This window comes from Phodopus roborovskii, unplaced genomic scaffold (genome assembly GCF_943737965.1).
Source record: "Phodopus roborovskii unplaced genomic scaffold, PHOROB, whole genome shotgun sequence".
NCBI lineage: Eukaryota > Metazoa > Chordata > Mammalia > Rodentia > Cricetidae > Phodopus > Phodopus roborovskii.
This window is the reverse complement of record NW_026125235.1, coordinates 893-120,810: the sequence shown is the minus strand read 5'-3', so window position 1 is coordinate 120,810 and position 119,918 is coordinate 893. Positions and strand designations below refer to the sequence as shown.

Genomic DNA, 119,918 nt, shown 5'->3' with positions numbered 1-119,918 from the left:
AATACTGACACAGGATGTGGAGGCAGCAGATAAATTTTCAAAGTCAGCCTGGGCTACATGGAAACTGAATTTTACATAGAGAGTGTGAGTGGTATAAGAGAAGTTCATAGGTAAGAGTCAGACAAAGAGAGGAACTTGAACAACAAAGTGGCAAGTTGCAATGCAGAGAAGCAGCTAGCTACACAAAGGCCAAGCATTGAACGAAGATTGAATGCATCCAAAGGCAGAATCTTTAAAGATGTCAGCCCATATTGAATTAAAGAACAATAGTCTGGTTTGAAATAATTTGGTAAGGGATGTATATGTCTTCATACTCATTGTCCTACTATAAGATCATGAAAACTTAGCGATGAAGGAACTTTTAATTCTTTCCTATAATTAGAGAGGATCCAAGAGCAAGAGTATCATAGTTCATTGTGTAATCTGTGGCTTATTCTATGGCTATGCAGCAAGAAAATAAACTAAATTCTATTATAAAGGGAAAGAAGTTTCTTCTTTTGAGAGGCTTTTAGGTTCAAATCTATACCAATATTTGAGAAGTATCCTACATTAAATCAGAAGGGAAAGAATGACAATCATCATTGTTCCTATTATAGAGCTACAACCATGAGGCAAAGATTATTCCTTCATGGCGACAGACTCTCCATTTTAATGAATTACAGGATTTATCAGGTACCACCAGACTAACATAACTCAAGTGTGACCCAACTCAGCATTCCTTCCAGTTAGAGACATTCTTGCACTGCAATAATCAAACTTAATTTCATTCTTGACCCAAATTCATTCAATCAAAGGGCTGAATTGTCCTCAAAAAGAAAACTGACAGTTGGATCCTGATTACAAGTCACTCAGGAAAGCAAATGAAGACCGCCTATTGCTGATAAAGTCTAAATCTGGTTGGCCATAGGAGTGTCAGGCAAAAACAGACTGACATCATCTTCCTTGCCACTACAGGGGTCATAATCAACAAATGCAAGAAGGACACAAGAAAGAGAAGAAAGAAGTGCTCAATTATGAGTGATTGATTTTTTTCTCTCTGCTGAGAATTCTCTCATATGCTGAGAATATGGAGGTGCCTAGAAGGAAAAGTAGAATTGGCCTGAATCCTTTTATATTCGAGGATGCTATCCTAGTTTTACAGCCACTTTCATGTCCTTCCAAAGGTATCCTAGTCAGGCTATTAACTAAAAGTGACAATTTTTCCCATATTGCTTAAAACTAGTTCAAGCTATAGCATTTAGGGAACTGGAAGTTCTCAGACTAATAGCCTTCAAAATAGACTAGAAAACATCTTCAGATAGTTTCTGGCAGTTGTCTCTATAATGCTGTTACATCAACCCTGCCCCAAGATTACACAGATACAAAGAGATACAAGGAAAGATGGCATTTCAGAAATACCAGGATATTAGTGTGGGCTAATCTGGAAGTTCATCAGTATATAAGTGGCAAGAAAATTCACCAAGTTAAAGAAGTAGTAAAGTTTAGTATATGTTTTTTGAGAAAATCAACAAGATAGACAAACCTTTATCCAAATTAATGAAAAAGCAGAGACAGAACATGCAAATTAACAAAATCAGAAAGGAAATGGGGAACATAACAACAAACACAGAGGAAATCCAGACAATTTTCAGGTCATACTTTGAAAATCTGTATTCCACAAAAATTGAAAATTCAAAGGAAATGGACAAGTTTCTGGATAACTATCAATTACCAAAATTAAATCAAGAGCAAACAACTTAAATAGACCTATAACCCGCAATGAAATAGAAGCAGTCATCAAAAGCCTTCCAACCAAAAAAAAGTCCAGGGCCAGATGGATTCAGCACAGAATTCTACCAGACATTCAAGGAAGAATTAATACCACTACTCCTCAAACTGTTCCACAAGATAGAAACAGAAGGTCCATTGCCAAACTCTTTTTATGAGGCCACAATAACTTTGGTACCCAAACCTCACAAAGACACAACTAAGAAAGAAAACTACAAACCAATATCCCTGATGAACATCGATGCAAAAATACTCAATAAAATACTGGCAAACCGAATTCAAGAATACATCAGAGAAATCATCCACCATGACCAAGTAAGCTTTATACCTGGAATGCAGGGATGGTTTAACATGCAAAATCTATCAACGTTATCCACCATATAAACAGAAAAAGAAAAACCATATGATTATCTCCCTAGATGCGGAAAAAGCCTTTGACAAAATTCAACACCCTTTCATGATAAAGGAATTGGAGAGGTCAGGGATAACAGGAAAATACCTAAAAAAAATAAGAGCAATATACAGCAAACCAACTGCCAACATCAAACTGAATGGAGAGAAACTTAAGCCAATTCCTCTAAAATCAGGAACAAGATAAGGCTGTCCTCTCTCTCCATATCTCTTCAATATCATACTAGAAGTTCTAGCTAATGCTATAAGACAACAAAAGGAGATCAAGGGGATCCAAATTGGAAAGGAAGAAGTCAAACTGTCTCTATTTGCAGATGATATGATAGTTTACATAAGCGACCCAATAAACTCTAACAGGGAACTCCTACAGCTGATAAACACCTTCAGCAAACTAGCAGGATACTAGATAAACTCAAAAAAATCAGTAGCCCTACTTTTTTCAGACGACAAAGAGATAGAGAAAGAAAACAGAGAAACATCACCCTTTACAATAGCCACAAGCAACATAAAATATCTTGGTGTAACGCCTACCAAACAAGTAAAAGACCTATATAATAAGAACTTTTTGACTCTAAAGAAAGAAATTAAAGAAGATACCAGAAAATGGAAAGATCTCCCATGCTCTTAGTTAGGTAGGATTAACATAGTAAAAATGGCAATCATACCAAAAACAATCTACAGATTCAATGCAATCCCCATTAAAATCCCACCACAATTCTTCACTGACCTTCAAAGGATAGTAATCAACTTTATATGGAACAACAAAAAACCAAGGATAGCCAAAACAACCCTATACAGTAAAAGAACTTCAGGAGGCATCACCATTCCTGACTTTAAGCTCTACTACAGAGCTATAGTTCTGAAAACAGCCTAGTATTGGCATAAAAATAGACAGGTAGACCAATGGAATTGAATTGAAAATCCTGATATTAATCCACGCACCTATGAACACCTGATTTTTGATAAAACAGCTAAAATTATACAATGGGGCGAGGACAGCATCTTCAACAAATGGTGCTGGCACAATTCGATGAGGGTGTGTAGAAGACTGCAGATAGACCCATGTCTGTCGCCATGCACAAAACTGAAGTCCAAATGGATCAAAGACCTCAACATCAATCCAACCACATTGAACCTCTTAGAAGAGAAAGTAGGAGGTACCCTTGAACAAACTGGTATAGGAGACTGCTTCTTGAACATAACTCCAGGGGCACAGACACTGAAAGAAACAATTAATAAATGGGACCTCTTCAAACTTAGAAGCTTCTGTAAGGCAAAGGAAACAGTCGACAAGACCAAATGGCAGCCCACAGACTGTGAAAAGATTTTCACCAACCCTATATCCGACAAAGGGCTGATCTCCAAAATACACAAAGAACTCAAGAAAATAGTCAACAAAACACCAAATAACCCTATTAAAAAATGGGGTACAGAACTGAAGAAAGAATTCTCAATGGAGGGAATCAAAAAGGCTGAAAGACACTTAAGAAAATGCTCCACATCCTTAGCTATCAGGGAAATGCAAATCAAAACAACTTTGAGATACCATCTTACCCCTGCCAGAATGGATAAAATTAGAAACACCAGTGATGACTTATGTTGGAGATGATGTGGAGAAAGTGGAACACTCCTCCACTGCTGGTGGGAGTACAAACTCATACAGCCATTTTGGAGATCAGTATGGTGGTTCCTCAGGAAAATGGGAATTAGTTTACCACAGCACCCGGCAATCCCCCTCTTAGGCATATACCCAAAGGATTCACATGCAACAAAGACATCTGTTCAACTATGTTCATAGCAGCACTATTTGTAATAGCAAGAACCTTGAAGCAACCTAGATGCCCCTCAATTGAAGAATGGTTAATGAAGATGTGGTACATCTATACAATGGAATACTACTATGCAGAAAAAAATAATGGTATTTTGAAATTCAGAGGCAAGTGGATGGCACTTGAAGAAACCATCCTGAATGAGGTAACCCAGTCACAAAAAGAGGAACACAGTATGTCCTCACTCATATGGATTTTAGACCTAGATCAAATGATCACCAGCCTATAATTCACATCAACAGACGAACTAGGTTACAAGGTGTATTCTAAGAGATTCATATAAAGTCCCTCACAGAACCAGGAAGGGACAAGTCCTCCAGAGCTCAGGTGAAGTGGGGGAGGACAGCGAATGGAGAGAGAAATAGGAGAAAATTGAGGGAGAGTAAAGGAAAACCTGTGTGACCAGAAGATTGAGCCTGATTAGGAATAGACGATAGGAAAGAGAGGGAGAGAGACAGAGACAGAGAGAGAGAACATAAAAGAGGGAGCCAATATTGGTTTGAAGATAAAACTGAACACAAAGAAAGGTCTAGAGAACTACAAGACTGCTCCCAACTAACAATCTCAGCTTCCGTGGAAAGGCTATCATAAATGCCTTTCCCGGAGAGTGAGATCAACAACTAACTTCTCCATGGAGCCCTCAACTAATGCCTGTTGAAAATAGGAGCAAACACCCATACATAAACACTGAGTCGAACTAGAACCCAGAAGCAGATGGAGAGGACAAGACCATGCGGCAGAAGCACATAGAGACAGCTTACCTGAACAAGGAGGAGCTAAGGGCCACTAGACTGATAGCTGGGAAGCCAGCATGGGACTGACTCAGCCCCCCCCTGAATATGGGTCTCAGCCAGAAGGACTGAGCAGTCTAAGAGACCTCAGAGAGTGGAGCCAGGATGTATCCCTGGTGCACAAAAGGACTTTACGAACATATCCCCCATGGAGGCATAACTGCCTTGATCTAGAGACAGGAGAGAAGCCCTAGTCCCTACTTCACATGACCTGTCAGATCTACATGACCCCAACTGGATGGCATTCCCCTACATATGGAATTGGGGTGGGTGGATGGGAGGGGAGGGTGTTTAGAGTGCATGTGAGAGTGCAGAGAGGGTAAAAGGGAGGGAGGGAGGGAGGGAGGGAGGGAGAGGGAACTGGGATCGACATGTAAAATAATAAATTAAAAAAAAATGCTTTGACTCCAAAATTTAAGTTGAAGGACAAGTTACTGGGGAAAAGGATTTCTATTTTTGTTTCCACAGTCGACCCGGGGGGGAATTCACATGCACGATGGAAAGTCTCAGGTCCTGCATTAACTTATCAAATTCACCAGACCAATTGCCTGAAAGATACTGAGAAAGCTGGTTAGACATATTGGCATCCACTAAATACTTTTGATATGGCACAGAGGTCACACATAGCCTAGTCATCTTCCATTCACATCCTATTTGTGTCAACTGCCACAAAGTGTCTATTCGCTCCTGCACTACATCAATTCTTTGGTTCACCATCATAAGACCTCCTTTTAACTGAAAACAAATTGTGGACTGAGCATCCAAGGCAGTAGCCACATTCTTGGACAATTCATTTAACTTAGAGTCTGTCTGTACCAATGTGCTCATGGCCACGGCAGCCATGACTGAACCCACAACTGCAAAAGAGATAGCTGCAACTGTGGCTGCTGTAATGCCAAAATCTCTCTGTCGTCTAAACACCATCATAGCACTCTGGGCATCAACAGGCACGGAAATCCATCCACTAGGTTGAGGAGGATTAGGATTGAACCATTCACCAAAACGCTCAGAGGTAGACCAAGCAAATTCAGCTACCCCATGAACTCCGCCCCTTATCATAAGGAAAGGGGACAAATCTATGCAGCTGCCATTAATGCCGCACAAGAGCCAGAGATCAAAAGGGTTGGAAATATTCACCTGCTGCGGATCCTGATCAGTAAAGTTTCTCCCAGCAAAGGTTTTATTGAAGCTGGTAATAATTCCTGGCGAGAAGGTAAAATATCCCTTAGCTCCTATTTTCATTTATATTAGCAATCTCACTATCATAAGGCAAATAAGGTAAATCTAAGCTCTTATTAGTACTAAAAACTCGGTGAAATATTTTTGCACCATAGTGTATCGGCATGGGTCTTGGGCACACTGACAGGATCCCCTATCATGGCTCCATCTGCACTGGTGGCCAAATCAGGCTGATGATCAACATCAACAGCAGGCTCTTCATGTTTATTGCACTTTCTTACAAACCTCTCCGGGACCCACAACAGTTCTTGGTGACCCTGGGGGAAAACACAAACAGACCCTCTCACCCATGCCAGCACCGGATCAGGACCATAATCCGGTGATCACATCTTTCCATTTCATATAGCCTTTTTAGGCTCCCTCCTTGCCGCTGATGAAGATCAGCGGCGGAAAGGCCATCAATATCCAAAATTAAAAAATTGAGGGTAAAAAGGGCTAAAGATATTCTTTCCTTGGGAGTCCAGCCCTTTTTGTTGTTTTAAGCATTCTTTTAGGGTGCGATGAGCTCGCTCTACAATCCCTTGTCCTTGAGGATTGTAGGGTAATCCATGGACAAGCTGAACTTCCATTTGTTTGCAAAAGGAAGTAAATCTCTGAGCTGTATAGGCTGGTCCATTATCAGTTTTTAACTGTTGAGGTTTTCCCCAAGCCGCCCAGGCTTCCAGGCAGTGTCCAGTAACATTGCAGGCTTTTTCTCAGCTTAAAGACATAGCATGTACCACACCTGAACAAGTATCCAATCCACAAACACATGTACATATTTCAGAGCTCCGAATTCTGAAATATGTGTGACATCCATCTACCATATCTTTAGGGGCATTAACCCCCTAGGGTTTACCCCCACACCAAGTGGGTGTTGGTATATTATACACTGTGGACAGTTCAAAACCACCTGTCGAGCATCTGCTCTGGACAAATGGAATTTCTGTTGAAGAGTCCTTGCATTCACATGAAATTGCTGATGGAATTGCCTAGCCTGATCTAAAGATGAGCTGTAAAAAATACATTCCACTCTTGTCCATTGATCAACAATGTCATTTCTTTCACTTAAGGGCCCAGGCAAACCCGTATGAACTCTAATATGTTGAATATAAAAGCATTCCTTTCTCAACCAAATTAATCTTTGTAACTCTTGTAAGAGTGAACAAACAACACTACTAATTTTAATAGGGCCTGCTAATTCCAAAATTTTTACTGCATTCACCACATATGCTGAATCTGAGATCAAATTAAATGCAAATGGGCAAATTTTGAATACTTCGACTGCAATTTTCAATTCCACAATCTGAGGGGATCCTGGCTGAAATTGACACAGAACAGGAGGCTTATTTGCAATCATATATACCCCACAACCAGTTTTTGAACCATCAGTAAAAACATTTGGCACACCACTAAGTGGAACTAAGGAAGTTACTTTTGGAAAAAAAATCACAGGATGTTCCTTAAAAAATGATATTAAAGGACGCTTTGGATAATGATTATCTATCATTCCTTCAAACCCAATATGGCCCAATTATCGATAGTGCCACACAAGATCTTAACCTGGTGACTGGAGTAGGGCACCACAAGTAGTGCCGGGGGCACTCCAAAAAATTGAATGCTTTGTTGAATTCCACTATGAGCCAAACTAGTGACTGCTGTGGGATAATGTTCTATTGCTTTCTCTGGGGAGATTTTGGGATAAATCCAAAGCAATGGCCCTTCCTGCCATAACAACCCTGTAGGCTGATTATAGGTAGGGAGAATGCATAACTTGATAGCTTGACCTTCCTTCCATCTAGATAGAAATGCATTTTGTAGTCTTTCCTCAACTTTACATAAGGCTTCTCTTGCTTCAACAATCAATTGCCTAGGAGAATCAAGAGCCAGATCCGATATGTTCTCATAGACTCAGCCAAAGCCTTGATGACCTTGAAGTCTAAAGGCTCCTCATATCTATTGCCTTGGGCATCCTGGAAAACTGGAATAGCTAGACCAAGATCAGTTTGCACTGCTCTCCAGACCTCAAAGCAAAAGGAACGCCCTGTCCCTTGGCCCTGCCCTTCCTCCATCTGATAAGACGGCACCCACAAAGGCCTTATTGGGGGTGGGGATTCTCCTCCTCCTTACATCACCATTTCTCCTTTTCTTCCCTTCTCCATTCTCTAAGGGATTGTTTCTGAACCTTTTCTACTAGGGCCTGCAATTCCTCCTCAGAGTCTGTTTCGTCCATATCAGACTCCCCTGTGTTCTTCGCCTCCTCTGATCATTCTTCTTGTAGCATTTCTAGTGCAGCTTGCCCCTTTTTGACCGCCTCTCTACAGCATTTCTGGTCCTCAATGCAGCTATGCACTAACTTCCAAACGGGTCTGACTCTGGGCTTTAGCGTCCCTTGTTCCCAAGGGAAGTCAAGATCCCTGCCTAACTTGTCCCAGCACGCTAAAGTAAGGTCTCCCGAAACTGTGAACCAAGGTGCAATGGCATCACATTCGCCCAGAAACCTTTCCAGTGTGCTTTTCTTTATTTTAAGTTTCTTTGACAAAAGTAGCTCCTGAAGAGCCAAAAAAAATTGGATGAGACTGAGATGTCCCTATTTTAAAATTTTTACTTTCGGTTCACTAGAACCTCTCCCTCAATGCCTGAGACTTCATTGCCACTTATCCCCGTGGTCTTTATTGTCCCACTCTTCCTGGGAACCTTATTGCCACTTTTTTCCATAGTCTTTATTGTCTCACCTTACCTTGAGAACTTTCCAGCACTGCCCTGACTGCAAGAAGTTCTGATCTCCATCCCTGTACGGGCCGCCAGCTGCCATGCTCAACCTCGAGACCAGCAAGGAAGAACACGACTCAGGGAAGATCTTCTTCTAGCAGTTTAATCAGGATCCTTGAACATGTTTCTTCTTCTGGCAACCCCAGGGAAACGCCCCGCACAGGCTTAAATCCCCTTGCTCTGACCAACCCCAGTGAGCCATGTGGACCCTGCAGATAGGCTGCTCTTATGTGGAAGCAAGCAAGCTGAACAGGCTTAGCCAAATAAGGACTTGTTTACAACAGAGAGTGCTCACCATCAGGAAGGTGGAAGGTGGAAGCCAGTGCCATCTTTAAAGTGCGGCACTTCGCAGCTCTCTACACCTTAACAGTTATTGTAGAGAGTTAAACGCAGGTTCCCGGGCTTCTGTTCAAGTCACATGAATGGATGAGCCATCTTTTCAGCCCTAATGAGTAAAAATTTTTTTTTTAGAAATTATGTCCATCTTTGCAATTACTAATTGCATAAAATAAGGTAGGGCAGTAATTTCAACCTTCAGTTGACCCATTGACCCAACCCTTTCTAATGTATGAAACTCTACACTAGTGGCTTAAATGTTCAAAGATATTAAAGCTAACATTTGTTAATGGTCACTCTGTGAAGTTCCCACTTACAGAAGCTCTGAAGCACCCCAATAATAATTCTTGATCTGTCTTTACAATACCTGATATTTGTTCATTCTTGAACTGTGTCCACATATACATTTAATATTTTAACAACTAAAAGTAAAAATATGAGAATGCTTAGTCCAAAGAAATGACATAGGAAGTATGTTCATTACAAGCTTGAGGATCTTGTTTCAAGACCTCTTAGCCAAGAATGTTACACCAATACTGGGGAGATATAGACAGGAAGTTTCCCTAAACTCGATGACAGGGTATTCTAACAAAATCAATGACCTACAGACCCAGTGTGAGATCACATTTAAAAATATAACCTGTATAATCACTGAGGGAAGCACTAGATAATGATATATAATCTCATAATTAATGTGCACACACAATGACTTCAATGACATACACACAGGATGTAATGAACAGGATGTAATGAAGAATGAGTGTTAATATAAAGCCTGACTTGAGGTAATGCATATGCAACACATTGCTGAGCTTCATCTGTCAGTCAGGCTTTTCTTATTCTCGAAAAGTAACTGTGATATTTATATATATATATATATATATATATATATATATATATATATAGAGAGAGAGAGAGAGAGAGAGAGAGAACAACAGACAAATATGCATAGATAACTACTCTTTTCTCTTTTCTTACTTCCACATGTCTATTCCCTTCCAACAAGATCACAAAAGAAAATGTCTTTAATGTAATGAAAGTTACATTCACCTGTGCTGGTAAGAATGTAGTTGGAGGAAAGAATATCCCTCTATAGGGAATGGGCTCTTGAAGTCAGTTTGTGCACTTGGGATTCATCCTGGTTTCACAGCCAGAGGCCTCATAGACCGCTCAGGCCTCCTTGCTGCCACCCACGTCCATGGGGTCTGGTTTGGTCCTATGATGGTTCGCCAGCAGTCAGACTTGGGTCCAGGAGTTGCCACTTGCTCAGGTCAGCAGGTTCTGTGGGTTTTTCCAGCGTGGTCTTATCCCCTTTGTTTGTCACTCCTCCCTCTCTGAAACTGGATTCCAGGAGTTTGGCTTAATGCTTACCTGTGGGTCTCTGCTTTCATTTTCATCAGATACTGGATGAAAGCTCTAAGATGGCCTATAATGTAGTCATCAAGTAGCCTTTCCATTATTGCTCAGATTCCTAGTTGGTGTCATTCTTGTGGATCTCTGAACATTCTCCATGTGCCAGATTTCTCTTTAAACCTATAATAGCTCCATCTATCAGGATTTTTCTTTTCTTGCTCTTCACTATTCATCTCTTCACTCAATCTTACTGATCCTTTATGTTCTCCTCCCCCTCCTCTTTCTCCTATTTCCCTCTCCCTCCCATTCATGTTCCCAAATTGTTCAGAGGCTCTTGTCCCTTTCACCTTCACTGGGGGACTATATATGTCTCTCTTATGGTCCTCCTTTTTCCTAGCATTTCTGGAGGCATGGATTGTAATCTGGTAAACCTTTGCTCTATGTTTAATATCTGTATATGAGTGAGTGCATACCAAGTTTGTTTTTCTATGACTGGGTTACCTCACTTAGGAGTGTTTCTTCTAGTTACTTCCATTTGCCTGTGAATTTATACAAACACCTTGACATATTTTGATGATCCCTCATAGAAGGACTCACCCTCCCTGGGAAGTACATGGGGGGGGGATGGGAAGGGGACTCGGTGGTGGGTACAGGAGGATGGGAAGGAGAGAGAACCAGGATTGATATATAAAATAAGATGATTTATAATTTATAATAAAATGCAAAAAAATTAAAAAATTAATGTGATTGACCACCATACGGTCATAAAGAGTGGCACTATTAGGAGGTGTGCCTTTCTGATGATGATTTGACAAGGCACAAATTATGAGTATAGCAGAATATCAATGATTTTCATAGGCCCACTTGAGTTTGGTTCTACCCTAGGTCTCTAGGCTCTCCAGTCTTCTGGTCATTCAAGTAATATCCAGCATGTTCTTGTGGAGTGGGCTACAAGTTACATGAGAAATTTGTCAACCCTCCCACATGTTCTATGCCTCAAATGTCATAGCACATCCTGCAAGCAGGACATATTATAAGTGGAGGGTTTTGTGGCTGGGTTGAAGTCCTGGCTTCTCTTTCCATAATCTAAATAGTACCTTCTCACTCCAAAGACACTAGAATATAGGTGTAAAACCTCCTAGCCTACACCATATTGACCTCTCTGTGTTCAACAAGCTAAGTAAAAGTTGTTCATGGCAATGGAGCCCCACTGTCAGTTTTCAAAGGGTTACCTTCTGTCCTACCCATAGTCTGGTTCCAGGGGACATCCTCAGCCAAAGCTCAACCTAATATATCATAGTCATACCACTGGAAGCCCTTCCTTGTTACTAAACTGGCCAGTTTAGACTCCATATCCTCCATTACTACAAATCTTCACTATGGTGATCCTCATAGAACCCAGGAAGTTTCCACAGCACTAGGTTTCCATACTATCTCCAAATTCCCCCAAATTCCAGCTGCATTTTTCTGAACTCTTACCCTCCATCTCTCCCCTTACCTTAGCAGTCCTACTCCTGCCCCCTCTCACCTGTATAATGTGTTCAATTTCCCCTTCTCAGGGCTATGCATGTTTTGTGTCACTTATGATGATATATTTTGTATGATTTATTAAAGCCACTGGAGATAGCAAAGCAACCATACAACTTACTACTAGAAGCCAGGCATGCACCTTCAATCCAAGGACTCAGCACAAACAGGCAGACAGATATCTGTCAGTTCAAGGCCACTGTTGGAAAATTTAAGTAATCGTCCCTTACAGCTGTCTTCTCCCCATCCAGATGTAGAACTTCTATGCAAACAAGGTTGTTTTCAAAACTTTCCGGTGTGTAGTGCCTGTGCCTTGATCCAGGTATGGGTAGTACATGAACTTCTCCTATGCGTAGCCCATCCCGTGGCTTGGGAATATAAGCCCATTACTCTCTGTAATAAACAGTGGTGATGGTGGTGGCAGCAGCTTCTTCTTAACTTCTAGTGGTGGTCTCTTAAATGTTTCAATCACGACACCCTCCTCCAAGTTCCGTACTCTTGCAGCACAGGCACAGCAATTGGAGGTTCCACCAAGATTTGGAAAGTGAGGAATCTTGGATGGGGTTGCTCTGTACCCAGCAGGAGTGCATTGGGGTAAACAAGGCATGTACAACAATATGGGAATTGCTTCAAGTAAGAATGAAATGAAGGAACAAATAAGGAAGATTTTAAAACAATAAGGAACTGAAATTAAAAGTAAAGCTGCAGACACCATAGAGAAAGTTAGTCCTTGGTTTCTGACCAGGTTCCTAATTGGGAACAAGTAAAATCAGACCTACAGAAGAAGATACATAAAGAGGATCTTGACAGCATTCCGATAGCCACCTTCTCTTTTTGGAGGTTAGTCAAAGATGCCTTACTAACAGACAAAGTTAAAGTGAAAAAACAACTAGAGACCACTAAGGTGGCTTTTAGAGAGGTCAAAGAGGAGGGAACTAGATGAAAAGTAACAATTAGTCAGACCCCCAGTAAAGAGAATGATACAAAAAGGTTAACATCTTCTGAGTCCGAGTCAGAGGAGGAAACATTAATAAAGGAAATTGAAGAACTCTGCTATAAGCTGCTATATTGTCATAAAAAAAACAACAACAACAAAAAACTCATAGGGGACATAGTCATGTGGGTCTATAAGGGAAATGATAAGGGAGTTGAGGAAATAGCAACAACTGTTAAAAGAAAAGCTGCTGGATTAATCCAATTTATATCTTTTTAAGAATGCTTTGATTTCAAAATTTAAGTCTAAGGACAGGTTACTGGGGAAAAGGATTTCTATTTTTGTTCCCACAGAAAATAAAAGATGTGGATTCCTTCCAGACTAACATGATTTGATCAAGCAAGACTCCCTGAAGCAGTGTCCAGGTGATCCAAAATTCAAAACAGCTGGGACAAGGCAGCCTTGCAGACCACTACAGCAAGGATTTCTGCATCTTCTCAGGATCCCCACAAGTCCCATGTGAGTGAATGGGTATAGAACTGGTCAGGGTTATCCCTACTTGGAGTTCTGAGTATCGATGCCTGTATCTGGATTCTGCAACAAGTACAATAGACAGGCAAGTTTCACCTGACAGACACTGATGGCCTTGGCAGTAGAACCTGAATCATCCTAAGTGTGGCTGCAGATGCTGGAGAAGTGATAACCAATGATGGGCAACTCCTAGAGGGATCAATGCCACTTAAGACAGTCCTCTGCTGGAGGTTAGTCTGGGACCAGATAGGGTTGAATCTCCCCCACACTTTTCCCTGGGTACTCCCTGCATTGGCCCCAAATCTCACTCACCATATGTACTATCCCTAGAGAGAGAGATCCTGGTGCTCTGATACACCTCCACCCACAAGAAGAGCCTTCCCTCCCCCCACCCTCTGCCATACTCTGCCCACTGTCCCACTACTCTGGTAAGCACTAGAAGAGAGGGCAGATCCAACAATCCCGGCACCTTCAGGGAACTTCCCCTGGAGCTTCTCTGAACACACTAGACCTGCCTATCCAAGCAAAACCACCCTGAATAGCTGCCTGCCAGATCTTTGACCCGCACTGCTGGTCTTCAGCCGGAGTTCCAGGCTTTGTCAGAGATCTGGCTATTGCTGTGGGACCATCATGAGTCCCTGCATGCGGGATCTTTGAGCCCCATTGCCTGGTCTCTGCAGGAGGGGGAGTACCGTAGAGAGAGACCCCGCCTGCACCCACTGCAAGAAGCAATGGGAAAACAGCAATACTAGAAAACACCTAACAATAGAAAGACAAGCATGACACCCCAGAATCAAGGGAGTCTACACCAACTAGACCTTAACATCCCAAACCAGATGAAGCAGAAGAGAATGATTTAAAAATACCTTCATAAAAAATGATAGAGGCCTTCAAGGACGATGTGAGAAAATCCCTTAAGGAAATGGGAGAAAAAACAAACAAAACATTGGAAGAAAAAAAATCACTTAAAGAAAGTACAGAAAGCCAAGAAAATACAAACAGGTGAAAGAAACAGTTCAAGACTTGAAAACTGAAACAGAAACAATAAATAAAACACAAACTGAAGGAATGCTGGAAGTAGAATAACTGGACAAAAGATCAGGAACTATAAACCCAAGCATAACCAAAAGTATACAAAAGATGGAAGAAAGAATCTCAGAAGCTAAAGACAAACTAGAGGAAATAGGTTCATCAACCAAAGCAAATCATAAATCCAACAAATCCTTAACACAAAACATCCAGAAAATTTGGGAAACTGTGAAAAGGCCAAATCTAAGAATAATAGACATAGAGGAAGGCAAAGAATCCCAGCTCATAGGTGCAGAAAACATATTCAACAAAATCATTGAAGAAAACTTTCCCAATCTGAAGAAGAACGAGCCCATGAAAGTTCAACAAGCATACCAAACACAAAATAAAATGGACCAAAAAAGAAAGACCCCTCAACACATAATAATCAAAACACCTAACATACAGAATAAAGAAAGGATATTAAGAGCAGCAAAGGAAAAAGGACAGGTAACATATAAAGGCAGACCTATCAAAATTACATCTGACTTCTCCATGGACATTCTCAAGGCCAGAAGGTCCTAGATAGATGTTCTAAAAGTACTAAGAGTCCACAGATGCCAGCCCAGGCTACTACACCCAGCAAAACTCTCGATCACTATAGATGGAGAAAACAAGATATTAATGACACAGCCATATTTTCACAATATGTATCTACAAATCCAGCCCTACAGAAAGTTCTGGAAGGAAAAGTATAATCCAAGGAAATTAACTATGCTCACAAAGGCATAGGCACTAGATAATCCCACTTCACCAGAAACCAAGGGTAAAGCAGTAAAAATATATTCACAATTCCACTGCCAATGACAAATCTAAAACAAACAAACATTAACAATCAATGGTCCTTACTCTCCCTCAACATTAATGGTCTTAATTCCCTATAAAAAGACACAGGCTATCAGAATGGATATGAAGACAGAATCCATCCTTCTGCTGCATACAAGAAACACATCTAAGCTTCAAAGATAGATATTACCTCAGGGTAAAAGGCTGGGAAAGGATCTTCTAATCAAATGGACCCAAGAAGCAAGCAGGTGTGGCTATCCTAATATCGAACAAGTTGGACTTCAAACTAAAATTAATCAAAAGAGATAAAGACGGTCATTTCATATTCATCACAGGAGAAATCCATCAACAACAAGTCTCAATTCTGAACATCTATTCCCCAAATACAAAGTCATCCACATTTGTAAAAGAAATGCTACTAAAGCTCAAAGCTCAAAAAAAAAAAAAAAAAAAAAAAAAAAAACCACACATTTATAGTGGGAGAGTTCAACACGCCATTCTCACCAAAGACAGGACCACCAGTCAAAAATTTAACAAAGAAACAAAAGAACTAACAGAAGTTATGTCTCAATTGGGGTTAACAGACTCCTATAGGACATTCCATCTAAACAAAAAAGAACATACCTTATTCTCTGCTCCACATGGAACCTTCTCTAAAATCGACCACATACTAGGCAACATAACAAACGTCAACAGGTCCAAAAAAATTGAAATAGTCCCCTGTATCTTATCAGGCCACCATGTTTAAAATTGGAATTCAACAACAACACACATCACAGAAAACTTACAAACTCATGGAAACTGAACAATGTGCAATTGCACCACACCTGGGTCAAAGAAGAAATAAAGACATTAAGGGAGGGAGGAAGGGATAGAGGGAGAGGGAACCCAGATCAATATGTAAAAAATAAATAAATAAAAAGTATTTCTGAATCTGTTTGATAAAAGGTAAAAAAAAAAACTTAAAGTGCTTGTCATACAGTTCTTTTGATTGTTTGCTTGGAGTTATGCAAGATATTTTATGTTGTTTGTGGATATTGTAAAGAATAATGTTTCACTGATTTCTTTCTCAGGCTGTTTATCTTCTATATGTAGAAGGGCTACTGACTTTTTTTTTTTAAATCTTGTGTCCAACTACTTTCCTGGAAGTGTTTATCAGCTAGAGGAGTTCCCTGATAGAATTTTTTTTGTGTCACTTAAACTATCATATTATCTGCAAATAGTAAGAGTTTGACTTCTTTCTAATTTGTATAACCTTGATCCCCTATTTTTGTCTTATTGCTCTAGCTAGAACTTCAAGTACAATATTAAGGATATATGGAGATAGTGGAAAGTCTTTTCTTGTCCCTGACATTAGAGGAATTGCATTGAGTTTCTCTCCATTCAGTTTGATGTCAGCTGTTGGCTTGCTGTATATTGCTTTCATTACATTTAGGTAAAGTTCCTTCTATCCTTACTCTCTCTAAGACCTTTGTCATGAAGGGGGTGTTGGATTTTGTCAAAGGGTTTTACAGCATCTAGTGAGATAATCATTCATTTTTTTCTTTTTCACTTTATGTGATGGATTACATTGACAGATTTTCATATGTGGAACAATATCTACTGCTCTTGGATGAAGCATATTAATCATGGAAGATGATATTTCTGATGTGTTCTTGGATTTGATTTGATGGTATTTTATTGATTATTTTTGCATCAATGTTCATGATGGACATTTGTCTATAGTTCTCTGTGTTACTTCTGTCCTTGTTTGGTTTGGGCAGAAAAGTAGTTGTAGGCTTGTATAAAAAGTTTGGCAATGACACTTCTATTGTATGGTACAAATTGAAGATTATTGGTAATAACTCTTCTATTTCTGGTAGAATTATGTACTGCAACCATCTGGCCCTGGGCTTTCATTTTTTGTTGTTGTTGTTGTTTGTTTGTTTATTTGTTTATGAGACTTTTGATGACTACTTCTATTTTTTTGGAGTTGTAGTTTATTTAAATTGCTTATCTATTATTAATTTAATTTGGGTAAGTGATACCTATGCAGAAAATAGTCCATTTTGTTTAAATTTTGTGTGGTACAAGTTTTTGGAGACATCACCATCCCTGACCTCAAGCTCTATTATAGATTTGTATTAATCAAAATAAATTGGAATTGGCACAAAAAACATACAGGTAGACCAAAGGAATTGAATTAAAGACCCTGATATTAATCCACACACCTATGAACACCTGATTCTTTAAGAAGAATCTAAAATTATACAATGGACAAAAAGCATCTTCAACAAATGGTGCTGGCATAACTGGATGCTGAAATGTAGAAGATTGCAGATAGATCCATATCTATCATGACACACATAACTTATGCCCAAGTGGATCAAACACCTTAACACAAATCAAGCCACACTGGACCATTTAGAAGAGAAAGTGGAAAGTACCCTTGAAGACCACTTCCTGAACATAACACCCAGTAACAAACATTGAGATTGACAATAAATGGAACTTCCTGAATTTGAAAAGATTTTGTAAGTCAAAGGGCATGTCTTAATAAGACAAAACAGAAGCCTACAGAATGGGAAAAGATCCTCACCAACTCCACATCTGACAGAGGGCTGATCTCACATATATATATATACAAAAAACTCAAGAAGCTAGTTGCCAAAACACCAAGTAATTCAATTTAAAAATGTGGTACAGATTTAAATAGAGAGTTCTCAAAGGAGGAATCTAAAATGGCTGAAAGACACTGTTCTTTATGCAAATCAAAACAACTCAAAGATACAATCTTAGTCCTGTCAGAATTAATAAAATAAAAAACACAAATGACAGTTTATTATGTAGAGAATTTGTAAAAAGGGGAATACCACCTCGTTGCTGGTGGGAATGCAAGCTTGGGCAGCCACTTTGGAAATCAGTATGGCAGTTTCTCAGGAAAATGGGAATCAATCTACCTCAAGACTCAGCAATTCCAATCTTAGGCATATAACCAAATGATTCACATTCATACCACAAGGGCAGCTGTTCAACTATGTTCATGGCAATATTATCTGAAATATTCAGAACCTGGAAGCAACCTAGATTCATCTCAACCAAAGAATGGATAAAGAAAATGTGGAACATTTAAACAATGGAATACTGCTCAGCAGACAAAAAATGAATGGAACTAGAGGAAACCATCCTGAGTGAGGTAACCCAGACACAAAAAGGCAAACATGGTATGTACTCACTCATATATGGATATTAGACATAGAGTAAAGGATAACCAGCCTACAATCTATAACCCCAAAGAAGCTATGTGACAAGAAGGACCCTAAGAGAGACATATATGGTCTCTCCAAGAAGGGGAAAGGGATAAGATCTCCTGAGTAAATAGGGAGCATGGGGGGTGGAGATGGAGGTAGGACAAAGAGGAGGGTAGTGTTTTATACTGGCACTGGGGAGACCTGATACTTGAATCCCAGGATGCAACGATTTTCCCACAAACCACAGAAATTGGTGCTTGATGCAAAAGAGCAAGAGGCTTTTTTTTTTTTTTTTTTTTCCGGATTCCAGCCAGCTGGGGCTCAACTCATACCTCACAAAGGAGGAGAAGAGAGAGCCCCAAGCCCAAATTTACATGAGTTTATGAAGACAAAAACTGCAAGCTAGGGAAGGGGTCTGGGGTTAGAGGGTAGCAATCTCCTGATTGGTTGGGCCCAGGTGGCCAGTTGTTAGCCAGGCTCATGCTCTTTATCTGTGTTTCTAGGAAATGTTTTGCAAGCCCATTCCCAGGGGTCCTTCCTTGTCAGGAGTGCATGTTCTCGGACTATTCTGGGACCTAGGGCAACTAAAACTTTTCCATCTTGTAGGTCTCCAGGCTTGTAGGCCTCGGCCAGTTGCATCCACAGCTCCTTCTGTATGGTCTCAAGGGCTTTTAACCTGGCATATAAGAAGGTGTTAGAATAACTTCCCTACTCAGTCAGACCTGCTGAGGGAGCCACAGGAAGGGATGTCCCAAAAAAGGAGCTCATAGGGTGTGAGGCCAAACCAGCCAGGGGTGTTTCTAACCCTAAATAGAGCCAGGAGCAGAAGAACTGTCCAATCTGTGCCGCCAGTCTTCAAGGATAATTTAGTTATTGCCTCTTTTAGGGTTTCCTCTCTACCTGACCAGAGCTTTGGGGTCTATAGGCACAATGTAAATTTCAAGTGATCCCCCAAATTCTTGACCACACCCTGACTTACCTGGGCAACAAACGCAGGTCCATTATCGGACCTGATTACTTTGGGCATGCTAAATTGTGGCAGAATTTCTTCTAGTATTTTTTTTTTGTTGTTGTTGTTTTGTTTTGCTTTGTGTTTTGACCAGGAAAGTTGCAATCTAATTCTTGGTGGGGAATGCCTCTACCCATCCTGAGAAGGTATCTATAAACACTAGGAGATATGTGTTACCAGAGCCAGTTTAACTTCAGTGAAATCAACCTCCCAATAGACACCCAGATGATCACCCCAGAGGCATTTGCAGGCCCCAACTTGTTGGGGACAGCATTAACATTTTGGCATGGGATACAGCCCATGGTGATGTCTGTGACCAGGTCCTGTAGGCCAATTACATAGTACTCTGTGGACTTTATTAACTGAATTAACTTTTTAGTCCCTAAATTGGTGAGTTAGTAGAGGTGTTTGATGAACTCAATGGCTTCTTTCCTGTGGGGCACTAATTTCCCTTCCATAGTCTCCCTGGCTTCATATGGGAAATCTAGTTGAATACCCAATTGATTCATGAGTTTATAGTCTTCTTCTGAATATTGGAATGGGGGTGATGGCACCTCATCCTCCAGTGTAACCAAGACCATTAGATTAATACCCTGGGCCTCCCTCTTAGCTTTTGCGTCTGCTCGCTGGTTTTATTAGGTCTATGGGTGAGTTTCCTTTCTGATGGCCTGGGCAATGGATGTTAGCAAACTTATGTGTCCAGTAAATGGCCTCTAATGAGGCCAGGATTGCTTCTTTATTTTTAATGTCTTTGCCTGCCTAGGTTAGCTGTTGCGCCTACCTCGACGAGCAAGGAAACACAACCACGACTTGATGGGAGAGGTCATTCTGTATGTTTCTCATACTGGTTAATAATAAAGCACTGTTGGCCAATAGGAAAGGAAGATAGGAGGGACTAGGAGACAAGGAGGAAATAGGAAGTAGTAAGGAGGAGTCAAGATGGAGAGTCTGGAGAGAGCTGGACGCCAGCCGCCTCCCCGGTAAGAGAAGGCCATGTGAAGATACATAGAAATGGGTTAATAATTAAAGGCAGAGCTAGCCGATAAGTAACAAGTAACCGGGCCAACAGTATTGTATCAAATACAGAGTCTCTGTGTGTTATTTGGGGCTGGTGGCGTGGTAGCAGGACAAGACCGGGCAGCAGGCGGAAAAACCGTACTCGTTACAAATGGCGCCCAACGTGGCTAAGAACTTATACTTAAAATTTAACAAAAGCTTAAAAAAAAAAAAGGATTTTACAAACAAAAGAACAGAGACAAGCAAGGTTTCTTGGCATCAGCATTTTTCTCTGTTGGACTCTGCTTTGCAAGAGACAATCAGATATTTGTGCGGCTCCTTTAAGGGAAGGTTCCTGACTCAGCATAGGAGCAAAAAACCGCATGGCTTTTACAAAGCACAGCTAACAATTTATTGGTGTGTATGAGAGATGGCAATGGCAGTGACCACATCTCCAAGCCGGCAGCATGCAGATCAAGGCAGTGAGCGCAGCTCTCAGTGCTGGCGGTAAAAATACCCGCCACCATCTTTGGTAAACCTCGGCTGACACAGCTATGACTTTCATTTTAGCAATGTTTTTGTTTACCAGATAAAAAGACTTGTGGCTAGACGAAGATAAAGATTTAAGTAAAGACAGATTCATATTAAGAAAAACCTCTAAAGGTTTACAGTGTGTTTTAAAATATACGTAGACATGAAAAAAAATGGTTTTAAAGAGACAAAGAGGAACTGGGTGTTGTAGCACATGCCTTTAATCCCAGCATTCAGGAGACAGAGGCAAGCAGATCTCAGTGATTTGCAAAGTAAACCTGGTATGCAGAGTAAATTCCAGGGCAGATAAGAGTTACAAGGAGAAGCTCTGTCTCAAAAAATAAAAAGTAAAAGAAACAGAGTAATAATAAAGCCACATAAAGATGAAAAGCTCAGAGAGAATCTGGTTACTGTATGGAATTATATTGTCTTTATATCATTTGACTGCTGAGGAAACAACAACTGTTGAAGGAAATACTGCTGGATTAATTCAATTTATATATTTTAAAAATGCTTTGACTCAAACATTTAAGTTCAAGGACAAGTTACTGGGGAAAAGGATTTCTATTTTTGTTTCCACAGAAAATAAAAAGCTGTGGATTCCTTCCAGACTAATGTGGTTTGATCAAGCCAGGCCCCCTGAAACAGAGTCGCTGGTGATCCAACATTCAAAACAGCTTGGACAAAGCAGCCTCGAAGACTACAGCCAAGATTTCTGCAACTTCTTAGGAACCCCATGACAGCGCCCCCTATCAGCAGGAAGTAGTTTGGAAAGAACGACGCCCAAATTCCCAAATATTGTTTATAAATGTTTGTTTTCATTTAAATGGATTTGGTTATAAATGGTTAATGATCACAACCAATATCTTTTTAAAGGTAAAAAGGGAATTATGGTATAGATATGAATACTTTGTTTTGGAATGGATTTTCATTTATTGATACAATTTAAGGTCAATTTTGTGATGTGTATCTTCTCCTTTTGTTTAGGTATTGTGTTTATATAGCTCATTTAGAAATGTAATGTATAATGTAGTACAGATAATAGATTATTATCTATGATAGTCAAAGTTTAGAGTTAAATTAGTTAGGTTTTTCAAGATACACAGAGATATATTTGAGATAGATATTCTTCAAATCTTTCAAAGACCTACAGAATATGGCATTTAAAATGGTTTAGGGTTTTTCTTGACAATGAGACATAATTGTTCCTGGCAACACCACCTGCGTCAGAAAGGAAGATGAAGATGGACATTGAAGAAACTCATTATGGAGTTTACTTCCAATATGGTAAGACTAGCCATTTGGACAAGATACTGCTCTTGTCTGGACTGTTTGACTTTATGCTGTATAAACTGGACATGCAGGACCCACAGGAAAGTGACTCCTGATTCAAGATGGACATTGCTACAGAGATCCTGCTTCATGGAAGAGTCTTCGAGACAGTATGCAGGACACGGAGAAAAGTGACTGACAAACTGCCAAAAAAGAAGACAGTTTAAAGTTTTCTGCTTTACTGGAGAGTCTGTCAGACACACTATGGCCTATGGGCTGAAGATGGAAGATTACAGAAGAACTTCGGGTGACTGAAAAGGCAAGATGTCTCTGTCATTTCTAGAGCTTATATATTATCCTTCTGTGGTCTTTGAAGGAGTTGAGGACAGATAGTTATAGTTTTCCTTAGTATTAAAGATAAGTTACTTTAGACTCACAAAGATGGAATAGATGATGGAATAGTTTCTTAAATCTTGCTAAATGTTAATGGACTAAATATTGTTAACTGTTATTCTTATTTGATAACTGTTGTGTTATATATTTTGCTATGCTAAGGTTAAAACCCTTCTTTTTATTTAGACAGAAAAGAGGAGATGATGGGAGATGTCATTCTGTATATGTTTCTCATACTGGTTAATAATAAAGCACTGTTGGCCAATAGGAAAGGAAGATAGGAGGGACTAGGAGACAAGGAAGGAAATAGGAAGTAGTAAGGAGGAGTCAAGATGGAGAGTCTGAAGAAAGCAGTATGCCGCCAGCTCCCCGGTAAGAGAAATACATAGATCAGCAGAAATGGGTTAATAATTAAGGCAGAGCTAGCCGATAAGAAACAAGTAACAGGGCCAACAGCATTGTATCAAATACAGAGTCTCTGTGTGTTATTTGGGGCTGGTGCTGCAGCAGGACAAGACCAGCGGCGGCAGGCGGGAAAAACCGTACACGTTACAACGACTCTTCTTCAAGCAGTTTATTCATGAACCTTGTACATCAGCTTCTTCTCTGCTTCTCCTTCCCCCAGCCCCAGCAAGCCCTTAAATGTGTGCTCACTGCCCAATCAGCTCATGCCACCTGGTGATCCTGGATAGGCCACAGAAGGAGGAAGCACACCAGATCCATCAAGCACTTCCAAATAAGGCTTGTTTACAGCTAGGCTCGGACTACCTGACATCCAGCCAGGCACCATCTTGGGCTGTGGCTTCCCACAGTTAGCAATCCCTGCTGCCGATAGATGGCCCCATGAATGTGAGCAGTCGCAAAGGCATATCGGTTGTCAGTATAAATGTTTACCTTTTGTCCTTCCACCAGATGCAAGGCCTGGGTGAGAGCAACTGTGGCTTTTGGGCTGAAGTTCCCTCTGGGAGGCTGCTGGCACATACAGTGTGTTCTAGATCCACAATTGCCTCCCCTGCCACCCTTTTACCTTCCACAATGTAACTGCTCCCATCAGTGAACCATGTCAGCTGGGCATACGGCCATGGCTGGTCCCTCAGGTCCCTGCTGACCCCTATCTCTTCAGCTAGGACCTCTTGGCAATCATGGTTGACCACTGATTGGGGGTCCGGATCTGGCAGTAAGGTGGCAGGGTTTATCACATTGGGGGCGGTGAACTGGATACCATCCCTAAATACAGCAGGTTCTGGTAGTAGGTCAAGTGGCCATTAGATAACCAGCATTCAGGTGGCTGTCTGCCCATGCTCTCAAGAGCATGAGGGGCCACAATGGTCAAACTTTGGCCCAGAGTCAGTTTACCGGCGTCCTTGGTAAGCATCACCATGGCAGCAACGGACTGTAGACAGGTGGCCATCCTCTGGCTACAGGGTCTAGATTTTTTGATAGGTATGCCACTGGTCTCTTCCATGGCCTCAGGTGCTGAGTGAGCACTCCCTTAGCAATCCCATTTCTTTCATCCACAAAGAGGACGAATGGCTTGGTGACATCAAGTAGAGCCAGGGATGGGGCAGACAGCAAGGCTCGCTTGATATTGTCAAAAGCCTGTTGTTGCTCTTGATCCCAATAAAAAAAAAAGGGCACTAGTTTTGGTCAGGGGGTATAAGGGAGCTGCCAGCAATGCAAACCCCAGGGTCTATAACCTGCAGTAACCAGTGGTCCCAAGAAATTCTCACACATGGCAAGCCATCCACAGTACCTGTATCTGAATCACTGCTTGTTTTCTTGCCTATGTTAACCATCATTTTTTCCTTGGGTCAGTCTCATGCCCAATGAGCTCTTTCTTTGCAATATGAACATTGATCCTTTCCAAGGAAGGTTCTATTTCCCAGGTCCCCTTTCTTTCTAAACTGATTCTTAGTCTAAGCCTGTTCCCTATCATTAACTACAGCAGCTGCCAAGATCCTAAGTCAAATTTTATTGCCACCGAGGCCCTCTGGCCTTCTGAGGTAGGGTCAAAAGGAATATATCTCCTAAATGCCTCCATGAGATGCTCCAAGAATACTGAAGTAGCCTCAGTGGCCCCTGATCTACTTCCCTTACCTCATCCAAGTTAGTGGGGCATTTTTGGACCCACAGAGACCAGCCACCAGAGCATGGTGGTAGATTGTCAGTCTCTCCCTACCTGCAACCATGTTGTAGTTCCAGTCAGGCCAGTAAAGAGGAAATCCAGAATTTATGACATTGGGGAGTTGAGAGAGGGTCTGGTCTGCATGTTTTTATGAGCCTCAAGGAGAATCCTTTCCCTCTCTTCAGTGGTGAAGAGAGTCTGGAAGAGCTGTTGGCAATTGTCCCAACATATAGAATGTGTCATTTAACATAGTTTACTATGTTTTTTTCTTGACAATGAGACACAACTGCTCCTGTTAACACCAACTATGTCAAAGAGGAAGATGGTCATCAAAGAAAGTCATTATGGAGTTTGACTTCAACATAACAGGAATAGCCATTTGGACAAGAAACTGCTCTTGCCTGGAATGCTTGACAGTGCACTGTGCAAACCAAACAAGCAGGTTACAAAGAAAAATAATTACTAAACTACTGCCAAGGGTCAGGATGGTCCTTTGAGTTTTACTGTTTCATCAGAAAGTGTGCCAGACATTCTGAGCCTGTACACTGAAAAGGGATGCCCCAATGTTGCAGAGGAACTTTGGGTGACTGTTCAGGTAATGAGATGTCTGTCAATTTTAGAGTTATATATTATCATTTTGGGGTCTTTCATGGAGTTGAAAACAGATAGTTATCATTATGGTTTTCCTTAGTTATGATAACAGATAAGTTGTATATTAGACTAACAAAGATGGGATGGATGATAGAATATTTTCTTTAAATTTTGCCAAATGTTAGTGGACTAAGTATTGTTAACTATAGTTCTTACTTGATAAATGTTTTGTCATATATAATTTTACTATGCTAAGTTAAAACAATCCTTTTGTCTAGATAGAAAATAGGAGATGATGAGGGATGTCCTTCTGTATACTGTGAATATGTTTCTCTTATTGGTTGATGAATAAAGCTGTTTTGGCCAATGGGCAGACAGTATTTAACCCAGGCAGAGTCAAGGAGATTCCATGTAGCTACCAGGAAGGTAGGATACTCAGGCTTTCTCTGGTTAGCCAAGTCCTCATAGAGATATATACATTAATAGAAATGGGTTAATAATTACAAGTTAGCCAATAAGAAGCCAGAACCATTGGCCAAACAGTTTATAATTAATATAATCCTCAGCATGTTTATTTGGGACTAAACATCTGTGGGAATAGGTGGGAAAGAAACTTTTGTCAACCTTTCCAAGGTCCTGACCCAAAAGTAATTCATTTAGTAGTTATAAACTCCGGAATTAGGAAATGAGTTAAAATCAACCTTAAAAAAATTAATATACCAGGCTCCCTTGAGAGGACGATTGCACTTGTGCTTGTGCAGAACCTCTCTGGAGGCTGCAGACTGGCACTGTCTGGTCAGTAGCTGGGATCTGGTGTCTGGAGGGGGTGGAGGCAAGGAAGGTGGGTTGGCAAATGGTGAGTCATCGGGGCCTCCTCAGCCTCCTATGGGCCCTGTTCTCTGCCTCCAGCTCCAACACCTGGCTGATCTGAGAGCTCCAAAAGCCTGGGGTTGGGACCCACTCCGGCTCATCCCTTTTTTCGTCTAGCTGGCTGCCTCAGTGGGACCCCTTGTCTGGCCACCATTGCCAGAGCCTCCCAGGCCAACCCAGGGACCTGCCTGCCTGTGGCTGCTCCTGACCAAGAGGAAAAGTTATAATGGTAGCATTTTTAGACAACCTAAAGATGGAAAAGCATAATGCCCAGGGGCAGGGGGATGGGTTGCGATATGGCTTAAGCAGCATGAAAAGTTGGATAGTTGAAATGGAGGATTCACATACAGCTGCTATCGGTTTGCCAAGTGGACTTGAAACATAGTCACTCTTTGGTGTATATGATAGGCACGCTGGTTCTCAGGTTACCAAATACTGCTGTGAGCATTTGTTAGATCACATCACAAATAACCAGGATCCTAAAGGCTCTTTAGGAACACCTTCTGTGGAAAAAAGGAAAAAATGGGATCAGAACAGGTTTTATTCAGATTTATCAACATATGAGTTCCGTGTCAGAGAAGAAACACTGTGCAGGTAGAAATGTGTCAACATCTTTGGGGAGGGGTCTTAATTTCTCCCCTGCATACTTAACTTTATTAACTGTGGAGATTTGAGAGGATTTCGTTGTCACAATAGAAAAATTCATTTCTTCACACAAGACCACAAACTGAAAACTGGGAAAAGAGCAGATCCAGAATGCAGTGGGCTCTGTGATGATTCAGCATGTTAATGACTCTGTGGCTGTGTCAAGGGCCCTTGGGGATTTCTGTTACAAATGTTCCATGGAAAAGTTTCCACAGAGCAGGTTGTCTCACCAGAGCTACATGTACACTATATTGAAAGGTCTAAAGAGGACGATCAGTTCATTATTCTTGCATGTCATGGCAACTGAGATATCATGGGAAACATGGGAACTCTGTGACTTTGTGAGATCCAGACTTGAAGTCACTGACTTCCTTGAGAAAGTTTGCAATGAAGTAGTAGACACCTGTTTGTATAAGGAAAGTCAAGACAGCATGAGTGTGATTTTGATCTGTTTTCCCAATGCAAGTAAAGTCTCAGCAGAAGACGTGAAGAAGGAGGCAGAGATGGACAAGTACCTGGAATGCAGAGTAGAAGAAATCATAAAAAAAGCAGAGGGAAGGCATCCTTGACTTAGTTCAAGTAATATGCGTGTTAGCAAGTAAGAACATCCCCAGCCATGTCCCATCAAGGGATAAATTGGAAAGCAAGTGGAATGTAATTAAATCCATTTATGATAGACTACATTCTTACAAAAATGATGACACTGATTCTACATCAACTGATGAAATGTGGTAAAGCCGATCATCTAGCTATGGATTCACCTTCGCCTCCAAAGGAAGCTCACCCTTGCCGAACCTGTTCACGTCCATCATTGACTTCAAGGAAGGGGTACAACATGGGTGAGGGACTATACCAGAGAGCTTTGGCAGTGGAACAGCTAGCCCAAAATAGATTTCCTTTTTTAGTTTTAAATTTGAGACTTATGTAAACATGATTTCAAACCTTAATTTATGTTGTAAATCAGACTCCAACCATTTTTGTTGTGTGATTTTGTTTTTTTTGTAAAATGTAATAATGGTCCTTGTACACTCATATTTAATTATGTACTGCTTTAAAATCAGTATCAATGATAAAGGAAATATATGGCTTGTTGTGTGACACAACAGATATAGTCAAGCTGTGTTTGGACTTGAGGTTGGAATAGGGAAGCAGCAGCCACATAGCTGGATGTTCATGTACCCATGATTATGAAGAATTGCAAAATCTACAAAGCTGAAAGTCCAAGGAGTTATGCAAAACTGCCATTGTGTTCTGGCGAGGGACTGGCTTGTCAGTGCAACCATTCCTTCTTACCTGTCTCTAGGATGTCCTCTCCTTGCAGCTGAGAGTATTGCAGGTGATACCATATAATCATGAGAATACCAATTATGGGTGAAAATGCCTTGATTCTTTATACCTCTTCATGAGCCCTTATAGTCTGTTACTATATGGTAAACAGCAGCTTCCTACACAGTAGGAGAATGCCATTTTTTTTCCTATCATGAGTGGCTGGTCCTGCTGCTGTTCCTAGGAAGATATTCTGAATTCCATTTTATCAATAAAGCTTGGTTTAACAAACAAGAAATTTAATCATGTGCATATTATTCCTCTTACCCCTGCTTTCTAAACCCTGTCCTATTGTAAATGGGCCATTCCTCCTAGTGAAAGGTGTTAGTCTCCTTAAATTGGATAATGGTGTTACCCCAGGTCAGATGGAACAAAATATCGGAGTCTGTGTTGCCCTCACCTGTTTTTAAAAAGAATTTCTTTCAGACTGTTTACGTCTCAGCAAGATGTGCATCAGCTTGAATTTACCTAATGTTAATTAAAAGAACAGACAAAGTTTGGCAATCCTAACATGATGACAGATGTGTGTGTATTGAATGTGTTTGCCTGTAACTTTTAATTGACCAACGTCTTTAGAATCTAAGAGGTTAAGATGTATTAGTGATTTGAAATATAACAAATTGATAATATTTAGCCACTAACCTTTAAAAATAAATTTCAAAGCTTAAGGGAAAAATTAATATATCAACAAGTGATGAAGACACATAAAGATATTGAAAGGTATTGGTTTGTTACTTCAGTCAATTGGGATCAGTTGAAGTCAATGCCTTAATTTTTTTATAAAAATATTTAAAATTTCTGTAAAGTATTTTGCATTCCTCCTCCCATGTGATGTTTTTGGAACTGTTCAATAAGAGAGAGCAAACTCTTTTGTTAGAGCTATAAAAACACAGGTACAGAGAAGCAGGCAGTCAGGCAGACAGACAGACAAATTAACAAAACAGCATTTAATCAGGCACAGATTGATAGTCACAAAACAGAAAGACAGAAAGGACAAAAGATTCAGAGAAAGAAGCAAAGAAGTCTAAACTGGGTAGGTTCTTGGTTACTTTATAACAAAGGGAAGTGTTTTTAATTTCTTTTCCTTAGTGCTACTTACCTACATTATTGGTCACTCTCGGTTTCTCAATACTGTCCTAAAATCTATATAGCACAAGACTGAGTGTTCTGGAATGGATCTTCTACAATCAAAAGCAATTGTTTTGCATTAGTGCAGCTTTCTCGGAGCCCCCTATTAAGGGCAGAAGTAAGTACACCTAAGACCTATCAATGCTACGAACATAGTTGAACAGATGTCCTTGTATGAATGTGCATCTTTTGGGTATATGCCTAAGAGTTGAATTACTGAATCTTGAGGTAGGACTGATTCCCATTTTCCTTAGGAACAGCCATACTGATTTCCAAAGTTGCTGTAACCACCAGCAGTGGAGGAGTGTTCCCCTTTCTCCACATCCTCTCCAGCAAAAACTCTTTTTGATGTTTTTGATTTTAGCCATTCTGACAGGAGTAGGATGGTTCCTCAGAGTTGTTTTATTTGTATTTCCCTGATGGCTCAGGAGCTTGAGCACTTTCTTAAGAGTCTTTCAGCCATATTAGATTCCTGTATTGAGAATTCTCTATTAATTTTGTACCCCATTTTGTTCATAGCAGCATTATTTGTAATAGCCAGAACCTAGAAGCAACTTAAATGCACCTTAACTGCAGAATGAATGAAGAAAATGTGGTACAATGGAGTATACTCAGTGGAAAAAAACAATTGAATCTTGAAATTCACAGGCAAATGGATGGAACTAGAAGAAACCATCCTGAGTGAGGTAACCCATTCACAAAAAGGCAAACACTAGCTTTATTCTAGTAATTGATGGAAGCAGAAGAAGACACCCAAAGCTAAGAAATTCTGGAATCCAGTTGCAGAGAGGGAGGAGTGATCAGCAAAGGGGTCAAGACCAGGCTGGAAAATCCACAGAAGCAGCTGACCTGAACAAAGAAGAGCTCCTGGACCCCTGGGCCCCTGGGAAATCAGCATAAGACCAACCCAGATTCCGTGAACATGGGTGGTAGCAGGACTGGGCAGTCTATGGGGCCTCTGGTAATTGATCTGTATTTTCCCCAGTATACGAATGGAATTTTGGAGCCCATTCCACATAGAGGGATACTCTGTCAACTTAAACACATAGGGTAGGGCCTATGCCCTGCTCCAAATGATATGACAGACTTTGAAGACCCCCTGTGGAAGTCTTCTCCCTGGGAAGCAGAAAGGGGATGGTATGGTGGTCAGTGGGGGCAACAGGAAAGGATAAGAGGGTGTAGGTAACTGGGATTGACATGTAAAACAAACTTGTTTCAAATTTAAATAAAAATTATGTAAAAAAAAGACTTATCGATGCACTATCTTCTAGGCAATATATATTCTGTAAACCTAGAATGAAATTGGAATTAGCAGAGTTAATCCCCAGCCAGCATACTTTTCAAGTATAAGCATTAAAATGGAAAAAAATCAATGTTGTAGATGTAAAAATGGCTGATCAAAAAATAAATATCTATGAGAACTGAGGTATTGGTCATGTGTTAGAACTCTAATATGCCATTTTGTTTCTAGTTTTGATATTCAGGCAATGATGGTTAGTTCATAATTCAGAATGATGATTGAATTTTAACACAGAAAGCTCCAGGGGACTATGTGCATTTGCAGGCAATCAGATGTGTGTGAATCATACAGTGCATGCTGTATCAATGAAAAACAACAAACATGCATTAATGAACAGTATTGTGTATATTGCCTGTATATCTGTAATAAGCTCTGTCTATGAATAACCTATTTTTTACACTCCCATTTCAAATTTCATTTAGAATATCTGGTGCAATCCAAGTTAAGTATTCAAATGGTAAATAGAGAATAGGTTTGATGAACTGGGCTTTTTAGCATATTTCCCCAACAGAAATAATGTCTGGGGCCTTCATGTCCACTAAAACCCATGGAAACAGGGGGTAAGAATAATCATAAACAAAACTATTACAACTTGTCACTTAGATATAAGAACTCAGATGCAGGGCCTCAGGATAGAGAGTGCTTAATTATTCTCCAGAGGTGAACAATGGGCTGAAAAAAAATTACTGAGAGAATTTCCTGCATTCTTTAGTATCTACAGTAATAAAAAGAGACACCTGGATATGTTCATGCATAATTGCTACATGGGTTTCTGTCTGACTCCTCATGCTATACTTTTCTTAGGCTCCTATCTTAGAGACATGACAAAAATGTTCTTTTTGATATTTGTCATTTTGGTCTTGAAGCTTTCCCTCATTCTCTGCAGTTTGACTGACCCCAAATGCTTTTGGAGAATAAAAGACAAGAAAAACCTAAAAGGAGATAAGGAGGTCGATTGTTTCTTTTCTATTTATACAAAGCATGGCTATGTGAAGAATGATCATTTCAGTGGGAATCTAGACAAGGAGTAAGTACATCTTTCATTCATTACTTTCAGTTTATCATGGGAGATGATGTATTCTAGGGGCACTGTGAAATAGATGATGATTTTGTGTGTCTTCAATCTGTGTTGCCTTCCTTTTGTTTGTCACTCTTGAGTCATGTTTCCAGGTAAAGCTCAAAGAATGACTCACACTGCCTACCATGCTCCTTGGAAGATTCTCTTAATATGATATTTCCCAACTCAAGGAATCACATGGTGTCCCTCAGAAACATAGTACCAAACACAGCTTTTAGTTTGTCTCATAGAAGCTACAATAAGGAGGTGTTTATTGGCCATATAGTGATTTTTCCATCTACATTGATACCCAATTCATGCAATTGGACATTGGTATATCTGCCCTAACTTTTAGCTACATGTATTGAAAAGATACAGGGATTTTTGTTCAAAATTTCTGTCATGATTTCATAATTTTTGTGTTCTATGACTCTTGAACCTGAAATCAGGAATGGGAGCTCTGGCTGTTTGCTATAAGAATTTTGTACTTTGCTTTACATTCTGTTCCATATGAATAAACACACTCTGTTGTATTAACACTGTTAAGACATTATTTAAAGTTCTATGTTGGAAACTTATGAAGCATCCCCTTATTCTAGCACATAATTTGTACAATTGTTAGAAAATGAGATGCTCCAGAATGTAATTTTATCCTATATCCATTATCATGTGCAAGAACAAAAAGTGTTCCTGTGGTACCTGCTAACATTTGAGAGAGGAATTCTGAAATTACAAATTTGGTCAAGTTTTCCCAGATGGAAGGGTTTTTCCTGGCTACAAGTGTTCATGCCTCTTTTTGATACATATTTTTTGTATATTATATTCATTCCAAATTTTCAACTTTTTTATTTTTATTAAAAATAAATTATTCTCATACACAACACATCCCAACAACAGTTTTCTTCCTCTCAACTCTTCCCAGCTCCCATCATCCAACCCTCTTCCCCAGCTCCACTCCCCCTTTGTTTCCTCAAAAAAAAAAAAAAAAAAACTCTCAAGAAGATGAGCCAAAGAAGACAAAACAAGATGCAATAAGACAAGAAAAAAAAAACCTTCATATTGAGACTAAACAAGACAACGAATTACAAGGAAAATAGTTCCAAGAACAGGCAAAAAAGTCAGAGATATACACACTCCTACTGTTAGGATTTGGTATACTCACCAAACTAAGAACTTTAACATATACACAGAAGACTTGGTACAGATCCATGCAGGCCCAATGCTTGGTGCTTCAGTTCTCTGAGGCAATGTGAGACCCTCTTAGTTGATACAGATGGCCTTGAGCTCCTGGGGTCCTCTATCTCCTGTGGTTCCTACAATATTTCTGCCTCCTATTCTGCAGGATTTCTTGAGCTTGGAGGAGAGGTATTTATCTGAGACCTCAAAGTTAGACTCACTCCCAGCATGATATCTGGTTGAGAATACATGTACCTGCTCCCATCTGCTGATGGAGTAAGCCTCTCTGATGGCAAATAGATAACGCAACAGTCTATGAGTATAGCAGAATATCACTAGGAGATTGTTTTCCAGTAGTATTTGGTCCAACCCTTGGTTACTGGGGTATCAGGGCTCCACACATGATAAGGCATGAACTCCCTCTCATAGCCTGGGATTCAAGTTAAACCAAACATTGACTGGCCACTCTCACAAATTTTTGCAACCATCACCTGAGCATATCTTTCAGGCAGAAAGATGATAACTGGAAGGGATTTGTGACTGGGTTAGTGTCCAGATTTCTGTTTTCATAACCTCGAGCTTGCTTTCCTGCAAAAAAGAGATTAGAATATATGAGTAAGGGCTCTATGCAGGACCTAGCTCAACCTGTCCATGTTCAATGAGCCATTTATTCTTGGCAATGGGGACCCAATTTCCATTTTCAGAGAGCAACCTTCTGTCTTAGGATCATCTGGGTTGTTTGAAGATCACCACAGGACCTCCTCAACAACAATGCAAGCAAATACAACCCAATTCCACAATTGGAAAGATTGCCTGGTTACAAAACATAACCATTTCAGACTCCATATTCTCCCTTATAGGGTGTCCTCACTAGGGTCACCCTCAAAGATTCTAGTAAATTTCCAATGCACTATTTCTGAAACAACTGAAAGTGCCCATCAATTCTAGCTTTCACTCTTTCCCTTAATCCACAAGGTTTAGTCTATTCCCCCTTCCTAAGGAAGATCATGGGTGCCCTCTAAACCTGTCATGTTTGCCTAACCTCTCTGGATCTGATTATCATTTAATTAAATTAAATTAAATTAAATTTGTCTTTCTGTATCTGGGTATCACATTGATCTATGTCAGTTGTCTCATTGCTCTAGCTTAAACCTGAAATATTTTATTGATGAGATACAGAGAGAGTGGAAACCTTGTCATGTTCATAATTTCAGTGAAATTTCTTTGAATTTCTCTCTATTTAATTTGATTTGTCTACAGGCCTACACTAAATTGCCTTTTTTATGTTTAGGTATGTCACCTTTGTCCCTAATCTCTCCAGGAGTCATGACTCTTGTCATGAAGAGGTGGTATTTTTGTCAAAAGAGTGTATGGAATCTAATAAGATGATCATGCAGGTCTTTTTCCTTGCAGTTTAGAAATATGGTGTGTTATATTCACTGATGTTCCTATCTTGAACCACCTCTGAATCTCTGGGATGAAGCCTACTTGATCATGGTAGATGGGCTTTTTGACATGTTTTTACATTCAGTTTGCAAGCATTTATTGAATATTTTTGCATCATGTTCATAAGAGGAATTGTTCTGCAATTTTCTTTGTTGAGTCCTTGGTTGGTTTGGAGATCAGGGTAACTGTGGCCTTATAAAATGATCCTATTTTGTGGAATAAATTGAGGAGATTATTCATTGAATTTTTTTTGAATGCCTGGCAGAATTTTTCTCTTAATCCATATGGCCCTATGATGGAGTTTTTTTGTTACCTTGTTTTTTTTTTGTTTGTTTTGGGTGAAGTTTTTCTGTTCATTTGTAAATTTCTTTTGTTTTGGAATGTTTTTATCTAATTTTGATTTAGCTATGGTAAATGCTACCTCTTATCAAATTATCCATTTCTTTTAGATTTTCTAGCATTGATGAGTACAAGTTTTAAAGTATGTCCTTGTGATTTTGTGGACTTCTTCATAGTCTGCTATAATACCCTTTTGTTTCTGATTTTATTTATTTGGATAGTCTCTGTGTATTTTAGTTAGTTTGGATAAGGGTTTGTCAATCTTATTGAATTTTTTTAATCAACTGTTTTGTTGATTCTTTGTATTGTTTTCTTTGTTTCTGTTTTATTGATTTCATCCCTCAGTTAGATTATCTCTTTCTGTCTGTTTCTATTTCATGAATTTACTTACTCTATTCTAGAGTTTAGGTGTGCTGTTAAGTTGCCAGTATGAGATTTCTCTAACTTTCTTAATTAGGCATTTAATGTTACAAACTTGTCTCCTGGTTACTCTTTTATTGTATTCCCTAAATTTGGTATGTTGTATATTAATTTTTATTAAATTCTAGGAAGTCTTTTGTTTCATTCTTTATTTTTCTCTTGACCAGTTTTTCCTTTCGTAGATAGTTGTGCTGTTTCCATGAGTATTTAAGTTTTCTGTTGTTAATATCAACTTCAATCCATGGTGGTCTGAAGGAATACTAGAAGTTATTTTAATTTTGTTGTATCTATTAAGAATTGTTTTGTGTTTGAGCATGAGGTTCTGAAAGTATATTCTTTTGTGTTTGAGTAAAATGTTCTGTGAATATCATTGATAATTGATTTGGTTTACAATGTCTGTTAGTTCCAACATTTAGTTTTTTTCCAGATGACCTGTCCATTGATGACAGTGTGGTACTGAAGTCTCCCACTACTGGTTTGTAAGAGTCAATATGTAGTTTTAAATGTAATAGTGTTTCTTTTTAAAATGTGGACATCCTTGTGTTTAGGGAATATATGTTAACAGAGAAAATGTCATTTTAGTGGATTTTTCCTTTGATTATTATGTACTAACATCTCCATAACTTTTGCTTTGAAGTCATTTTAGTAGATATAAAAATGATTACACCTTCTTGCTTCTCAGGTCAATTTGTTGAGAATATCTTTTTTCAATCTTTTACATTGAGAAAATTCATATCCTTGATGTTGGTGTATTTTTCTTCTGTGCAGCTGTAGGATGAATTCTGTTTCCACATCTATGTTTTTTATTGGGCAATTGATACCATTGTTATTGAGCGATATCAATAACCAATGGTTGTTAACACTTGTTATCTCACTGGTGGTGGTGTGTGTTTGTGAGTGAGTATGTATGTGTGTGTTTGTGTTTCCATTTTTTGCATGTTGATGTGAGTTTACTTATTTCCTATGGTGTGTGTGTGTGTGTGTGTGTGTGTGTGTGTGTGTGTGTGTGTGCGTGTGTGTGTGTTTAAGCACCTTGGTATGGATTTTTTCTTCAAAGTTCTTCTGTATTGCTAGATTTTTTTTGATAAATATGGTTTAAATTTGACACTATCATGGGTCATTTTATTTTTTCCATCAATGGAAATTTAAACTTTTTTGGGCATCAGTAATCTGTTAGAGTATGCAGCACATATGTATAAGCCCTTCTGACTTTTAGAGTCTTCATTAAGAAGTCATATGTAATTGTAATTTGAATTTATGTTACTTGGCCTTTTTCCTTTGCAGCTTTTAATATTCTTTCTTTGTTCTGTATGTTTAGAATTTTCATTGTTATGCGGCAATGGAACTTTTATTTCTGGTGCTGTGTGCCTCTTGCACTTTTACTGGCTTTTCTTTCTTTGGTTACAAAAGCTTTCTTGTGTGATTTTGGTGAAAATATATTCTGGGCCTTTCAGATGGGATTCTTTTCCTTCTTCTATTCCTATCATTCATGGGTTAGAATAAAATTGTTATTGTTTGGTCTTTTTATAATGTTCAATATCCTGGATGCTTTGTACCAGGAGATTTTTAAAAAATTATTCACTTTTCTTGGAATAATGTATCCATTTATTTTATTCTAAGATCATTGCCTGAGGTTCCTTTTCATCTCGTATATACTGTTGGTGATGCTTGCTTCTGCACTTCCTGTCCAAATTCCTAAATTTTTCATGTCCAAAATACCCTCAATTTGGGCTTTCTTCATTTCTGCCATCTCCATTTTTAGCTCTTGAACAGTTTTATTTGTTTCCTCCAACTGTTTGCTTGTGTTTTTCTGGTGTTCTTTGAGGGGTTTATTTATTTCTTTTAATTTTTTGTATTTTCTTAGATTTCTTTAAGCAATTTTTCCATTTCCTCTTTAAAGGCAGCTTTATCTTCTTGCCTGGTGGTAAGTGGAGCAAGGGCCATCAATACAGACAACAGAACTTGACTGCAACAGGGTCATAGGTCAATACATGTCCCTTGGCAGCAGCCCAGGCACATACATCACTATTGCTCCTTGTGGTAAGCAGGCCACACATCTAAGCTCTCACCTCTATCTGAACCTCTGCAGATCTTCCTGTCTCTATAGGATCTGAACCCCCCCCCACTCTTCATACCTGACTATATATTTGCTCACCATATTACTGCCCAACCACTAAGCACCTGGTAGGCCCATGTTTTCTTCTGCACAGGGCATATAGACCCAGGCAGGCATGAGTATTTTCTCCTATTCTTCCTTCTGTCGTTTGTATTCTTACACTTTGTACAATATCAGGATTTTATTTGTGGTAAGTTAGAAAACTTAAAGCAAGTTATCATTATCATATATGTAGTCATTCTAAATTCAAAATGAATAGTGTGTTCCATATATTAGACAAATGCTATGTATCTTCATGGGTATCATCAGACAGTCTATCAGAAGGATTGTTGGGTTACACAATTTCATTTTGCAATACTCTGAGTTTAATGAGCATTTATGGTGTCTTATTTAATAAACTAGCTTTCCAATATGACAACTCTTCTGTTGACTTACCCAATCAGAGTTTTTCTGTGGCTCAGCAGAGTCTTCTTGTAACTTCAACTATTCTCTATATAAATTTAAACTTGAATGATAATAGAAAGGAAGATTGTGATATGTGTTTACTCTCCCTACAGTTCCAACATTGTTGTACATTAGATGTGAGGTGTACCCAAATGCTTGTACATTACATTATTGATCTTCAAATTGGAACTGTTTGGGTATGGTGCCTTCAACGGGAAGTTTTAGTTATTGGTATGCATACTCTCCAGTAAGATTGTGGGTGCCAAGTTTGGCTATAATTTTCTCCTGTTTATCCAAGCCATGATGTGAACAGTTTTTAGATATACATCTTTCCCACATAGAAGCAAAATCTTGGGAGGAAATTAAAGCAATCACTAAACAAAAAATTATTGAATAATAATATAAGTGTTAATGGAAATTGAAGTTATTGTTCCAAAAGTAAAACAAACACAAATTCTAAAACACCTCATTGTTTTGGGGAGCAGTTGTTTTGTTTTTGATGAAATACGATTTATGATTCACTTCTTTATACTATGAATGAAATATAGGCAGATGTGTGTATATTTCACCAGTCAGGTATTTGTACTATTTAGAACATTTCACAAAGAATCCTAAATTTTCCATTCTTCATCTCTTATCTTTTTCATCCACTCATCCCTATCCTCTGTTTAAATCTATATTCTATACCATACAGTTACATTTTATCTTTTCATATGAATCAGATAATGAGTTATCAGTCCATAAATTCTTTTCTAACTTAGGTTAACATTTTCTAGGACCAGATACATTTACAGCATAAATCAAACTTATATCCCCTGAACTTTTTCTGGAAATACATTCATTCATACACTATATTCATTCATACACATTTCCCCAAATCCCCTAGGATCCTCTGCATTTCTCCAATCAATTCACACTTTTCTTTCTCTCTTCAGAAAACACTCATCTAAAGAATAATAAAGACATTAGATGAAACAGAAAAACAACAAATCAAAATAGGACAAAGCAATTAGACAAAGAGAAGGGGGAAAGCCAAATACAATACATACAGATGTTATGAAATATACATTATTGCACAGAAGCTGTGGCAGCATGCACTGTGCCTGCTCAGGTCTGGGCTTGCTGGGGTGCCAGTGCTCACAGGAGAACTGGACAAAAATCCTATCATTAACTCAGAGCCTATATCCACATAATAACTATTGGCAAACAAACAAAAAAACCTAGTTTCTGCAAATGGAGTCTCACTGTGGATACAAAGCACCTTCAAGTGCAAGCCACATTCCCAGTAGATGGCCAACACAAAATGAACTCATTAGCATATTTGGAACTTCCTTGTCTCATCCTATTTTGTCAGGGCTTAAAACTTTTTTAAAGCATACAGGTCATGTGCATTTATTTTATAACTTCCAGTTCTCTTTTGCGGGATACCTCTGTGCAAAAATCTTATATTTAGCTGGCCTCCTTTTCTTTGAGTTTTCCATATACTTTGACTCTTACCATTTTTCATTGTTTTCTTAGGGTTCTTTGAGCCCTGTAAGGAGGGATTTTATTGCTACATCCCATTGAGGACTGAATATTCAGAAGTCTGTCCATCTTTACTCACTATCCAGCTAGTGTTCTCTGTATTTGTCCACATCTAATACACGAAGAAGTTTCATTGATGATGTCTGAACAAATAGAAATCTATGAATACAGCAGACTATTATTAGGACACAATTGGTAGCTATGCTCCACTAGGAGAACAGTAGTTTCTGGTTTTCCCATAAGCAGTGGACTATCTTGTCTTAGATTGTTGGCCAGCAGATCAATGTCAGACATGGGTTCCATCTTTTGGAACTAGCCTTACACTGAATCAAATATTATTTGGTTACTTTCATGATTTTGTTTCCACTATTTCATTAGTACATTTTTCAAACAGGTGACCATTATAGATCTAAGGGTTTGTAATTGGATTAGTGTTTTCCTTTCAGTTTTGGGAGCATACAAAGTACATTCAAGTACCATGAGCAGTAGCTAATTCATTTGAAGTCTTTGGTGAGAAATATCTTGACATGTTGATTTTCAATGAGTTGGGGAAGATGCCATCTTCAGCCATAGGGCCTTGAAATCAGTTCATAGAGAGAAGCCTTGGCAACATCCTGGGTTTTGGGGGGGATTCCCAGGGTGTTCCTTTAACAAACTACTCAATAAGATTTAACATTCCTGACACCAAATTAAGCCACGTTTGGTGATAAGAGATGTCTGCCAGGGGCTTTGTCTCCCTCATTATTTGGCAATTTCATTTAGATTGTCTTTAGTACATGATCCATGGGAAACTCAAGAAAAAGAAATTTTGACTCTTTTATAGTCAGTCCATTTCAGGATTACAGGGGAGATTTAGTGACATGCTATGGGCAAGAGCCTCAAGTATTTAGAAATGAGCCTATTAAAATATGGCACAATCTAGGATGGGTAAAACCTACTTATGTAAGTCACTCTTCATTGTACAATGTTTCTAATGTTTTACCAGGATTGTTTAGAATTTTTACTGTGACAGGCATGGCTAGTTTAAAAAGACCCAGGGAATCTAAGAGCTTTCCTGTGGCAATAAGATCTTACCTAAGCTATCTTTATGGCATGCTTGTTGCTAGACAGCCTTCACATTTAAAAATTATTAAAATAGAACAATCTTATCATGTCAGTTGTTCCAAACTCCTGCTGTTAAAATTCCCACCAAAACACCAAGTTAACAGCAATAACATATTTATAGAGGACCATCTACAGTTATTAAATGTTTTGCTGGATATAGTTGGCTGGGGTGCCATATATGGCATATTAGAGACTTCAGGACATCTTTTCATACCCTTGTAGCTTTAAAGAAGTAGTGTATAATTCTAAAAGATTGGCATTTTTATGTTACTTGCTATTTTTCCCTTGTAGCTTTTCATCTTTGTTGTTGTTGTTGTTCTGTATGTTTAGTGCTTTGATTACTATGTGGTAGAGTGACTTACTCTATCCAATCTATTATGTGCTCTTCAACCTTTTTGCATAATGATAGGTGTACCCTTTTTTCATTTAGGAAAGTTTTCTCCTATGATTTTGTAAAATATATATTCTGGGTCTTTGAGCTGGTATTCTCCTTCTCCTTCTATTATACTTAGATTTGGCCTTTTTAAAATTTAACTTCTTGATTGATTCTGTGGGAGTTTCATGTTATGCACTCCAATTGCACTCACCTCCTGGTGTCTCCTCCCCCCATATCATTCCTTCATACCTACATCATTCCCCCGACAAAAGAAAAATTTTAAAAATCAAACTAAAACAAAACAAAGTATGCAAATGAACAAACAAACAATCTGGAAAAAAACCTTCTTTCCCACCTTTTCATGTGTCCTGTTGACTTTGAGAGCCTCTGTGTATCTTATAATATACCTTTTTGTCCAGTCAGGTTTACTAACAAATGCAATGGGTCACTACTCTGGTGAATTCCTCTAGTTTCTGTGCACCATCATCACTGGATCTTCACCAGAACCCTAGGTCATGGAGATCCTATAGGTATTGTTACACAGGACTTCATGAGCTCCTGTAGGTCCTAGATGGGGTTGATATTAGGGTGGACCTGGGCCCACCCAAGGCCTGGTTGTGGGTCTGGGTGGTAGCCAAGCTTGTCAATCTGGGTAACTGGGGCCACCCACCTTAGGTAAGGAGGCAGTGTCAGCTCCCCTATTCCCATGTCCTCAGGGGGGGTTCATCCTCACCTGAGGTGACAGGTGGAGCCATCTCTTCTGAGCATAGGAGCCAGTTTTTACATAAATGCCAGCCCCAGCTTTGTTGCTACATTGTCTAGAAGTAGACTACGCTGACTTTCCTTGGTTCAGAGAAGGATGGGCTTCTCAGCATGGTCATCAGATTTCATTTCATATGGTTCCTGTGGGCCCCTGATGTGACACAGGCCTCAGACATTAACATATCCTAGCTACAACTGGACAACTTTCCCAGATATGGCCCCAGGCAACAACATACTGTATCCAGTAGATGCCCTTGCACCTAAAATTATGATGGCTCAGGCAGCAGCATGGCCTCTGGTCACCAACAAGGGCACAGAAGACAACCCAAATATCAGGCTCCATGTGGACTTCAACAGACTGTGGTAGAATAATGGACCCAGACATGGTTCTCAGTAGCAGCCCATGTCTGGTTCTCACCCTGGCCCCAAGTGGTGAAAGGCCACCTAAATTGGCAGCCTCAGTGGCAGTGTGGTCATTAGAACCAATACAGTCACATTTTTCTACCCATACCACTGGAATCAACATGGCTTCAATGGCAATAGGAACCAAGGACATCAGCACAGACCCTGGCTGCAGTAGGATCACAGATGTAGTCATGGCACTCAGTGAAGCCATGGCCCAGATGTCACCAAGACACCACTTAGATCTCAATGTTCCTGACTACAGCAGGACCCTTTCATACAAACATCATCCCAGGTTGGGTAGTCCCATTCATCCTTCCTACCTGGCTACAGCCTGCCTATCCATTGGCTGAAACAGCTTTATTCATCAACCAACAAAAGAAATATATTTTCACAACATACAGAAGGACATCCCCTATCATATCAATAAATTCAAGACTATTCCTCTAATTTCTATTTCATCAGATTTAGTATACATGCTCTTAAGTTGAGGCCTTCTACCCACTTAGAATTAATTTTTTAAGGATGATAGATATAGATGTATTAGTATCCTCCATGCAGCTATCCAGTTTAGCCAGCACTACTTATTGAAGATGCATTCTGTTTTTCACAGTCTCTATTTCTAGGTTCTTTATCTAAAACTATGGGTTTCTGTAGGGATCTTCAATTCCATTCTATTGATCACCATATCTATTTTGTGAAAATATCATGGCATTGCTATTTCAACAGCTATGTACAAAATGTATAATAAGGAATAGTGATATCCCCAGTAGTTATCACATTATTTAGGAATGTTTAATCTCTCCTGGATTTTTCCTCTACTTCCATATGAAGCTGAATATTGTCTCAGGTTGTAAAACAGCTAATGTAAAAACAATGCACAATGTTATTTGACATATTAAACTTTCACAGAAGAATAATTTCAGTAAGTTAATTGAAGTACCCAATTTTAACAACAGATGCCATCTCCAGTATAGAATGGCCAGGATCTAAAAAAATGTGGAATAACTTCAAGTCTTTCTGAAAAAAGAAAAATTGTAAGAGATGAGTAATAAGACACAGCAAAAAAAAAGTTATTCAAGTATGAGAAGCAGAAAAGTGAAGGGAACATAAATGGTTTAGCAATTCAATACCATAGTCACAGACATAACTTATTTTTTTTTTATGCATATAGAGTATTTTTTATTTAATTTTATATAACAAAGTCCAATTAAATGAAAACAAACATTTATACACAATATTTGGGAATTTGGGCGTCGTTCTTTCCAAACTACTTCCTGCTGGTAAGGGGCGCTGTATTGGGGGATTCGAAGAAGATTCAGATATCCTAGCTGTAGTCTGTAGGGCTGTTTTGTCCAGCTGTTTGGAATGTAGGATCAGCTTGTACTCTGTTTCAGGCGGTCTGGTGTGATCAAACCACATTAGTCTGGAAGGAATCCACATCTTTTCATTTTCTGTGGAAACAAAAATAGAAATACTTTTCCCCAGTAACTTGTTCTTCAACTTAAATTTTGGAGTCAAAGCGTTTTTTTTTTTTTTTTGTTTTTTTGTTTTTTTTATTTTACATGTCGATCCCAGTTCCCTCTCCCTCCCTCCCTCCCTCCCCCCAAGCCCTCCCTCCCTCCTTCCCTCCCTTTTGCCCTCTCTACCCTCTCCCATGCACTCTAAACACCCTCCCCTCCCATATCCAGTTATTTAATATGGACTGTGGTCACAAAGCAGTACAGAAAATATAGGATGTCAGGCAAACAAAAGCCCATGTACAAAATGATGAAATGTTATTTTTAAATAAGATTATCAAATAGTATAAAATTATTGCAAAGCAGTTATAACCACTTGAAATATATTAAGTGAAAGATAAAACCTAAGGTGAATATACTAGATAATTATGATATTTCAGGACAAATATGAACCTACTAGAACCCAGGGTCAGTTCTGTGATACCCAGCTGAGTGTACAATATGAAATGCATCAGTACAACCTAAGGGTCCATGTGAAGTTAAAGGAGATAATTCCTCTCAGGAAAAAGTTGTATATAAAATCAATCTTATATCATTCAATATTTCATAGCCTTGAATAAAAATAAAAATGAAACTGTGTGAAAGCAAGGATAAAAAGTAGTAGTGATTATGTAATTTGCATTACTTATAAATCTAATAGAATTTTCAGTTTTTTGACACAGAAAGATTTAACTACATGTTCTTCATAGCCATATCAATGTCATGACATTGGCCAGACTGCCTCTGTGTAAAAAAAGTATAACTACCTAGATAGCAAATACCAATTTGTTCTCTAAATATGTTAGATATTAGAATTACAGTATAAATGTATGAGGAAATTCACTGTTGAGCAGGGCATCTTTCCTGTACCATGGACTACTTACATACTTTCCCAGTGTTTACAGAACACAGGATAAATTGGAGGAAACTTCAAAATGACAGAACACCATTAACAGAAAATAGATATCCGCACCCCCAAGAAACAAAAATTTAAAAACTTTAAGGACCCTTATATTCTTCCACATATCTCACATTCTAATCCACCACAAGAATAGAACTTATATGTGTCATCATAGCAATGGGTCAAAAAAAAACAGACTTTGGTGCTGAAGCCATACCAAGTGTGATTAAGATTACTATCAGGTTTGGAACTAATTTCTCATGAGTAGTGTACTTTGTTTTCAGGTTGACACCTAGGAATATCCACTTGATTTTTTCTCTTTATTTTGCCATGGAAGAAATCAACAGGAACCCTCATATTTTACCCAACATTTCTCTGCTAGTTAATGTTAAATGTAATCTGCTTGTTGATTACCGTAAAACTGGTTTTTCCTCAAAGAGTAGTGAACATTTTCCTAACTACTACTGTATGAACCAGAGAAGATACTTAATTGTGCTTACAGGACCATTGTGGAGGATATCTGCCATGTTTAGATCACTCTTCTTCATCTCCAGAACTCCAGAGGTAAGCCTGGGTGGATTATTTTAATGAAGTATTTTTTAGCTTCAAGCTGACCTTCTGATACCAAAGGAGATTAAAAGGCAGAGACTGGCTTTATGTTTATTCTGATTCATAAAGTATAAATATTCAAAATCCTTCTGTGGGAAACACAACTTTATCAGAAATGGGTATGAGAGAGTGCAGAAACTTTCATGTAAAACTTTTTACATGAAAACTTAGTTTATCTATATAGTTTAGATAATTACAAGAAGTTAGGTATTATTTTAAAAATCAGATGAATAATTTATACTTTCTAACTTTCCAAGCATTTGGTTAGCACACTTACAGCTTAAACTGAGCGTTATGCATTCAATATTCTTCATAATATTGTTTATGTTCTATGTCCTTCAGCTTTACTATGGTCATTTTCAATCACTTCTGAGTGACCACGAACAATTTCCTCATCTCTACCAGATATCTCCCAGGGACACATCACTAGCACTGGCCATGGTGTCTCTAATGCTTTACTTCAGATGGAACTGGGTGGCAATGATTATTTCAGATGATGACCATGGAATGCAATTTCTTTCTGAATGGAGAGAAGAGATGCAAACAAACATTGTCTGTTTAGAATTCGTGATTGTTATCTCAATAAATACAGAATTATACTTAAAAATGTTTAATAAGAATTATAACCAGATCAAGATGTCATCAGCAAAAGTTGTGATAGTTTATGGAGACAAAGAATCTTATATACCATTGAACTTCATCCTATGGAAATCTCAAGAACTTTGGAGAATCTGGGTTAGTGTGTCACAATTTGATATGATCACAATAACAGGAGATTTTATGCTAGGCTCCCCTGATGGGGCTCTCATTTTTTCACATCAGCATTCTGAGGTGTCTGGTTTTAAAAAATTTCTGCAGACAGTGCAACCTTTAAATGACAGTAATGAAATTTCTCTTGCAAAACTATGGTGGTCTTACTTTAAATGTTCTTTGCCAGCATCTAATTGTAACAAACTGAAGAATTGTCCTGAAAAAAACATATTGAAATGGATATTTGGGAAACCATTTGACATTTCCTTTAGTGACACAACTTATAACTTATATAATGCAGTTTATGCTGTTGCCTACTCACTCCATGAAATGCTTCTACAACAAGTAGACACATGGTCAAAGAACACTGGGAAGGAACTGGAATTTGATACCTGGAAGGTAATGTGTCTTACACTGAATGCATGAATGTCATAGAGATGAAGTTCTTAAAGGGAACCATAAGGTCCAAATCTATGTAAATAAGGAATCTTTTCTATATATGTATATGTGTTGTTGTACAATAGTACTGAATAGTACTGAAGATCAGGGATGTCATGTTCATGTCATAAATTGGCAATCAGTCAACACTGACACCTAAGTCAGCATTTTATAATCCAAGTCAACAAATTTTGTTTAAACCACACGTGTCTCATGTTTTTAAAATTTGGAGAAAATAATTTCTCATGAAATTAATAAATGGGACTAAGAAGAAAACATTTATCTTTCATGTGATCAAAAATTTGCTAATCAATAATAAAGAGACCCAAAATAATACCAAGTAGCCTTGCCACATTTTGACCATTTAAGGATCTCAATTCCCTGGGTTAATATCAATTAACACTGATAATAGAAAGAAGTAGAGAATGTGTCAATACTCTTCAGGTGTGCAATTTAGGTGGTCATGTGTTAAGGCATCAAATCCAGCAAGAAAAGTGTATTTTTAAAGCATAGTGAATCTTTACATCTACTTGTATTGTTATATTTTAGGAGAGGTCAATGTAAATTTGAGGCATTATATTTTTTGTAAACGTACGAGTAGGCATAGTGTAAACCAAAGTGACAAATGTGTTTTAGATGTTTTCTTTTCTGAAGACCATACAATTTGTAAATCCTGCTGGAGACCTTGTGAACATGAACCCGAACGTAAAACTGGATACAGAGTATGAAATTTTCTACATCATGGATTTTTCTCAAACTTTTGGACTTAAGGTGAAAATAGGAAAGTTTTCCAGACGTTTTCCAACTTATCAACAATTGTATATGTCTGATGAAATGATAGAGTGGGCTACAAATATTAGACAGGTAATTTGGTCTTAATTCTAATGCTTTACATGTAGCATAAATACCTAAAATCACATGATCTGCTTATTCCTCCTCTTGGGATAAAGTACTCTAACATTTATTCATTTACTGACTCAATTTCTACTATAGATGGAAGTTTCTGTCCCAACCAGACTCAGAGCCATTTAGTCCCAAATAAACCTATAGAGTCTTATATTAATTATAAACATTTTGGCTGATTGCTTAGGCTACTTATTGGCTATCTCTCTCTTAATGATTAACCTGTTTCTACTACTCTGTGTATTTCCACATGTTCTTGGCTTTTCCGTGATGCCTGTGTCTCTTGCTTCTTTGGCAGCTACATGGTGTCTCCCTGACTCTGCTCACTAACTTTCTCTATTTCTGTTTGGATTTCACTCCTGGATAAATCCTGCCTGTCCATTAGCTAAAACAGCTTTATTTATCAACAAATAACAAAAACATATATTCACAGCATACAGCAAGACATGCCTTATCTTTCTACCCTCATAGATTCTCTCTCTCCCTCTCTTTCTACCTCTCTCCCTCCATCTCTTCCTCCCTCCCTCCATGTCTTTCTCTATCTCTCCCTCTCTGTCTCTCAGTAAAAAGATAACAGGATTCTTAGATATGACAAATTAAAATATAATAAAATGAAGGAAAAATACTGAATTAGACATGGCAAAATTAGGAAGAAAGAGTCCCATGAGTATACACAAGAGTCAGAGACCTACTTACTCTTATAGTCAAGAGTCTCACATAAACTCTAACCTAATGTTTTAGTATATATGCAGAGGACTGGTTACAGACACATACATGTAGGCCATATGCTTGCTTCTTCCATGTGAGCTCATATGTGCCTTGCTTTGTTGATTCAGAGGCCCATGTTTTCCTCTGAATGTTCAATTTTTCTACCTCTACTTCTGCAGGATTCCTTGAACTCAAAATGGAGGTATTTGATGGAGACCTTCAACTTAGACTCTCCCCATAATACCTGACTGTGACTTTCAGTGCTTGTTCCTATTTCCTGCCAGAGGAAGCTTCTCTGATGATAACTGGTTAAGGCACTGATCTGTGAATATAGCAAAACATAATTGAGAATCATGAATTTTTTAAAACTAATTAGTATTGGTCCCTGAGCTATTGAGGCTCGGGCTGATGGTTACCCAAGCTCTATTGGGTCTGAATTTCTTCTCATGGAGTGGGCTAAAGGCTAAATCAGACATAGGCTGCCTTCTCCTATGAGTTCTGTGTCACCATGACTCTAGGATATTTTGTAAGTAGGACAGCTTTTAGGTCAAAGAATTTGTGACTGAGGTGATGTCCAATTTATCTTTTAGTAGCCTGAACACTAACTTTGGGCAGCAAAGATACTAGAATGTAGGGATGAGGGCTCCATGCAGGCCCCAGTTTGACTTCTCCATATTCAATGCATTAAGTGGATATTATTCTCTTCAGGGGATCCCACTGTCAGTTTGCAGAGAGCAACAGTTTGCTGCTGCTTTGGATGTTAGAGATTTCCATGGGACCCACTTGGCCTACAATTCAATTGAATAAAACCTAGTTCCACAATTGGAAGCCTAGCGTCACTACAAAAGATAGCTATTTGAGAATCTTTATCCCTCATTATTAAGAGTGCCTATTATGATTGGCTTCACAGATTCCAGGAAGTCTCCATTGCTATAGGTTTCCCCAACAACCCCCAAAAGCCCCACATTCTGGGTGTCTATTCAAGAACTTTCTCCATCTTATTCCCCCTACCTAATTCCCCTCTCTTATTCCCACCTGGTCCCAGCCTACAAATAAAATCTAATCTACTTCCCACTCATATGAAGATCCCTGTGCCTCCCATGTTAGCTCTTTACTTAACTTCTCTGGCTCTATAGAATATTGCTTGGTTAATATTTACTTAAAAATTAATACTCCCTTATAAGAAAATATGTGCCTTATTTATCTTTCTAGGTCTAGGTTACAACACTCAGAAAGATATATGTGTAGTTCCATCCATTTGCCTGCAAATTTCATAAAATCATTTCATGTAACACCTGAGTAGTATTTCACTGTGTATGTATACAACATTTCATTATTCATTCTTCTATTGAGGGATATATAGGTTGCTTCTAGTGTTTGTCTATCATGAAAAAAGCTTTAGTGAACAAAGTTGTTCAATTGTCCTTGAGGTAGTAAGGGATTCCTTTGGGCATATGTCTAAAAATAGTATAACTGGGTCTAGACACAGACTTGTTTTCATCTTTCTGAGAAACTGTCATTTTTATTTCCATTCTGGATGTACAAATAACATTTCCACCAACAATGGAGAATTTTTCCCCTTCCTCACCAGCATGGACTATCACTTGTGCTATTAAACTTAGCAAATCTGAGAGGTATAGGATGGATCTCAAAGTAGTTTTGATTGGATCTATCCTGACTCAAATTAGTTTTGATTGGAGCTTTCCAGATGACTCAGAATGTTGAACATTTCTCTAAATATTTCTCAGCAATTTTAGATTCTTTATTGAGAATTCCATGTTTAGGTCTGTTCACCATTTTTAAATTAGATTGTCTTTTTATTAATTTATTATTTGATTTTCTTAAGTTCCTTCCTTATTTTAGATATTAGTTCTTTATCAGATATGAAGTTAGCAAAAAAAAAATTCATTCTCTTGACACCTCTTTATCCAGTTGATAATATGCATTGCCTTACATAAATTTCTGTTTTATAAAATTCCATTTATTGTCAGTCTTAGTGACTGCATTATCAGTGTTCTCTTCAGAAAGTCATCTCATGTGTCAATGTGTTCAAGACTACTCCATACTTTCCTTTCTATCAGATGCATTTTATCAGGTTTTATGTTGAGGTCTTTGATGCACTTAGACTTGAGTTTTGCCCAGAGTAATAAACATGGATCTATCTTCCTTCTGCAACATGAAGACATTCAGTTTGACCAGAGCCATTGCTGAAAATGCTATCTTTCCCCTAGTCTGTGTTTCTGTGCTCTCTATTAAAAAATCCAATCTACATATGTGTAAGAACTTATGTTTGGTCTTCAATTAAATTCCATTAATCATCATGCCTGGATATAAGGAGATAACATGAAGCTTTAATTATTATAGTGCTTTAGCATAATGTGAAATTAAGGACGGTGAAACTTGAAGCATCTCTTTTACTGTTCAGGTTTATTTTATCTTTCTTCAGGTTATTACTTTTTTTGTCCATATGAAACTGAGAATTGCCCTTTAAAGGTCTGAAAAGAATTATGTTAAATTTTTTATGGGGATTACATTGACTCTGTAGGTTGCTGTTGTAAAATGGCCACTTTTACTATGCTAATCCTAACAATCCATAAGCATGGGAGATCTTTCCATCTTCTGATTTTTTGTTTAATTACTTTCTCCAAAAATAGAAGCTTTTGTCATAGAAGTATTCTCCTTGCCTGTTTAGAGTTACTCAATATTTTATATAATTTGAGGATATTTTGAAAGGTGATGTTTTCCCAACTTCTTTCTGATTGTCATTTGTACACAGAAAGTATATTGGTTGTTTCTTTTTCTTTTTCTTTCTTTTTTTTTAATGTTTTGTTTTACTTTGTTTTTTGTTAAGATTGTTTCTAGCCACATGTGGAAAATGTTTAGGGGCTGTAACAATTCCCTGGTAATTTTTTTTAAATGTCATTTAGGTATACTATCATACCCATTGCAAATAATGGTACTTTATATCACCTTGATTTATTTCAATTGTCTGTTTTAGCTAAAACTTCAAGTACTGTATGTGATAGATTGGAGAGAAGGGATAGTTTTGTCTTATAATTGATTTTTAGTGGAAGAGCTTTCAGTTTCTTTCTTTTTATTTTAATGTTGGCTATAGGCTTGCTATAAATTACCATTATTGTGTTTAGGTTTGTTCCATGTATCCCTAATATCTTCAGGCATTTTGTACTGAAGGAATGTTCAGTTTTTTTCAGAGTCCTTTTCTGGATGGAATGAGATAACCATGACTTTTCCTTTCAGTTTATTCATATAGTGAATTACATTCACTCATTTCCCTATGTTAACTCTTCCTGCATCCCATGGATGAAACCTACTTGGTGATGGTGGATAATCTTTTTTGATGTGTTCTCAGATTTGTTTCATTTGCATTCATTTTATTAAGATATTTTGGAAATTGGTCTGTAATAAAATTTCTTTATTGAGTGTTTATTTGGTATTAATACCAAGGTTGCCTCATAAAAAGAAATAGGCAATGTTCCTTCCTTTCCAAATTTGTAGATAATTTGGTGAATATTAGAGTTAACCCTTCTTTGAAAGACAAGTATAATTCTGTGCTAAAACCAAGCAGCCATTAATTTGTTTGTTAGCTTGTTATCTTTTGTTTGTTTGTTGAAGTTCTTTATTGGTTGGGCTTTTATGTGGTGTTTGATTTGTTAGTTTGGGTTTTTCTCCTTTTTGATTGAAATAATTTAATTGACTGCTTCTATTTCACTGGGCCATATAAGTCTGTTTAAATTGTTACTGCTCTTAATTTAACTTTAGTAAACTGTACCTGTTAAGAGGTAACTGGCCATTTACTTTACATTTTACAATTTAGTGGACTACACATTTTTACAGTATGGACTCTGAAGTACAGTTTTCAAAGTATGCACTTGTGATTTTCTGAATTTACCCAGTGTCTGTTGATATTTCCATTAGTTATTTTTCCATTTCATTAATTTGATTATTCTGTCTCTGAAGATTAGTTAGATTGGATAATGGTTTGTTTGTCTTATTGATTTTCTCATCAAACCACCTTTTTGTTTCATTGATTCTTTGTATTGTTCTGTTTCTATTTTATAGATTTCAGCATTCATTTGACTATCTCTTGCCATCTAATACTCAGGGTTGTGATTATATATCATTGTTATAGGGTTTTCAGGGGTACTGTTAAGTCGGTACTATGAGATGCTGAGATTTATTTATGAAGGACTTAGTACTAGGAACTTTCCTCGTGGCCCCACATAAATTTGGGGTTGTTATGTATTCAATTTCATTGGACTCTAGAAAAACCTCCAATTTCTTTCCTGATTTCTGTCTTAACTCAATTTTTATTCAGTAAAGTTGTTCAGTTTCCATGACTTCTATTTTTTGTTATTGTTGTTGATATTCAGCTTTTATATGTGGTAGTCTGATAGAATACATGGAATTAATTACTTCTGTCTGTTGAGACTTGTTTTGTATCTGAGTACGTGGACAATTTTGAAGAAAGTTCCATGAGGTTCAGAGTACAGAAGTATTCTTTTAAATTAGGATAAAATGTTCTTTAAATAACACTTAGGTTCATTTGGTTTACAATGTCTGTTAGCATCAGTATTTCACTATTTAAATATTGTCTAAATGAACCATTCATTGGTGAGATGCACTGGTGAAGTCTCCCACTATCAATCACAGAGGATCAATGTGTATTTTAAATGTAGTGTTGGTTCTCTTACAAACGCAGATACCTTTGTGTTTGTGGCATAGATGTTAAGAATTAAAATATCAACTTGGTAGGTTTTTTCCCTTTATTCAGTGTGTAGTATTTCCCCAATCTCTTTTGCTTAGTTTTTGTTTGAAGCTTGATTCATGAGAGATTAAAATGACCACTCAAGCTTGACTGTTATGTATATTTTCTTTTTCTTTTCTTTATTTACATGTCGATCCCAGTTCCCTCTCCCTCCCTTTCTCCCTTCATCCCTCCTTCCCTCCCTCCCTTTTACCCTCTCTGCCCCCTCACATGCACCCTGACCACCTTCCCCTCCCATCCCCCCACCCCAATTGCACATGTAGGGCAATGCCATCCAGGTAGGGTCATGTATATCTGACAGGTCATTTGAAGTAGGGACTAGGACTTCTCTCCTGTCTCTAGTTTAAGGCAGTATCCCTCCATGGGGGATGTGTTTCCAAGGTCCTTTTGTGCACCAGGGATACATCCTGCTTCCACTGTCTGAGGTCCCTTAGACTGCTCAGTCCTTCTGGCTGAGACCCATATTCAGGGAGGGCTGAGTCAGTCCCATGCTGTATTCCCAGCTATCAGTCTGGAGGCCCATTAGCTCCTCCTTGTTCAAGTCAGCTGTCTCTATGTGTTTCTGCCACCTGGCCTTGTCCTCTCTATCTGCATCTGGGTTCTAGTTCAACTCAGGTGTTTGCTCCTGTTTCCAACAGGTATTAGATAGGGCTCCATGGATAAGTTAGTTGGTTTTGTCTTTTTGAGATGGGTGTAGTCAAAACTGGCCTCTTACTATATAGGTATATTTTCTTGAGTTGTCTTTTTCCAACTCCTCATCCTGAGGTTTTTTATTTATTTATTCTCAATGTTGATGGATGTTTCTTTGATGAATCAGAAGTCTGGATCCTGTTTATATGGCCAATTTGTTAGTCTGTGGCTTTTTATTGGGATATTGAGACCGTTGATCGTTGATATTGAGATATCAAGTACCAATGATTGAATAGTCATGTTATTTTTCTTCTGGGGAGAAGCGGTGCCATAGTGTGGTTATGCATGTGTGTATGTGCTTGTGAGGGGTGCATGTGTATTTGTTTCCATTCTTTTTATTTTTGGGGGGAGTTAAATTATTTTCTATGATTTTATGTGCATTGTTAAACTCCTTGGTCTGGATATATTCCTCCTGACACCTTCTGCACAAGTAAAATTGCAGATAGATATTATTTACATTTTATTCTATCATGAAATATATTGTGTTCCCACTGATGGTGAGTGAAAATATTTCTGTAGGGTAGAGTAGTCTGGGCATGTATATGTGATCTCTTAGAGTCTACAGGTTATCTGACGGGGCCATTCAGGCCTCCAGAGCCTTCACTGAGATGAGAAGTTTGGAATAATTTTACAGGCCTGCCTTTATATGATAATTAATCTTTTCCTTGCCAATTTTAATATTCATTCCTTATTTTATGTCCTTGATGTTTTTACTGTTATGTGGCAAAGACACATTTTTTTTCTGGTTCTGGTGTTCTGTATGTATCTTTAGAGTAATCGGTTTCTTTACATTAGAAAAATTTCCCTCTATGATTTTTTAGAAAATATTTTCGGGGACCTTGAGCCAGGATTTTCCTCCTTCCTCTTCACTAATTAATAATAGATTAATTATAATATTAATGGCAGGGTTGATCTTTCTATAATGTCCCTGATTCATTGGATGTTTTATATCAGGATATGCTATGTTTTGGATGTAACAATTTCGTTCACATATGTACCTAGTTCTTCTATCATATCTTTAATGCCTCATATGCTCTCACCCATATTTGTGGAGAGTTCCTTCTCTAGTGCATGTCAAGTTCCTAAAATTTTCATTTCCAGAATTCCTTCAGTTTGGGTAACCTTTATTAATTCTATTTCCAGCTTCAAGTATTGAACATTTTTGTATATCTCCTTACACTGCTTGGAAGGTGAGGTTTAAATGAGTCTACCAGACCCAAGATAAATGATAAACAGATATTTACTAGTGAAACACACAGATAAGACTAAATGACCTCGGCGGGCTTCCTGCCCCAGAAGATGCAGTCTCTGCCCTTACAGTGCTCTCTGCAACCCAACAGTGCCCAAGCCAGCTCCTCCTCTACCTTATAATGAGTCACATCTGAACCCAAAACCACACCCAAAGGGTAGGGTCACCACTACATGTACTCTGGCAAGACAAGATGCCAATAAAATTATTGCCTGTGTTTCTTTAAGGAATTCATTAATTTCCTACTTAGGGACCACCATTCTATTCAAAAAGGCTGTTATAAGGTATTTTTCGTAAGCTTCAGCTATGTTTAGATATTCAGGACCTGCTAAGGTACGATAGCTGGGATTCAAGGAATACATACTCTGTGTGTGTGTGTGTGTGTGTGTGTGTGTGTGTGTGTGTGTGTGTGTGTGTGTGTGTTCAATGGATTTTCATGCTTGTATCCTGGGATCTTAGTTTTAAATGATTCAATTTCTTGGTGCTGCTGTTTGGATTTTTCTTTTTTGGCTGTGTGTTTTGCATCTTGGTTTTTGTTTCCTCTCTGGATGTTCAGACTGTGATGTCTGTGAGTTGATGATTGTCCTGGCCTGTTTAGCCACTTTATTCACAGGAAATACTCAAATGTTATTTGAGGTTGGGTGATCAGCATGAGTTAAGAAAAGGAAGGTTGGAGGAGAAGGTCTTTGTAGTCCATTGAGGAAGATGGAATCAGAGAGAAAAAAAGAGATTCTAGCAGTTTCCAGCTACAGATCTTGGAGACACTAAAAGGTTATATCTTAGGAGCACTAGAAGAGGTGTGGGTCTGTCCTCAAACTTGTTGTTGACCTGGGATAGGTGGCCCTTCGATTAGAAGAGGATGCCTACTAGAGTTAGGGGCTGGGATTCAGAAATGAATTGGGGATGGGGTTCAGGAGAGGATGCTATTTTCAATACACAGGAGATGTGGGCATAAATGAGGAAAGGCTGCAAATGACATTCTATTGTGGAACTAGGAACAAGACTGCACGACTGTGTCTAAGGGAACAGAGAGACAAAAGAGGTGAGAAGTGTACCCATTTTTCTGTCTTAGCAGGGCATCACTGCTAGAATTAGGGCCAAAATACAGGGATGGTTGAAGAAAGGGGGGTTAGGAAATGATGGGTAGTGGGAGAGAAAATTACAACTGGATTTCTGGTACAGCACCATGGAGAAGATACAGGAACTGGGTCTGAAAGAAAAAGAGAGGCATACGGACTTCTTGAAAGTATGCTTCATAATATGATACATGTGTATACAAGGAGATTTTTGAGTAACTCCATACTATGAATCACTGCTGCCTTTGTCATCTGTTAACTCTTTATTTCTAAAATTTATCATATTTTCTACAGAATCCACCCTCGATATGCAGTAAGCCTTGCATTCCTGGCCTCAGAAAATCCCCTCAGGAGGGAAAAGCTATCTGCTGTTTTGTTTGTTACCCTTGTCCAGAAAATGAAATTTCAAACATGACAAGTAAGAACATACTGCATCAAAATAATCAACAGATTGTCTTCTTTCTACCATAATTATATAGCTTTCAAAGAGCCCTTTAGGAGAAAGGGAAAGATAAGTGCCATTATAAAGTTAAAAGAATCAATAACACTGCTATTTGAAATAATATGTTGCCTGGCTCATGAAATACATTTTTGTCCCATTGTTTCAGAACCATTGAACTTAATATTTTCCCTTGGATATTTCTTTAGAAGATTACTGCAGCATCTCTTCTTCATCTTAGAATTCTGCATATTGTATTAAATTTTAACTAATTTTCAATTTTGTCTTCATTAATTTTGTAATGCTGTGAAGCGACACCATGATCATGGCAATTCTTATAAAGGAAAACATTTAATTATTGTGGCTTACATTTCAGAAGTTTAGTCCCATATCATCATGGTGGCAAGCAGCAGACATAGTGCTGTAGAAGTTAAAAATTCTACATCTTGATCCAAAGGCAATGGAAAATGAACAGGGTGTCATACAGAGCTCAATCAAAGGAGACCTCAAAGCCCAACCCCACTACAACACATTTCCTCAAACAAGGCCACACAACAAAGCCAAACCTCCTAATAGTAGCATTGCCTATGAGATTATGGGGACGAATTAAGTTCAAACTACCACATTCCATATTCTAGCACCCCTAATTTTGTAATAATATCATAATGCAAAATACATTCAGTGCAACTTCAAAAGTCTCCATAACATATCAGTCTCAACTATGTTTAAAAGGCCAAAGTTCAAAATCTCTTCTGAGATTAATGTGAATTCTTAACTGTAGTCCCTGACTAAGTCAAAAATATATCACATACTTCCAACGTTAACATTCCATAATATAGGGAAGGGATCATAGTGAAATACTGGACCTAAACAAAACCAGAAACAAGCTGGGGAATTCCAAAAGCTGTATCAACATGTCTGATGTCTAAACACTCTTCAGAACTTCAACTCCTCTTACCTTTGTTGACAGTAACACACTTCTATCTCCTGAGCTGGTCCCAGTCTCCTCTCCTCAGCAGGTATCCCATGGCTCTGGCATCTCCAACATCTTGAGGTTTACAAAGGAGTTCAGGCTTCACCTTCACATCTTCACACAATGAACTCTCAGCCTCCATTAAAAGACACCACTAACATATATTTGGCCTCAGTCCTGTTCCTTGGCCTTGGAGAAATTTTCCACAATCTCTTTCTTCTCTCTTTAAATTAAGAACAAGATGGCAAAAGCTGCCAAGTGCTGCTACTTGCTGAGGCTGGAACATGGCCCCCTTTTCCAATTATATCTTCAACAACTTTCTATTTTCAGTGGTTTCCTCCACTGTGTGAGCTTGGTGGTACGAAAATGGGGTCAGTATACCAGGATAACGTCAAACTCAGAGATCCGACAGCCTCTGCCTATGGAGTTCTGAGTTTAAAGGTGTGCACCACAACACCCAGCTATATGTCTTTCTTTAATTTCTTTTCACAAGTTAGAAACTTATCTGGGTGTGATCTCCTGCTGCAGTCACCACTCCCTTTACTCCATTTTTTTATGCATAAAAAATTTTTTTTTTTTTTTTTTTTTTAAAAAAATTCAATTTAATTGAAAAAAAACATTTTTACACAATTTTTGGGAATTTGGGCGTCGTTCTTTCCAAACTACTTCCTGCTGGTAAGGGGCGCTGTATTGGGGGATTCGAAGAAGATTCAGATATCCTAGCTGTAGTCTGTAGGGCTGTTTTGTCCAGCTGTTTGGAATGTAGGATCAGCTTGTACTCTGTTTCAGGCGGTCTGGTGTGATCAAACCACATTAGTCTGGAAGGAATCCACATCTTTTCATTTTCTGTGGAAACAAAAATAGAAATACTTTTCCCCAGTAACTTGTTCTTCAACTTAAATTTTGGAGTCAAAGCGTTTTTTTTTTTTTTTTTTTTTTTTTTTTTTTTATTATTTTACATGTCGATCCCAGTTCCCTCTCCCTCCCTCCCTCCCTCCCCCCAAGCCCTCCCTCCCTCCTTCCCTCCCTTTTGCCCTCTCTACCCTCTCCCATGCACTCTAAACACCCTCCCCTCCCAACCCCCCACCACAATACAATACCTAGGGGAATGACATCCAGTTGGGGTCATGTAGATCTGACAGGTCCTGTGAAGTAGGGACTAGGGCTTCTCTCCTATCTCTAGAATAAGGCAGTTATCCCTCCATGGGGGATATGTTTGCAAAGTCCTTTTGTGCCCCAGGGATACATCCTGGCTCCACTGTGTGAGGTCTCTTAGACTGCTCAGACCTTCTGGCTGAGACCCATATTCAGGGGGGTCCGAGTCAGACCCCTGTTGGCTTCCCAGCTATCAGTCTAGTGGCCCTTAGCTCCTCCTTGTTCAGGTAAGCTGTCTCTATGTACTTCTACCGCATGGTCTTGTCCTCTCCATCTGCTTCTGGGTTCTAGTTTGACTCAGTGTTTATGTATGGGTGTTTGCTCCTGTTTTCAACAGGCATTAGTTGAGGACTCCATGGAGAAGTTAGTTGTTGATCTCACTCTCCAGGAAGGGCATTTATGATACCTTTCCACGGAAGCTGAGATTGTTAGTTGGGAGCAGTCTTGTAGTTCCCTCGACCTTTCTTTGTGTTCAACTTTATCTTCAAACCAATATTGGCTCCCTCTTTTATGTTCTCTCTCTCTGTCTCTGTCTCTCTCTCTCTTTCCTATTTTCCATTCCTAACCAGGCTCAATCCTCCTGGTCGCACATGCCTTCCTCTCCTCCCTCTCATTTTCTCCTACTTCTCTCTCCATTAGCTGTCCTCCCCCACTATACCTGAGGTCTGGGGGACTTGTCCCTTCCCAGTTCTGTGAGGGACTTTATATGAATCTCTTAGAATACAACTTGTATTCTAGTTCCTCTGGTGATGTGAATTATAGGCTGGTGATCATTTGATCTAGGTCTAAAATCCATATATGAGTGAATACATACTGTGTTCCTCTTTTTGTGACTGGGTTACCTCATTCAGGATGGTTTCTTCAAGTGCCATCCACTTGCCTGCGAATTTCAAGATACCATTATTTTTTTCTGCAGAGTAGTATTCCATTGTGTAGATGTGCCACATCTTCATTAACCATTCTTCAATTGAAGGGCATCTAGGTTGCTTCCAGGTTCTTGCTATTACAAATAGTGCTGCTATGAACATAGTTGAACAGATGTCTTTGTTGCATGGATGTGAATCCTTTGGGTATATGCCTAAGAGGGGGATTGCCGGGTCCTGTGGTAAACTAATTCCCATTTTCCTGAGGAACCGCCATACTGATCTCCAAAGTGGCTGTATGAGTTTGCACTCCCACCAGCAGTGGAGGAGTGTTCCCCTTTCTCCACATCCTCTCCAACATAAGTCATCACTGGTGTTTCTAATTTTCGCCATTCTGGCAGGGGTAAGATGGTATCTCAAAGTTGTTTTGATTTGCATTTCCCTGATAGCTAAGGATGTGGAGCATTTTCTTAAGTGTCTTTCAGCCTTTTTGATTTCCTCCATTGAGAATTCTTTCTTCAGGTCTGTACCCCATTTTTTAATAGGGTTATTTGGTGTTTTGTTGACTAGTTTCTTGAGTTCTTTGTATATTTTGGAGATCAGCCCTTTGTCGGATATAGGATTAGTGAAAATCTTTTCCCAGTCAGTGGGCTGCCGTTTGGTCTTGTTCACTGTGTCCTTTGCCTTACAGAAGCTTCTAAGTTTGAAGAGGTCCAATTTATTAATTGTTTCTTTCAGTGTCTGTGCCCCTGGAGTTATGTTCAAGAAGCAGTCTCCTATACCAGTTTGTTCAAGGGTACCTCCTACTTTCTCTTCTAAGAGGTTCAATGTGGCTGGATTGATGTTGAGGTCTTTGATCCATTTGGACTTGAGTTTTGTGCATGGCGACAGACATGGGTCTATCTGCAGTCTTCTACACACCCTCATCCAATTGTGCCAGCACCATTTGTTGAAGATGCTGTCTTTGCCCCATTGTATAATTTTAGCTGTTTTGTCGAAAATCAGGTGTTCATAGGTGTGTGGATTAATATCAGGATTTTCAATTCGATTCCATTGGTCTACCTGTCTATTTTTATGCCAATACCAGGCTGTTTTCAGAACTATAGCTCTGTAGTAGAGCTTAAAGTCAGGAATGGTGATGCCTCCTGATGTTCTTTTATTGTATAGGGTTGTTTTGGCTATCCTGGGTCTTTTGTTTTTCCATATAAAGTTGATTATTATCCTTTCAAGGTCGGTGAAGAATTGTGGTGGGATTTTAATGGGGATTGCATTGAATCTGTACATTGCTTTTGGTAAGATTGCCATTTTTACTATGTTTATCCTACCTATCCAAGAGCATGGGAGGTCTTTCCATTTTCTGGTATCTTCTTTTATTTCTTTCTTTAGAGTCACAAAGTTCTTATTATATAGGTCTTTTACTTGTTTGGTAAGCGTTACACCAAGATACTTTATGTTGCTTGTGGCTATTGTAAAGGGTGATGTTTCTCTGATTTCTTTCTCTGCCTCTTTGTCGTCTGAAAAAAATAGGGCTACTGATTTTTTTGAGTTTATCTTGTATCCTGCTAGTTTGCTGAAGGTGTTTATCAGCTGTAGGAGTTCCCTGGTAGAGTTTATTGGGTCGCTTATGTAAACTATCATATCATCTGCAAATAGAGACAGTTTGACTTCTTCCTTTCCAATTTGGATGCCCTTGATCTCCTTTTGTTGTCTTATAGCATTAGCTAGAACTTCTAGTACGATATTGAAGAGATATGGAGAGAGAGGGACAGCCTTGTCTTGTTCCTGATTTTAGAGGAATTGGCTTAAGTTTCTCTCCATTCAGTTTGATGTTGGCAGTTGGTTTGCTGTATATTGCTCTTATTATGTTTAGGTATGTTCCTGTTATCCCTGACCTCTCTAATACCTTTATCATGAAAGGGTGTTGAATTTTATCGAAGGCTTTTTCTGCATCTAGGGAGATAATCATATGGTTTTTCTTTTTCAGTTTGTTTATATGGTGGATCACGTTGATAGATTTTCGTATGTTAAACCATCCCTGCAATCCAGGTATGAAGCCTACTTGATCATGGTGGATGATTTCTCTGATGTATTTTTGAATTCGGTTTGCCATTATTTTATTGAGTATTTTTGCATCGATGTTCATCAGGGATATTGGTCTGTAGTTTTCTTTCTTAGTTGTGTCTTTGTGAGGTTTGGGTACCAAAGTTATTGTGGCCTCATAAAAAGAGATTGGCAATAAACCTTCTGTTTCTATCTTGTGGAACAGTTTGAGGAGTAGTGGTATTAGTTCTTCCTTGAATGTCTGGTAGAATTCTGCACTGAATCCATCTGGCCCTGGACTTTTTTTTCGTTGGAAGGCTTTCGATGACTGCTTCTATTTCATTTCGGGTTATAGGTCTATTTAAGTTGTTTGTCTGTTCTTGATTTAATTTTGGTAAGTGATAGTTATCCAGAAACTTGTCCATTTCCTTTGAATTTTCAATTTTTGTGGAATACAGATTTTCGAAGTATGACCTGAAAATTGTCTGGATTTCCTCTGTGTCTGTTGTTATGTTCCCCATTTCGTTTCTGATTTTGTTAATTTGCATGATCTGTCTCTGCTTTTTCGTTAATTTGGATAAAGGTTTATCAATCTTGTTGATTTTCTCAAAAAACCAACTCTTTGTTGCATTGATTTTTTCTTTTGTTTTCCTGGTTTCTATTTTGTTGATTTCAGCCCTCAAGTTGATTATTTCCTGGAGTCTGCTCCTGCGGGGTGAATTCGCTTCTCTCTGTTCTAAGGTTTTCAGTTGCGCTGTTAATTCATTTATGTGACTATCCTCTGTTTTCTTCATATGGGCACTTAGTGCAATGAACTTCCCTCGTAGCACTGCTTTCAAGGTGTCCCATAAGTTCGGGTATGTTGTATCCTCATTCTCGTTGAATATTAGAAAGTCTTTAATTTCTTTCTTTATTTCTTCTTTGACCCAGGAGTGGTGCAATTGCACATTGTTAAGTTTCCATGAGTTTGCAGGTTTTCTGCTATTTGTATTGTTGTTGAATTCCAATTTTAAAGCATGGTGGTCCGATAAGATACAGGGGACTATTTCTATTCTCTTGTATCTGTTGAGGTTTGTTATGTCTCCTAGTATGTGGTCGATTTTAGAGAAGGTTCCATGTGGAGCAGAGAAGAAGGTATATTCTTTTGTCTTTGGATGGAATGTTCTATAGATGTCTGTTAGCCCCAGTTGAGACATAACTTCTGTTAATTCTTTTGTTTCTTTGTTGAGTTTCTGATTTGTGGTCCTGTCTAGTGTTGAGAGTGGTGTATTGAAGTCTCCCACTATAAGTGTGTGAGGTTTTATATGAGCTTTGAGTTTTAGTAGTGTTTCTTTTACGAATGTGGGTGGCTTTGTATTAGGGGCATAGATGTTCAGAATTGAGACTTTGTGTTGATGGATTTCTCCTGAGATGAATATGAAATGACCGTCTTCATCTCTTTTGACTAGTTTTGGTTTGAAGTCTAGCTTGTTAGATATTAGGATAGCTACGCCTGCTTGCTTCTTATTTCCATTTGATTGGAAAATCTTTTCCCAACCCTTTACCCTGAGGTAATGTCTATCTTTGGAGCTAAGATGTGTTTCTTGTATGCAGCAGAAGGATGGATTCTGTCTTCGTATCCATTCTGTTAATCTGTGTCTTTTTATAGGTGAGTTAAGACCATTAATGTTGAGGGTGAGTAAGGACCATTGATTGTTGATGGTTGTTTGATTTAGGTTTGTTGTTGGCAGTGGTATTGTGAATATATTTGTTCTGTTTCACCCTAGGTTTCTGGTGTAGTTGGATTATCTGTTGCCTACATTTTTGTGGGCGTAGTTACCTTCCTTGGGTTGGAATTTTCCTTCCAATACTTTCTGTAGGGCTGGATTTGTAGATACATATTGGGAAAATCTGGTATTTTCATTGAATATCTTGTTCTCTCCATCTATATTGACTGAGAGTTTTGCTGGATATAGTAGCCTAGGCTGGCATCCGTGTTCTCTTAATACTTTTAGAACATCTATCCAGGACCTTCTGGCCTTGAGGGTTTCCATGGAGAAGTCAGGTGTAATTTTGATAGGTCTGCCTTTATATGTTACCTGTCCTTTTTCCTTCGCTGCTCTTAATATTTTTTTCTTTATTCTGTATGCTAGGTGTTTTGATTATTATATGTCGAGGGGTCTTTTTTCTTTGGTCCAGCCTATTTGGGGTTCGGTATGCTTCTTGTACTTTCATGGGCATGTCCTTCTTCAGATTTGGAAAGTTTTCCTCGATGATTTTGTTGAATATGTTTTCAGCACCTTTGAGCTGGGCTTCCTCACCTTCCTCTATGCCTATTATTCTTAGGTTTGGCCTTTTCATGGTGTCCCACATTTCCTGGATATTGTGTGTTAAGGATTTGTTGGATTTATGGTTTTCTTTGGTCGATGAATCTATTTCTTCTAGTTTATCTTCTGCGCCTGAGATTCTCTCTTCCATCTCTTGAATTCTATTGGTTATGCTTGTGTCCGTGGTTTCCGATTTTTTGCCCAGCTTTTCAATTTCCAGCTTTCCTTCCATTTGTGTTGCCTTTATTTTCTCAATTTCGGTTTTCAAATCTTGAACCATTTCCTTCACCTGGTTAATTGTTTTTTCTTGGCTTTCTGTACTTTCCTGAAGGAATTTGTTCATTTCTTCCACATTTTGTTTGTTTTTTCCTCTATTTCTTTAAGGGATTTTCTCATATCTTCTTTGAGGGCCTCTATCATTTTTATGATGGTGATTTTTAAGTCGTACCCTTCTGCTTCCTCTGCTTTGTTGTTGTGTTCCATTCTAGTTGGTGTAGATTCCCTAGATTCTGGTGGTGTCATGTTTGTCTTTCTGTTGTTAGGTGTTCTCTTGTATTGCCTTCTTCCCATAGTTTCTTCCTGTAGGTGTTGGTGGTGTCTCTTCCCTCTCTCTATGGTCCTTCCCAGATGGGCTTATGTGGATCAAAGATTCAATGTCTGTATCTCTGTGTGGTCCAAGCTCTCTAGGAGGCTTCTCTCTGGCCAATAGCCGGCAGAAGAGGACGAGGGCTGGACTGGAACTTGAGAAGGTTTTGCAGGGTAGTGGGATCTCACTGGAAACTGGCACTCTCCAGCTGAGACCTCGTTCTTTGGCCCCTTTACTCCATTTTTAAATTTTACTTTTTTTGCTATACTAACCCCAGTTGGTATCTATACTAAATTTCATAGAAACTTTGGAAATGGCATTATTTGTAATTTATCTGGTACCTGAAGAATGGAATAAATTTTGGTTGCAGTGATGAGAAACTGCTAAATAATTAACTTACAGTATCATATAATGGTCAGACCAGAATGCAAATAGTTTCATATATTTTGAACAAAAGATTTGTGAAGATGAAGCACATAGTTGAACAATTACACTAAAATATTAAAGATAATTGATTTCAGAAACCAGTAAAAACTTCAAGAATACAAACCACTTGAATATATATCATAAAAAATAAATTAATAAAATATATTGATTCCAATGAATCTATACCATACAGAGAAAGTTCAGTTTATTGACTTTTGTTTTGGTTGAACACAGGATTCTAAAAAATTTTTTATTAAATTCCCTTGTTCCTATGTGTATTTTTAAAAGCTTTAAAATACAGTATTTATAATATTTCATGGATTTAAATTCCTCATAATAGTGTATTCTAAAATAAATATAAAAAATTGAGAGCCACCGAGGTTTGAGAACATGGAGAGGATATAAATAGAGTGAGATTTGGGGCACATATACACATTTGACTGACTAAAAAATTAGATAAATTTTCTCAACACTGCTCAGTTTCCATAAATGAAGTAAAACTGTATGATGCTATTAAACCATAGAGTATATGATGACATTTTCACCATATGTATGATTAGTCTTATAGAGACTGGGCATAATGTCCAGCTTCTCTTCAGAAAATAGAAGATAAATACATTTCCAATGTACTTACATGTATACTTCTTTTATTTTATTTTATTTTTATTTTACATATTGATCCCAGGAACCTCTCCCTCCCTCTATCCCTCTTTCCCTCTCCCCTATGCTCTGATGCCCCCTGAATCTCTCCTCTCCCATCCACCCCCACTCCACATGTAGGGTGATGCCTTCCAGAAGGGGTCATCTAAATCTGTCAAGTTATTTGGAGTAGGGACTAGGCCTTCTCTCCTGTATCTAGGTTAAAGGAGTATCCCTCCATGGGGGAATGTGTCCCCAAAGTCAAAGTCATTTTATGCAACAGGGATGCATCCTGGTTCCACCGTCTGAGGTCCCTTAGACTCCCCAGGCCTTCTATCTGAGACCCATTTTCAGGGGGTCTGAGTCAGTCCTATGCTGGATTCCCAGCTATCAGTCTGGTGGCTGGTTAGCTCCTCTTTGTTCAGGTCAGCTGTCTTTATGTGTTTCTGTAGCCTGGTCTTGTCCTCCCTCTCTACATCTGGATTCCAGTTTGGCTCAGTGTTTAGTTCTGGGTGTTTGCTACTAGATGAGGGCTCTATGTTGGTAGTTAAGACAGTAATCAAACTCAATATCGGGGAAGGGCATTTATGGTAGCATTTCCACTGTTATTCAAATTGTTAGTTGGGTCAGTCTTGTAGGTCTCTGGACATTTTTCTAGGTTAAGTTTTCTCTTCAAACTATAATGGCTCCCTCTTTTGTGGTATCTATCTATCTCTTATCTTCTCTTCTCTTGTCTATTCCTCCCATGACTCAAACTTCCTAGACCCACATGCTTTCCTCTCCTCCCCTTCTCTTTCTCCTAGTTTCCTCTCCACTCACTGGCCACCTCACTCCCCATATGCTCTGGAAATCTTGTCCCTTTCCCCTTATGTGAGGAACCTTATATGAATCTCTTAGAATCCTCTTTGTGTTCTAGTTTCTTTGGCGATGTGAATTATAGGCTGGTGATATTTTCTTCAATGGCTAAAATCCATAAATAAGCAAGTACATACCATGTTCCTCTTTTTTGGCTGGGTTACCTCATTCAGGTAACCTTTGAATTGCCTATGAATTTCAAGTTTCCATTTTTTTTTTCACCACAGTAGTATACCATTGTGTAAATGTACTACATCTTCTTTATCCATTCTTCAATTGAGGGGCATCTAGGTTGCTTCCAGGTTCTTGAAATTACAAATAATGCTGCTGTGAACATAGTTGATCACATGTCTACCACCAGACCCAGCAATCCCCCTCTTAGGCATATACCCAAATGATCCACATCCATGCTACAAAGACATATGCTCATCATGTATATTTCTTAAAAACAAATCCACGGTCAATATCAAAATCTATTGGCTGTGCTCATTTGTCCTTGATATAATCAATAACCATCAGTTACCAATCTTATGAATAAAGCTAGATGGAATTTAAATGTTTACTAAGCCTCAATAAATCTGCACTGATTTATCCCAACGACAAATATCCTAAGGCATCTTTTGTTTGCAAAAATCCAATTTTCCATCTCTTAGTACTTATTTCTACAAAGAAAATGTCTTTCAAATAATTCAAAAAGACAGATTTAGAAACACTGATGTAGGCTAGTGATGTAAATGCAGTCTCTGAGTTTATTTTTGTATTGATTTGGGCATGGATTTGGCAGTTAAACACTAATGGCTGAGTAAATTTTAAAAGCTCACAGTAGAGAAAGTTAACATTTTTAAATATTTCCACAATGAATTCAGGTTTTATTATTTTGCTTGCTAACTGAAAATTACATATATCCTAAGTGTCAGTAAATGAATAATGATTTATGCTTGATGTCTTGAAACTAAATACAGGTATGAAGAGCTGAAGGTTTTTGTTTTGCTTTGTTGAACTCTGGCTAGAATACAATATATGTTATAACACCTAATCATTTTTAAATAAATATAAAACTCAAAGTATTTTGATACTTCTATTCACTGGTTTAGATAAAACTGTCTATCAAAATCAGAGATAATACAAAAACTGAAAGAGAATGTCCATCCTTCCATGGACAGATTCTGTTCTTGGCAAATACTATCACTCCTCCATTTGATCCATTTTTTCAGTGCAACTGAAAAAAAACTGAATATTTTATTGTGTAAGTTACAAAGATGTGGGTAGAAGAAAGTCCTCAGTACCCATCCAGAACTGTCATTCCAAATTATGTCATTGAGATATGGAATAGTATCTTCATCATGATATTTCTCAATGAATGGCAACATTGGGAAATCAAATCTTACAAAAATTATTAAAAATGACAAATAATATACACTACCAAAATTCACATATAGAAACATGAAACAAAGGTGACATTTTTCACATGTAGATAATTTATGTGGTAATTTGCTCATGTTGTCTCTTTATTCTTTGGCATTACCAGTGTTTTTTGTTTTTTTATTTTGTTTTGTTTTGTTTTTTGTTTTTTTGCTTCTTTTGTTTTTGAGATTGTAACACAATTACATAATTTTCTTTTCCTATTCTCCCTAAAATATTTCCCATACAACCCTCCTCACTCTCTTACAAACTCATGGCCTATTTTCTTATAAATTGCTGTCACATGTACACACATGTGTACATGTACACACATGTGTTACATGTACACACATATTTCTACATACAACCTGGTCAGTCTATAATATAACTCTTCCATTTTGATGGCTGACAATTTTGCTAACCAAAGATTGTGCTATTCTGTGAAGAAGATAATCTATCCTATTTCAATATTCCTTAGATGTCTATAGTTCTCTGCATAGGGCTGTTGTCTGATGGTTTTTCTCCCACCCACTTTGTCATGTCTATTCTTTTTACCCTTGATCATCTTGTGTTTAAGCAGGCATGTTTGTTGGCCTTTATGGATATTGATTGTGACGTTACTAAGAGATATAGACTAACATCAAACTCACTGATCTACCTCTTATAATCTTTCCAACCAGCTCTCCTTCAATTTTCAAAGAGCAATGCATGACAGAGTAATACAACTCTAAATTTACATTGTTTGTGGCTTTTATCCAATAGTCTCTGACTGTTTGAGTTAAGTGTCCATGATGAGGGTGAGGGCTATACTTATTTTTGTGTATAAGAAAAACATATTTAGAATGAACTAGAGATTGCACTGGTTTAGTAAAGTGTTTGTTACACGTTATTTTCAAAGATACAAAGTGGGTAGAGTTTGTATGTCCAAGGAGCCACATGAAGCCACATGTGAGACAAAACTTGTGATTGATAGATATACCATAAGATGCATGGAAGCAGCTCATTTTATGTTCTTGCCCTGCATAATATACAAACTTATAAAAGGAAAAATGTGTTTTCATGAATAATCCAACCAAAGTATAATATGGTGGAAACATGACTATTATGTGACAGCATGCTGTTGCTTTTGTAAAATACCAAAACCATCATGAGCATTTAATGTAAATATGAACAAATTATTTAATAAAAAATGATAAACATTAGAAATAGAGATTAAATCTACAAATCAACCACATTTAAATTTCCACATAACATGAGACTAAGCCTACTTTAGCTATGATTTACCATTGTATTAGATTAGCATATCTCATACATAATAGCAAAAATTAAGACTGACAATAATTCCCTTTCTATACTAGACTTAGATGAATGTGTGAAGTGTCCTGATGATCAGTATGCCAACACAGATCAAACTCACTGCCTCAAAAGGGTTGTGACATTTCTGGCTTATGAAGACCCCTTGGGAATGTCTCTGACCTGTTGCGCTCTATTCTTCTCTGCTCTTACAGCTGTTGTACTCTGTATCTTCCTGAAGCACCAAGACACTCCAATTGTCAAAGCCAATAACAGAGCTCTCAGCTATGTCCTACTTGTCTCCCTCATCTTTTGCTTTCTCTGTTCCTTGCTCTACATTGGCCAACCACATACAACCACTTGCATCATGCAGCAGACCACATTTGCAATTGTGTTCACTGTGGCCACCTCTACAGTCTTGGCAAAGACAATTACTGTAGTACTGGCATTCAAGGTCACTTTTCCAGAAAGAAGGGTGAGGTCACTGCTGGTTTCAGGGGCACCTAATTTCATCATCCCCATATGCACTATGATTCAAATGATTCTCTGTGGAATCTGGGTAGGAACTTCTCCTCCATTTGTGGAAGCTGATGTACACATGGAATATGGCCACATCATCATTATTTGCAACAAAGGTTCAGTAATTTCCTTCCACTGTGTACTGGGATACTTGGGCTCTCTTGCCCTAGCAAGTTTCATTGTAGCATTCCTGGCCAGAAAACTGCCTGACACATTTAATGAAGCAAAGTTCCTGACATTTAGCATGCTGATGTTCTGCAGTGTTTGGATTACCTTTCTAGCTGTCTACCACAGCACCAAAGGCAAAGCCGCAGTGGCCATGGAGGTCTTCAGCATCTTGGTCTCAAGTGCAGGGCTCTTTATTTGTATCTTTGCCCCAAAATGCTACATTATTTTGTTAAGACCACAGTTAAATTCTTCTCACAATCTCAGAGTCACAAATGCTAAAGCAGAATATAGTCATTAGATTAATCTAGATTATTTACAATGGCAAACAGATCCACAAAGCTGTTCTCTACTCATTATATTGTGTCAAATATATAAAATGTCTACATGTGTAATGTAGAAAATAAGCTGCATAATAAAATTTTAAAGCATGATGTAGACCTCAGTTCTATGGATCAACCTTGTGATCAGCCACTTTTTCTTGTGTCACATTTGAGGAACCGTGGGGCATTTATTAAGTTCTGTACTACAATGCTGGGACATTATAGGAATGCTTAAGGTCAGAAAACTCTATTAAGTGATTTTAATAGGTAGATCCTTCTACTTGAATATTAGTGGGAACTTAGATTAGAGACAGAGAAGAGGCCAAAGTAGTACTTATTAAATTATAAAACTTGGTATTTCTATTCACTTTTCTAAAAATGGTATAAGGTTAAGAACTACAGTGTATATTGGGACCACATTATCATTTACAACCATGTAGTTGTCAATATTCTGTAAGCTTATTGTAACATTTTCATGTACAAGACATAGGATTGCCTTGAAGTGTTCCAAAGGTATTGTAGTCAATAGTTAATGATTTATCAAGAGATTGTAAATTTTTCCTAAATTCATCACTTAAATCATATTTGGCCTTTAAAAAAAAAAAGTCATTGATTTCCTTAAAGAACATTGCCAGGAATAAACTATTAATGAAATTGCAGGTAAGGTGGCATTCCTTTGAGGATAACACTTACAGATACCACCAAAATGCAACTTTGTTTTCCTATAAGTTTTATTTAATTACTTACAGGAACAGAAATGACTCAACAAAATCTATTCAAGCATAAGATGCAGCACAAAAACCTGGGATCTTAGAGTACACTGCCTAGCCTGCATGCAAATCAAATTGTTGGAAAGGGAGTCGTTAGTACAGATGATGCCTGTCTAAACCTCTTGCAGACAGCTTACCTTGTTTCTACTTCAAGTCAGTTGGTCTGTTTTCAAGGTCTTCTTTTTGAAAATTCTCCTGAGAGCCCTTTTGCAGCTCTGCTTCTATTTGTGTGGGAGTGACATTCAGCTGTTATTGCCAAGTATGGTAGAGAGATGACTAGTTATTCTACTCGATTTCAGGGATTTACTGAAGCTATTATGAGTTGTTTACCTTTCTTCTTGAAGAGCTTGCCACACGTTAGAGTGTCTTAATCTCAGGTAAACCACTAGACAACACTCCATCCATTCTTCTTGCTCTATAATTATAACACCTCTTCTTCTGCAATGATTCCTGAGCCTTGGAGTTATGTCCATAGATGTCTATCAATGCCTAAGTAATAGGCTAACATGTCACAGTAATAGATACTTGGTCTCAGAAGCTTCACTAACAGTTACTAGTTGAGGATGACAACCACCATAATCTATGGGTGCAAACCACATGTTTAGAATGCCATTTGACAGGCATGTCACGTTAATCTAGAAAACAATAGAAATTATTTTCTCAGCCACAATATTTTGCTCTGGCTTACAACTCCAAGTTTAAACTCCTCTTGTTTAGAGGAACTTGAATCCAAGTAGAAGATTGTTAGTTTTACCCATGATAACTGAGCCAATATTGCACAAACCAGCATACCCTGCCTGGAATGATTGTGGGACAGCTTTCAGGATCTAGAGCCAAGTGTGAATTTATAAATAGCCAGCATGTTTCTGCCTCCCCAAAATACAAAATCCATCTAGTGTTGTGAGAGCTTACAGTCCAGTCCAGTCTAATTTTCCATTTCCTGCTATCAAAATGCAAACATGCAGTATCTTTCCCTACTGGGCCTACCATCTAGTCCTGACATCTAGTCCTAAAACCAACAGCATTAGCAGTATAGCTTTTATGATTTATGAGGCTCCAAGGTCTTCCGTGGCCAACACCACATAGGAAAGTAGCACATTTCTAGCACTGATGTTTTCATTCAGTAACCTAATGACCTATGGAATATCCATTTTTTCTCATATAGATTGCATTTTGGTTTTTGTTGATGTTGTTATTCTATTAATTAACCTAGACCAAATAAGGTTGCAAAATAGTTGCAAGTATCATAGTTGTTTATACAATTGCTTTCTAAAACTGGAAAAACAATCATTGCTTAATGAATAGGTACAATAAATTAACTAAAGTAGCTGCTCCTTGACTTAAAAGAGGTAACACATATTCCAAATTCTCAAGGTTATTTTTTTGGAAAGCAGAGTGTAGTGGTAGAATAAAAATCCCTCTAGGTTAATGAATAATGCACTGTTGGCCAATAAGAGAGCAAGATAGGCAGGAGTAGGAGACAAAGAAGATTCAGGGAGAAGAGATATAGGAGAGATTCAACATGTAGGACTTGAGAGAACAGAGTACCAGATCCTCTCTCTGATAAAATAGAACACATAGAAATACTTTGATTAATAGAAATGGGTTAACATTTAGGACAGAGAGAGAGAGAGTTCTGAAAAACAGGTTGTCTCTATAGGTAAAATAGTACTTCTAGCTCATATAACTTTTTAAACTTTCTTCTACCTGACCAGATTGGTTCACATAGTAGCAAAAAAAGTATTCTTCTTTGAGGACGAGACAAGTGACTCCCTTCCAGCAGTTAGCAGGTCAAGGACCCTTCATTTTTATAAGACTACGAAGTCCAGAGAAGTGATCTGCTGTTTAGAGTAATTGTAGAGCCAAGGTTGATTCCTCAATGTTTTCTGCTCACTGAGTATATATCCGCTGAAAAAGATACAGACTGTGACTCAAATCACCCATAGCCAAACCCATGCATCGCAATTTGCCATACAAATGCCAATCATGACTGAGAGGACTGTAGAGGACTGGAGACATGTATAGAATTCACCTCGCAGAGTGAGGAAACTGGTTACATGAATGCATTTGTCTATACTCTGGTAAAGTAAGAATTGCCACAAAAAGAGTTCCTTCCAGGGATGGTAAGGCTTCTGAAATTGGTATGTTTGTATGTGCTGGTGAAGGGCAGGAATATGAATAGAAGAAGAATCTCAGCACAAAAACTGAGAAAAATTTTTTAACAAAATCATAAAAGAAAATTTCCATAACCTCAAGAAGGGTACGTAAAAAGTTGACAGAATACTAGAGTTCCTGCCTGCTGGATCTTTGACCCCCATTGCCTGGCCTCTGCTAGATACCTACCTATCCATGCATTCAGGATCACCCAGAATACCCACCTGCCTGACCTCTGACCAACCCTGCTGGTCCTCTGCTGGAATTCCGGGCCCCTCCCAAAGATCTGCCTATCCCCTTGGGACCATACTGAGTCCCTACCTGGATCTTTGATACCCATTGCCAGGCCTCTGCTGGAGCCTAATCTTTAACTCCTATCACCAGGCCTCTCCCTCAGGAGAGACCTCCTAGAGAGCTTGGACCTCCCAGAGCTACAGACATTAAACTTCTGACCCACCTAAGTCCATAGGGGAGTATGAGAGAGAGAGAGAGAGAGAGAGAGAGAGAGAGAGAGAGAGAGACCCCACCAACACCTACTGGAGGAGGTGATGGGAAGATGGCAATAAAACAAACACCTAACAATTGAAGACAAGCATGACACCCCCAGAATTTAGGGGCTCTACACCAGCTAGACCTGAACACCCCACAGCAGATGAAGCAGAAGAGAATGACTTAAAAAATATCTTCATAAACATGATGGAGGCCCTCAAAGAAGATGTAAGAAAATCCCTTAAAGAAATAGAAGAAAAAGCAAACAAAAAAATTGGAAGAAATGAACAAATGTCTTTTAAAAAAAAAGTATGAAAACCCAAGAAAAAACAATTAAACAGGTGAAGGAAACATTTCAAGTCTTGAAAACTGAAATAGAGATAATAAGCAAAACACAAACTGAAGGAATTCTGGAAATAGAAAAACTGGGCAAACTATTGGGAACTACAGACACAAGCATAACAAACAGAAAATAAGAGATGGAAGAGAGAATCTCAGGCACTGAAGATAAACTAGAGGAAATTGATTCATTGACCAAAGAAAATCTAAAATCCAACAAATCATTAATGAAAAACATCCAGGAAATGTGGGACACAGTGAAAAGGCCAAACCTAAGAATAATAGATATAGAGGAAGGTGAAGAAGCCCAGCTCAAAGGTACAGAAAACATATTCAACAAAATCATTCCTATATGGATTTTAGACATAGAGCAAAGGATCACCAGCCTATAATTCACACTGCCAGAGAAACTATGATACAAGGAGGATTCTAAGAGATTCATATAAAGTCCCTCACAGAAGGGAGAAGGGACAAGATCTCCAGAGCAAATGGGGAGCGGGGGTGGTGGAGGAGTGAGTGGAGAGGGAACTAGGAGAAAGAGAAGAGGAGGAGAGGGAAGCACATGGGACTAGAAAGATTGAGTAAGGGGAGGAATAGATGAGAAAAAAGGGAGGGAGGGAGAGAGAGAGAGAGAGAGATCATAAAAGAGGGAGCCATTATAGGTTTGAAGAGAAAACTGAACCTAGAGAAATGTCCATAGATCTACAAGACTGACTCCAACTATCAATTTGAGCAACAGTGGAAATGCTACCATAAATGCCCTTTCCTGATAATGAGATTGATGACTAACTAATCCACCATCATGGAGCCCTCATCTAGTAGCTATTGGAAACAGAAGCAAACACCCACAACTAAACACTGAGCATGAGAGGGTAGGAGAGAAGGAAAGAGGGAGGGAGAGAGAGGGAACTGGGTTCGATAGGTAAAATAAAAATAAATGAATATAAAAAAATGACAGAATATCAATAGGTTGGATCAGAAAATAAAGTCTCCATGTTATATAATAATCAAAACACTAAAAAAAACTAACAAAGAAATATATTAAATGCTACAAGGGAAAAAAGATAAGTAACATAAAAATGACAACTAACTTTTCTTTTTCACTTGATATTTTAATTTTTTTTATATATTGATCCCAGTTCCCTCTCCCTCTTTCCTTCCCATGCTCCCTGACAACCCTACCATCATATCACCCACTCCACCCCTACTCCATCCCCACTCCACCCCCACTCCACCACCACTCCACCCCTACTCCACCTTACCTCCACAGGGAAGGTGATGCCTTCCAGGAGGGAACAACTAAATCTGTCAAGTCATTTGGTGTAGGGACTAGTCCCTCCCTCCTGCCTCTAGGCTACGGGGGTATCCCTTCATGGGGAATGTGGTCCCCATGCCCTTTTGTGCACCAGGGATACATCCTGGTTCCACTGTCAGAAGTCTCTTAGACTGCCCAAGCCTTCTATTTTAGACTCATGTTCAGGGGATCTGAGTAAGTACAATACTGGTTTCCCAGCTATCAGTCTGGGGGTCCCTTGTTCAAGTCAGCTGTCTCTGTGGGTTTCTGTAGCCTTGTCTTGTCCCCATTTTCTTATCACTTCTCCTGTTCTGCATCTGGATTCCAGATTGAATCAGGGGAGGAATAGATGAGGGGAAAAGAGAGAGAAGAGGGGAACAATAAAAGAGGAAGAAATATAGGTTTGAAGAGAAAACTGACTCAAGAGAACTGTCCAGAGACCCCAATTAACAATCTGAGCAACAGTGGAGAGGCTACCTTAAATGACCTTCCCTGATAATGAGATTGATGACTCACTCATCTACCATTATAGAGCCCTCATCTAGTTGCTGATGTAAACAGAAGCAGACACCCACAGCTAGACATATAACATTTCAATGGAGACTCTAAAAGTCAGAAGTATATTAACTGATATTTTTAAGACTCTAAGAGACCAAAGATGCTAGCCCAAAATAATAGATTTTTCTGAATCCCCCCGATAACTTTCTCTGTTGTTGCCATAAGCCATATTGAGCTGAATTGAAAAATTCAATAGGTATATTGATCAAAGCACTCCCATATTGCTTTCTTGGTCACATAGAATGAGGCTAGAGAATTCACATGACTGACCTAAGGCAGGAAGATTTTATAGATTGTAGGCAAAAGGGATGACCCATCTGCCACAAACTGGGTTTATGATGAAGTATGGTCAAAAAGCTAAGCAATTAGTTAAGGTTTTGTGTGGCAGGAACTATTAGGGGATGAAGTTGCAATAGTTGCCAAAAATGCAGAACTGTGCTTTTTGGTACTTTTCCATTGTTCAGAAACTCTCTGAATGGGGAGGGTTTGAAGCGAAACTTAAAGAGAAATAGAAAGTGAGATATGGGAAGGGGTCTTCCTGAACATGCAGGGTTAAGTCAGAGGCTCCAATGGAACACAAACTAATATGCCCAGAAAATGTTTCAATCCTAATAGATGGAGACAAGAAATTTCATGACAAAAGCAAATGTAAATAACTATCCACAAACTCATCCCCACAAAATGTACTAGAAGGAAACTCCAACTCAAGTAAGTTAACTACACCATGAAAACACAGGCAAGAGACAGTCTAAAACCAGCAAAATCCAAAGAAGTTAAACTCTCTCTCTCTCTCTCTCTCTCTCTCATAGACACACACACACACACACACACACACACACACACACACACACCAGCAATGGCAGCAGCAGCAGCAACATAACAGAAGTTAACAATCAGTTGTCATTAATATCTCTCATCATGAATCAACTCAACTTAATTCTCCAATAAAAGGACACAGACTCACAGAATGGATATGAAAACAGGATCCAACTTGTTGAAGCATAGAAGAAATGCACTTCAACATCAACAATAGATATTACATAGAAAAGCATTTTAAAAAAGATTTTCCAATCAAATAGAACTAGAAAGCAATCTGGTATACTTATACTAATATCTAACCTAACAAACTTCAAACCAAAATTACTCAAAGGAGATGGAAATAGGTCTTTCATACTCCTTAAAGGAAAAATTCATTAGGATGATGTCTCAATTCTAAACAGTAATGCCCCAATGCCAGGGCAGGCACATTTGTAAAATAAACATAACTTTCACTATATGCTGGTGCTGAAAAGTCTTCGAGAAATTCCAGCATCCCTTCATGATAACAGACTTAGTGAGATCATGAATACAGGAATGCACAAAAACATAATAAGGGCAACATGTAGCAAGCTTATAACCAATATCAAATTAAATAGAGAGAAACTCAAATCAGGAACAAAACAAGGCTATCCACCCTTCATATTTATTCAATATAGAACTTGAAGCTTTAGCTAAAGCAATAACACAACTGAAGAAGATCAAGGGTGTAAGGAGTATGGTTTTTCCTCCTACTGCGAGTCTGGTCCTGCTGCCGTGCCAGCCCCAATTAACACACTGAGACTCTGTATTAGATATAATTCTGTTTTATTATTAGATATAATACTAGTTTCTTATCAGCTAGCTCTGTCTTAAGTATTAACCCATTTCTTCTGATCTATGTATTTCTCTTACCAGGGAGCCGGCCGGAATACTGCTTTCTCCAGACTCTCCATCTTGACCCCCCTTCCTACTTCCTATTTCCTCCTTGTCTCCTAGTCCCTCCTATCTTCCTTTCCTATTGGCCAACAATGCTTTATTCATTAACCAGTATGAGAAACATATACAGAATGACATCTCCCATCACAAGGGGATACAAACTTGAAAAAAGAAAGTCAAATTTGGCTATTTGCAGATGATATTTATTAATAGTATCCGGTTCTAGGGTAAAGGCATAACAGAGATTGTTATAGAGTTGTCCTAAGCTATAAAGTTTAAGTCTTATAATATCTAAAATTTCTATCTAGGAAGAGAGAACAATAATTATAACAGTTTAATCTTCAACCTCATCAAAGAGTTGAGAAGGAGGATAACAATACTAGGGTAGGCAGGAAATGCAGGTGAGCAACTTCCAAAAGGTGAAGCAATGATAGATCAGTGACCTGGACAGTCACCCAAAGTCTCACAGCAGCATGGGGGCTAAGGCCTAGAGTATCTGACTAACCAACACAGAAGCAGGGCGGTAATAAGGCTGTCTTACTCTGATTGGGCAAGGTTGTCCAGACTTCTATGTTTGTCTCCTGCAATCACAGTAGGACACCATGTCCAAAGCAGGTAAGATGTGGGCAGTTCATTGTCCTAGAGGCCATTAACCAAGGAGGGAATAGACTCCAGAGGAGTGACATTGGTGGCAAACATATTCTCGGGAAATAGCTTGGTGCTATCAGGAGCAATTGTGTCTCTTGTCAACAGAATACTAATATTAAAACATTTAAATTCCATATTTGCAGGTTTCTGAAGTTTGAAGATCAAAATCTATGTCTGACTAATCTCATAGGTATAAGAAATGTGTATGAATACATCTGTAATTCTCGGGAACCTAGTTTGCTGAGATGTCATTCTGTAAATATGTTTCTCTTATTGGTTAGTGAATAAAGCACTGTTGGCCAATAGGAAGGCAAGATAGGTGGGACTAGGAGACAAGGAGAATTCAGGGGAAGGTAGGAAGAGATTCAACATGTAGGACTTGAGAGAACAGAGGTCCAGATTCTCTCTGTGGTAGGATAGAACATGTGGAAATACTTAGATTAATATAAATGGTTTAATATTTAAGACAGAGCTAGCCAATAAAAAATGCAAGCCAACAGCATTATATCTAATACAGCATCTCTGTGTGTTATTTGGGGGCTGATGTAGCTGTGGGACCAGGCTGATGGGAAAACTCCTTGTAACAAAATGGCACCGCAATAGGGCTACTAAGAACTTCTACTTAAAATTTAACAAAAGCTTAAGAAAGGTTTTTATAAACAAAAAAGAAAAAAACAAAGAAAAAGAAAAAGAAAAAAAAACAAGCAAGGTTTCTGGTTATCAGCATTTTTCTCAGTTGGGCTCCTTTGCTAGAGACAAGCAGAGATTTGTGCAGCTCCTTTAACAGAGGTTTCCTGACTCATCATAAGCACAAAAAACCACACAGCTTTTAAGAAGTGCTGCTAACAATTCAATGTTGTGTATGAGCTGTTGGAGAGAGTACCTGATTGTGATGGCACACACCTTTAATTCCAGCACTCCGGACGCAGAGGTAAACAGATCTCTGTGATTTCATAGTAAACCTGGTGTAAGGACTGAATTCCAGGCAAGGCAAAGTTACTAGAGAAACCCAGTCTCAAAAACTGAAAAAAAAAAAAAAAAAAAAAAAAACAGAAGTAAAAGAAATAGAGTAAAACAAAAGCCATGTGAAAATGGAAAATAAACAGAGGATATGGATACTATATGCTATTGTGTTGCCTTTAAATTGCTCAAATGCTAAGAAAGGAACAGCAATTGCTACAATTGCTAATTGATTACCAATGCTGCTAGATTAATCCAATTTATATATTTTAAAAATGCTTTGACTTTAAAATTTAACTCTATGGACAGATTACTATGGAAAAGGATTTCTATTTTGGTTTCCACAGAAAATGAAAATCTGTGGATTCCTTCCTGACTAACATGGTTTGATCAAGCAAGAACCCCTGAAATAGTGTCCCAGGTGATCCAACATTCAAAACAGTTGGGACAAGGCAGCCTTGCAGACTACAGCTAAGATTTCTGTATCTTCTTAGGATCTCCATGACAGAGCCCCCTACCAGCAGGAAGCATTTTGGAAAGTATGACTCCAATATTCCCAAATATTGTTTATAAATGTTTGTTTTCATTTAAATGGGCTTGGTAACAAATGGTTAATAATCACAACCAATCTCTTTTTTAAAGGTAAAAAGAGGAGTATAATATAGAAATGTATATTTAGTTTTGGAATGGATTTTCATTTATTGTTACAAATTTAAGATCAATTTTATGATATGTATATTTCTCCTCTTGTTTAGGTATTGTGTTTATATAGCTCATTTAAAGATATATAATTTAGTACATATTTTATATAGTTACCTATAATAGTCAAAACCTTAGATAGGTTTTACCTATAATAGTCAAAACTTATAGTAAAGTTAGTTAGGATTACTAGATATGCATAAATGTATTTGATACGAATAGGCATTCTTCAAATCTTTCAAAGATCTATAGAATATGGCATTTAAAATGGTTTAGGGTTTTTCTTGACAATGAAACATAACTGCTCCTGGCAACACCACCTACATCAGAAAGAAAGATGGACATTGAAGAAACTTGTCATGGAGTTCATTTTCAATATCGCAAAACCAGCCATTTGGGCAAGATACAGGTCATATCTGGACTGTTTGCCTTTATGATATATAAACTGGACATGCAAGACCCACAGGAAAGTGACAGCTGATAGAAGATAGACATTGCTACAGGATCCCTGCTTCATGGAAGAGTCTGCCAGGCATTCTGCAGGACCCAGAGAAAAGTGACTGACAAACTGCAAATACAGGTGGACAGTTTAAAGTTTCCTGCTTTGCTGAGGAGTCTACCAGACACACTATGGCCTATAGGCTAAAGATGGAACATTACAAAAGAACTTCAGGTAACTGATCAGGTAGCAAGATGTCTCTGTCATTTCTACAATTTATATATTATCCTTCTGTACTCTTTAATAGAGTTGAAGACAGATACTTATGGTTATGGTTTTTCTTAGTTAGGATTAAAAATATGTTACTTATAGGACTTTACACTCACAAAGATAAGATAGATAATAAAATATTTTCTTTAAATCTTGATAAATGTGGATGGACTAAATATTGTTAATTGTGGTTCTTATTTGGTAACTATTTTGTTATATATGTTGCCATATTCAGGTGAAAACCCTTCTTTTTTATTTCAGAAAGAAAAGAGAAGATGATGGGAGACGTTATTCTGTAAATATGTTTCTCTTATTGGTTAATGAATAAAGCACTTTTGGCCAATAGGAAAGCAAGATAGGTGAGATGAGGAGACTAGGAGGAGAGAGGACATAGTAGGGAGGAGTATCAAGATGTAGGACCAACAGGGTAGAACTACAGGCCCTCTCTGGTAAGACAAGACCACATGGAAATACTTAGATTAATAGAAATGGGTTAACATTTAAGACAGAGTTAGCCAATAAGAAATGTTAATAACAGGCTAACAGCTTTATACCAAATGCAGTGTCTCTGTGTGTTATTTGGGGCTGACACAGCAGTGGGACCAGGCGGGTGGGAAAATCCACTCATAACAAAATGGTGCCAACATGGCTAATAAGAACTTCCACTTAAAACTTAACAAAAGCTTAAGGAAGGGTATTAGAAACTAGAGAACAAAGATAAGCAAAGCTTCTTGGTAGCATCATTTTTCTCAGTTGGGCTGTTTTGCTAGAATCAAGCAGAGATTTGCACAGCTCCTTGAATGGAGGTTTCCTGCCTCAGCATAGAGCCAAAAAGAAAAAAAAAACAAGGTTTTTAAAGAACATAATGGTATGTTTGAGAGCTGGCAATGGCAGTGACCACATCTCCAAGCTGGCAGCATGCTGGTGGATGGCAGCATAGACCAAGACAGGGAACACAGCTCTCAGTTCTGGCAGTAAAATTACCCACCACCATCTTTGATAGACCACAGCTAATACAGCTGTGGCTTTCATTTTAGTAATGTTGTTTAGCAGATAAAGAACTCATAGTCACAAAAAAAAAAAAAAAGGTAAAGATTTACAATAAGACAGATTAAGACAAACCTCTAAAGGTTTACAGTGTGATTTAAAATATATGTAGGCTTGAGAGAGAAAAAGAAATGGGGTAAAATGGTTTAAAGAAGAATAACAAAAAGAAAGAGTAGCTGGGTGTGGTGGCACATGCCTTTAATTCCAGCACTCGGGAGACAGAGGTAAGCAGATCTCAGTGATTTCAAAACAAACCTCATATACATAGTTCATTCCAGGAAAGATAAAAGTTACACAGAGAAACCCTGTCTCACATATGAAAAAATAAAAGTAGAAAAAATAGACTAATTAAAAAAAAACATGTGAAAATGGAAAGCGCAAAAAGAGTTTGGATACCATATATTGGTGTTGTCTTTAAATTGCTCAAATGCTAAGGATGTACACTTGATTATCAGTGCTGTGAAATTATTCCAATTTATATATTTTAAAAATGTTTTGACTCCAAAACTTAAGTCTAAGGACAGGTTACCGGGGAAAAGGATTTCTATTTTTGTTGCCACAGAAAATGAAAAACTGTGGATTCCTTCCTGACTAACATGGTTTGATCAAACCATACCCCCTGGAACAGCATCCCAGGTGATCCAACATTCAAAACATTTGGGACAAGGCAGCCTTGCAGACTACAGCCAGGATTTCTGGGATCTCTACAACAGCGACCCCTACCAGCAGGAAGTAGTTTGGAAAGAAGGATGCCCAAATTCCCAAATATTGTTTATAAATGTTTGTTTTCACTTAAATGGGTTGGTTATAAATGGTTAATGATCACAACTGATCCATTTAAAGGTAAAAAGATGATTATGGTATAGATATGAATACTTTTCTTTGGAATGGATGTTCATTTATTGATACAACTTTAAGGTCAATTTTGTGATATGTACATTTCTCCTCTTGTTCAGGTATTGTGTTTAAATAGCTCATTTAAAAAGTGTAATGTATAGCCTTTTCTCCAAGATGCCACAGAAAGCAAAGAAGGAAGCCCCTGCCTCTCCCAAAGGTGAAGCCAAAGTGAAGGCCTTAAAAGCCAAGAAGGCAGTGCTGAAAGGCATCCACAACCACAAAAAGGAAAAGATCTGCACATCACCCACCTTCTGGTGGCCCAAGACCCTGCAGCTCCAGAGCCAGCCCAAATACCCTCAGAAGAGCACGCCCCAGAGAAACAAGCTTGACCACTGTGCCATCATGAAATTCTCCCTGACCAGAAGACAACACACTTGTGTTCACTGTGAATGTCAAGGCCAAGAAGCACCAGATCCAACAGGCTGTGAAGAAACTATATGACACTGATGTGGACAAAGTCAACACCCTCATAAGGCCTGACAGAGAGAAGAAGGTGTATGTTTGGTTGGCTCCTGAAAATGATGTTCTGGATGTTGCCAACAAAATTGGGATCATCTAAACTGAGTCCAGCTGACTAATTCTAAATATACATTTTTTTTTACCATAAAAAATGTAATGTATAATTTAGTACAGATTATAGATAGTTGCCTATAATAGTCAAAACTTATTGTTAGGTGAGTTAGAATTTCTAGATATATAGAGATATATTTGAGATGGATAGACATTCTTCAAACCTTTCAATGACCTACAGAATATGGCATTTAAAATGTTTAGGGTTTTTCTTGACAGTGGGACATAACTGCTCCTGGCAACACCACCTATATCAGAAAGAAAGATGGACATCGAAGAAACTTGTCATGGAGTTCATTTTCAATATGGCAAAGCTAGCTATTTGGGCAAGATACAGGTCATATCTGGACTGTTTGACTTTATGGTATCTAAACTGGACATGCAGGACCCACAGGAAAATTAGTGCTGATACAAGATTTCTACAGGCTTCCTGCTTCATGAAAGAGTCTGCCAGACAATCTGTAGAACACAGAAAAAAATTACTGACAGACTGCCAATACCGATGGACAGTTTAGTTTTCTGCTTTGCTGAGGAGTCTGCCAGACACACTATGGCCAGTGGACAAAAGATAAAACATTACAGAACTTCGGATGACAGACCACGTAGCAAGGTGTCTCTGTCATTTCCTCCTAGAGGCAGTAGGAAGGGCCTAGTCCCTATTCCAAATGACTTGACATGTTTAGGTGACCCCTCCAGGAACTTTCTGGCACATGGATGGAACTAGAAAAGATCATACTGAATGAGGTAACCAGACCCAGAATGATAAACATGTTATGTACTCACTCAAAAGTGAAAGTGAATATTAGATGTAAAGTAAAGAAGAACCATGCTACAATCCACAGACCCAGAGAAGCAAAGTAACAAGGAAGACTTGAGGGGGTTGGATACTTGAATCTCACTGTGAATTGGGAATAGCATGGACTTTGCCAGTTGAAAGGATAGGGGGGTCTGGAAAGGTGAATAGGGATGGGGGGATGGAAATGTGAATGATCAGGTTGGGGGCAGATAGAAGGAGAGAATACTTGGAAAGTCAACTGGAATTGAGTCAAAGGTATCTATGTAATGAAAGAGAAACTTGAAGCAGTGGGAACTCCCAGGAATCTCTGAGAGAAGCCTACTTAAGAATCATAGCAATAGGCAAAACAGAGCATGAAGCAGTCATCTCCTATAACAAAGCAAGTGTTTCAGGGAAGGGACTGGGCCACGACCACAGCCACAAACCCTTTGGCCTATAATTTGTCCTGCCTACAAGATGTGCTGGTATAAACACAGCAAAGAAATTGTGGGAATGACCAACTAATGACTGGCACAGCTGGAGACCCATACCCTCAGGGGGAGCTCACAACTGAAGACCAGGAAAGAGAGGTTGGATAAAAGCAAACATGAATGGAGAAAAAAGTCAATAAATGGTATTCTGCTATACTCATAGATTGTTGGGTAGTCTAATTGTCATTAGAGAGGCTTTACCCAGCAACTGATGGGAATAGACACAGCCAGACAGGTGGAGCTTGGGAATTCTGGAGAAGATAGGGAGGAAGGAATGTAGAACCCAGTGGTGTCAAGGGCACCACAAAGAAAAAAATACATGGAAGAGAACCAAGTAACCTGGTTTCCTGGGCGCATAGGGTGCTGACAGAGACTGAATCAACAAACAGGGAGCCTGCATGGAACTGATCTAGGCCCTCTGCATAAATGTTAATGTTGCTTAACTTGGTTTTTGGTTTTTGTATGAGACTCATACCAGTGAGAGTAGGAACTATCTCCAGCTGAGCGTTTGGGGGCCCATTCTTCCTACCAGATAGCCTCATTCAGCCTTAATAGAAGAAAAGGTGCCCAGTCTCACTGCAACCTGATACATCATAGCTGGCTGATATCCACAGAAATGCCACCATAGAAATAAGTGTGGAGAGTTCTCAAAAACATAAAAGCAATCTACCATATGAGCTAGATATACAGCTCCTTGTCATATTCCAAAAGTCCTCTGTAGTGAGATTTTCACTTTGTCCACATCTGTGGCACTGACCATGCCCATTGGGGGCTGGAGACAGGGGTGGAAGCGATCTGGGGAAATAGGTCTGACAAGGAGCCCAGGAGTGTTCTCTTGCTGGCAGAATGCAGACAGGAGAGGATCTGGAGGCAACCTTGGGACCAGGAACCTGTTGGTGTTCATCTGTCTAGTTTGTAAGTTATTTCTCCCTGCATAAACATCTATTCGGCCTATTTGCTTCTCCTGATCCTTATTAAACCATGATATATGTTGTCAGAAGTGGGATCAGGATTTTCATGGGACCTGGGTTTGACCCCAGCAGCAGATGCCATTCCCTTCCCCCACCATCCCTGAACAGACAGGTCACTTGCCTAACCAGGTAGACACACCGCAGCTTATGAGACAGTTGTGTCTGCCCTACAACTCCTTTATATCCATCGCTGCCCTGAGATCACTGCTTATCTCCTACTCAATCCCTCACATTGCATTCGCACAGAGAGCCCTGCAGTGTCCACCCTGCTTGTGTGTTTCCACACATGGCCTGGCCTCTGGGCCTGCCCTGCTTGTGTGTTCCTACCCGGTAGCGCCAGATAGAGGTGACACCTGTTAGTCCTGCCATCCCAGCAATATGCACAAGGCTCGTTTCACTCCTTCATTTAACAAAATTTCATTTGCCTTAGTTTTTAAAGAGCAATTCTACAGGGACCATGATCAGAAGGATCGTCTGCTGCCGGACACTATTTGGTGGTACACCTACAGGCGTAACTACCACAAGTTGAGATCTACAACTAAAAGCATCAAAGTTCCATGACAGCAGAATTACAACTAAGGTAATTACAGCATCCTTCACAATTTAAGCTGATATAGTATCTGAGACCAATTGTTCCATACCTACAATAATCGTACAATGCAGGACATTAGGAATTCTTTTACATAATATGTAGAAGGAATTTTAGCAGAAGAAAATCATGACTTAACCAATATATACATTTTTTGTAATAGGAATGAGTTTCATCATTAATATGATATTCTTAAAGAATGGTTTGAGATTAGAGCAAACAATAAGGAACTTGAAACATAGAAGACTTAGTAACAAGGATTCAAAATATTGAAAATGATAATAGAGAGCAAAAAAAAAACAGAATGCAAAACATAGAATGCTTAGGGGAAAAAAGGTTCAGAATATTGAAGATGTCAATAGAGAGCTAACAGGTAGAATACCAAACATGGAACATAAAAATGACCAAGTAGAAAACAGAATTTGTTCCTTGTCTGATGTCTCAATAACAAAAACAGAAACAATGCAATGCATTAACACGCTAGCAAAAACAGCTCATTCCTGGTAGGATGAAGCTACTAATAAGTTAAAAAGACTAGCAGATATAATTCATTCTATATCTGAGGATAATAGCAAGCTAGCATATAGAACATTGTTTCTGGAAGGCAGTTTACATGCCATTCAGATAATATCTAAGGATAAGAATATTAAAAACATGGAATCATTCGTAGTTGGAGAAAGCAAGAAACTGACTGATGCAATGAAGTCTCTAGAATATTATGTAATTCAAGAAGTTCAGACACTCAGAGAAGCAATGGTGAGTAGATTTCAGGCCTTAGAAGACTTTTAATCTGATACATCACGAAAGGAACTATAGGTAACAGGACATGAAAGAGACCCAAAATTTTCTACACAGTTTAGTGTCAGGGGAGCTTTCCCTGTATCTATTAATGAAAAACCAGCAATGAAAAAACACCCTACATGTGTTATTGCATATCAGTGGGAACCAATACATATGGAAGATTTAAAAGGTATAAAGGAAGAAGTAGTCTCTTATGGCATGAAGTCACTATATGTGAAGTAGTGATTAATAGAATCATGTGCAAGGAATAACAAGGTAACCCCTAAGGATTAGGATCAATTAATATCAGCTGTCCTTGAAAATTCCTCTCAATTAGAATAGAGGGCTTTATGGAGAGAGGAAGCAAAATCTCTTGAAATCCAGGGCTTAAAGAAAGGTTATAAAGCTCCCCAAGATAACATTCTTGGTGAGGGTCTTTATGCTGACCCAGAAACCCAAGCTGCCTGTAATGAACACATCTTGTCTCTATGCAGTGCAGTAGCTTTGAATGCTTGAGATAAGGTTCATGAACTTGGGGAGAGGATAGAATCCTATACCAAGATAATGCAAGGACTGAGAGAACGCTTTAGTGTATTCCTAGAAAGATTGTCTTGGGCAGTAAAATTAGAGGTAGCAGAAACAGATTCAAGGCAAATACTCATAGAATCATTAGCTTATGAAAATACGAATCCACAATGCAAACAAATGCTTTGGCCTCTAAAAATCTGATCAGCACCCTTGGATGAATGGGTCCTATATACAGCCAACATTGAGTATATTGACCAATAACACTGAAGCTTGGGTAGGAAAAGCCAAATTTAAAGGTCTGAGAAGATATCAAGATAACAGAGGTCTTAATTATGGTGACATAAAAGCTGGGGTAGAAGAAGCCATCTCCAAAGGTTTGAAAAGATATTAAAATGTCAGATGTATTAACTGTGGTAAGATAGGACATGTAAAAAGAAATTGTAGGTAAAGCATCTCTAGAAATACTCTCAGGAATGAATTGAGCAGAAGGCCTCAGCCTTCTGGGTTACATAGAAGGTGTGGCAAGGCCAACCCTGGACAAATGAATAAAGATGGACCAGAGACAAACAAGGAAACCCTTTACAATAGGGAAACTCCTTGGGGGGGGCTCTCGAAGGCCCCCATATCAAAGGAGGTCTGAACATTACAGGTCACTGTGGAGGACGAACTCCCACAGGACAAATAGAAAATCCAGTGCCTATTGTAAAAACTCATACTGCTCAGGATGACAAACTAGTGATAAAAGTTGAATCAAACATGACAGAAGGAAACAGACAACGTACATTTTGGCAAACCTCTATAAATAGTCAAAGTCCTAGATTGATAGTTAAAATGAATAACAGACTGGAGGCATTGTTGACACAAGGACTGACATAACTATCATAACTAATAAATCTTGGCCTCAAAGATGGCCCCTGCATGAGGTAAATGTTCAATTCTTAGAGATTGGAACCATGTCACAGGTAAAACAGAGCCCGAGATGGATTGAATGTATAGGACCAGAATGAGAGAGAGGAAAGTTGAGACCACATGTGGCTGATGTAGTGATAAATTTATGGGGTCGTGATTTATTACAGCAAGCGAATACATAGATTAACATTTCTCCAGTATTAGGTAGGAACCATAAATGACATCATGGTTGTGGAAAAAAATATTACAAAGTATTATACAAGACAGCCACCAATTATCCAGGCTGTACAAAAACAGAATACAAGTGCAAAACAAACAGAGGAACCAAAAGCCCTACCCTTAAAATGGCTAATAGATGAACCTCTCTGGGTAGGGTAATGACCTATGAACTCTGAGAAGTTAGAGAGTTTAAAAAACCTGGTTCCAGAACAATTAAATGCTGGACATATTGAGGAGTCTACCAGCCCTTAGAACTGTCCTGTATTTGTTATCAAAAATAAATCTGGTAAATGGAGAATGCTTACAGACCTGAGAGCCATGAATAAAGTGATTCAGCCAATGGGCTCTCTACAGCCCGAAATGCCCTTGCCTTCTTTGATACCTAAAGAATGGCCTATTACAGTTATTCATTTAAAGGATTGCTTCTTCACTATACCTTTACAAGAATAAGATAAAGAGAAATTTGCCTTCACAGTACCTAATTATAATAACCAGTGAAGAGATATCAATGGAAGGATTTGCCACAGGGAATGCTAAATAGCCCCATCCTATGCAAATATTTTGTGCAAAATTGTAAATAATTTCTAAACAGTTTCCACAATACATAGTGATATATTGTAGGCTGATTCTAAAGTAGAAATTTTAGAAAAAAATGTTTGAGAAAGTAAAGGAAGTTTTGCCTCACTGGGAATTGCAAATTGCACCCATAAAAAAAATACAAAAAGGAGATTCTACCAACTACATAGGATATAAAATAGGTCTACAGAAAATTAGACCACAAAAAGTACACATCAGGAGATATCACTGCCAGACACTTAATGATCTTCAAAAATTACTAGAGAGATTTCTCAACTGCAAACCATTATTGCAAAAGAAGGGCATTGTTATGAGTAAGGTTTTTTTTTTTTTTTCTCTGCCGGCCTGGACTCACTGCCACACCAACCCCAAATAACACACATAGACTCTTTATTAGATATAATGCTGTTGGCCTGATATTAGTATTTCTTATTGGCTAGCTCTGTCTTAAATATTAACCCATTTCCATTAATCTAAATACTTCCATGTGGTCTTATCTTACTGGAGAGAGGAGTTGGCATTCTGCTCTCTCAGTCCACCACCTTGGAATTCCCCCCATGGCTTCCTTTCTCCTCCTAGTCTCTTCGTCCCACCTATCTTGCTTTTCTATTGGCCAACAGTGCTTTATTCATTAACCAATAAGAGAAACATATTTACAGAATGACATGTCCCATCATCTCCTCTTCTCTAAGTAAAAAGAAGGGTATTAACCTTAACATAGGAAAATGCATAACCAAACAGTTATCAAATAAGAATTACAGTTAACAATATTTAGTCCATTAACATTTAGCAAGATTTAAGGAAATATTCCATTATCTATCCTATCTTTGTGAGTCTAAAGTCCTATATGTAACTTATCTTTAATCCTAACTAAGAAAAATTATAACCATAACTGTCTTCAACTCCTTCAAAGACCACAGAAGGATAATATATAAACTCTAGAAATAACAGAGACAACTCACTACATGGTCAGTCACTCAAAGTTCTTCTGTAATGTTCCATCTTCAGCCCATAGGCCATAGTATGTCTGGCAGACTCTTCAGCAAATCAGGAAACTTTAAAAATTGTCTCCTTGTATTGGTAGTTTGTCAGTCTCTTTTCTCTGTGTCCTGTAGACTGTCTGGCAGACTTGTCCATGAAGCAGGAACTCTGTAGCAATGTCCATCTTATATCAACAGTCACTTTTCTGTGGGTCCTGCATGTCCAGTTTGTACAGCATAAAGTCAAACAGTCCAGACTACAGCAATATCTTGCCGAAATGGCTAGTCTTTCCATATTGGAAGCAAACACCATAATGTGTTTCTTTGATGCCCATCTTCCTTTCTGATGCAGGTGGTGTTGCCAGGAGTAGTTATGTCTGTCAAGAAAAACTCTAAGCCATTTTAAATGCCATATTCTGTGGGTCTTTGAAAGGTTTGAAGAATGCTTATCTGTCTCAAATGTCTATATATCTAAAAATCTTAACTAACTTAAATATAAGTTCTGACTATCATAGGTAACTATCTATAATCTCTACTAAATTATACATTACATTTCTAAATGAGCTATATAAGCACAATACCTAAACAAAAGGAGAAATATACTTATCAGAAAAGTGACCTTAAAGTTGTATCAATAAATGAAAATCCATTCCAAAACAAAGTATTCATGTCTATAACATAATTACCTTTTTACCTTTAAAAAGATTGGTTGTGGTCATTAACCATTTATAACCAACCCCATTTAAGTGTCGTTCTTTCCAAACTACTACCTACTGGTAGGGGGCGCTGTCATGAGAATCAAAGAAAACACAGAAATCCTGGCTGTAGTCTGCAAGGCTGCCTTGTCCCAAATGTTTTGAATGTTGGATCACCTGAAATGCTGTTTCAGAGGGCATGGTTTGATCAAACCATGTTAGGAAGGAATCCACACTTTACATTTTCTGTGGAAACAAAAATAGAAATCATTTTCCCCAGTAACCTGTCCTTAGACTTAAGTTTTTGAGTCAAAGCACTTTTAAAATATATAAATTGAATTGATCCAGCAGCATTTCTTTTAACAGTTGTTATTTCCTCAGCAGTCAAATGATACAAAGATAACAGAACAGTATATAGTATCCACACTCTTTTTGTGCTTCACATCTTTACATGGCTTTTTTATTACTCTATTTCTTCTACTTATATTTTTTCATTTCTTTAGACAGGGTTTCTCTCTGTAACTTTTATCTGTCCAGGAATTAACTCTATATGCCAGGTTTACTTTGAAATCACAGAGATCTTCTTGCCTCTGTCTCCTGAGTGCTGGAATTAAAGGCATGTGCCACCACACCCAGCTACTCTGTCTCTTCAAAACCATTTTATTCTTTTTCTCTCCCAAGCCTACATATATTTTAAAACACAATAAAACTTTAGAGGATTATCTTAATTTGAATCTGTCTTTACTGTAAATCTTTATCTTTTACTGGCCACAAGTCGTTTATCTGGTAAACAACAACATAGATAAAATGAAAGCCACAGCTGTATTAGCCAAAGTCTATCAAAGATGGCTGTGGGTACTGAGAGCTGTGCTCACTGCCTTGGTCTATGCTGCCATCCACCAGCATGCTGCCAGCTTGCACATGTGGTCAATGCCATTGCCAGTTCTCGTACACACCATTCAGTTGTTAGCAGAGCCATTTAAAAGCCTTGATGTTTTTTGCCACTTATGCTTAGTCAGGATACCTCCCTTAATGGAGCCGTGAAAATGTCTGCTTATCTCTAGCAAAACAGAGTCCAAATGAGAAAAATGTTGTTATCTAGAAGCCTTGCTTGTCTCTGTTCTTTTGTTCCTAAAGTCCTTTCTTCAGTGTTTCTTAAGTTTTAAGTGGAAGTTCTTATTAGCCACTTTGCGGACAGATGTTAAGAGTATGTTTTTTCCCTCCAGTCTGGACCCACCGCCATGCCTGCCCCAAATAACACACAGAGACTCTTTATTAGATATAAAGCTGTTAGTCTGTTACTAGTATTTCTTATTGGCTAGTTCTGTCTTAAATATTAACCCATTTTATTAATCTAAGTACTTCCATGTGGTCTTATCTTACCAGAGAGAGGGCTGTCTGCTTTCTCAGTTTACCATCTTGGAACTCTTCCCTACTACTTCCTCTCTCCTTCTAGTCTCCTTGTCCAGCCTATCTTCCTTTCCTATCAGCAAACAGTGCTTTATTCATTAACCAATAAGAGAAACATAATTACAGAATGATATTTCCCATCAGGGCATGATTTGAAAAACATGAAAATGGCCCTAAGAGGGGACAAGGACTTGAATACTCCACAAATACTACAAGCAGAAGCTGAAAAGAAATTAGAATGGGTAGACAAGAGGATACTAGAAGCACATATAGACCATATGGATCCAAAACTAGACTTTGTTCTGCTATACTACCATCTAGAAAATATTCTTCAGTGATTTTGATGCAGAGGGAAGATATATTAGACTGGATATTTCTACCACATTAACAGAATAAAAAACTAAAAATATACATAGAAAAGATTTCTGACTTGATTATAAAAGGTAAATTAAGGCTTCATCAACTAACAGGAAGGGGCTCAGCAGAAATTATAGTACCTTTAACTAATGAGGAAATTTCCTTCTAATGGAAAGATAATAAATATTGACAGAGAATATGCAGTAATTTTTTGGGGAATGATTAGCAACAATTATCCCAAAATGAAAGAATCAAATTCATAAAGAAAACAACTAGAATACTTCCACACATTGGAAGAAAAATGCCTATCTCTGGAGTTTCTACATTCTACACTGATGTAAACAAATCTAGTAAGGCAGGAAATAAATCAGGAACAATAAGTTAAGTGGTTCAAAGCCCTTACAATTCTGTACAAAAGGCAGAATTGTACGCCATTTTCATGGTACTTACTGATTTGAAAGAATCCCTCAATATAGTTACTGATTCAATTCACAGAGGGAGTCATATCTTATTGCAGACTTTATTCTTTTTACTTCTTTTTTTATTTAATTTATTATTTTATATGTCGATCCCAGTACCCACTCCCTCCCTCCCTCATTTTTACCCTCTCTGCCCTCTCACATGCACCATAACTACCCTCCCCTCCCAAACCCCCACCCCAATTCCATATGTAGGGCAATGCCATCCAGGTAGGGTCATGTAGATCTGACAGGTCATGTGAAGTAGGGACTAGGGCTTCTCTCCTGTCTCTAGATTAAGGCAGTTATCCCTCCATGGGGGATATGTTCCAAAGTCCTTTTGTGCACCAGGGATACATCCTGGCTCCACTATCTGAGGTCCTTTAGACTGCTCAGTCCTTCTGGCTGAGACCCATATTCAGGGGGGCCTGAGTCAGTCCCATGCTGGCTTTCCAGCTATCAGTCAGGAGGCCCGTTAGATCCTCCTTGTTCAGGTTAGCTGTCTCTATGTGTTTCTGCAACCTGATTTTGTCCTCTCTATCTGCATCTGGGTTCTAGTTTGACTCAGTGTTTAGATATGGTTGTTTGCTCCTGTTTCCAACAGGTATTAGATGAGGGCTTCATGGATAACTTAGTTGTTGATCTCACTATCAGGGAAGGGCATTTATGATAGCCTTTCCACGGATGCTCAAATTGCTAGTTGGAAGCAGTCTTCTAGTTCTCTCGACCTTTCTTTGTGTTCAATTTTCTCTTCAAACCAACATTGGCTCCCTCTTTTATGTCCTCTCTCTCTCTCTTCCTCTCTCTCTCTCTCTCTGTCTCTCTCTCTCTCACACACACACACACTCTCTCACACTCTCTCTCTCTCCTGTCTTCTATTACTAACCAGACTCATTCTTCCTAGTCACACGTGTTTTCTTCTCCTCCCCCTCACTATCTCCCACTTCTCTCTCCATTCACTGCTCCTGACTTCCTTTGTGCTCTGGGGGGACTTGGCCCTTCCCGGTTCTGTGAGGGACTTTTATGAATCTCTTAGAATACACGTTGTAACCTAGTTCCTCTGGTGGTGTGAATTGTAGGCTGGTGATCCTTTGATCTAGGTCTAAAATTCATATATGAGTGAATACATACTCTGTTCCTCTTTTTGTGACTGGGTTACCTCATTCAGGATAGTTTCTTCAAGTGCCATACACTTGGTTGCAAATTTCAAGATACCATTATTTTTTCTGCAGAGTAGTATTCAATTGTGTAGATGTGCCACATCTTCATTATCCATTCTTCAATTGAGGGGCATCTAGGTTGCTTCCAGGTTCTTGCTATTACAAATAGTGCTGCTATAAACATAGTTGAACAGATACATGTCTTTGTTGCATGGATGTGGATCATTTGGGTATACGCCTAAGAGGAGTATTTCTGGGTCCTGTGGTATACTAATTCCCATTTTCCTGAGGAACCACCACACTGATCTCAAAAATGGCTGTATGAGTTTGCACTCCCACCAGCAGTGGAGGAGTGTTCCACTTTCTCCACATCCTCTCCAACATAAGTCATCACTGGTGTTTCTAATTTTAGTCATTCTGACAGGGGTAAGATGGTATCTCAAAGTTGTTTTGATTTGCATTTCCCTGATAGCTAAGGATGCAGAGCATTTTCTTAAGTGTCTTTCGGCCATTGAGAATTCTTTCTTCAGTTCTGTACCCCATATTTAATAGGGTTTTTTGGTGTTTTTTTTTTTTTTGACTAGTTTCTTGAGTTCTTTGTGTATTTTGGAGATCAGCCCTTTGTGGGATATAGGGTTGGTGAAAATCTTTTCCCAGTCTGTGGGCTGCCGTTTGGTCTTGTCGACTTGTGTCCTTTGCCTTACAGAAGCTTCTAAGTTTGAAGCAGTCCCCTTTACTAATTGTTTTCTCAGTGTCTGTGCCCCTGGAGTTATGTTCAGGAAGCGGTCTCCTATCCCAATTTGTTCAAGGATACCTCCTACTTTCTCTTCTAAGAGGTTCAATGTGGCTGAATTGATGTTGAAGTCTTTTATCCATTTGGACTTGAGTTTTGTGCATGGTGACAGACATGGGTCTATCTGCAGTCTTCTGCACACCCTCATCCAATTGTTCCAGCACCATGTGTTGAAGATGCTGTCCTTGCCCCATTGTATAATTTTAGCTGTTTTGTTGAAAATCAGGTGTTCATACTGATTTTCGACAAAACAGCTAGAATTAACTTCATTATTTATACAGTTACAAGATACTATCAGAAAGAGGACTCATCCTATATATATAATACACATTAGATCCCATACAGGTCTGCTAGATCCTCTAGCACAAGGCAATAAATTGATCTGTTATTAATACAAAATGTGCTAGAAGCCTCTGAGTTTCATAAGAAACACCATGTGAACAGCAAAGTTTTAAAAAAGGATTTTTCTATCACTTGGAAACAAGCTAATGAAACAGTAAGGAAATATCCTACTTTCTCATTCTATAACCAAACTCCTTTACCACCAGGCAGTAACCTTAAAGGTATAAATAGGAATAAAATATGGAAAATAGATGTGTTTCATTTTACAGAATTTGGAAAATTAAAATACATGCATCACACTATAGATACATTTTCAGGGTTTCAATTGGCCACTGCTCTGAACTCTGAAAAGCCTGATTCTGTTATCACATACCTATTAGAGGTAATGGCCATTATGGGCCCAAATCGAAACTAATAATGATCCCGCATATGTCTCCAGCTAATTGGAACAGTGTTTTGAGTATTATAACATAAAGCACATAAAGCACACAATCCTACAGGACAAGTGGTAGTTGTGAAATCCAATAGTACTTTAAAGGAAATGCTTTATAAACAGGCAGGAGGAACAAAGACACACAAAAACAGATTACATAATACTTTATTAACACTAAACTCCCTTATGCTAATGAAAAAGGAAAAATAGCTGCAGAAAGACACTGGACAGTAGAGAAAAGTTCTGAAATAAATCAACCAGTGTACTTCAAGGATGTATTGACCTCAGTATGAAAACCAGGATATGTGTTATGTTGGGATAGGGGTTTCACATTTTTATCTACAGGAGAAAAAAAGCAATAGATGCCATCTAACTTGATAAACACCCAAGTAGAACAAGAGAAACATCTTAACAAACAGAAATGACAAGCCATCCAACAAATTGGTTCCCATGAGATGTGCAGAGACCTCTCAAAGTTAGGGAAAATATTCTGTTCTTGTCCTTACAGGAAAATAGAGAACACCCATCTTCAAATAGCCAAGACACCCAACATGGTGCGTACATACAGAAGAGAAGAAAACTCTCCAAAAGAATCACTTAATGAACAGGAATTTGATTTATGGGGAAAAAAACATATTTAATTCTAGTAAACTATTTCTTTTCTTTTTTTTTTTTTTTTTTTTTTTTTTTTTTGGAATTTACCTAAATTTTTTTTAGATTTTTTTATTTATTTTATATAACCAAGTCCATTTAAATGAAAACAAACATTTATAGAAAATATTTGGGAATTTGGGCATCGTTCTTTCCAAACTACTTCCTGCTGCTAAGGGGCGCTGTCATGGGGGAATTCGAAGAAGATTCAGAAATCCTGGCTGTAGTCTGTAAGGCTGCTTTGTCCAGCTGTTTTGAATGTAGGATCACCTGGTACTCTGTTTCAGGTGGTCTGGCTTGATCAAACCACATTAGTCTGGAAGGAATCCATATCTTTCCATTTTCTGTGGAAACAAAAATAGAAATCCTTTTCCCCAGTAACTTGTACTTGAACTTAAATTTTGGAGTCAAAGCATTTTTTTAATTTATTTTTTTTTTGTTTTTTTTTTTTTGTTTTGTTTTTTTATTTATTTATTTTTATTTAATTTTATATAACAAAGTCCAATTAAACACCTTCAGCAAACTAGCAGGATACAAGATAAACTCAAAAAATCAGTAGCCCTACTTTTTTCAGATGACAAAGAGGCAGAGAAAGAAATCAGAGAAACATCACCCTTTACAACAGCCACAAGCAACAAAAAGTATCTTGGTGTAATGCTTACCAAACAAGTAAAAGACCTATATAATAAGAACTTTGTGACTCTAAAGAAAGAAATTAAAGAAGATACCAGAAAATGGAAAGATCTGCCATGCTCTTGGTTAGGTAGGATTAACATAGTAAAAATGGCAATCTTACCAAAAGCAATCTACAGATTCAACGCAATCCCCATTAAAATCCCACCACAATTCTTCACCGACCTTGAAAGGATAATAATCAACTTTAGATGGAAAAACAAAAGACCCAGGATAGCCAAAACAACCCTATACAATAAAAGAACTTCAGGAGGCATCACCATTCCTGACTTTAATCTCTACTACAGAGCTATAGTACTGAAAACAGCCTGGTATTGGCATAAAAATAGACAGGTAGACCAATGGAATTGAATTGAAAATCCTGATATTAATCCAAACACCTATGAACACCTGATTTTCGACAAAACAGCTAAAATTATACAATGGGGCAAGAACAGCATCTTCAATAAATGGCACTAGCACAATTGGATGAGGGTGTGAAGACTACAGATAGAACCATGTCTGTCACCATGCGCAAAACTCAAGTCCAAATGGATAAAAGACCTCAACATCAATCCAGCCACATTGAACCTCTTAGAAGAGAAAGTAGGAGGTACCCTTGAACAAATTGGTATAGGAGACTGCTTCCTGAACATAACTCCAGGGGCACAGACACTGAGAGAAACAATTAGTAAATGGGACCTCTTCAAACTTAGAAGCTTCTGTAAGGCAAAGGACACAAGTCGACAAGACCAAACGGCAGCCCACAGACTGGGAAAAGATTTTCACCAACCCTATATCCCACAAAGGGCTGATCTCCAAAATACACAAAGAACTCAAGAAACTAGTCAACAAAACACCAAATAACCCTATTTAAAAAAATGGGGTACAGAGCTGAAGAAAGTATTCTCAATGGAGGAAATCAAAAAGGCTGAAAGACACTTAAGAAAATGCTCTGCATCCTTAGCTATCAGGGAAATGCAAATCAAAACAACTTTGAGATACCATCTTATCCCTGTCAGAATGGCTAAAATTAGAAACACCAGTGATGACTTATGTTGGAGAGGATGTGGAGAAAGTGGAACACTCCTCCACTGCTGGTGGGAGTGCAAACTCATACAGCCATTTTGGAGATCAGTGTGGTAGTTCCTCAGGAAAATGGGAATTAGTTTACCACAGGACCCGGCAATCCCCCTCTTAGGCATATATCAAAGGATTCACATCCATGCAACAAAGACATCTGTTCAACTATGTTCATAGCAGCACTATTTGTAATAGCAAGAACCTGGAAGCAACCTAGATGCCCCTCAATTGAAGAATGGTTAATGAAGATGTGGCACATCTACACAATGTAATACTACTCTGCAGAAAAAATAATGGTATCTTGAAATTCGCAGGCAAGTGTATGGCACTTGAAGAAACCATCCTGAATGAGGTAACCCAGGCACAAAAAGAGGAACACAGTATGTACTCACTCATATATGGATTTTAGACCTAGATCAAATGATCACCAGCCTATAATTCACATCACCAGAGGAACTAGGTTACAAAGTATTCTCAATGGAGGAAATCAAAAAGGCTGAAAGACACTTAAGAAAATGCTCTGCATCCTTAGCTATCAGGGAAATGCAAATCAAAACAACTTTGAGATACCATCTTATCCCTGTCAGAATGGCTAAAATTAGAAACACCAGTGATGACTTATGTTGGAGAGGATGTGGAGAAAGTGGAACACTCCTCCACTGCTGGTGGGAGTGCAAACTCATACAGCCATTTTGGAGATCAGTGTGGTAGTTCCTCAGGAAAATGGGAATTAGTTTACCACAGGACCCGGCAATCCCCCTCTTAGGCATATATCAAAGGATTCACATCCATGCAACAAAGACATCTGTTCAACTATGTTCATAGCAGCACTATTTGTAATAGCAAGAACCTGGAAGCAACCTAGATGCCCCTCAATTGAAGAATGGTTAATGAAGATGTGGCACATCTACACAATGTAATACTACTCTGCAGAAAAAATAATGGTATCTTGAAATTCGCAGGCAAGTGTATGGCACTTGAAGAAACCATCCTGAATGAGGTAACCCAGGCACAAAAAGAGGAACACAGTATGTACTCACTCATATATGGATTTTAGACCTAGATCAAATGATCACCAGCCTATAATTCACATCACCAGAGGAACTAGGTTACAAGGTGTATTCTAAGAGATTCATATAAAGTCCTTCACAGAACTGGGAAGGGACAAGTCCCCCAGAGCTCAGGTGAAGTGGGGGAGGACAGCGAATGCAGAGAGAAGTAGGAGAAAATGATGGGGAGGAAAGAAAAACCTGTGCGACCAGGAAGATTGAGCCTGGTTAGGAATAGAAGATAGGAAAGAGAGACAGAGAGACAGACAGAGACAGAGAGAGAGAACATAAAAGAGGGAGCCAATATTGGTTTGAAGATAAAATTGAACACAAAGAAAGGTCTAGAGAACTACAAGACTGCTCCCAACTAACAATCTCAGCTTCCGTGGAAAGGCTATCATAAATGCCTTTCCTGGAGAGTGAGATCAAGAACTAACTTCTCCATGGAGCCCTCAACTAATGCCTGTTGAAAATAGGAGCAAACACCCATACATAAACACTGAGTCGAACTAGAACCCAGAAGCAGATGGAGAGGACAAGACCATGCAGCAGAAGCACATAGAGACAGCTTACCTGAACAAGGAAGAGCTAACGGCTACTAGATTGATAGCTGGGAAGACAGCATGGGACTGACTCAGGCCCCCCTGAATATGGGTCTCAGCCAGAAGGACTGAGCAGTCTAAGAGACCTCAGACAGTGGAGCCAGGATGTATCCCTGGTGCACAAAAGGACTTTGGAACATATCCCCCATGGAGGGATAACTGCCTTAATCTAGAGACAGGAGAGAAGCCCTAGTCCCTACTTCACAGGACCTGTCAGATCTACATGACCCCAACTGGATGGCATTCCCCTACATATGGAATTGGGGTGGGGGGATGGGAGGGGAGGGTGTTTAGAGTGCATGTGAGAGGGCAGAGAGGATAAAAGGGCTGGAAGGAGGGAGGGAGGGCTGGGGGATGGAGGGAGGGAGGGAGGGAGAGAGAACTGGGATCGACATGTAAAATAATAAATTAAATTAAAAAAAAATGCTTTGACTCCAAAATTTAAGTTGAAGGACAAGTTACTAGAGAAAAGAATTTCTATTTTTGTTTCCACAGAAAAGGAAAAGATGTGGATTCCTTCCAGACTAATGTGGTTTGATCACGCCAGACCACCTGAAACAGAGTACAAGCTATTCCTACATTCAAAACAGCTGGACAAAACAGCCCTACAGACTACAGCCAGTATATCTGAATCTTCTTCGAATCCCCCCAAAGACAGCGCCCCTTAGCAGCAGGAAGTAGTTTGGAAAGAACGACGCCCAAATTCCCAAATATTGTGTATAAATGTTTGTTTTCATTTAATTGGACTTTGTTATATAAAATTAAATAAATAAAAAAAACAATGTTCTGTTTTCAGATTAACAACCACGAATATCCACTTGATTCTGTCTGTATATTTTGCCATCAAACAAATAAACAGGAACAGTGATGTTTTACCCAATATTTCTCTGAGAGTTAAGGTCAAACATGTCAAAAAGAAATACATGAAAAATATCAAAATATTTTCAAATAAAACTCCAGGTATTCCTAACTACAGCTGTAAACATGGAAGAAGAATGTTAGCTGCACTTACAGGACCAAGGTGGTTTACCTCTTTAATATATGGGCTGCTCATGTACATTTTCACAGTACCTCAGGTGAGGCTGGGTAACTTGTAATGAAAACCAATCTCCATTTCAGACACTATTCTGAGTACCAAGACAGATTGGAAGGTGAAATTTGGCTTTATGTCTGTTTTGATTCAGAGTTTGAAGCATATATATACATATATATATATATAAATGTATATATATATATATGCTTCATATATATGTCATATATATATACATATATATATATATATATATATGAGACAGCTTTATTAGAACAGACAGAAAGCATGGATATATAAAGTGTTTTAATGTAATTTTAACACTCTTAACAGTAGTTTTGTAGAAAAATCACAATGAGAATTGTAATAACTACATGAAAATCCATACTTCCTAACAACCCCAAAGTTTACTTAAAATACACACAAACAGGGAGATTTGTGCATTCTGTCTTCTTCATATTGTTTATATTTTATGTCTTTTAGCTTTATTATGGGCCATTTCATCCTCTACTGAGTGACAGTGAACATTTTCCTAACCTGTACCAGATATCTCCAAACAACACATTTCTGGCCTTGGCCATGATGGCTTTGGTGGTTCATTTTAGATGGAACTGGGTGGGACTGGTACTTTCAGATGATGAGCCAGGCATTCAGTTTCTGACTGAATTGAGAGGAGAGATGCACAAACACAGAGTCTGTCTAGCCTTTGTGAATATTATCACAAAAAGTATACAATTACACCAGAAAAAAAGCTGAAAAAACTATAACCAGATCATGGCATCATCAGCAAAAGTTATTATCATGTATGGAGACACAGACTCCACTCTAACTGTACACTTTAGAATATGGCAAGATCTAGACATTCAGAGGCTCTGGATAACCACTTCACAGTGGGATGTGAACACAGGTAAAAGAGAGTTCCCCCAAAGCTCCTTCCATGGCACTCTCATTTTATCACATCACCATTGTGAGATTTATGGTTTCAAAAAATTCATCCAGACAGTGCACCCTTCCAACTAGAGTGAAGACACGTCTCTTGCTAGGTAATGGTGGATGTATTTTAAGTATTCATTGCCATTTCATTGTATGACACTGAAAAACTGTTCAAACAAAAGCCTACAACAATAGTTTTTCAAGCACCCATTTGAAGTGTCCATGGAGTCAAGTTACAACCTATACAATGCTGTCTATGCTGTAGCCTATGCACTTCATGAAATGATTGTTCAACAAATAGTCCCATTACCGAAGAACAGTGGGATAGATCTGGAATTTTACTCCTGGCAGGTAATATGTGTTCCACTGAAGCATATGTAGTGTCAAAGACATAGCTTTAAGTTTAACATAGATTCTGCAAACAAGAATTCTACAAATATTTTTACCTAGTGGATGCATTTCTGTACTCTTTTGCTACATATGACATAAACCTTATTAGTAGTATAAATTTTGGTCAAGATACAGGAAACACTAGAATCAATGCCATTGGTTATTCTCTAAAATGTAGCAATAAGATTCTATTGCTGAGAATAATTTATAGTGATAACATAGAATATATAGAAATTGAACCTATGCTTAACTGCATTTTCACCCCTACTGACTAGTGTTCACAGGCTGAAAAGTGATGTTCTCAGCACTGGATAGAATGAGAAATCATCATTTTCTCCAAGTAAAAAACCCTATGGGGCTTCTAGTAGTGGAACCTGTATTTAACCCTAGTGCATGGACTTGGGGAGCCTATTCCCTATGAAGGAATACTCTCTAACACTAGACACATGGGATAGTACCTAGGCGATGCCCCAAATGATATGACAGACTTTGATGATCCCTCATGGCAGACCTTACCCTCTCTGGAGATTAGATGGGGGTGGCATGGGAGTATGGTGGGGGGCATGGAAGGACAGGAGGGAGAGGGACTTGGGTGGTTATGCAAAATAAGATTGACTTTATTTAAATAAAAAAGAAAAAACATAAAAGCTACAATAATGGCATTGCTACATGATGCATGATGGTGGCACAAATATTAGGAGGCTAACCAACCCAAATCCAAATTTCTAATTGAATATAAGGCTCACTCAATAAGGTGATACCTACATTGGACATTGCTGGTGAAGTCAAGAGTCTGAATATAGATAGATTTTGGCCCCATGATAAAACTTACTGCAACTATTCTGTGAAATAAGCATATTATACGACAACTCTCAATGGCATGCTGCTATACCTATAGATCAGGGCATCAACCAGCCCTTATCAGAGAAGTTTCTTCCTGCAGTACATGTCAATGGACAGAGACCCTCAACTGTATAATGTGCAGGGAGTGAGATAATTTGGAGGACTCATGCTTAAATGGGATTTCTCTATTACACCACTCCCCTCATGAATCAAGGAACTATATCAAAGAAGGAATTGAAAAAATCTAAGATCCAGAGTGTCTGATGATTTGAAAAACATTATAATGCAGGGATACAGGGTAGATGCACACATGAACTCACAGAAACTATGACAGAATGCACAAGACCTGCACAAGCACAAGACAGACAAAATCCCAGCACACAGTAAAAGCAGGCACAAATTCACACCATGGCCCAAAAAAAGATGTTTGCCACTGATATATTCCTAGAAAAGAAAAGTGATTTTTTTCAATAGAATGATGGTGCATATATAAGACACACTTCAGAGAAGGCCCCATGTTCAATAGTGGCTAGACAACACAAATTGGATTCAATGTTATTAGTGTCAATATTCTTTTGTTTGTTTATTAAGAGAGAGAAAGAAAGAACATGAATTTGGGTGGATAGAGAAGAAGAGAGTATATGAGAGGTTATGGGGGACAGCAAAGAATATGAAAATATATACTCCAAGAAAAATAATTTAAGTTGATTTTTGACCAGCATAATTCTACCACATACCCATGATTACATTCTCAACTTTTGAAACAAAATTCTTATATGACAGTAATAAGCATGTACACACTTTAAATGATCAAGAATTTGTTGATTGATATAACAAAATTTATTAACTTATGCTAAGTAATTCTGAAACTGATTTTATGATCTGGCAACTTTTATTCACTAGCTGATTGTCTGATAATATTGATAAAGGAAAAGAAGTTAAGAATGTCCCATTCTACAGGAGAATAACTCAGTCATGCATGTTGTAGGCATTAACTCCATTAAGAAACTGTTTCTAGAGCATGATATTTAACTCTTTCTTTCTTCTATTATGTTGAAGACTTCTAATAATGTCACAATTTTGGATAGATAAATTGAAATTAAGAGTGCTCATGTTTTCAGATTATCTGTCCTAATGTTATAGTTCAAACTAAATAATAAATGTATTACTGATAGCCCCTTTCCTGAAGAACAAACAATTTGTAAGTCCTTCTGGAGATCACATTAGCATTAATCAGAAAGAAATATTGGATACAGAGTATGATATTCTCTACATTATGAATATTCTACCAGGTCTTGTACTTAAGGAGAAAATAGGAAAGTTGTCCAAAGATTTTCTACATGGTCAGCAATTGTGTATGACTAATGATATGATGGTTTTGACAAAAGACATTGAAAAGGTGAGTCTGACTTAACTATGATGATCTACATGTGACATAAACACCAAATATCTCAAGGGCATCTACTTACTCATTTGCAGCAGTACATTTCAACGTTTGTAATTTATTGATCCAATTTCTACCTTCTTTGAATTTCTTATATTAAATATATGACAGATATTTATTCAATTTTATATTTATTTATAGTATCATAAAACATACCTATAATATTATTTTCAAACTCAATAAAGCATCACCTTTTGATTTTTTGTAGCTGTATATAAATGAAATTTTTCAGTGACCAGACTTTAAATCACAGTCTCTGTTGTAGAGTAGCTCAAACTCTTTTTATTAACATGCATATGATTTTTTAGGCACCGCCTTCAGAATGGAGTCTGCCTTGCAGTGTAGGATTCAGAAAATCCCTTCAGAAAGGAAAGGCTGCTTGCTGTTTTGATTGTACACCATGTCCAGAAGATGAAATTTCCAATATGACAGGTAATTACATGCCTTAAAAATTAAAAGGTTGTATTATCTAACCTGCTGCCAGATGTGTTTGGCTGCCAACATATAGATGTGTGTCTTCAAGGATCTAACACTGTAATACATAATTAAAGATTATATAAGTGATGATATTTTCCTTGTCCCAAGATTCCCAGGGAAATTTGGAAAGTGATATAATCAGTGGTACATGAGGTAACTGACACATTATTGTTGTGGGGAGGAGGAATATTTAATATTCCTACTTTACTTTAATATTAAGTAAATTCCTTATAAATAATATTAAGTAAAATTCCTACTTAAACTTTAATATTAAGAACAGTGTATAAATAGTTTAATACAATGTAACATGAGCGAAATGAAGATGGATGAAGTATGCAAACAGAAAATGTGCCCAACCATGTTCAGCATTAAACCTGGTAGTAGTGGCTGGTGAATGTCTTTAATCCCCACACTCTGAATACAGAGGCAGGTGGATCTACAAAGTGAGCCTATGGACAGCCAGAGCTGCACAGAGAAAACCTGTCTCAAAAACAAAAACAAAAAAATTAACAATAGCATATAGACTGGTCATTATTTTTGGCTACAGAACATAATGAGTAATGCAAGAAAAAAAGTTGAAGTGAATACTATATTGAAATTGGTGAGAAAAAATATGTTTGACCAAATGTCTGTGGTATAAGTATAAAATCTAAGTAATGACTTAAATGCATTAACTTTGTCAGTTGAACAGAGAGTAATTCTACATTGCCATTCTTTTCATTTAACTTGCTAGCTACATGTATTTAGAAAACTTTAAAACATAACATATTTTTAAAATTTGGTAATGAAAATATGCTTAGAAAAATTCAAAAGAATAAACCAATGGTTCTCAACCTTCCTAATGTTACAACTCTTTAGTACATTTGCTTATGTTTGGTGACCCTCAACCATAAAATCATTTTTTGTAGCTAAGTCATAACTGGTTTTGGGTGACCCATGTGAAATGGTTTGGTGTCATAACCAAAGGTTGAGAACCACTGGAATAATTAGTTTAGAAAAATAAGATAAAATTTAAAAGAACTAAATAATAATGTATGATACTGATACAAGACTGATATTAGACATACTGAATACAACAGGACGTGGCTTATGAATTAAATTGAAATTTTAAAGTTGAACACATTGTACTGTAAATTCCAAGAGTGGAAGGACATCCTTGAACAAACTTAGTATTATTTGTCATAGTTTATTATTAAGAAGTATGACACATAGTTGCAGTGACATTTTCTTAAGATTTTCTGTCATTTGAATATATTAATGCTCAAATCTAATTTAAAAATATAGCAAAGACACAGAGCTATCTAGCCTACTAAAATTCTCATATTGAAACATAAAATGAAAATGATTTTACAATATGTAATAATATTAGGTGTTAATTATCTCACAGAGTTGTTAGCTTGCTAAATAATATAGTTATGACATTTTGAACAAGAAATGGAGATACACACACACACACACACACACACACACACACACACATATATATATATATATATATATATATATATGAGATTATAGGAGGACATCAATATGTGGAATTTACTTAGAGGTTCAAAAGCAGCTCATAACATACATGGTAGACACTGAATCTATGTTCCATTATTGCACTTGCTACTGAACAATGAAGTATACGTGCATATGCTTCTATGAATTACCCACTCCAATTAGTATATCATGACATCCTAAGTATTCTGTCATAGCATACTTTTTGCTTTCATTCAGGATACAAAAAATTATAAATGTGAAATATGGATATCAATAATGTTTTTTAAATATGTGTAGGTTGATGAAGAATAGGTTTTGCAGAGATAGAAATAATTCCTGTACAATAACCTTATTTGAATTCCTATCCACAATAAGAAACAATGCCACTTTGGCTTAACAGTTCCAATGCATTAGCTTAATGCAGAGAAAATTAAAACTGATATTGCCCTTCCTATATTAGACACAGATGAATGTGTGAAATATTCAGATGATCAGTATGCCAACACAGAACTGACTCACTGCCTCAAAAAGTTGTCACATTCTTGGATCATGAAGACTCCTTGGAAATGGCTCTGGCGTGTTTGCCTCTTTGCTTCTCTGCTCTCACAGCTGTTATAATCGGTGTCTTTTTAAAGCATCAAGATACACCCATAGTAAAGATCAATAACAAAGTTCTCAGCTGTGTCTCGTTCATCTCCCTAATATTTTGTTTTCTCTGTTCCTTGTTCTTCATTGGTCGTCCCCATACAGTCACCTTCATTCTGCAGCAGACCACATTTGCAGTTGTGTTCACTGTAGCTGTTTCTACTATTTTGGCCAAAACAGTTACTGTAGTAATGGCCTTCAAGATCACTGATTCAAGAAAAAGATTAGATGAATGTTGCTATCAGGGGCACCTAATTATATTAGTATCATCTGCACCATGATCCAACTGATTCTCTGTGGAATCTGCCTGGGAACATTTCCTCCATTTGTTGATATGTATGTATCCATACTTTGAATATGATCACATCATCATTGTCTGCAATAGGGTTCAGTTATTGCCTTCTACAGTGTCCTGGGATACTTGGGTTGACAAGCCCTAGGGTGTTTCACTGTAGCTTTCCTGGCCAGGAATCTGCCTGACACATTCAATGAAACCAAGTACCTGACATTCAGCACCCTGGTACTCTGTAGTGTGTGGGTCGCTTTTCTCCCTGTCTACCACAGCACCAAGGGGAAGGCAATGGTGGTTGTGGAGATCTTTTCTATCTTGGCCTCCAGTGCAAGGCTGCTTGTTTGTATCTTTGCCCCAAAGTGCTTCATAATTTTTCTAAAACCACAGATGAATTTTGTACAAAAGTTCAGAGACACAAATCCTGACCCTAAAAATTCACCTTAAATTTCACTAATGTCTTAAGACCACATATCTATTGAAACTTGTTTCTTTAAAAAATAGATCAAAAATATACACTACAAAAAGAAATAGCAACCTTAACAAATGGTGCTGGTCATACCAAATGGTTGAATGAAAAAGATGCATCAATCTGCATAAAACTCAAGTCCAAATAAACATACGACCAGATATCCTGAGTCTGGTGGAAGAGACAGTCAGGAAAAGTCTTGGACTCATTGGTACAAGAAAAGTATTTTTGCAAAGGACAGTCATAAAACAGGCACTAAGACAAAATATTAAAAGGTGGATCTTTGTGAAATTGAAAATGTTCTGTAGGGTAAAAGAAACAGCATTCTGACAAAGTGTCAGGACATGAAATGAGAAAAGATCTTTACCAATTACACATCTGGTTGAGTATTAATATCTAAAGTATATAGAGAACTAAAACAACTGGACATCAAGGAAATAAATAACACAATTTTAAAATGAGGTACAGATATAAACAAAGAATGCTCAAAAGAAGAAATTAAAAAAAAATCTTCAAAAGAGTTTAAAGAAATGTTCTACATCCTTAGACATCAGGGAAATAAAATCCAAGCTAGTTGAGATTTTTATCTTAAACCAGTAAAAAGGCCAATATCAATATAACAAATAATATCTCATGCTGGCAAGCAAATGGAATAGGGTGAACACTCACTCATTGCAGGTTAGGGTTGAAACTTGTGCAGCCATTATGGAAATTAATGTGGCATGTTCAAATGGAATCTGGGAATAGATCCAGCTATTCATTTGTCCTAGTTGGATTACTATAGCTAAGATGAAATACCAAGACAAACGGCAAGTTGGGAAGGAAAGAGTTCATTTGCCTTACACTTTTACATTGTAGTCTATCATTGAAGGAAATCAGGATAGGAACTCAAGGGGGACATGAAGCTTGAGTCAGGATCATTGTTTCTCTATTCACAATAGCCAGAAATTGGAAAATGCAAAGATGACTAATAACTAATGAATGAATATGAAAATGCAGTACTTTATCAATAGAATATTATCTGAGTGTTAAAAAATTATGAACCTTTCAGAAAGAGGATGGAGCAAGAACATCTTAACATTAGTGAAGTAATCCAGACCCCAAGAGACAAATATTGTTTATTTTCTCTTATATGTGGATGTCAGCTTTTAAGTCATTGATAGGCATGCTGCAGATATATAACAAAAGAGATTAGGAAGAGAGGGAATATAGAGAAGGACAACTAATATAAAAACTAATATAAAAACCTACTACTGTATGAACTACCTGAAAAGCATTCATATATGAAAGTAACCTCAATAGAGTCATCAAATACCAGGAGAAGACAAAACCCCAATCAGACATATCTCAGCACTAAACAACATCCCCAGTGGCAGTGGGTAGCTGGCCAAAAATGCTCCATGAAAACCTAAAAATATTTATGCTATTTCCATGACACGTGGTTGCTCCATAAAAACTGATAAATAAGAATATACATAGCACTATACAATAGGTGATAATTATACTCAACATGTCACCCTACCAGATGAATAAACCTCTGATTTGGACCGCCACTTGTAAGGCCATTTGGTAATGGCTGTAGATAATTGTCTGTCTCTGTAATTTGTCTCATGTGCCACTAAAAACAGCTATGGATATATTCTCACTGCTTGTGTGTTTGTCATAAAAATATTTGCCTACTGGGTACATATATAGATGTGGAAATACAGAAAAATGATTTCTGCTTAACCTGTATAATTCTGATGAATGTTAACATTACTAGTTTATTTTTAATTACTCAAAATGACATAAAAAGTAATATTATTCTCAGACACAAATAGTTAAATTTAAACTTCAGGGCAAATTCAAAGCAAACTGGTTGTCTTTGTACATGGATATCTAGTTGATGCTAAATACAAATAGTAAGGTCACTTTCCCATGACTTTACTGCTGATTCAAGGTCAGAGCATGAAGCAACTTTAGTAGATATAACTATTCAAGCAAAAAGGATTTTCTGCACATGTTCCCCAATATCAAGACTCAGCTAACTATTTATTGAGTTCTTAATCTCGATGTCACTTTCTATTTAGGAACCCCAACCACTCAGAGCTATATGTTTAGTTTACTCACCGCATGGTCAGTGAGGCCTCCCTAGCCTGAGAGAAACTGTGTGACCAGTTTTTCTCTGTTTATTCAAGATGTGCTACATACCGTGAAGATGTGATTCACATCTGTCCAGAGGCCTTTGCTGTGGGGGAAAATTGTGATGGGGACAGCAGTATGAGAGATGTATGGAGATGTTGGAGAGAGATGTGATCAAAAGTGTGTATTATGCAAAGGGAGATATAACTGAATTATACAGAGAGAGAAATGTGGAGAGATGTAGTTGAGTAGGTAGAGAGATACAGAAGATGTAGCAATATAGGAGTTGTGTGTATAGGATGTATGTGAAGGAAGAAGTAAATGAGTATGTGGAGAATGCAACTGTGTGGAGAGACATGTGGTTGTATAAAGAAGAATTGTAACAGATATAACTGTGTATAGAGATGGGTAGCTGTGTAGAAGTAGGTAGGTGTCTACATTCAAAACAGCTAGACAAAGCAGCCTTGCAGACTACAGCCAGGATTTCTGCGTCTTCTTAGAATCCCCCATGACAGCACCCCTTACCAGCAGGAAGTAGTTTGGAAAGAATGATGCGCAAATTCCCAAATATTGTCTATAAATGTTTGTTTTCATTTAAATGGACTTGGTTATAAAAACTGAAAAAAATATATATTGTAAAGAAAAAGAAAGTAGGTAGATGTAAGTGGGAACAGAGTTGTAACTATATGAAAAGAGAAGAGATGTAACTATGTAGATATGTATGGCTGGCTATGCAAGAGAAATATGTATGTAAAGACAGGTATTTATGTGTAAAGAGATATAACAGTGTAGAGAGATTGTCAAGAAATAGATTATTCAAGTTGAAGTGAAAGAGAAGGTGATCATCAGGAAAGCATGTGCTTATTCATTTGTTCTTAGGTTACCATCAAAAAGCATGTGTTTCCATATTATTATATATATTAGCCCTCAGAAAAGTCTATACCTTGCCACATTCATACCATGGAGGAAGCCTTGTAGCAGGCTGTCCAAAAGACCACTAGTATAGAAAAGAAACATTTTCTAACTTCCTTGCTGCTCTGAGAAGGCATTATCTTTGCTACCCTGGGTACAGCCCTGAGAGTTGACCTTCTGGCCTGCAACAGATAATAACGTCCTATTGCTGAAGACTATGCTTACTTATTTCACTGAACACAGAGAAGTCAAGGTCTTCCATAACTAGAGTCCTCACCCCTACTGACTAGTGTTCATGATACTGAAACTCTATCTGCTACCAGAGGATAAAGTTACCACCAACCCAGCTATATACCATGCTGTCTATGACTGTCACATGAATACATATGGCAAAGAAATATTGTCACAAACAATTTGGAGTAACCAACGACTATCAGATTGGATTCAGCACCCATTCTATGGGGTTGGACCGATGCATGACACTCATAGAGAAGCCATGAATTCTTGATTTGATATGACACGAGCTTTAGGAGAAAACCAAATGTTATTTTTAGGCTAAATAAAAATAATAAAAACTATTTAATGACAACCTACTATACTCATAACTTGGTGTCTCACTCATATGTCATCAGAGTAGCCTATGGTTTCAGTTTCTAACACAGAGACCCAAAGCTTAACGATGTACAGAATGGAATGTCTCCATCAAAACAATCTACTTTCAAGGCTCCAGAATCTATGCAAAAGAGGTAGCAGAAAGATTGTTAGAGGCACAGAAGGTAGTTACTTGTTCAGAACAGTACTGATGTACATATGAATTCATAGAGACAGGGGTAGCATGAGCAAGGCTTATACAGATTCAAAAAAAGATTACATCCTAGTAGAGATAAGTGTAAATGGATTCTCACTACTAAGTAAGAAAATATCTTCAACTGACACCCACTTTCAAAAAAAAATAGTTTAACCCATTGGACTCTTACTGGGTATATTAACCACACTTAAGAGTAGACCTCATACCTAACAGTAGATGGTGAACACAAAACAAACTCAATGTTACTTTTTTAGACTTTTTGTCTCATGTTTTATTTGTGCATTTTTTTTTTGGTCTTTTGCCTATATACTATGGTTTCCAAACTTTTCTGATCTCATATTTTTATGGTGTGTGTGGGTGTATTTGTGTTTCTTGTGGGTTTTTTTTTTTTTTTTTTTACTATTTGTGTGGTGTTTTTGCTGCTTTGCCTCTTTGTTTCTTTCTAGAGAGAAAGAAAAGTCATTGAGTTTAGTGGCTGGGTAGATGGAGAGGATCATGGAAAGAAATGGTCAGGAAAGTGAATATACTCAAAATATATTAGGTCATTTTCCAGGATACATCCTGTTGAATTTCCCTGACCTCCCTAGCTTTGCCTTCTCCCTATCCTTCCAGATCTTGTCAAACTCTGAATCATTCTGTGTTTTCTTTATTGTTTCTATTTCAGCTTTCAAACCTTGTACTGTTTGAATTGTTTTCTTCGCTTGTTTTATTGTTTTCCCTTGGCTTTCCTTGCTTTCTTTAAGAGATTTATTTCTTGAATGTTTTGGTTGTCTTTCCTCCACTTCCTATACTTTTCTTCCATTTCCTAAAGGGACTTTTTTCATTTCCTCTTTGAGGGTATATATCATCTTCATAAATTTGTTTTTTAAGGTTGTTCTCTTCTGCTTCATCTGTGTTGGGATGTTCAGGTCTTGCTGGTGTAGAGTCCATAGATTGTGGTGGTGTCATATTGGTCTTTCTGTTCTTATGCTGTCATCTTCACAACCCTTCTTTCAGTGAGTAGGTGGGGTCTTTCTCCTCTTATCTATCAGTGAGTGTAAGACAGTCAAGACTTTGATATAAGCAACTATGGATGTTTGCGATGTCTTGGAGTTTTCAAGCAGAGGGTTTGAGGGGGAGGAAGCCTCAAGTAGAGAGTGTACTGGTGCAAAGACTGCAAAGACGGCAGGTACCAGATAGACCAGCTAACACTAAGGTGGGTCCACTGCTAGCAGAGCAGATCTAGGAAGTGCCAAGGAGAGGATGTGGGGAGTTGAGCAGGCCCCACATACTCCTTAGGCAAAGACCTAGTCAGAATTTCTGTGACTGAGCAAAGGAACTTTCCTGATGGTTTAGTAATTCACTCAAATGGAGTTTGAGCTGGGGGTGTGAAAAAATAAGATGCCTATGAAACATATCTGGCATTTCTGGAGTTTGGCTATGAAGGCCACTCAAATATTTGCATACTAAATGATTTTATTTTAATTTTATTGTTGTCTGTATATGGTATACTTATTAAGCCTAATATATTGGTAGCATGTGCCCTGTAATGGGATTGTGAAATCCCAATACTCCGTATTATTTTCTTTTCTGAATCCCAGCAATTAATGAAGCCACAAAGACCATAATTTTCTCCTTCATTGACATGAAATGTTGTCATGAGACTATAGCAACAAATCAAACAAAATTCAGATTGAGCAACATCTTCAAATCCTGAGTCTAACTAATACATTTCTAATTTGAATCTCACCCCTTAAGTAGTTTCTTGAAATAGCATGAAATTAACAATAACAGGAATAGTGCTTGACTTCTATATTAAGGGTATATGTCTACTTGAATTTGGATATAATAAATTACCCAACAAATTGATTCATGTTTTAATTATTTATGCATTAAATCAAATAACACTGAAAGAACACTAGTATCTATATTTTATTTTCCTTATATTATTGTTTCTTATTTTGATTATATTAATGATATCAACTACATGATTTAATTTTCTAATTACTTTAGCCTTAATCAATAAATTTTGATTTGAGACCTTGTGTATTAGTATTCAGAAGATAATTTAATGATTAGGTACATAAGGTATTTATTGATTAAATACCCCTATAATAGTGTTACTGATTGCAGTGTACAAACATAACATTTTTGTGTCTTCTATAAACTCACGGAATTCAATTAACACTCAATTTATAATAAAGGACACAAATAGGCTATAAATGATGTAGAATCTTTGTTAACTATTTAATCTTGATTTTCCCCATATATCTTAGTCAGTGTTCTATGACTGTGATGAGGTACAATTACCAAGGCGATCCTTATAAAAGAAAACATTCAATTGAAGGTTTACTTACCCTTAGAAGTTAGGCCATTATCATCCTGATGGCGAGCATGGCAGCAGTTAATTTAGGCAGGGTCCTATAGAAATATTTAAGAGTAGCATCATAATCTACAGGTCAAGAGGCTACTACAAATACCAACCCTGAAAGTAGACTTCCTCCAACAAACCATACTTCCTAATTCTTTTATTTTTATAAAATAGTGACATTTACTAGTGACTGCACACTCAAAAATATGAGTCTACATGGGACATTTTTACTCAAAGCAAACATTGTACTCCCTGGCCCCCATAGACTTTTACCAATATCATAATGCAAAAATCCACTTAATTCAACTTAAATAGTATCTATATTCTATCACAGTGACAGAGTAAGTCTAAAGTTCTAAGTTTCTTCTAAAACTCAAGGCTAAAACCCAGTGTAAAGACAAAATAAAAATCATATCTCATACTTTCAGTATACAATAGCACAGAATATATATTATCATTCCAAAAAAGGCAGGGAAAGAAGTATAGTGATGAACTATTGTTCAAAAGTAAAACCATAAAACTTCAGGAAACTGCAATTCAGATCTCCAACTTCTTTCGGCATACACTTCTCTCTGTATGGTGGTTCCATGCCTGATCTGCAGCTTTCCTTAGCAGGTATCCCAAACTCTGGAATTTCCAACATACAACACAATTCAGGTTTCAACTTTCTTTTCATGTAATGATCTCCCCGGAGATTCAAATGAGGATAGTCATACATATACTTGGCATCAGGAGATTTTCTTAACTACATCAGGAAATCCACACACTTTCTTGTATTCTTAGTTCTAAAGCATAACCCATGTGGACAAATTTGACAAGTAGGATCCTTCCTTCAACTAAATCTGCATCAGCTTTCTGTTTTCGATAATTTCCTTCACTGCATAAACTAACCTTTAATTCATGTTCACAAATTAGAAGTTTAGCTAGGTTGGAACTTACACTAAGGTCATCACTCTCTTGATTACAGTTAGTATCAACCTTTCTGTCAAAACAATTCTCTCTTTGAAAACTGAACTTAGACACATTATAGTTCCTGGTGCTCCTTTACCCCTCAAACTGTACATTTTGTATTCCTTTTGGTCTAGTTTGCTCTGTTTCATTATACATAAACATAAATAGCATGACAAAGACAACATTAGGGTGTGTTGAAGAATCTTATGCCAAAACCATTAATCTAAAACTTTGATTTAGCTTCAGGCATAGTTTTAGGCAAAGGGCAAAACGCAGTCACATTTTTTGACTAATATCACAAGAATGGTCTCTAGGCAAATAATTGATATTTTCCCATCTGGAAATGAGAAAAACAAAACCTAGAAAATAAGTCCATGAATTTAAGACAGAATAAGGAGGGGTTAAGGCAGGATCTGGAGGGAGAAAAAGAAGGGGAAAAAGAAATGATATAATTATATTAATTTCAAAATTAAAGAAGAGTTTTATTAAAGGTAATATAAGCATATTATAAAAAACTTAGCAGTAGCCCAGCTAGATCCACCTATCAGTACATTTACCTCCTGAGTATCAGCCCAGCCTTTGTACCCCATTGCCAGGCCTTGGCTAGAAGTGAATCTGGGACAAATTCCCTGGGTTGGCCCTGGATCCCCCTGCTCCTTTGTTCTGTCCCCCTTCTCTTTCTCCTATCCCCCTCTGTAATCACTGCCCCCACTCCCAATATGCTCAGGAGCCTGATCTCCATTTCTAAGGAGACTCAGAGGAGGGAGAGAAGGAATAGCAGGTTGCTGTTGAGAAGGCTGTTGATCAAGCACAAACTGCATGCATCGGCTTCTGAGTTCTCTGACACTCAACCAGAGGATATGCAGGTGCCCTCTATACCCTACAGAAGACTGGAGTGCCCAGCTATCCACCAATGATGGCAACTCCCCCACAGAGCAGAAAACTAAATGGTTAGAAGCTACTGCTGAGTGAGTGGTTGTGGCTGCTCTGTAGACACTGGAGCAAAGGAGGGAAACAGTGAAGAAAAATAAAGTTTATAAAAGCTTGAAGAAAAACAGAACATTAGAGTTAATATATTGTTATTCAGTGAAGTAAGTATAAAAAGCATTGATGAGGATCCGATGATCCCCTGAAGTAAAAGGAGCTCATTCCTATTAGAGAAATAATCATTGTTATCCACAGACTTTTGTCACTCAGGATTACAGAGGCTCAGAAAATTAAAAGGAGAAAATTATATGGAATAGGGAGTACAGAATAATAAATGATATGTTATTTGCATAACCTTTGAATGCAATGGCCTCCTGAGACCTGATGGTTTGGGTGAATAGATTCTACTCTCCATTTTCAATTTATTAAATTGTCTTAGACAGTATGCTCTGATTGAGAAAATATCAGAATATAAGTAGCTCATAGATCTCAATCATTTTCTATGTACAGTAAGTATATGAATTCTAAGAGAAGCCATGAACAAATTCAGCATTGGCTATCATCTACTTTCTGGTCCATAGGCTACTCACAGACTTCTTACCATGTTCATACAGCCCCATTTCAGTGAATCTACCTCCCACACAAAAAGGAAAAAAAACTTTTAAATATTTTTATATTCTCCACAGATCTCAAATTCTCATATACCACAGTAATGAGACTTATATCAACACTGAAATGGGACAGGTAAACAGCATTCAGTACATAATCAGTACTGTGACTACAGTCGAAGATTATCCTGCTTAGAGCTTAAACTCAAGTGAACACTATGTTTTGTTTTCAGATTGACAACCAGAAATAACCATTTGTTTATGTCTGTATATTTTGCCATCAAACAATTAAACATGAACAATGATGTTTTACCCAATATTTCTCTGATGGTTAATTTCTCTGATGGTTAACTGTGTCAAAAGGGAATATCTGAAAAACATCACTATATTCTCAAATAAAACTCCAACTATGCCTAACTACATCTGTAAACATGGAAGAAGATTGTTAGCTATACTTACAGGACCAAGATGGTTCAGCTCTGTCCTATATGGGCCACTCCTCTACATTTTCACAATACCACAGGTGAGGGTAGGTAAGGGTGGTAATGAAAACCAGTCTCGTCTCCATTTCTGACATTTTTCTGAGTACCAAGACAGATTGGAAACTATAAACTGGCTTTATGTCTGTTCTCATTCAGAGTTGGAAGAATAATTACTCATTTTCTGATATATATATATATATATATATATATATATATATATTTAAGGCAGCTTTTTTTAGTAATAGATTGGCAAGCATGGATGTATGAAATGTTTTGATGTAATATATAGTCTTAACAGTAGTATTTTAGAAAAATCACAATAAGAATTGTAATAACTATATGAACAATTCATACTTCTAAAACTTCTGTATTTTACTAAGAATGCTAAGAAACATTGAGCTATATGTATTCTGTCTTCTTTATATTGTTTGTTTTCTGCCTTTTAGCTTTATTATGGGCCATTTCATCCTCTACTGAGTGACCACGAACATTTTCCTAATCTGTACCAGATATCTCCAAACAACACATTTCTGGCCTTGGGCATGACGGCTTTGGTGGTTCATTTTAGATGGAACTGGGTGGGACTGGTACTTTCAGATGATGAACCAGGCATTCAGTTTCTGTCTGAATTGAGAGGAGAGATGCACAAACACAGAGTCTGTCTAGCCTTTGTGAATATTATCACAGAAAATATACAATTACACCAGAAAAGAGCTGAAAAAAACTATAACCAGATCATGACATCATCAGCAAAAGTTATTATCATTTATGGAGACACAGACTCCACTCTAACTGCACACTTTAGATTATGGCAAGATCTAGACACTCGGAGGCTCTGGATAACCACTTCGCAGTGGGATGTGAACACAGGTAAAGGAGAGTTCCCCCAAAGCTCCTTCCATGGCACTCTCATTTTATCATATCACCATTCAAAGATTTCTGGTTTCAAAAAATTCATCCAGACAGAGCACCCTTCCAAATACAGTAAAGACAAGTCTCTTTCTAAGTTACGGTGGATGTATTTTAAGTGTTCATTGCCATCTCATTGTATGACACTGAAAAATTGTTCAAGCAAAAGCCTACAACAATGGTTTTTCAAGCACCAGTTTGAAGTGTCCATGAAGGAGACAAGTTACAACCTATACAATGCTGTCTATGCTGTAGCCTATGCACTTCATGAAATGATTGTTCAACAAATAGTCCCATTACCAAAGAAAAGTGGGATAAGTCTGGAATTTTACTCCTGGCAGGTAATATGTGTTCCACTGAAACATATGTAGTGTCAAAGACATGGCTTTAAGTTTAACATAGATTCTGAATATAAGAATTCTACAAATCTTTCTTCCTAGTGGGTGGATTTCTATACCCATTTGCTACAAATGACATAAACCTGATTCGTAGTATAAATTTTGATCAAGATAGAGTAAACACTAGAATCAATGCCATTGGTTATTCTCTACAATGTAACAATAAGATTCTATTGCTGAGGACAACATATACTGATAACATAGAATATATAGAAATTGAACTTGTACTCAACTAAAAATTTCACTCCTGCCGGCTAGTGTTCATAGTGCTGAAAAGGGATGTTCTCAGCACTGGATAGAATGAGGAATCATCAATTTCTCCAAGTAAAAAACCCTATGGGGAACCAGCATTTAACCCTAGTGTGTGGACTTTTGGAGTCCATTCCCTACGAAGAAATATTTTTTCAGCCTAGATAAATGGGATAGCGCCTATGCCATGCCCCAAATGCTGTGACAGACTTTGATGATCCCTCAAGGAGCACCTCACCCTCCCTGGGGAAGTAAATGGGGGCTTTGGATGGGGGGGGATTTGTGGGGAACATGGGAATACAGGAGGGAGAGGGAACTGGGATAGCTATGCAAAATAAGATTTTTTTAATTTAAATTAAAAAAATAAAACCACTAAAAGCTAAAATAATGGCATTCCTACATGATGGTGGCTCAAATACTAGGAGGCTAACCAACACAAGTCCAAGTTTCTGATTGAACGTAAGGCTCTCTGGATGAGATGGTACCTACATTGGACACTGTTAGTTAAGAGTCTGAGTTTATTTAGATTTTGGACGAAAGGAAACACTTACTGTAACTATTCTGCCAAATTACTATACAATAAAACAACTCTTAATGGCATGTTGCTATACCTATAAAACAGGGCATCAACCAACCCTTATCAGAGAATCTTCTTCCTGCATATGTGGCAATGGACAGAGACCACAACTGTATAATGTGCATGGAGTGAGATAATTTAGAGAACTCATGCTTAAATGGGATGTCTCTACCACATCACTCCCCTCATGGATCAAGAAACTATATCAAAGAAGGAATTGAAAAAAAAATCTAAGATCCAGAGTGTCTGATGATTTAAAAAACATTATAATGCAGGCATACAAGGTAGATGCACATATAAATTCACAGAGACTGTGACAGAATGTATAAGACCTGCACAAGCACAAGACAGACAAAATCCCAGCCCACAAAAAAGCAGGCACAAATTCACACCATGACCCAAGAAGCATTTGCAACTGATATCTTCCTAGGGAGGAAAAAATCATTTTTTTTTTCAATATAATGACACTGCGTACATCAGCCACACTTCATGGCAGGCCTAGTTCTCAAGAGTACCCAGATAACATAAACTAGACTGAATGATTTAGTACAAATATTCTTTTGTTTGTTTATTAAGAGAGAAAAAGAAAGAATATGATGTTAGGTGGCTAGAGAGGACGGGACTGTATCACAGTGCAGAGAGGCAGGAAAGAATATAAAAATATATACTCTAAGATAACTAAATTATTTTTATTTTTAAAATACTTTGAGAAAATTCTTAAAAACTTAAAAGAAATTTTTTAAATTATGAACTGTTGGCTAGTTACTAGTGTTCCTCATTGGCTAGCTCTTTCTTAATTATGAACACATTTCTATCTATCTAAATGTTTTCACGTGTTCTCATCTTAGCGAAGGAAGGATCCTACACCTTGACTCCTCACTACTACATCTCCTAGAGTCCTCCTTGTCTCCTAATCCTGCCTCTCTAGCCTTCCTATTTGCAAGAGTGCTTTATTGATTCATCAATAAGAGAAATATATTTACAGAATGACATCTCTCATCATCTCCTATTTTCTGTCTAAAATAAAAGGAAGGGCTTTAACTTTAACATAGTAAAATTACATATGACAAAACAGTTATCAAATAAGAACTGTAGTTAACAATATTTAGTCTATTAACATTTAGCAGGAATTAAAGAAAATAATCCATCATCTACCCTAGCTTTGTGAGTCCAAAGTCTTATATGTAACTTGTATTTAATCCTAACTAAGGAAAACTATAACCATAACTATCTGTCTTCAACTTTATAAAAGACCATAAAAGGATAGATATAAACTCTAGAAATGACAGAGACATCTCGCTACCTGGACAGTCATCCAAAGTTTTTCTGTAAATTGGCATATCCATCTTCAACTCATAGGCCATAGTGTTTCTGGCAGATTCCTCAGCAAAGCAGGAATCTTTAAACTGTCCGCCTGTATTGACACTTTGTCAGTCACTTTTTTATGTGTCCTGCAGAATGTCTGGAAGACTCTTTCAGGAAGCACAAACCCTTTAGCACACTACATCTTGATTCACCAGTCAATTTCCTATGGGTTCTGCATGTCTACTTTATAAAGCATATAGTTAAACAGTCTAGACAAGAACAGTATCTTCTCCAAATGGCTAGTCTTGCCATATTGGGGACAAACTCTGTTATGAGCTTTTTCAATGACCATCTTTCCTTCTGGCTCAGTGGGTATTGCCAGGGGCAGTTGTGCCTCACTGTTAAGAAACACCCTAAACCATTTTAAA

The 119,918-nt window shown here is 37.9% G+C and overlaps 1 protein-coding gene and 3 pseudogenes across 1 annotated transcript; all 4 read left to right on the top strand.

The window, feature by feature from the left end:
• The first annotated feature begins 26,563 nt into the window (after nucleotides 1–26,563).
• LOC127227401 (protein phosphatase 1A-like) lies at nucleotides 26,564–27,756 on the top strand (annotated as a pseudogene).
• Nucleotides 27,757–31,560: 3,804 nt separating this feature from the next.
• On the top strand, nucleotides 31,561–69,475 carry LOC127227393 (vomeronasal type-2 receptor 116). The gene is made up of 6 exons (XM_051191694.1): nucleotides 31,561–31,766; nucleotides 44,590–44,869; nucleotides 45,257–46,063; nucleotides 46,739–46,966; nucleotides 55,809–55,932; nucleotides 68,556–69,475. The coding sequence occupies exons 1-6, from the start codon at nucleotides 31,561–31,563 to the stop codon at nucleotides 69,473–69,475; spliced, it is 2,565 nt and encodes an 854-aa protein (XP_051047651.1).
• Nucleotides 69,476–81,909: 12,434 nt separating this feature from the next.
• LOC127227386 (60S ribosomal protein L23a-like) lies at nucleotides 81,910–82,354 on the top strand (annotated as a pseudogene).
• Nucleotides 82,355–87,417: 5,063 nt separating this feature from the next.
• LOC127227257 (vomeronasal type-2 receptor 116-like) lies at nucleotides 87,418–106,871 on the top strand (annotated as a pseudogene).
• Nucleotides 106,872–119,918: the final 13,047 nt, after the last annotated feature.

Excerpts from the sequence above, each read along its gene's own strand:
- LOC127227393 (XM_051191694.1), top strand. The coding sequence starts at position 31,561 with ATGACAAAAATGTTCTTTTTGATATTTGTCATTTTGGTCTTGAAGCTT. Across the intron at positions 31,767-44,589 it reads AGTGGGAATCTAGACAAGGA|GTTGACACCTAGGAATATCC; the intron begins GTAAGTACATCT and ends CTTTGTTTTCAG. Across the intron at positions 55,933-68,555 it reads TGAAATTTCAAACATGACAA|ACTTAGATGAATGTGTGAAG; the intron begins GTAAGAACATAC and ends TTTCTATACTAG.